The sequence below is a fragment of the Amblyomma maculatum genome, chromosome 3 (genome assembly GCF_055883805.1).
Source record: "Amblyomma maculatum isolate TAMU_Amacu chromosome 3, ASM5588380v1, whole genome shotgun sequence".
Taxonomy (NCBI): domain Eukaryota; kingdom Metazoa; phylum Arthropoda; class Arachnida; order Ixodida; family Ixodidae; genus Amblyomma; species Amblyomma maculatum.
Window position 1 is genome coordinate 187,949,881 of NC_139346.1, and position 121,896 is coordinate 188,071,776.

Below are 121,896 nucleotides of genomic sequence, written 5' to 3' on the forward strand. Positions count from 1 at the left end.
TCGTTCTATACGCTGATGTCATTTGTATGCCCCTCCTGCTTGGGCCGTAAAGGCCTGCAGTATTGAATAAATAAATAAAATAAAAATAAATTCTTCCGCCTTCTTCTCTCGCAGTGGAAGATAGCACAGCAGACTTCGCGCATGCTAAGCAAGCAAATCAGCTATTATTTTACGTGTCAAGCCTGTTATTTGTATAATTCATTTTCCATGGACACGTTCATGAATTTGTTAACCACCGCTCCTGCACCTTCTTTGCGTGCTCTGTACAAAATTATCCCGAATCAGCAGGTATTTGTCCAAGTGTACCGAACCTGTCAGTGATTGAATTCATCGTTTCGGGTGAATTTCGCATGCTTTATGTCGCAAGTACAGAGTTATTATTATTATTATTTTTTTTTTTTTTTTTTGGTACGCCATGTAGCAGACGCAGTGGAATAATATTTCGCGGTGCAGTGAGAGGAGTAGAATTTCTCCCGCTATTTTCGGGCAAACACAATTTTCCGCCAGAAGTAATTTTATTTCTTCTGATTGCCAAGAGTAATGTGCACCATCGAAAAAGCAGTTAATTTGCCCCATCCTCCGGTGAGTTCACTTATAAGCCTCAGCGTTTCCACTTCGCTATCTCCGTCAATTATCCATTGCACATGGACAAAATTTTGCACATCCGCGCAAAAAATTATCAGCTAGTAATTTGAGATGGAAAACTAAAAAAAGAAAACAATGTTATGGATCGAATAAGCTATACTATTTCGGCGCAGAAATATTGCTTTCCGATAATGACAGAAAACGGCGTCTGAAAGGATTGACCGTAACAGAGAAATTGACTAAAATGCCACTTTATTACGACAGCACCAGAAGGCCATCGCAACTAAACAGCAAACATGAACAATGATAAGCGGTTCAGGAAAACGCAGGGAATGCACCATAAAAGAGTTGCAGGGGCCCGATAGAAAGGAATATGTATATATAAACTGCAGTCGATATACCTAAACTGGCCAAATGTGAAGTATGCACGAAACCACGTCACGTTTCATTTAGCTCCCAGCTCAAGGCCAGGGCTTCAACTTCAGGCTTCAGGCGAAGATCGGTGAAACTGCGGTGGCAGCTAGGGACCCCTGAGGTAGTGCGATATATATATATATATATATATATATATATATATATATATATATATATATATATATATATATATATATATATATATATATATATATATATGTCAAGCGATCCTTAAATATATATATATATATATATATATATATATATTTAAGGATCGCTTGACATACCTTAAGATGACAGTGCGATATAGCTGTTTTGCTGTTTGTTTGGATCCATGCGCGCGAATGTAATTTGATGCAGACGAGGACATGCAAGGCATATAGCAAGAGAAAGTGTTCGATCCCAATTCGTGGGTATGCGCCATTGTTTAAGGGCACAATAACATGTCAACAGCAAGTCGCAATTAAACAGGCGGGGTGATCGGCAGCAGCGATAGCTGCGAGGTTCCGTAAACTCGCTTTCCTCGAGAAATTTTTCAGTTCGGATCCGTTCAGAGGGCTTTCATTCTTTGGTAAGGTGAAATGTCGAGGCTTCCTAAGGATACCTATCGGTTTTCCGATTTACCTCACGAAGCTGCGCTTTGGCACTAAATATGTCCCACACAGCGCTTGTATAGCTCAACTTCCACACAAAGCGCGTGACGCAACACTGCGTCGAATCTGTAGCCCCAGATACCTTAGCACTGCTGGTACCTTGCTATTGTTAACACGACTCTTATTTCTATCCATACTCCACCACTTTTTGTTCCAGCTGATAATGATTGCTTGCGAGGCAGTTTTGTGAACACATCACTGCCAAAAGGTATAGCACTGGATTTTCGGCGAAATCGGTATTTTTCTGCTTTCCGAGAGACACTCTTGGTGAAGAGGTGAGGTTAAGGTTTAGGCCATCGCACGTCGGCTCCTCCCTAGCACCTGTGACAGAACAAAGCGCCTCATTATCAGCGACGCATCGAGATTAAATCCACGCGCTTCCACGCCTAAAACTCCCACGAAAGCACGAAAAAGAAAGCAACATTGACAAACCGGACTTTTGTCCAGGATCTACCATGGTTGCCTGAATAGCTAGTGTGATGTGGCTATTTATGGACGGGCGCCTGTCACGGCCTTTGGGAAACAAATTATGCCTGCGAATAATGCATGCACTCTTGATCTATAGTCCTGAATATTTTAAAGGTGCCCTCGTTTGCAGCCACGTAAGAGACAGACATATATAAAAAAGAAGAATGTCCCTTCCTTCTTGGTTTTAATCTTGCACAGAGTTAAACAGTCGTTTGGCGGAGGTCTTCTCTCGGCTTCCGTCTTTTCGATGGTCGTACTTGGCGTCTGGAGGATTACGAAACTGCCTCAGCCGCGGAGGTAATTAAAGACCTTTACTGCGGGGCACTGCGCGGACTGCCTCTATTATGCAACACAGTATATAACCAGCTTCCGTTTCTGCCATACTTCTTTATACCCACTTTGTGCACTCCTTACTTGTTTGGTACGGCTGAGTATAAAGTGACTGCGGGGGAAAGGCTATGCGCGAAGCTCATAGCCCACCTTCCCAGAAGAGAGAGCCGCGGGCGGGCGTGTCCGCGAGGCACCCATTTTTTTTTTTTCTTTTCGCTGTATCGTGACTGCGACTGCGTGTTCCGGAGAGCAAACCAATGGAGCGATAACAAGGCGGCTTTCTCACATACTACAGCATCCTCGCCTCCTTCCCTCCTCCTGTAATGGAGTCCCCTCTCTTCCGGCCGAAGATCCTGCATGATGCGCGCCGAAAGCTCATTCGCTCGCCCAAGCGTTAAGCGCGCGACACTACCGCACATCCCTGTGCGTTAGCTCGCTTCCTCGAAGACCTCATGAAGCTCAGGAAGTTTGTGCAACTTTGCTCTGAAAACATCGTCCGCGCCCTTCCGCGCCTCCGAGAGTCGTGCTGCTGTGGAGAGGGACGCGTCATCTCCATTTCCACCTCCCCTGGTGCAGCTCTAGGTAGTGCCGAGGTTTCATATAGGCAGTGCATCACCATACGGCGATCTTGACCGTCGTACGCAAGCAGCCTTGAATGTGAGAAGAAGAAAAAAAAAAGAAAAAGAAAAAGTTGACAAGAAAAGACTCAGTTATATGAAAGGAGCTGTTCGTGACGGCGGTAACCAAACGCTGTCCGGTTGCTGTAAAAAGGCGGCAGCCACCGCTTAGGCAGCACCACCTAATGCTGTATAGCGAGGTAATGCACTAATGCCTACGTCTAACAACACCTAGACACTATAACGCCTGGAGCCAATAACAGCTTAGTGGTGCTGACTCGTGCCGCAGTGCCAAGAAACCAATTTCTGCGGAATTGGTCAAGTAACATACACGTGAGCATGTTTCAATACGGCTCACAACACTGAGCCCCTTTTTTCCGTCGTATCGACGAAATGACGGGATATAGAGAAATGAAAAGCTCCGACAAAAGAATAACGCTTCCTCCACGAAAGCTGCAGGTCGTTTCGACCGGCGCTATTTCGTCTAAACCAGTGGTAATCGTAAACGAAGTGAATCACCCGCCCTGTTTCGTTACACACATAAGTTTCGGCGTAAGTGGGCAATTCGATGAGGAATGCTATAAAACTGCCGCGTAAATAGCGAGGTATAAGAAAGTTACTACGGAGACAGAGAAGCGCATGTCCCATCTACGTTTGCATTTACTTTGTTTTCAACATCTATTGTGTCTCGGTCTTTGCTTCTCTGTATTTTTTTCTGTAAATACCTCTTGATTGTGCAGTTTTATAACGATCGTCGCTATGTTTTCACAGGCTAAAAACCTTTTCTCACTTTTCTTTTTCTCGTCGTTTACCAGCAAGGCTCGTAACGTAAAGTTAAGCCGCAAAGCCAGCTTCCACCAGTTAATCAGCTTCAGATCTTCGAAAACATGAGCGTTTTCTTGCCTCTCGGCCTCGAAGCGCAGTACGAATACCAACCGGATATATTTCAATACTCCCCTTTTGCTATCTTGAAACAGCATTGTGCTTTGTTCGCCACCTAATCTAGTCTTGGAGTGGAATCTAGCTGTTCTACGGAATACTGTTAGTGCGAAATTTGACGCGCAACATTTGCGCCCTATAAGACTCGTGTAATACCAAAGGAAAGGGATACAGCTGATTTGAGTAGCAAGCTGATATGCGGTGACTGCGATGCGCCGTTCCTAAATATACGGAAGACTGCGTTACTGAGGATATGACATATGGTTTTCTGGAAGGTAACTCTCGTTCTATACGCAGCGCAGCGTTTGTGCAACGTGAATCCCTTCTTACATCTCCTCTGTCCTCTACATCGATGCATAGTTCATGAATTCGATGCTGACGTTTAGGGCAGTCTAGTCGGCGCACACCTGAGAACAAGTAGACGCAGCAATGTTTTTGCATATGGTAATATCACGTGAAACAGTTTCATCACTCGAAGCATGTCCTCGGCACTGGCTTCCCACATTCCTGCGACTCTACCAGTAAGCGATACTTCGACACCTCTATGTAGTACACAGCGCGCGCTGGAGTGCAAACCTGAACGCATAGGAAGGACACGATACGTACCCGTGTTGCAGTAGGTAAGAGGTGAAGTAATGCGGCATTTCAGTGATGCAAACGAGGGTCAGGTAGGTGTAAAGAGTCAAAGAAAAGGCCTCACGCGCTGATTGTTTGAAACGCCGACAGAAGCGTAACCAAGATTACGAAGCCGAGCTCCTGGCTTGCGAAACCGCCCGGGGAAACAATGGAGGGCGGCGAAATTAAACCGCGCCTAACCCTAACTCACCGTGCTAATTACACGAGAAGCCACACTAATCACGCAGGCTACGGGAGGAAAGGCTGAAGGCAGAGCATTGCCATCCCCGTCCGGTTCCCCGGCGCTGAAAGCTGTTCAGCACGCTAGCGCGGCAGCGCGCCAAGCTGGACGCAAAGTTTGTAGTAGTCTGAGGCGCGTTTTTGTTGCTGTTGGTTTTAGCAACACAAGCCTGTATAACGTTGACACGCGGCCGGCGCGTGTTGGCGCGATTAATCTAAGCCGTAGCGGACGAAGTTCCGTCTCAGTCTGCTGCATGTACCATTCAGCTATGCAACCTTCAAGCAGTCTGCACCCCAGGGCGCGAGAGCACCTCGCGTTGACGACAGATGACCGGACGAAGCTGAGAGCACTACTTTCGACGAAATTTCGCTTCTAGGGATGACACACGACTAACTGTTGTCTGTGCCCCATATGGAGGTGACATGCGGAGAAAGGTAGCTCTATCTATTAAGGGCACCGTGTCGTAGCATAATAAAGGAAGTAGTGCAACTATCTCCTCGTCAGTACGCATCAGGAGCTTTCACAATAGTGCGTATGATGCAGTATTTTTGCCAAATGCATTTCCTTTCTATTCCCCTTAGTTGACGCGCGTTTTCTCACTTTCGGGCCGGCGTATTCTGCAAAGCATAACTCGCGCAGAACCCGCTCAGTGCGGCAGTGTTACACAAGGACACGGAAGTGTCACTGACAAGACGTCACGCTGTCACTTACCAGAGCGTCCGCGTCCGACACAGTGGATTCAGTTGCCGGATGTGCCGAAGACGCAGCGGTCAGGAGGAGGAGCAGCTGGAAGCCGAGTCGCCGCGTGCTCTTCGTGTTTGACGCGTGCGGCGGCGGCCCGCGCAGCCCACCACAACTGCGGTTCTGCATTCTCTTCAACGGCGGCGCGTCCTTCTTGTCGTCGACTTTTGCGGCGAGTCGCGGGCCATGCCTCGCCTCAGCAGCGCGAGGAGCCCGCTGCCCTCCGTGTCCGAGTCCGTGCGCACATCATCGTCCCAACGCGCACCCCTCGCTGCTGCCGCTACTCGGCGTCGACGGACCTCCGCTGCCGACGACCGCTTTCGGCGAGCGCTCACGAGTCTCTCCTCCAGCGCAGGCTGCGTGTAGACCCGACGGACGGGCCTCCAAGCGCCGGCGCAGTTGCTCGATGCGCGCGCACGAGGGCGCGCCCGTTGGGCGGGGATTTCTGGGCTTGCTCTGGGGACGCGTAGTACCTAGGGATAATAAGTATGAAATTTGGACTAGTTGGTACGTTCCCGTGAAGTGACAAAAAACGGCGGCCGCTGTGGCGCTTGTCTGCGGTTATTTTTCTATAGGTCCTTTAATTTTTTGCGCTCTCAATTAATGAGTGCCCAGGGAGGCCGTCAGACGAGACGCCCGTTGAGAATGCGCTCTTCCTTCCCCTCTTTCAATCTTGCTTGCTTCCTTCATTCTCTCCTCCTTTTAAATGGCTTCTTGAGGATCATCCTACCTTTTCCCATTCTTTCTTTCAGCGTCACGGTTGTTTTTGTTTTTTTCGTATTTTTTTTTTAAATTGGGCCCAATTCCCAGCTCATTTCGTTTCGATCCCGAGTTTTCTTACCGTTAAACGTCTCTTTCATTACCTTTCTAATCCTCTTCGCCCCCGCGGAGCTTCTGAGGTGTTCGTGAAATTATATTGTCAGCTGCTTGTTTTTATCCGAGCAGTTCAAGTGCTAATAACGCACCCTTTTTTCCTCTTTTTATGTCTCTCTCAGTGATTTTTTTTTTGCTTCTAAATTATTGCAACCCATACTATTTTTTCTCTTCTCTCACTTTCTTTAGCTCTCTCTCCTACATTCTTTATTTTTGTACTGGTTCAAAGGCCCCCTAGAACCTAGCTATCGTGACGCGCGCACAAACTCAGATAATATTCTCACAGTTCTCGCATGCCACGAAAGGGAAAACGGACCGCTTTTTGGTCGCTGCCGTTTTATTTTTGTTTCTTTATCAGCTATAACCTTCATTGCTTTCAGCCTTATAAGGGGGTAATATTTCCGTCCAACACACCACAAGCATACTCCCATATTTGTTTTACTTTTACCTCCCTCTGTCTCCCTTTTTACATCGCTTTCCAATCACCAGAATCAAATCATTTTTTGCTTCTTCTTTTGTAGGCTCCGCCACTGCCTCTTTTTAAAATCCTCTCCATTCCCTGCTGAGCGCAGCTACTTTGTATTCAAGGCACGAGAACAGCCCTCAGCTGCCCATTTTAACTAAATTTCATTTCCCTAAAGGCTGCGCCGTCGTCGCGCATGAAGCTCTAAAATGCTATTCACAGCGACCGGCAACCTCGAACCCAGCCTAGATGAAAAACTCAAGCTCTGACCAGCCGCCTCGCAAGCCACTTTACTTGCCGCTGGACGGAGCAGCGCGCTTTTAAAGGAAACCGCGGCTCCTCATACTCATGGAAGAAGGAAGTAACCGCGAATGAGCCAAAAAAAAAAAAAAAAAAAAAAGAAAAAGAAAAAAAAAAACGAAGAAAAAGAAAACCCAGGTTCCTTAAACAGAGAACGGTGCTTGGATGAACACCGCGCGTTCGTCGTCAATCAAATGTGTGCTCATTTAGCCCACGGGCCATGAGACAACCCTGAATGAACAGAAAGATCTGTAGTCACATTTAAAGAAGAAATAAAGAATAAAAATCCCGAGAACTTAACGCAGCCCACCTCAGGGGCTTTTAATAGTTAATTGAACACTCTTTACCAATGGTGCAGGAATAACGGGGGGGGGGGGGGGGGGGCTACGTTTGATTGTGTAGTGATGCGCCGTTTGTAGCTTTGACGACCTCTGGACTCGTAGCTGTCGATCTTTTTTCAGACCGATTATTCAGTTTGCCTATAGGCTATTTTGACTGCTTTCCCCTGGTAGCATACAGGGCGCACTCCCTATAGGTCTCACAGTGGTAGTTCTTTCTGACATCTCTGGCAAAACCTATTAGAGCATATATGTGCCTACTTCCGAGGCCAGTTTTTTAGCTTGGAGAAGACTATGGTCGATTAAGTGATACTCCTGAAGGGTGTAGGCTTCATTCGCCAAGGCTTCACACACCGGCGAACGGCGGTTTTGAGGATTCAGACGTAGCAATTCCTGGTTGTCTTTAACTAGAGCGGCAAGCCGGTCTAGTAGGTGCATTTGTATCTTTATCTAGGGGTACTGTGCAACAAGGCACAGACAATAAGGGTGTCACTGAGCGGACGGGGCTGATTGCGCAAGTCCAATTCACCATTCTTCTTGTCAGTGTCCATTGAGCAGTATCCCCACTTCGAAAGCTCATTGCTTATCGTCAAGTTGAGAATAGCGCTGAAAATTTCTGAAGTAAACGCCAGTTGCTAGTCAGCGCCTGTGTTGTGTTCTCGCTCCATCCTGTGTTAGCGCTGTTCCCAACATGATCGTAAACCAACAAGCCCAACCCTCCACTCTTCTGGGTTTCATTGCTTATAATAACACAGTAAACTGGGTGAAGATAGTATAGCAGGACACCGATAAATCTGCGTCAGCAGCTGTTATACACACTGCTCTTTTACATTCATCGTTTTACGTTACGTTTGTATGTATTTTATTCTGCCTTCCCTTTTTTTCTTCTCTACTGCTGCTTCTGGTCTGTGGAGGCGACACTGCAGGGAAGAGATGGGATGAGAGGGTAAGTGGGGAATGGTGGAAGCTGAAGGACCCAAATTCCGCTGTTCCGGGAGAAGGACGCTCATGCTGTTCACGTAGTAAATCAATTGATGGAGGCCCCCTGCAGTTAGTAGGGTGATGTGGCACGTGGATGGTGGATGGAGCTTTTGGGAAATGGAGGCCTCACTTACCGAAACTGCACACGCCAGAATGGGAGGAAGGGGGGAGGGCGTGCAGGAATATCACCACTAATTTTACTGACGCAGTAAAACTGGGCCTTAATTATTACTCATTATTACACAGCGGTTAGTTAGAAAGATAGGTATTAGCCTATTCTGTGAATTTACTAAGTTTAAGATACCACGAGGCGTAAAAATCAGCATTACACAGTCGCACTTCGTGAAAACTGTCAGCAGAATCGCTCGAATAGAATTTTCCCCAGTTGAATTTCTCACCTGTTTGTATTTAGCAACAAAGCCCTACAATTAAACGAGTACTACTGGAAACCTCGGGGAAGATACTGTGAAACATCATTTGTGTGCCTAACAATAAAAGTACCGTTAGAGGAATGTTAATTTAGAACACGTTTAAACTGCAGTAGATCCGAGATTAGTTAAAATGCGATGTGAAGAAATGAGATACGAAATACAATGCGCAAATATGGCTCGATGATTATTACATCGTGGTGGTTTTTAAATCACTTCGAAGGCTGCCTACCCACTATTCCTTTCACGGGGTCAGACCCAAACTAGGACTGGAGAAGATCAGCGTTATCCGGCACGAGTCCTGCCCGTGACAATCGGGATCGGTCTTCGGGCAGGCCAAGGTTCTTGCAGTGTTCTAACACCTATCCCAAACTCTAGTGCACATCAGTCATATCGGACCGTTCACTGCCCCTGTGCGGTGGCCGTAGAGTGCACATGTAGTTGAATAGGGTCGCGACCATTTTTAACCAAGATGCGGTCCCTTTAATTATTAATTTAATTAGCAAGAAAACGTAAGAGTTCATGTCATGCACTGAAGGCTTAATTAGTCTGAAAACGCGCGCAGGAAGGTTATACCCGTGTGGTGTCCTTCAGCTAAAGTCTGTTCTTCTAGGAAGCAAAAACAACCAAAACTATTTTCTTTTATGGCCTTCCTTTATGACGTGGGAAATTACAAAATAGATGTCCCGCTGAGGCACGAAAACCACGCAACAGAAGAAATCCTACTGAGAGCTGTGACGAAGCAGCGACCCTCTTAGGTGTGAAAGGTTAGTAGGTGTAAAGAAATTTCGCGCGAGGGCGCTGTACGAACAAATCTATTTGCGGTGCGGCCATCTGCGAAATATTTCTTGACGTCTGAAGTGTTACCGCGACTGCAGGGTAGGCACGGCGCAAGCTCTGACAGCGGGTGTTTTCACGCTGGTTTCCAAACTTTGTGCAGAACGCTAACTGCGAGTTATGGATTGAAGCACCTGACGGCATGAAAAACAAACCTCCGTTTAATGGGGACTGTTTAATGATCGGATTTTAACGATGAACTTGGTTAATGACAGCTCTATGGACGTAAAATGCCAACTGATGTTTGCTGGCTGTGACGAATGAGCATGCAGCATAAGTTACTAATACGACAACGCAACGCGAATCAGTGGAGTTGGGCCATCATCGTCATAATCATAGAAATCATCATCATCAGCCCAACCACGTTCACTGTGCGACAAAGGGCTCTCACACTGACCATATTCCCAGCGAGATCTTCTATCATTACAAACTTCGTGTCCTCATCCGCCCTCACGACTGTCTGGTGACCCTAAGCCCGTTATACCTTGGCACGGGCAGAGGCACATTACTGTTTTATTTTATTACTGTGTATTTTATGTTTTTTTGGGGGGGGTAGTCTCACCATACTATATGTCTGGTGACCTTTGCTACGCTTGCCTCTCTTCGTATGTAGGTATTCCGTACCCTTTGGGTATATCATCTGTCATCTTGATTTCTCATGGCATGCCACGCTCATATCCATGTCTTAAGTCTTCTTGATTTCGTCTAATATTAACCTAATCGTGGTTGTTCTCTGGACCACACCAATCACACTAGTTTCGATATATATTGCTACGCTGTCGTCAGTTTCTTTTTCTTTAGCCTCCAGGTATCTGCTCATAGTTACTCGAATACTGCTAAGGTATTACCTTCGCAGTAAGGCAGTAATTACCAGTATTCAAGTAACTCGTGATATTCGAAACTCAGCTGGTCATTTTTTTTTCATGGTTTGCACACTAGCCTCGATATTAGCATGCAAACCGATGCCGTGTTTCTCGACTTCGCGAAAACATTCGATAAGGTTCCGCATGATCGCTTGTTCCTGAAACTTTCCAATTTAAACTTGCACCCAAATGTATTTACATGAATTAAATCATTTCGCACTAACGTTCTCAGTTCGTTGCAGTTAACAATGCCAACTCAAACCCATTACCAGTAACGTCAGGCATTCCCCGAGGATCCGTTCTTGGATCCTCACTGTTCTTAATTTACGTCAACGACTTACCACTCCAAGTGCCATACCATATTCGTTTGTTTGCTGACGGTTGTGCTATCTAAAAATCTGTCTCTATTTCGTCCGATCAAGAAACTTTACAGACTGACCTGAACAACCTACAAGCGTGGTGCAATAAATGGCTGATGGCTCTCAAGTCTACAAAACTATGTCCTTTCACCGCCGCCGTAATCCTCTTTTATTTTCGCAGAACATTTCCGGCGTCGCGATTGATCTAGTACCATAGTATAAGCAGAGTCCTTCAGTATACTTGGATGTCTCTCACTTCTGATTTAACGTGGCACTTACATGTAACGAACATTATCTAATCTGCTAACAAATCATTAGGTTTCTTAAAGCGTCGCCTCCGTAGTGCCCCTTTACACGTAAGACAACTCGTTTACACTGGGCCGGCCGAGATTAGAATAGTCTCCTTGCTATTGCTAATGCTTTCGAGGGAATTCAAAACAGAGCCAATTTCATGCTACTCACGCGGCGAGCATTTCATCTCTGAAGAAGCCATTTGATCTGCAGCATCTTTCACTCCGCCGCCGCAGCATCGCCAGTCTGTCTTTATCACAAGTTTCACTACTCTGCACTTCATCAGGAGCCCTATCTGCGCACCTGCTTCATGCTTTCCTTACTGCACCGGTCATCATTTACAAGTTTCACGACCACGCACCTGTACCACCATCTTTTCAACGACATTATTTCCGAGAACAGCAGCCGACTGGAACGACTTTCCCCGCCAACCACATCGCTGCTATCGCGTGTCCTTTTATGTCCCGTCAAAGTGTTACCGCGCATCATGTAGGAAGAGAAAGTTTATTGTATTTTGCCCCCCCCCCCCCTTTTATGCGATACCTATAAGGGGGTCTTTAAAGCAATAAAATGAAATGAAATGAATGAAAGTACATACATTGGCCAGCTTTCTTCATGAGCTGGGAGCACCTTTTTTTTTTTTTTTTTTTTTTCGCAAACTTCCCATAAGGCATGCTATAAAGAAATCGTGTAAACCGCTTTCTTACAGAAATCAGTTCGATGTCTGAGTACCCGACACGGTGTACACGATGGCCTGAGTAGAGCTGGTAGCACTTGCCATGCACTCTATGCTTGGTCTCCTAGCTGTATAGTTCACTCTCACGGTCCAGATCTGCGGCCGCTACCCGCCCTAATTAGATGCATTCATTTTCCTCTTCAATTGCTCCGTTCCCAGTCGAGCTTCGCTGCGCCAATCCATTTATTGTTATTGATATTCTCGGCGTTCGGTCCACTAAAGATCACACCACAGTGTTGAAGGGTCGAGGGTGGCTTCTCAAATAGGCCGATTCATCGCTTTTTCAGTTGTAAATCAGCAATTTTCCTCTCAAAGTGTTCCTGCCCTGCGAGTTGAATTATAAAGAGGAGTTTTAGCGCGAAATGCAGAGTTCCTCAGTTAAAGTGCTAAATCAAGTGGCAAGCTTTCCGAATATTCGGACTGCACTCGAACCATGAGCCGTATCCCGGTACATCTTCACAAGTCTTCAGGCGGGAAAGTACCAATCAAATTTCATGCTTCGTTCGATGGCTGCAGGTTACCGAATCCGGAACGGAGGAAACGTTTCAGGGGATTAATATTGTTTGAAATGGATGGTAACCTTGTTTAAAGGGACCATGAACCTTGGAGCGGCTGCTTCTAAATTCCTCTCCCTGGACTGCGTCCCCAATGACTCTCACATATGCTTTGTTCTCTAGCAAAATATCCCTCTCCTTTTACAACAATGAATGAATGAATGAATGAATGAATGAATGAATGAATGAATGAATGAATGAATGAATGAATGAATGAATGAATGAATTCATTTGACGTTAGGAGACGCCCTGAAAAGCCACCTTGGATGCTGACAGTGAAGCAAATGAGTAATTGGCATTCGGTAAAAGTAATTACAGCACACCCGGGGTCTTCATAAGGTTACATTCGAAATGACATTCATTTTCTATTTAATTCGACGTCATGTTATCACGACGGTAGTATCAGATGAAAGCAGCAAGCTGCGAGCGTCGTCGATGATAGCCATCTCGCACTCACTGCGCGCACCTTCCAGGCACCGACTGCGTTGCAACCACCGTACTGGGGTCCGACGCCAAGGGGCCAATTTGCTCCGGTCCCTTCTCACGAATGATTAAGCCGTGCCCAACAATGAGCGATCCCGAAAGAGCTCATTTGATGTCGGAAGGTGGAATAAGAATCAACTTACCGATGCTTTTGGATGCCAAGTCGGGCACGCTACTCATATGGCCACGCAGGAACTTTCATACGGCTTAGTTAAAATGGAGCTTTATAGAAATATATCGGGTGGTCGCCTACAAGCTATAGCTTAGCAGCTTAATGCTATCGCCTCATAACTTTAAAGGCTAAACTTCAGTGCACACTTTTTTTTTCCTCCTTCTTATAATTCGCGACGCCGGCTCAGCGCTTCAGCCTCGACAATTCCAACGAAAGAACCTCCACGGCGATGGCGCTTCTTCTCTACGTCAGCGGTTCGAAAAACGGAGCCTTGGCAGCGCTTTTGCTGAGTTTTCGCGGTGGGATCTCGAAGTCGCGAGCGCTTTATTTTACTGCATGTTTTTGGCAAATTTGCCCTGCTCCCTCGTTGACGATGTCGTTAATTATGAGAAACAATTGGAGGCGACTCAGGGTAACTTGAGCAGTAGGGTCATGATTCTATAGACTAATCAGCAGCGCTAGTTAGCAGGAGCGATGCGAATTGCATGGCTTCAACACCTCCGCGGCTGACGCCGCGCAACCAACAAAACAGCAGTTAACAGTTTTAGTGGAATCCATTGGTCTGACACAAGCGAAAATCGGTTCCGGCAACCTTGCAGTAACACGAGATAAATCTGGTAGCATGTTTGTAAGGTTGGCGCCATTCATTTGCCTCTTTCCATTTGAACCGGCGCAAACTAACCACCGAAATAACCGCTCTACGCGCAGCGCGGCGAGGGCGTCGGGGTCTTTTGTCCGGAAGGCACTCGTAGTTTCGCTAAAAACCAGTTTCCATGTTCTTTTTTTTTTTTTTTTATCCAGTGAACGAGGAGTCTCCCTTATCAGTTGACGGTCGCGTTTCCGCCCGGTCGCAGATTGCGGGAAGAAAGCGTCCTCCGTGACCGAGTGCGGATCGCCCACATGTCCGAGGCGGGGAGAAAGGGAAAACAACATTCGCGCTTCGCGGCTTTCTTTATAGAGTTAAGCTTATGGAGGGCACGCTTGCAGTTAGCGGAGGCATCCCTTATTCGACAGTGCCAGTACCCCGCGGCGTGGTGCGGTACGGACAATGCCCGGTGTCGGCGCGCCCATTTGCTAGCCCTGTTGCGGGTGGGCGTTCGTCGCCGCATTTACAAGCTGTGTACGGCGTCGAGGCTGAGGATTTTATGGAGAGAGCAAAAGTACATGTTGTGGACCTGCCTGGTAAAGATTAAAACCAGCGGAAAGACGCTTTGTCTGCGTCTTTCCGATGGTTTTAATCCTTGCCAATATGTACCAACTGGCCTAGCTCTCCGCTCTATACTGAACCTGCCTGGTTTGACGAGACTCCTCCTGCTCGCGGTTGGGAACAATTAAACTTCGTGTTTTTTTTGTTTTTTTTTTTCGCTTGGTGAGAGAGCGCGGGACGGGCGATGCTCTGCGCCATCGCGAGAGAGAGATTTTAGTCTTGACCGGAGCCGGGCACGCGGATCGTGCTCCCGAGTAGCCGTGGAGTGGGTTCACGAGACGGCCGATGAGACACCACGCTGAGTTGTATAATAGTCACTGTAAATAGCCTTCTGTATATATAAAATCCATATACCAGTGTTCGACAAGAGTCCCCTGTCTTTGCTACAAGTATCTTCCTACTGGTTCAGTATTTTTTTTTTCTTCGAAGAGTTTGCCACAAGGCATAAGTTGAGAAAGAGGGAATGGGATGTAGGAGATAGAAAGTTAAAAGAAGGAGTGAAGTCCAGTTGCGCTTATGTATTCTTGGTTGGAAGAAAAGAACGGAGCAACAACCACTCTGGGCAGAGAGGAAGAAAAAGAACCACACCTTATTATGTCTTTCTGTTCTTCCGTTCTCTCTCCTGATTTATAGACAGCCCGTCGGGGTGGTGTAGTGATTGGGGCGCTCGACTCCTGTGCCCAAGGATGAGGGATCGAATCCCGGCCTCGGCGGCTGCTTTTAGATGGAGGCAAAAAGCAAGGCGCCCGTGTGCTGTGCGATGTCAGTGCGCGTTAAAGAACCCCAGGGAGTCGAAGTTTCCAGTGCCCTCCACTATGGCGTCTCTCATAGCCTGAGTCGCTTTTCAGTTCAATTTATTTGCGATTGTGGTACAAATTATGGCGGGAACCCGGGGTGAAAGCTGCCGTTTTTACAGCTGGACAAAGGCCACGAGCCCTCACTTTGGCAGCACTACAGTAGTCAGGCATGTGGGTAAAAAAAAAAAAAAAAAAAAAAAAAAAAGTACACGTCATGTGAATCTGAGCAAGATAAAGAAACAGACGAGAAAATAAAGCTCTTCCCTGTTAACAGTCATCAGCATACGAACAAGTACACAGTGAAAACAAGCGGAAAGAAGCTCACACTTACGGCAAGCAAAAAAGAAGCAGGCTACCAGCGACTAACAAAAGCGGTAAATTGAATGCTAGGTTGTTAAGAAGTCGGGGTAGTCTATTTGGCAATGTCTGTTCACCATACGAAATTCTGCAAGTTTTTACACTCCATTGCTCAATATTTCTTGTATTGTATAATGACTCGCTTTTCTAGCTCAGCTAATTTCGAAAGGAAAGATGTGTTGTTTGAGACCTCGTTTGTTATACTCTTGCTTAATCGGTAGTCATAAAACAATAATTGGAAGTACACTGTATTTAAGAAAAGAGACACGGTAAGTTAGCGGAACATTTCAAGGATTCTTGCCAATTTCCCGTTGTTGTTGTACCTCAAGTTAAAAGGCAATAGGTTGAGATGAGAATGGGACGATGATTAGTAAGCCATCAGCATTACACTTCGTGGTAGCACCTCACGGTTCCTGTATAGAGGACCGATAATATTTGAGCATTTATTCACAAGAAAGCTAACATGGTAATCTCATAACATTTTTTCATAAAATATTACGCCCAGTGTCTTAAATGAAGCTACAATTTCTAAGGGAGCAACATATTCTTAGTAATAAAAACTGGCTTTTTTTTTACTCGAAAACTACTTTTATCTTAATTGCGTTAATCCGCGCAACGACTTTTTTTACTCCAATGTTCTATTTGCTTAAGCGTATTGTTTGCTGTATCTATCAGTTCGAATGTGTTATCTCCGGTAAGAAAAAATACTGATTTCAACATAGATTATAAATTTCATGAATGGAGCTGCGTGCACGATATCACTGACGTAAGTATTAAAGAGGAATAGACCTAAAATACTTCCCTGTGGAACACCACAGTTTACAGATTGTATATCTGATAGAAAGTCATTTATTGTTACCGCCTGTTCTCGATGTATGAGATAGGACTGCACTAGCGATAGTGAATGTCCGCGGAAACTATAGCGCTGAAGCTTACGAAGAAGTATTTCGTGGTTTAGTAAGTCGCACGCCTTCAAGAAGTCAAAAATATACCAATGAATATCCTATTCTGTTCAAGTTCATTCAGTATATATTCATTTTGTTCTAATAACGCAAGTTCAGCAGATGAGTGCTTACGGAAGCCATACTGGGCCGCTTTTACGATTTGGTGTTTTTATTCAAAGCGTAAAAAGTTTATGAGTATTACTTTTTACAGTGGTTTAGAAAATACCGATAAGATAGATGTTTAAAGATAACAGTTACATGCGGAATTTGTATTTTACAAAAAAATGCAGCAGTAATGATACAAAGGCTTAGGACGTAAGTAACATATATGGCAAAATAAGATGAAAAAAAAAAAAAGCCTACTAGGCTTTATCTGGAGGTCGTCAATATTATCATTTCTATTGTTCAGCCCCTGGAAAGCTGTTGTTACACCTGTTTCGTCAAGCGATTTGAGAAATATAGCGGGACGTTAAACCCCATAAACCAAACCAAGCCGATTTATAGTCGTACATACATGGGGAAAGAGAGATCATCGAGGTCGCCTTTTCCCGCACATCGCTTTCTGTTATGAAATAACTTCCTTCTGTGGTCTTGTCTTTAATTGAGCCTGGCCACGAAGGGCCGAAGCCGAATTTAGGACCCTTCACCAGTCGTACCTATAAGTTGTCTTTAAAGCTGTTTTGTAGAGAGAGAGAGAGAGAGAGAGAGAGAGTGAATGAGTGAGGGGTGAGTGAGTGAGTGAGTGAGTGAGTGAGTGAGTGAGTGAGTGAGTGAGTGAGTGAGTGAGTGAGTGAGTGAGTGAGTGAGTGAGTGAGTGAGTGAGTGAGTGAGTGGGAACAGCGCTTGTGCTGGTTCGTTTTTTCTTACAGCTGGGTAATCAGTGAACAAAGCAAAAAGGATGACGCGTACAAAGGATGACAACGCTAAGGACGAAGTGTTTTTTTTTTTTTTTCAGAAATTTGCATAAAGCCTTGTTTCCAATGAGAAAAAGAAAGTAACAAGAAAGAAACAGCCCAGTAAAACAGAAACGTCTTCTGCAAACACTGGAATAGACAACGAACTCAGGCACACGTCCCCCATACATTTTCTTTAATGCAGAATTTGAAATAGGCTTTGTATGCTCCTTTTGACGTATCGCTGCAATACCACAACCCTGAATTTAAATTTGGAGTCATGCGCAACTCAGTACAGAACCATTAAAATTGTTCTCTGTCTTCCATTTACACACATACACACAAAATGCTTTAGGTCGCGATCAATAGCAACCTTTCTTCATCTGGTATGAAAGCGGCACTAAGAGAACGTAATGTTCTTATCAACTTTTCAACGGCAATACACAGACAGCAACTTGTGCTCCTTTTCGCGACCGTCTATCACTTCATTTTACGATTAATGTTATTTATACCGTACACATCACAGTGAGTTTCAAGCTTACTTAGACACTAGCGGGGATAACACATCTACAAAACCGGACGCTGGAAGAAGCACACATCTTGCAGTGGCTACCAGAACATATATGGTTTTAAACCGCTTACCAGACGAGATAAATAGGTACGATTGGACCACGGTAGTGCCAACATTGTCCAGGTTCCACTTTAAAGAGCCGACGTTGCAAAGCATCTGCCAATGTTTCCCGAAACATGACTGCAGAGTCATGTTCTGCACCCGCAAGTCGGCATGCCGTTTGCGCTACGTCGACCGACCTCACTGTGACTTTCCTGGCCTCTCCCGCCACGATGCTACGCTGTTGTGACGCCTGTGGCTGGAACTGGTGTTTAGAAATGCTTATCTCCACGTCATCGTAATGGCAGACCTTTGAGTGCATGTAAGAGCTGGGGGTGTGTTGAGACGATTGGGCACGTTCTTGGCGAGTGTCCTTGGTTTGATTGTGAACGTGTCCTGGCTGCCACGCTCTGCTACTTGGATCTTCACCCTTTATGGAAGCCACTATTTTGGGACCTTAAACTACACTTTCAACTTGCGCTATTGAAGTTCTTAAAGGGCTAACGGTTGAGTTCAATGCTCTGGACCTTCAGTGCGCACTCTGAGTATCCATATGCCGAACTGATTTCGTATTCATCCCTTCGTTTTCGTTCCTTTCCTCTCTTTTTTCCCATACTAAAGGCTAAGGCTCAAACTATAGGCGTCGCCTGGTTCTCTACTTTTCGTTCTTCCTTATCTTTCTCGCTCTAGAAGTTCTCCTTATCACTGCGATTACACAGATGCATGCATGAAATGATTACGCTGGTCCAACTTAACTATGTTGAGCTTATTCCCTTTGATTCTGCAGTGTGGCATTCGTCGTTACCTGATAGCAGCCTTTCCGCAGCATTTTCTGCTTCATTCGGAGATTCTGAAACCGGTGTACTTTCTTTATTGAAGTTATCATCTTCACACTTTAGGAGCCAGAAGTGCGAACGTCGCGTCTCATGAAGTAATAAATTACGAAGAAAAAAAAAAAAAAGCACCAGCGCAGTGTTTGTGTTCTCTTATCGTCTTTCCTGGTTTGTGGTGCTTCCTTCCCGGAAGATATCTTCGAGCTGCGTTATCCCCGACCTCCTTCGTGCGATGCACAGGCGGCCAAGAGTTCAAGTCGCTCTTTTCTGCGCTGCGGTTTTGCGGCCTCCGCTTGATTACCCCGACAGTCATTCGTGATAGGCGCTGTCGCGCAACCAACACCAGCAGTCGTCACCTCCGCGCAAGCCCTTCGCTGTGGTCGGAAGTAGCTCGCCACTCGCTCATATGGGTCCAGCTGCAAGCGATGACACGTAGTAAAATGACTGCAGATGTAAGATGAAGACGCACGTGATAACAAAAAAAAAAAAAAAAAACTGCACGGACTAAAGCTTTTGCATCCGGCGGCATGCGAGAATACCACCAAACGTATATGTACACATCGAGAGTTATTCTGTAGAAAATAAATAAAATATAAAAAATGAAGGTATAAAAGTAAACTGAGTGCGCTGTGATTTTTATCGTGGATCTCAAAGAGTATGCTACAGCGTCATTCATTTCAAAACGAGGACAGCCAGCCTTTCACGGTGAAGATGTCAGATTTTGAATAGATTGGCGGGAAAATTCTCAAGTCCAATTTTCTCACCAATGAATGCGTATTTTGCTGCCGACTACTCAAGAAGAGCCAGCCAGTTAATTTTTACCTAGGAGAGCAGTTCAACATGGTCCCCTTAAACCAGAGTTCTTTGAACGGTGTGATCTTCGCGTGCTCGTTTTTTGTTGTTGAACGCGTCATCTCATGGCGAACAGTAACAACAGCTCTTGCCTTCGGCGCCAGTCGTAGCGGAGGTCGATCGTGCCTGTACACAGGGGGTCGCATAAAAGCTCTCCGACGTACAGACAGCGGCAGCTGCGGAAACCTCGCAGCGCACAGCCACGGCTCCGGACAGGGGCCAATCTGTCCGCGACCGTTTCTTTCGGCAGCGGCTGAGCGGAAACCGTGCCGCCGTTCGGCCGATCCCGAAGGGGGGAAGGAAGGGGAGGCAGGAGGGCGGCGGCTGCCGTCGGAGGATAATTGATTTCTGTTTGAAGGAACGGGAAGAACAGTTCCATTCAATTTCCCGCACTCTTTCCGTCATCCTGTTCTCCTTTCCTCTTTTTCTTTTTTTCCCGCAGTGCAGACGTATGCTGTAGGGGGTGAAAAACCAGAGCGGCCCAATCGAACGCGCACACGCACACACATACGTCCACGGTCGCCACTACCGCGGAAAAAAGCGGCTTGGCAAGAAGCAGAAATAAAGCGCGAGGCTATATAACGGCAGATATCGGAAGAAAACAGCCAAGCCACGGCGCGGTGCGGACGCAATTGTCTTCGTTACGCGCACACCGCCCGCCTTTCGAATTCTTGGCCCCCTCCGCGGCCCGATCGATTGACGGCGGCCTAAAAACGGACTCGAGCAACCGAGAACGAAAATGGCTCTAATATCTCTTAATGCTGACTCACTCTCTTTGCATCCCTTGGTCGTTCATCAACGCGCGCATCACACCGAATGAGCGTTCCCATCGCTCTCTCGCAGATTAGTGCGCTTTTGAGACGGTTGGGTAAACGCCGGCCGACCACCTCAGCCGTGCTATTGCAGTTCCGAAGTGGCAACGCTGATAAATTTGGAGTTTTGAGCCTAGAGTTTCCTATTATTACCTAGAGGAAAGCTGTCTCCATTGTCTATATATACGAGATTAAGCTCCTCGAGAGCCGTTCAACCACTGCCCCGCCGGGGTGGCGGCACTCGACTACTGTTCACAAGGATGCGGGATCGAATCCTGGCCTCGACGGCCGCTTTTCGATGAGGCGAAAAGCTAGGCGTCCGTGTGCTGTGCGCTGTGCGATGTCAGTGCACGTTAAAGAACCCCAGGTGGTCGAAATTTCCGGAGTCCTCCACTACGACGTCTTTCATAGCCTGAGTGGCTTTGGGACGTTAAATCCCACAAACCAAACCAAACCTTCAACCACTATGTGCGCTCTGATTATGGTGCGCATCGCTACCGACTGCAGAACTATAGACTTTGGTGAAAAAATGGCGCGATGCCAATTCGGCGACGAATATCGAGCCTTATCTCATTGAAAACTATTCGTTGATGGCACTCACGTTTGCTCATCACGATGGCATATAACCCCGCCGCGATGATTCAGTAGTTAAGACACCCTGCTTTGAGCCAGACTACCCGGGTTCGAACCTGACCTCTGGCGGCTGCATTTCGATGGAGGCGAAACTGAGAGGCGTCCGCGTGCTGTGCGATGTCAGTGCGCGTTAAATATTTCCAGGTGGCCGAAATTACTCTGCAGCCCTCCGCTACCGGCACCTCTTTCTCTCTTTCCATTTTCACTACCACCTTCCCCCTTCTCTTATGGCGCGGATCAGGTGTCCACTTGTGGTATGCGTTATTAAATTGCGGAATAACGCGACCTTGAAGAATGCTAGCAGTATATAAATCTCCCGCTCTAAAACAGTTCAGCAACTTAACGTTAACGTTTTGAAAATAACGATGTTAAAATAACCATCTTCTACTTGCTTCTGTTTCGCACCCCAGTTATGTATCCCCCCTCACATAATACTCCAATTGGAGCCCGTGAGGTATTTGAATAAATAAATAAATAAAAATAAACTAACAGTGTTTTACAAACACAAATAAAATTGCCTAACCCAGGCAGAAAAAAAACATGATCACAATAGGCAATATGTTGGCAGTGCCTGGGCTACATAGGGACAATGCGATTCCAACATAGTCCAATATTGGGCCTATGTATCGTTCTAGCTGGGATACTGGCTCTAAATTGCAAAAAAGGAGGAGAAAAGCTGATGAGTTAAAAAAAAAATGTCCAAGAGGAGAGATGCTCTTCTTTCCTATTGGCCAACTATAGAACACCGTCGAAACCACTTCTCCGTGCTGAACCGGCACATTTTTCAAAGAACGTATAAAAGAGAATATTATTGTTCAAACCATTTAGAGGTAGTTTATTTGGCATTTCGCCCAAAATAAGATATTGTTTTCTCTCATATTGGCCATTTATACAACTTCGTAGAGACGGCCCTTTTCTGTGGTCAACGGGCACAATTTTCAAAGAACATATTAAAAAATATATATTATTGTTATAACCCTTTCAAATCTCCTTATTTGACATTTCGGACAATAGAAACATCCCACTGGTGTCGTTTGATATTGCATTTTCGCCCCTATGGTTTTTGCACATTATGTTTCCGCTTCGGGAGAGTCGTCTGCGCGTGCCAAGTGCGAACTCGCACCAGGTCCTGACGGTGCGCGCACAGAGTTTGCAAGTAAAAACATGAAATAAGCGGACCAGCCCTACCACAAGTAAGTGACGGCCATGTTCGTGCTGAAAAAGTAGCACATGTATATTTACGTGAATGAATTCATAAAGTTCATCTGCTTTCAATGTGCTTGCCATGACGGGATTCGAGAGTAAGGCAACCGTCGCTTGGCAAATTACCTTGGGCTACTAGAAATGTGTTTTAAGGCGAAGGCCTTTCTTGGCTCATCAGAGTGGTGTGCGCCAAAATTGATTGTCTGCAGAATGCGTGACCAAAAGACAGATCCAAAGCCAATCCAACACAATCCACATATAAGCTAAAAAAGACAAAATACTGAATCCAGGCATAATTATATATAGCTTCAATGCCTTAACAACACGGTATAATGACTAGCCACCACGGTTATGCCACATTAGTCATAGCCCGAATCCAAGTCATAGCCAAAAATCCAATCCAGAATCCATACTACAAGTCTAAACCGAATCCAGTCATAATTAATTGCCTATAATGCCTTAATGGCATTGCATGATGACTAGTCACATTAGTCATAGTCCGAATCCAAGACATAGCGCAGAATTAAATCCAGAATTCGCATAACGAGCCCATATACTGAATCCAGAGATAACTAATTGGCTATAGTGCCTTAATGAGAATGCATAATGACTTGCAACATTAGTCATAGCCCTAATCCATGTCCTAGCTAGCAATGCAATCGTCTGGCTATGAGCGCCCAACCTCGGCGCCGGTGAGACGCCATCGCACCTGGCACCGGCCGGCCGAAGGATTGTTCAGACGCGGTGGCAATTATCAGGGGTCCAGCCAACATGTCGACGACCGGAACAAAGGAGGGGAAATGACAAAATTCCGGTCCCCTCAAGTGTCGAGCCTCGCTACGGAGAGCGGGCGTGCATTCTTTCCTTTCTTCCCGTAGTATAGCCACGGGGACACCTTTCGGCTAAGTAGCCTCGCTGAATGCAGCCCGGCGACGACGGGACCGATGAGTCTGCCCAGGTGCATCCTGCACGGAGACAAGCGGCTGACGCCATCTACGCCGTCTAAACGGCCACCTCCTTACCCTCAAGCCAGAGCCTGTCAGAGGGTCGTGTCAACGAGTGCAAGCAGTGTTGGTGCGTGTGTGTGAGAGTGCGGGAAAGTGAGGCGACAGAGACACTCCCTCATAAACTGGCCTACCTTTCATCTAGGGAACATAGGGATTCAACCCTATAACAACGGACAAGTGTGTGTCGGGGATCGTAAAACGGAGACTGTTCGTATAGTCAGTTCAGTTCAGTCGTTCAGTCGTGTCCGACTCTTCGTGACTGTATGGACCATGTCACGCCACGCTTTCCGGTCTCTCACTATCTTCCTAACATCACATAGCTTCATCTGCAATGCCTCGAGAATGCCATCTAACCATCGCGTTCGCTGCCTACCCCTTCTCCGGCGACCCTCAACCTTTCCCAACATCAAATCTTTCTCCAGCGACTCCTCTCTTCTCATCAGATGACCAAAGTAGCTGAGCTTTAACTTTAGAATTTGACCCTCCAATGAGCAGTCAGGGTTTATGGTCGACAATATCGACTGATTTGATCTTCTGGCAGTCCAAGGAACTCTCAAGAGTCTTCGCCAGCACCACAATTCAAAAGCGTCAATTCTTTGGCGTTCAGCCTTCTTCATAGTTCAACTCTCGCATCCATACATCACAACTGGAAAGACCCTAGCACGAGTTATACGGATCTTGGTTGGCAGACTAATGTCTCTGTTAGTCGTCGTCTAGTCAGTCTCCCACTAAAAACGCTACCATGTAAATATTGTATAACAAGTTTTCCCATCTCACTTAAAAGTCCGGTTTCCAGCGTATCGTCCTTGTTCTTGCTCCGACAACCAACCGGGCCTACAACACGCAACCTGGGTCTAGACACTGGACGGAGGGCTTCCTGACATTACGTTTGGCAGGAGCTGCCAACTCGGGCCTCTCCTTTCATATGGGAGGGTAATATCATATCCAGCCTGCCAAGACCTTTGCCTTCACATTATCCCGAGGCCACGCAAGCGGGGCTTTATATATTGGCTGGTATAGCTTACGCTATCGCGTCATCGCGAAGGTGGGAGTGAAAACAGAGAGAAAGAAGTGCCATAGTGGAGGGCTTCGGACCCCTGCGCGTTAGAGGCTTTCACCTCATCGCACTCTATTTATTTATTTATTTGAAATACCCTAAAGGCCCAATAGGGCATTACATAGGGGGGGGGGGGGGGGGGGGGGATGTGGAAGCAAATCAGGGTAGAACAAAAACAGATTAACAGATGATGTTATGGTGGTATGTGAGGGAAGTATATAACTAGTCATAGTAATCTTTATACAAAACTAGAAAAGAAAAAAAAAATAGTCGGGCAAGCAATATTTCAACATAATAAGAGAACTGTAAAAAGATAAAAATGTGCAGCGATTTCAGCAAAAGGGAAAAACTTGCACATCGCGCATGACAGACATTACAAAGCTGAAACTAAAACCAGAAAAAGATAACAAATGAAACATATGAGATCTCACTGACTCAGACACACAGATTACACCGAAAGAATCAAGGAAAGGAAGCTCTATACAGCATAGAGCTCCTTACACTAACTAGAGGGAAAGCTGAGGGCGCTGCACTTCAGCCACCATGGGCGCGCTAAGAATCATGGGCCGGTGTGCTACTTGTTGCGGGACAGTCGGTTTTTCTCAGGTACGTGGAGTGGCGTTACTGCGATGTTTCTTTTTCGTCATCATCATCATTTGAAGGTGCGTATGTAGACCGCGAAAGCCATAGTAGCGAAGGCTCAAAAGCAGACGTCGCCAATAAATGGTTTTTGTTTCCCAAAATGCCACTAAAAACTTTCTTAAGGGATTGCACAACCATAAATATTTTCATAACGTTTTTTTATTTCAAAGTTTGCCTATTAAGTGCGAAATATTGGTATTTGTGCTGCTCAAAACTAAGCCAATAGGAGAAAGAGCCATCGCTTATATTGGATAAATATCACACTGACATGCTGTTTCTCTCTCTCTTTACAATTTATAGTCACAATATTCAATCTTAGGGCATTATTTACGGTAGAACAACGTTTATATTTGCATTAGTTTTGGCCAAAAGTTGTAGTTCTGCACTCGGTAGCTCACCGGCCCATGATGCTTTGAGCGCCCATGGTGGCTGAACTGGCCGTTTGGAAACTCCATGTAAACGCCCATAGACGGCAGCACAGCTTTCCCTTTAGGTAAGAGTAAGAAACTCTATGCTATACAGGGAACGACAAAACCGCGCAAATTGACTACGATGCGTCTGAAGAAGCTAGCAATGCTGCTTGAAACTCTGATAAATCAGTCAAAACAGCGATATTTGACGCCAACTCATTCCATTCATTTATTGCTAAAGAGAGTGGTGAATATTGGTATTTTTTTGTTCGTGCGAACAGTGGGAGGATTTTGTTCGCATGGTCAAGCCGGGATGAGACGTGAGGAGCAGGAAGAAGATAGGAGCGAGCAAATTTCGAATTGCTATAGTATAATGTGTGAAGAAATGATAATCTCGCAAACTTCCTTCTGAAAGCGAACGATGGTAGGTTTAAAACTTCTTTAATTGATGATACGCTCTGAAATCTTGAGTAGGATGATGTAATGAATCTTGCTGCTTTATTCTGGACGGATTCAAGAAGATTCGAAAGGGAGTCCTGGTGAGGATGCCATATAACGGAAGCATATTCTAAGGTGGGCCTTATTAGTGTAGTGTAAGCTTGATGTCTTGTGGTAGAATTTGCGAGGTGTAAACGGCGCCTTAGCATGCCAAGTTTTCTGAAAGCTTTGCCGGTGATGAAGTCTATATGAGTATTCCAAGAGATATTAAAATGCAAATGAACACCCAGATATTTTATAGAAGAAACAGATTCAACAGCTTTACCGTTGATTGTGTACACGCTAAGTAACGGCCCTGGAACAGAAGAAAATCTTATATGTTTAGTTTGTTCTTCATTAATTTCCATTTGCCAAGTACGGCACCATTCAGTTAGCCTGTTTAGATCGGACTGGAGCGTATGTGCATCTTCCGCGTTAGATATTGTTTTATAGATTACGCAGTCGTCTGCAAAAAGGCGAATTGATGTGTTGATGTTACTTGCTATGTCGTTTATATAAATTAAAAAGAGCAAAGGCCCGAGAACTGTCCCTTGTGGGACACCTGATTTTACACGTGCAGGGTAAGAGATGCAATCATTTATCTTAACTGATTGGAAACGAATAGACAAGAATTCAGCGATCCATCTGGCCGTGTTATCATCAAGCTGCAGATTTTTAGCTTTTAACAGTAAACGTTTGTGAGGAACACGATCAAAGGCTTTTGAAAAATCGACAAAAATTGCGTCTGTGTCAAGGGACATATGTAGCGCATGATGTAGGTCAGTAACTAATTCAAATAACTGCGTTTGACATGATCTTTTGTACCGGAAACCATGCTGGTTTTCTAGAAGCAGATTATTTAAGTTTAAATGGTTCATAATGTGAGAGAACAAGATGTGTTCTAATAGTTTGGAGCATATTGATGTCAGGGAAATGGGTCTGTAGTTAGTAGGATCAGAACGAGCTCCCGCCTTATGTATAGGAATGATGTGAGCGATCTTCCAGTCATCCGGGACGCATCCTGAGTCAAGTGACTGCTGAAATAGCAGCGACAAAAGAAATGCAGATTTATGGCACGTTAGTTTGAGAAGTTTGGAGGTGATGCCGTCGGGGCCAGGACTGGTGGAAAGGGGAAGTCGGTCAATCGCCTTCGCTACACCGTTTTCAGATATTACAATTGGGGGGAACATAAACTGTGTAAACGAAGGAGTGAGTACATGGGAACTGGTAAGTGGCATCTCGTCTGTGAACACTTGACGAAAGAATTCACTAAACGTTTCAACGATAAATGGAGAGGAATAGGCACAACCATTCTCGTCCGTTAGGATAGGCGCAGTCTGGTCGGGTTTGGGATTAACTGAGCGCCAGAATTTTTTAGGGTTGGTTTTAAGCATATTGGGAAGAGTCCGGCTAAAATAGTTTTCCTTAGCTTCCAGGATTGTAGCTGTAGTTAAATTCGAAAAGTTATGGTATCTTTCCCAGTCAAGCGGTGAATTGGTTCTACTAGCTTTCTTATAAGCCCTCTTTTTTTTTTTTGTTCAGGCTTCTCTTCACATGGGTTGTGAACCAGGGGTCATTGGATCCTGCTCTGATTGTGAATTGTGGAATACAAGTAGATTCAATTTCTTTGAGCTTATCACGCAATAGGCTCCAATTCTCGTTCGCGGATCGCATTGCAAGGGTGTCTGCAAACCAGGGGGAAAAGCTAGAAAATATATGATTAATTTTCTGCATATCGGCATGAGCGTAGTCACGCAATCTTTTCTTTTATTTTGTTAGTCCGAGGCATCATTAAGGAGCAGTGAACCAGCCTATGGTCGCTAATCTCCTCCAGGACACGCGTTGTAGCTTGTTCGGGATGATTAGTTAAGAGTAAGTCTAAGATGTGACTGCCGCGCGTGGGTTGCTGTACCAGCTGTGAAAGGTGATGCAGCTGAAGCAAGTGGAAAAAGCGAACGCATTCAGAGCGATTATTCTGAGAACAGATAGAAGAAGACAACCAATCGATATAGGGATAATTGAAATCGCCACCTAAGACAATAATACACTTTGGAAACTTTGTTGTAATGTGTTCGAGAGCGTCGTTCAGGAGTTCAGAAAAATCAGATCTGCTATCAGGGGGACGATAGCAAGCCCCAAAAATGCATTTGATGTGCTGAAAGCAAGCAGATACCCAAATCAACTCGAGAGGAGTGTCAATCTGCACAAGAGAAGGTTGGTAATAATCTTTAACTGCGATCATAACTCCGCCACCTCGGTGGTTATCTCTGTCTTTGCGGAAGAGCACCAAAGAACTCGGAAGCGCAAGCTCGCTGTTGGAAACTTCGTCAGATAAGCACGTTTCTGTGCCGATAATTATGTCAGCGGAGCATGTGTGCAAAAATGATTTTAAAACATCAACCTTTGGAAGAATGCTGCGAAAGTTAGCAAGAAGAATCGAAATTGCTGATACATGAGTGGCTTGAGGTTGACGCGAAGAAGGCAGTCAGTGCTCGGAGGGATTTGTACGTGTGATCAGCTCTACTCTGCCTGTGGATGAATTGTACTCGTAGATACAGCCGCTTAGGTGAAGCTTGTTGAATCGAACACTGAAGCGCTCCTTTTCGTAACGGTTCGCTTTAGCGTAGTCACGCAGCATCTTTCGGGCATATTGTACCCTGGGGGAGAAATCCTCCTCCAGCCAAACCTTAGGAGTATCGAGGTCTTTAAGTTTGTAAGCGTTACGTAGTGCCTCAGCCTTTGATTTAAAGTTTAGAAATTTGACAATCAAGGGGCGGTGAACGTTGTCTCGGCGCTGCCCTACTCGATGGGCGCGCTCAATGTCGCCAGCATTTATCTGAAGATGATCGGAGAAGAATTCCCTCACAATTTTTTCTGATTCCTCATAGTCCTCGTTTTCTTTTTCTGGGAGACCTTTGATTAGGAGATTGTTTCTTCGCATTCGGTTGTTGATATCGTCCACAGCATCTACGATTTCTTCATTCGTTTTTGATATACCGGACTTCACCTGTTGTAGCGATTCATTGACTGCACCGACATTGCTTTTCACATCAGACATGCTACCAATGCTTTGTTCCAAGGAACTAAGTCTTAACTTAATGTCCCCGATATCCTTTTTAATGTCAGCTAGGGCAGAAGTAGTCTTTTCATGGCATTCCTTCACTAGCGCGAGAACGTCATCAATCTTAGGGCCAGGATTTGATTCAATATCACCTGAGCATAGCAGAAGGAGAGCAAATCATGACGACAAACATATAAGAGATAGTCTAGGGCAAGGAACACGGATGAATCCCGGAATTGGGCAAAAACTATCGGCATTGCTATTTCCCGTCCCTCGGCACGCAAAAAAATGTGCCAATTCGCAACCGGTAGGTGCAGACGTCGATACCCATCTTGTTCACGAAAATCGCATAAAACACTCAGAATGGGGATAAGCAGCCACAGGTGAATGAAGTAAAAAAAAATAAATAAATACTACCTAGAGCAGGAATGGCACAACTTAGCGTCGGCAATTCGTGGCCGCAAATCCCAAGAACACAGTGGCAGGTGATCCTTTTAAGTAGTGCACGGTGGCGCTGTTTCCCAGAGTGACGACACGGGCTGCGTCGCAGTGTTTGTACGCTGTAGATGCCTGATAAGATGCAGGCCACGATGTACTCCTTGCGATGAACTGCAGATGGTGGTCGGTCCAGCAGGAAGGGCAGGGGGCACGAACGATCTTGTAGCGCTAGAACAGGAATGGCACAACTTAGCGTCGGCAATTCGTGGCCGCAAATCCCCCCCCCCCCCCAAAAAAAAAAAAAAAAAGTGCCAAAAGGTCAAAAGTGCAAAGTGGTCAAAAGTGCCAACTATGGCATAAATAAAGCTGAAACCATAGAGTAAACTACTACGTGCAAAAGCCATGTATGCTTTCAAGCCGAACCTAAGCGTATGCATGCAGATAGCTCTCGCGTAACTCCAGGTTTCACCACAAGCTAAACCACAGCTAATTTTTTATAATGGGAAATAAGCGCTTTTTGAAGCTCATTTTCATGGAAGCGTTTGCTGATTAAAATAAGAAAATAGTTTTCCCACATTGTTTTCGTATAGCTTCATTATCAACTGCAGTTTTGTGAAGCAGCGGCATTGTACACGCTTAGCTGAAGGCGTAGAAAAGGATAAATATTGGTGAATTATTTGAACTCTAATATTCGAGCAAGCGCTAGCGTCTTAATAACCAAATTATCTTGATTATTTGCTCGTTTTTTCGTGCGTAAGCTTGCCCGATCACTCATTCGGTGTTCCACGCCCTCTCGCTTGCTCGCCAGTTCCTTCGTTAGTTTATTCCTTAAATCATAACATTTGTTCCTGCTTTCGTGCACCCAGCTAATTTGTATATTTGTTCATTCGCCTATTGTCTCATTCGATCACTTGGCCGTTTGATCACCTTTTACTCCACCGCTCGTTCGCTCGTTTTTTTTTTTTTTTTTCTTATGTTTGACTTTTCCCGTTCGAGGCAATAAGAGGAAATTAAAGACGGAGCTATAGAGAGATAGGTCAGGGTAAGGGCATGATAAAAAACACAGTAAAGGTTCAGCATAAGAGCACGACACTCGCCCGCGATTTTCTCTGCACTGCACAGCTAGTCATTGAGGTCGGACCCGGCACTTAACCAGAAACGCGTTTTACACTTGCCATTTGATAGGCTATTGCTTTCGTTACAGCGACCGTCAGTGTGCTGAGCTTGTGCGCCAAATATAAGAGCAAATGAATAGATTAAAACAGAATTCAACGGGGGTTTAAAAACGCCTGTAGAATCCTAATTTGTCGCCTACCTTGTAACCATACCAACGAGATCATAGTGTCCGGCCTACTTAGTGCCCAAGATTCACAAAGCGCTATCAACCGCCGTATTAAGCCAACGTAACATGAGGTCGCAGCACGGAAACCTGAACGCAGCTGATATTCTACGGAGGTGAGTTGCGGAAGACGCCCGCGTGTGGCGTGCAAAAACTCCTGTAATAAAAAGCCCTTCAATATGGCGCCAGGTTCTGGTGTCCTTTCCGCATAACCGTTTTTTTTTTTTCTATAATGCCCTAAGATTCGCCTGCGATCGAGCATTGTTAAATCACGAGTCACCGATTCACGAAACGCATCTATACAGAAGAAGAATAGTGAAGCTCCTCTTAAGTTTGCTGAGTGGCAATAGGACGCTCACTATAGTTCCGCGCTTAAAGTGGTGCTGTTATGATCAGAAATATTCTGGTCGCACGTAGCAAAAGTGCCGGCCTGACATTACCGTGAATTGCATCGGGCCCCGAACTGTCGACGTCTTTTCTGGCAAACCTTGGCCGCCCGCTCCCCTTCATTGCCAGGCGTGCCTTAAACCCTAAAGCTTTTCGGTACAGTCGTCGCACGTTTGCCATCGACGGGTCGCTCTCGAAGCGGTCACCACGTGCGGTGATTCGGCGCCATCAAGCATGCACGGCACGTGACGCGCAAATGGCAAATCTTTACGGGCGCTCCTGCCTTACCGGGACCCGCGGGACGGGGTGCCAGAGCAGCTGGCTAAAGAGAACACAAGGGGAAAAAAATGGAGGCCGCGTCAACACTGAGCAACAGGGAATTGCTGGTCCCTATTCCGCCTAACTCTGCCGCAGCTTCTCCCCCAGCAAGGCTACTCTGCTGCAATCGCGAACAGTCGTTCCCATTCAAGTGCGTCCACTGTATGGCAGCACGCGCCAAATAACGATGACGCTTGAGGCACGTCCCTCTTGGGTGCAGAGCGGTGCTTCCAACTCTGTAAAGGGTGTAAGCTTTAAGGGAGATGATAGCATTAACCACCGCGTATCTACGTGCAGCTTTCTTATCAGTTTTTAGTTTTGAGATGATGCTTGACACCTTCAGCAAACATAACGAGGCTGTACTTCTACTAATTTTATAAACAGAAAAAAAAAGCTAGTGAGGGATATTTCGGGTAGTAAAGCCCTTTGTGTCATTCTAACCACGGAAGAGAAAACCGATTAACCACACTGTCAATATTCTAAGCCGCTAAAATGCAAGGGCAAGAGACATTAGCTACGTGCAATAGATCAGTGCCAGTTGACTCCGACTACGATGACTAGTATCAGAGATCAGGGAAATGCCTGCAATGTATGCGCACAAAAAAAAAAGACAAAAAAAAAACGTAATAATTGTGTTCTACGAGCCTGGGAACACTTTCGCTGTATTCAACTGTGCTACTGCTTCAAGGCAACCATAATTTACGTACTCCTAGGACCGAAGCATGCTAAGCTAATTCCTTCAGGCTCTCCGTAATGGCAAGTGCGAAATGAACAAAATGCTCATGTGACAAGCTATACAAAGTGGTCTACCTAATACGAATCTAGGTTTAATAGCGTACAAGTTAACTTCGAGAAAATAAAATGCGAGTATTACCTTTAGATAAGCGCTGATTCCGCACACGAGTAAGTTTATTTTGTTACTTTATTAACCACATATTTAGTTAAGATTCGGCAGTTAGCTTCTATAACTACTCATTGTATGTAAAATGCGCTAGTTATGCAATTGTGGAAGGTCCACAGAAAGCAGTAACGCGACTACAGAAAAAAGTAGGTTCGATCTGAAAGTTATTCACAATCAATGAGCAAGTACACGAAACCTCGGCAGTTGCCCACAGCGAAGGCGGCTATCAGTCAGGATGCGTTGATTTGGCATGGGCTATGGCATCGGTGAGCAGAGGTGCACTGCCAAGGTTTCAACGCAGATCTTCAAGTCGAACCACTGTCAAGAAAATAATGCCGCATGGAGTTCATGGGAATATTTTAGTGCTTTCTTTCTAAAAGCTCTTGGCTTAAGCGAAACTAGATGTGTTAAAATTTCATGGCTAGTCTTAAGAACCTTGCTAAATTAAAGAATAAAATTATACCCACGGAAAGTCATGATACTATAATCAGGAATTCCTTTTATGAAGGATCCACTTCGTTCTAAAACATTGGCTCAGCTTGAGAAAAGCGATTAGTATGAAGTGATAATCGTTAATGCGGTGCATTTTTTTCTCGGAAAGCACCACCAACATTTTCATGTTCATAAAACGCATAAATTACGCTAGCCGTGAGCACGAAACTGGCTGCCACTAAGATTGTTCTCTAGTGTAGTTGTAAAGCGAGGATCAAGTAATCCTCCCATTCCTATTTCCAATTTGCGGCTTCATAATTTCTTCACATCGCGCATACCACCGCGGCACGCTATGCGACTGGCAAGCGTGCTTTGCCTTTGAACGTATTCGCTAAGGGGGAAAGCAAACGCTGCGCTGAGCGGGGCAGCGGCGAGCGGAACCTGCGCTTTTTCTGCAAGAACTCACTTCTTCCAAAGAGACTCAAAGAAATGAATTGATCGAAGCTCCCAATTACTTCGTAAACTATTTGGGTCAAGTTTCCACGTTCTGTCAAATTTCCAGGAACATGTTTGCGCTGTGGGCACACATTTGAGCAACGCGCCGACAACGCAAACGCGTGCATCGCACATTACATGGACTGTTTCGAATTCTTGCAAGAGTCTTTGTAGCTGGAATCGACGCATATGCGATCGGCGGTGTTTCTGCGTGTACTTTATGCTTCAAATACAACGCCGCTATGGCTTTTGGCATGCTCAGAAAACGTTTCTCACAATGACGCGAGTTGAGACACGATTGTTTGTTATCACGCAAGGACAAAAAGAAACGATTAGCTTATCTAAAAAAAGATAGAGATCAAACAGAACTTTCTGCAACGTTTCTCCACCCACAGATGCATGCGCGAAGAGCAACCTAGAGTTACTATGTTCACGAGGCTCACTCGTAAGAGACCAAGTAAAGGGTCACTCACGAACGAAAGAGCGGGCAAAACTTTTCCGCGGCACCACTCGTGTACGACGACCTGTTCCCAGCACGACGCACGCGACTCCCTCGTCCATCGTCGCCAGAGCGAGCTCTAAGCGTGGGTGGAGTTGGGCCGCCAGGAGGCGAGACACTTGCATGCGGAGAACCAGCCGGCGGCGTCGGCGCGACGTGGCTGCATTATTGAGGTGAAAGAGCGCGGGAGCGGGGGTTTCGTACCTGGCTTGTGGAGGCCGCCCCGCTATTCCCGATCTCCCTGCGGGCGCCGCCGCCACCGCGACGACGACGCCAGAGGCGGCCCTGGGCGTGGCGGCGTCGCTCAACAGGGGTCCGGCGCCTTGCTGACCCGCTCGCCTATCCTTTCGCCACGAGTATAGACGACGGCCACGGCGAAGGGTGGGCATGGTACCTGCACTCAAGGGTGAAGGGCCACGCGCTCCTTCCTCCATTTGTTTCTTCTCGCTTTCTTTATTTTATTTATTCGTTCGTTTCCTTATTTAGCGTCAGAAAACGCGAGATGAGGATAAGCGAGGCCAAATTAAGACGAGCAAAATAACTTCGGTAGAGGATTACACGTTGGGAGCAGAACTGGTAACTACTGGTTTGTTGAGCGTACGTCAAGGGTTACCAAAGGATTGGAAGTTTAGTCGAGAGCTGGGAAGACCCGGGTGCAGTGCTGTGGTTAGGAGGTCTGCGGACATGTACGGCACCGCGGCCGGAGACACGGAAACTTTGAGGCTGATGGGCGGAGCCGTTGCTCGTGAAGTAGACGTAACTAGAACACATTTTGTGCCTAGAGCTGCTGATGATTTTGTGCCCTGTTGATGACGATAACCTTTTATTAGGTCAGCACAGCAGGTTCTTCCTCCTTTGCCTTTCGGCAGGCTTGGAAACTATTTTCTTGAAAAAATATAAAATTTCACCAAGCCGCTGCTTAAGATGGTAGGAAGACTGGAACATTTTTTTTTTTCTTGAGTCTACAAAATCGGCAACTTAGCAGGTGCCACGTGCTTCTTGTGGCTCCTGCAGAGGGAAGTTCGGTTTCACGACGCATTTATAGACTGAATAGTGAGCTAACTGTTGCCCAACGGGGAAAAGAAAAGAAAAATAAATAGAGGGGCCATCTTCGGAAAACTACAGTAGCGCTTATAATGAAATTTGTTGAATTCTGCGGGTGCAGGAGCGTTTGAAAGTGGATTATACCGAATTCTGAAGCGGCAGCAAATATGAACTTGTTACTTCTGTTATGAAACACGCGAAAGCCCTAGATTCTACTAGCACGGAGCAGGGACGATTAAAGAAAGCAAGGTTATTAGCTTTACAACGACCCAAAAAATGTATCTTCAAAAAATCTCATGTCTGTTTTCACTTTTTCGTTCATATGCATCAAGGTGAACGCAGTTCAGTGCCGTCATTGTTGAGAAAGCAATTTCTTCAGCCTCACATCCTTGACGCTGGCTCTGGAGCTTTTCTGCACGGCCAGACTGGATGTCTGTCGATGCACGCAACACCCCCTAGATGTACGCCTTTAATTCGCTTTTTCCTGAGCCACTCGCTGAATGAGGATTTGAAATGTGAAGGAGACTGTATGGAAAAACGATAAATACTCGTCTTCCCCTTCGATGTTTTGCAGCGACACTTATTGACGCCACGTTTCCCAAGGTCTCGAGCCGTGTTTACATGAAGGCGGCAGTAGCGCATCGCATTGCATTCAGCGCGCCTCACGGTGATGCGATGCGACATCGTTTATATGCAGCGCATCATCTCTAGAGCGGTGGTGGCGGAACGCGGTGTCGCCTATTGAGATTGGGAGATGTAAGTCGTCTTACCCCTCTAAATTCAGCCCTGCTTGGCGCATTAATGCGATGCGCAAGGAACCGGTTGCGATGCGATGCGATGCGCTAGCTGTCGCATTCATGTAAACACCGCTTCGGAGTCGTCCTACTGGCTTCGCAGAAGAAATGCAAGGATGTGAAAAAGTGGGAGCATTAAAGAAGTGTGCTGAAGGAGAAAGCAAGTGGCGTGGACTGAAGCGAGCCTGATCAAGGCCGGGGACAGGATGAGCGCGCCCTCCGCCGCTCCGACTGGACCAAGCGAGTGATGCGTGGCGAGAGTAGGTGGCTGTCGCTATTGCGCTGCTGTGTGAGCCCCATCATGGATGAAAGCGAACGGGTTGGCCTCCTATGCATTTTTGATAGGAGGACCAGGCGCGCTGGAAATAAACAGTTCACAGCACGGTTACCAGTCTAACGCAACTTTCACTTACAGAACAGGATCACGGAACTCAACTGAACGACGTGGTCGCTGTATATTAAGCCACTAGGATAACCACTTTGACTTTCTTTGATAGGCATAAACCACTACTATGTAATTTGGATGACATGTGAACGTACTCAAACAATGCAGCGTGTAAGACGTGTATATATATATATATATATATATATATATATATATATATATATATATATATATGAAGGAAAGAAGCCAACAGTCGGCGAGGCCAAGGAAAGCGTTGGGGATGGTACTTTATGTATTTTTTTAAATGTTTTACTTGGATAATCACAAAAATTAGTAATGCAATCTGTTAAGGGGAAAGATAATTAAACACAAAGTAGAAGAAAAAACAACGTGCCGATGGTGGGAACCGAACCCACGACCTCCGAATATCGCGTCCGGTGCTCTTCCAACTGAGCTACATCGGCCGCTGTCCCCCCTGCTACTTGCTTGGGTATTTATGTTGTCTGTATACGAACCTTGAGAGTGTTCACCAGCGCCGCCCTCAACCATAGCGGCGAACGTGGAACGTCCTTTGTTACCGCCAGCGTCACGTAGAACGTGATTAAGAGCGAGGGCGAAAGCTGTGCTAGAACCCTCTTACGCTACCTATGGCTTCAAGACTGCCAGAACCGAGACCCCCGTAAGCTACAAGCAGATCAATTAGGGGAAATGAGGGTACTCGTTATAATACATGAAGGAAAGAAGCCAACAGTCGGCGAGGCCAAGGAAAGCGTTGGGGATGGTACTTTATGTATTTTTTAAATGTTTTACTTGGATAATCACAGAAATTAGTAATGTAATCTGTTAAGGGGAAAGGTAATTAAACACAAAGTAGAAGAAAAAACTACGTGCCGATGGTGGGAACCGAACCCACGACCTCCGAATATCGCGTCCGGTGCTCTTCCAACTGAGCTACATCGGCCGCTGTCCCCCCTGCTACTTGCTTGGGTATTTATGTTGTCTGTATACGAACCTTGAGAGTGTTCACCAGCGCCGCCCTCAACCATAGCGGCGAACGTGGAACGTCCTTTGTTACCGCCAGCGTCACGTAGAACGTGATTAAGAGCGAGGGCGAAAGCTGTGCTAGAACCCTCTTACGCTACCTATGGCTGCAAGACTGCCAGAACCGAGACCCCCGTAAGCTACAAGCAGATCAATTAGGGGAAATGAGGGTACTCGTTATAATACATGAAGGAAAGAAGCCAACAGTCGGCGAGGCCAAGGAAAGCGTTGGGGATGGTACTTTATGAATTTTTTTAAATGTTTTACTTGGATAATCACAGAAATTAGTAATGTAATCTGTTAAGGGGAAAGATAATTAAACACAAAGTAGAAGAAAAAACAACGTGCCGATGGTGGAAACCGAACCCACGACCTCTGAATATCGCGTCCGGTGCTCTTCCAACTGAGCTACATCGGCCGCTGTCCCCCCTGCTACTTGCTTGGGTATTTATGTTGTCTGTATACGAACCTTGAGAGTGTTCACCAGCGCCGCCCTCAACCATAGCGGCGAACGTGGAACGTCCTTTGTTACCGCCAGCGTCACGTAGAACGTGATTAAGAGCGAGGGCGAAAGCTGTGCTAGAACCCTCTTACGCTACCTATGGCTGCAAGACTGCCAGAACCGAGACCCCCGTAAGCTACAAGCAGATCAATTAGGGGAAATGAGGGTACTCGTTATAATACATGAAGGAAAGAAGCCAACAGTCGGCGAGGCCAAGGAAAGCGTTGGGGATGGTACTTTATGTGTTTTTTTAAATGTTTAAATGTTTTTTAAATGTTAAATGTTTTAAATGTTTTACTACAGCTAACTTGAACCAAGGGTTAAAAAAAAATTATGAGTAGTAGGCCAGAGAAACCATTTGCATACAACTGCCAGCTGCCTTGCGTACCATAGGAGGCAATTTTTTTCGCAATTACTTAATTAGTTAATTGTTTAAATTTTCTAATTTAATAAATATTGACTTTAGCCCATAATTGTGAATTGGAAAGTTGGAGAGCACCTATAGAAACGGCGCCATTCCATTAATTCCATTACAACAGTCTGTATATTCATATTTCGTCGTTAACAATGTATTCACTAATGATCCGGAAAAAATAGCTAATGCATTCAGTGCCTATTTTCAATCTATTTCTATTTGACACCGACGAAGTTCTTTCGTTTTGTCTTCCTCACATGGCAACCTCGATTGGCGATATCACAATCAGCGAAGAGGGTATCACTATCAGCGAAGAGGGCTGGACACGAAAAAGCCAACCGGGCCTGATGGTATACCCAACTCATTTCTTGTTCAATGTTTATTATGAACTACTCGACATCTAACCATAATCTTCCATGAGTCGCTAACCTCTGGCGTCGTACCATCGTCCTGGAAGCTGGCGAATGTGATTCCAGTGTTCAAATCTGGTAACAAGCAGCTTTTACCGAATTACAGACCTATCTCATTAACGTTGTACTCATGTAAAATGCTGGAGCACATAAACCACACACATATAATAAAAATTTTATAATGTAATAACAAGTCTCATTTTCAACACGTATTCGGACATGGTTTCAGCACCGTAACACAACTGAATTTTCGCACGACCTTTCCAGTAGCCTGGATATTGGAGCCTAGGTGGATGCTATATTTGTATAGTTTTCTAAAGCTTTTGACACTGTACTACATTCTAATCTGCCCAGCCGAGGTGGCGCAGTGGTTACGGCGCTCGACTACAGCTCCCAAAGATGCGGGATCGAATCCCGGCCTCAGCGGCCGCTTTTAAGTGGAGGCAAAAACAAGACGCCCGTGTGCTGTGCGATGTCAGTGCACGGTAAAGAACCCCAGGTGGTCGAAATTTCCGGAGTCCTCCACTACTGCTTCTCTCATAGCTTAGTCGCTTTGGGACGTTAAACCCCACAAACCAAACATTCTAATCTCCTATGCAAACTAAATGCATTTTTAAAAAATTCTCGTTTGGCTAGCTGGATTGGTAATTTCTTTCGCACTGCTCACAGTTCGTTTCTATACAACTAATTCCTGTACTGTAGATGTATCATCTGACGTTCCTCAAGGTTCAGTTCTTGGCCCTTTATTATTCCTAATATATATTACTGACTTACATTTGTGTGACTTACATACCAGGTCATTCCCATTCGTGAGATACCATCACGAATGCGCCTATATGCGGACGACTGTGTTTTCTATCACGTAATTAATACAGCCGAAGGTCATTTGCTAGTTTTTGTGCTTGGTGTAATAACTGGAAAATGAAAATCATCATCATCATCATCAGCCTGACTATACCCACTGTAGGGAGAAGGCCTCTCCCATATTTCTCCACTTAAAAATGAAAATGAATTTTACTAAAACTGTAGTGATGTCTTTTACTAACAGCACGTCCCTTTCAGTGTTTAATTATGCTTTCAACGAATCACCATTGCCCAGGACTTCCAAATACAAGTATCTCGATGTCATATTTACTACTAACATGTCCTGGTCAACACATAATTTCGTTTGCTCTAAAACACTCAAATCGCTGGGTATTTGAAAAGAACTTTGCGTAATCCTCCAAAAGGAACTAAGCTACGAATGCACTCATCGTTAATTCGTTCGGTGCTTGAATACACATCTCCAGTTTAGAGTCCTCATAAACAATTGACATAATCGAGAAAAAAGAAAAGCAATCAAGTTTATATATCATCGGTACGATCCCCATATATCTCACCTTCTTGTGTCGCGTCCACTTTGAATGAAGCTCTGTACTACAGCCTAACTATAAAATTAAACATTACCCTTCCAGGCATCTTTATTTCCTGGATAAGTGATTATTTAACAAACCACGCACAATGCGTCACACTTTGTGGGCTCTGGCTATCTCCCAGTCACATCGGGTGTTCCTCAGGGGAACGTCCTCGGGCCACAGTTGATCCTTATACATAAATGATATCGTCAGTGAGGTTTGGTGTACAAATTCAAATGTATGCAGGTGACAGCGTTTTATTTCGGGAAGCTAATAGAATAACCAATCATCTCCAAGACAGCCTAATATTGTACATTGGTGCAAGCGATGAGACATGGCTTTTAATACAGAAAAAAAAAAAAAAAGTTTTTTTTTTCTCCGCATAACTCCAAAGGCAAATACGCTACTATTTCCACACAAACTCGAATCATCATTAGTGCAGTAAGTGGCGCCAGCAAAGCGCTCAGATGTAACACTTACTAATAATTAACCTTCGTTGGAACTCTCATATCGACAATATCTGCTCACTTGCATTCCAAAAACTATACTTCAGGAATAAGCTCCGCAACACTCCCGCTGATGTTAAGCTCCTATAATACACTAATTAGACCTAAGCTCGAATACGCGTGCATAATTTAAGGATCCTTACGCTAAGTCTAACATCAAAAAGTTCGAAAGAATACAAGGAAAAGCAGTTAGGTTTATATATTCCTTTAATATGATTGCCCATGGTATTGATCCACTACAGCTAAGAAGGCAAAGTTTTCGTTTAGGTTTTCTTTCCTTGCTTCTGAACAATAAACTCTGGCATGATATTTCGCTTTATATTTCCCCGTTGCCAGCAAGAAATACACGACACTCACAAAGCTCAATTAAGACCGTATTTTTTAAAAACCAATTTGCTAAAGTTTTTCGTTTTTCCTCGCACCATTAACGACTCGCAGCCTTAAACATTGTAACCTGTACTTTTTTGAAGTTACTGTATTATGTATTTTTGTTATTAATATTGTATTGCCAAATTTCTCAATTTCATTGTTGTATATTATGGTATTGTTCACTGCTGTTGCCCTTCCTGCTTGAACTTCAGCGATAGTCTGCAGTATGTATACCTCAATATATAAATAAACAAAGGCTAAATACAAATTGTCAAAAATAACCGGGTCTATAGGAGGAGAGAGGAGCCGGTGAAGACGCTCCAGGTCGGGTGGACAGAGTCGGCGATGTGAGCCTGAGAAAGCCCAGCAGGCTGCTAGGCCACTGGAAGGGGCCCAGTAGGCAAGAGGCCTCATGCAGTTTGCCGTTGTTGTTGTTGTTGTTGTTGGCATCTTCTTCTTGTTCCTCTTCTTGTTCTTCTTCTTGTTCTTCTTCTTGTTCTTCTTCTTGTTCTTCTTCTTGTTCTTCTTCTTGTTCTTCTTCTTCTTGCTCTTCTTGTTCTTGTTCTGCTTCTTCTTCATATTCTTCTTCTTCTTGGAGCGCTTGAGCTCAGCACAGCGCCGAAAGCGCGTGCCGGCGATGAGCTGCAGTCAGGGAACAAATCGGATTAAAATAGTCCCCCTGCTCAATTCGTTCTCTTGCTCGTGCTCCGCGCCGTTCGAGCCGCCAGCAACTCCAAAATATAAAAAAGAAAACATGTAGGTTATCCCATGTTGCACCTGGATTACACAGCTGCACAGAATGCAGTATATAGTATTCATTTATGCCGTATGGTACTCGTTTCACCATTTCCATTGCGGTTATATTATCTTATCTCCCGCATAAAGTCATGCACTCAAGATTATTTTCTGTTCTTTCCCTTCCGCCGCTTCTTCTTCCTGCTCTTCCAAATTTTCCTGAATAGCACGCAAAACCTACGCCTACAACCAACGGAGGCCATATTTTCAGCCACCATGCTCTTATAAAGGCGTGAGCGCTTTTAATTGTCATACAGGTAATGATTACGTTTGTCCAAATGAGATGTCGGTCTTCAGATGGACGCTGTATATGCGGGAGCGAAAAAAAAAAAAGAAAAAAAATCCTACGTGTAGGGTACAAAAACTTCACTTAACCTCAACAAAATTCATAGCGTAACGCGCAAACTCCCTTAACTTTGGTGGCCCGGAAGACTCACCTCGAGACAACCGATAGCCTTCAGCGCTTCCGTTTGGAATCAAACAATTCGTCACGGCGGCCAAGTGCGAACCAACGACCGCTTCAGCCGCACGCGTGTCAGTCTTGTAAAGGGAGCGAACCACATGAGTTGCGAGCACATAAAAAAGCACCAACCGCTGCCAGATATCGGTCACGTGACGTCGATGCGACAGCGGGTGTCTTGGCCGCAAAGTTTGCATACATTGATCCACGCATCAGAGTCATCCGTCAGCTGGGCGGCGCAGGCCCGTGCGGTGATCGATGGAATCGGTGATCGGTGGCGTCGACGACGCGTGACGCTTTCAGGTTGGAAGCGCTCGGCCATCCGGGTATACGATCTGGGCTTCGGTAGCCCTTTGAGACTGGAGCGATATCGAATGATGATCGCCTCTTTCGCTGCCATCAGTGACGTGCGATTAGTCTCTTCCACTAAGAAGACGTGTAGTGGTGAAGCGATGGAGACACCGGTAGACATGCGGGAAGCAGCAGCGCAGCCAGCTTTTTCGTTTTTTTTTTCTTTTTTTTTTTGCCTTGCAGTTTTTTCGCCCTTCTTAAATATCTATTCTGTTCTTTGAACGCATCCAGTCTGTTCCGCTACAATTTATGACAGCGGTCGACAAAGCCCCTCAGTTCTCCTACATGGCCTTGCTTTGAGTGTGTTTGTACAGCAGGCCCTCACTCACAAAAGCGATAAATAAACTAGCCTTCAGTCTGTAAATGGCCGGAGTTGCCAAGGGCTTTCGTTCATTCTCCTCATTATTCATAAGATTATAACCTAAAAAAAAAGTCATGCATTTCCGGTCAAAATGGAAAATAACCCCATCGACCTCTTGCTTCGAGTACCGGCGCCCTTTAAATAGAGTGATACCAATATCGTCAGTTAGCCTCTGAATATGTTTACTTTTGCCGCAGAAAACAACAACGAAACATGACGGCAGTGGTAATCTACAGGGAATTTGATCTTCGCCACAGTTTCATTGCATGCCCAGTTCCAACTCAGGTTTCAGGGTATTTGACACCATTCCCATGTCAATCGTTTTCAAAACGTTTATAGCTCAGTATTTTTGGTTCAGAGTTACACTGCGTAGCACGCAAGGCATTCCCAGTGTTCCAAATCCCCCTAAAGATACCACTTTCGGCGCTAAATTCTCCAACGATATGATTTTCTCAAATGCTGAGGGGGCGCCACAATCTGGCTTCGAAGCAGACCTGGGCTATAAACTTTTGACAAGAGGTGTACATTGCATTTTACCCTGAGTTTAAAAACGGTGCCACTTTCGTGGGTCAAAAGTGATGCAAGCTCTGTGCGATCATGACCATGTGATCATGTTCACTTCAAGCTCACATGATTCTTGAAGTGGGAGGAGATGAGGAAAACTGCATTCGAGACTACTGCAAGGACCTGTGAATAAAAGTCCTTGCTTCACGCTAAGGCTCGCTGGTCATCCGGCAAGTCCGGTTTAACTAAAAAAACACTATCTCAATGAGTAGAGAGAGAAAGAGAACAAACTTTGATTTGTTTACAGAAGTGCGTGGTTGATTTTCCGTAGTCCAGGTACAGAGTGCTATATGTCAGGGTCCCACTGGCTTGGGCTGCCTCCCAGGCCACGGTGAGCAGCAAAGAGACCTGTGTGGGGCAGCTCCGCCTCCCACCCCACTCGGCTGAGGGCTCTAGTTTCATAATTATCTGTTCTTTGCAATTCCATATCGCGTGAATGATATAGATGCGCGAAATACTGCTCTTCGTCCCCATTGGCGAAGCATGTTGGTGGAAAGTGAGTACTCTTTCTTTTTATCAAAAAAAGAAAAGATGTCTTGCTAAAATCAAACAGATAAGCCGCCGTGTATAGTTTGCGAGGTGAATTTCATTTTCAGCACTTGCGTAACTTTTTATACTTTTTCGTACATTCTTCCCCACACATCTTTACAGTATACATCATTCCACAAATCTGTCTCTGTTCAAGAATGCAAGGTTTGGTAAAAAAAAAAAAAAAAACCCTAGGCTCTTCGCTATAGTTCAACATATGTAGCGTTACATGATGTCTAACGAACTGCGCTGCTACAGTCAGTAAACCTATTTCGCTCCAAATGAAACCACGGTAAATAGGGAGACAACTTATAGACGATGGAAGTAAACATAAGCGATGTCTTCTCTTAAAGTCATGCACTTGTTGGTTTATTATCTCGCTTCTCTGTGCAGTGTGACAGAGTCTTTACCCGCGTCTTTTGTAACTTCCGGAGCTTTTTGCAAATATTTATACGTCGAAACTTCCGGAACTTCTCTGGAAGCTTTCCGAACAGGCGTTTTCACTAAAAAAAAAAAAAAAAAAAAGAATACAGGCAGTCCATAATCAGGATGCACATTCGCTTCGCCCAGAGTTCCTACTGAAAATAGAAGCGCCAGAGGACCACACGACGCACCTCTGCTGCTGCCTCGCGCAGCCGGGGCGTCCACTACAGGAGGAGAGAGCAATGCAGTGCGCTACAGCTCGGGATGAACTTCACCCGAGGTACACCAGGGGGCACAAGGCGCGCCAAACGGAAACTCCCCGCTCCTTCGAAAGGGTGCGGTGCAGCCTGCGCGTTCTAAACGAGAAACAGTCACCTACACTGCCGCACAGGAAGTGCCGCATGCCATTCTCATCGCGGAACAAACAAAGGCCGCACTGTCATTGCGCGTGCCCCCTCCTCTGCCTTCACGTGAATTGCATATACAGCGTAGCATTTTTCTCGGAACTCGTCAGCGGCTTTATTATAGAAACAGCGAGGGGAGACTCCTCCTCCCGAACTACAGGCGTAAGATCAAGGAAAGGGTTCTCAGTGAACTCGTATTTTGTGTTTGTACGAAAAGGAATGGGTGTGTAGCGGTAACCGTAACCTGCGTTCAGCTCTTCGGAACAACGCCGAACTAGCGACCGAGACAAACGTGCTAATTCGAGCACGTCGGAGCAGGCTGCGCACTTAACGAGAAACAGGGCAACTGACAGAACAATAAAGAGCCCCTGTCCCCGCTTAATGAGTAATGGGTCACATTGTTACAAAGCACGTAAGACGATGGGCAAAAGGGAAACCGTGAGACACCATGGAGTTCATGGGAAAGTTAGGAACAGCAAAAAAAAAAAAAAAAAAAGTAATAAATAACGCTGAAAAGTCCCAGGTACCTTTTCTGCTTTGTTTGTCGTCTCTTGCGCGGTTGTAACCATGTCAAGTCAAGCAGCTCGTTCAAGTATCCGACCTCCTTAAGTACTGTATGCTTGTTCGTCCTCGTAACCGTCCTGTCTAGTGTGGGGTTTCACGTCAACGATCAGACAAACTTCACGCCACGTGGCAGTCAACCGAGAACCACTCTAGTCAATAGTAGTGCTGGTTTGGCTTGCAACTGGAGGTGGCGGAGATGATGCGAAAGCACTGGCGGAATGAGCCTTGCAGTATAGTGAAAGCTACATACAGCTATAACGACATGGTTTATAACGAGATAGAGGACTTAACGAAACAACAACTATTCCCCTCGCAAGTTCCTAAAGAAGCCCGCTAATCTGATATTTCGCTTTTACGAAGAAGAGATTTCTTTTTGTACAGTGAGATATACGGATATCATGAACCTTTAATGGACCTCACTATTAGTTTTGCGCTGAATATGAAAATTTCTTATATAGTGTGCAACACATCCGTCTCTGTTCCGATGTGGTGATATTTCGCTTTAACGAAGAAGAGATTTCTTTATGTACGGTGGAGATATACGAATATCATGAACCTTTAATGAACCTCACGCGCTGAATAAGTCAATTTCTTATATAGTGTAACACATGTCTCCGTTTCGACGCGGCAAAGTGAAATCACCGCGCATGACCTGCTCTGTCGAGCATCGAAAAAAGGAAACACACAGAGGAACTTGTCCCACCATACACGGAACCTGATCGGAGCGTTTACGTGGAAAACTGCTAGCTTCGGCGAGTTTGACGTTGGCGCTGTCTTCTTCGGCTTAATTTAGGGATTCAGCCACCTTAAAAATGCCCCCCCCCCCCCCCCCCCTCCTGCGTCTTGATAGACTCCTCAATGCGGTTGAAGTTCCCCTATCTCCAACCGCATTGCACCTGGGTCACTGCGCGCAATGCTCCTCTGGTTTCACGTTCAGTTCAGTCATTGTTTTCGAAGCATGGTTGCAGGTCATAAACCGCTTGGCAGTGCGCTTGGCGTGTTTAACGGTACCGACGTCCTGCTGGTTTCACAGAGCCAAGCAGTGTAAAATAGAAGCGCAAAAGAATTCCCGCCTACTAGAAGGCGACCATAGTCGAGTCCTTCGGCCTGGCACGCGCATTCTTCACGATGCGATGCGTTGCAATGACAACGCAAATGACGCCGCTCGCCTTTTTTTACAGCGGCTCGTATCGGCTTCAAAGCATACAGAACAGAGCTGAATATTTTCACGTTGTGGTGACTGCAGTTAGGTAGATTAGGAAGTCACCGAAACACATTTCAAGGAAACTTTTTATTTGTCTAGGGCAGAGGAAAATGCCTGCAATTTGTCGAGAGCAGTGGAAAAGTCCTACAATATGTACAGTAAAGGAATACGCCGCATGCGGGAGAACGGCATGAAGGTATACTTTTTTATTGCCAACTAATTTATAATTTTTCGAAGTCACGTGCAAGAGGGGAGGCCAATCACAGAAACTAAAAAATGTATTACTTATGGTTAATTGCGAATTTAGTCTTCAAGCATTTTGCAGTTCCAGCGTCTATATGAGCCCAATCAAGTGCCTGCTCATGGAACTCTACATAAGAACGTCGCCGAAAAGCGACGAGCGAGCCTTGCTCTATTTACGTCAGCGTTACGAAAGCCTAACGAGTTGATATACCCTTCGCAGTGAACTTTTGTGTCTTGCTCACCAGCGTGAAAAAAAAAAAAAAAGAAAAGCGGTTTTCTTGAGAGCCGATTATTGAAACCCGGTGTGCATGCGAGTTTTGTATATCGGACGCGAAACAAACAAGGAGCTTCGAAGAAAAAAGCACTCAACGACCCCGATCGATCCCGGCGCTACTTTATGATACTACGATCGACTCTTTTTGTTTGCGTTCTCTTTCATCGAGCTTCTTAGCCGTTATATATATATTAAGGTGACCAAATCGTGGACCGCATGAAGGGGATAAGCTGCTTATGGTTTTAATACACGCTTAGGAAGAGAACGGTTTTCTGGACAGGCTTGTTATAGGCGAAGAGCTCAGTTAAGATCGATTCCATGACCCCGACGGCCCCGCACCGGGCACGTGGCAACGGGTCAGAATATATAGATATATTTAAGGGTGGCACTTTTCGCTTTAAATCAATAAAAACCAATAAAGTAGTATGTCGAAATCAGTTTTCATGTTTAAAAATTTGGTTAAAAAAAATGGTATTCTTGGCATTCGAGGCATAGGTAATGGCTGTCGAATACGAGTTACGTTTATTAGTCCCTATTTATTAAAAAAAAAACTAAGTTTGTTTTGCTTTGTAGGGTTTAACGTCCCAAAGCGGCTCAGAATATCTATGAGAGACGCCTTAGTGGAGGATACTAGAAATTTCGACCACCTGGAATTCTTAACCATGCACTGACATCGCACAGCACGCGGGCGCCTTGCTTTTTGCCTCTGTGAAAAAGCGGCTGCTGCGGCGGGTATTCGGTCCGGCGTCCTTAAGCTCAGCTGTGGAACGTCCTAACTACTGAGCCACCCTGGCGAGGCAAATAAAGCGAGTGAGTGCCAGGGGCATCGCGCGAATGTTCAAAAATAGTCAAGTTGTCCGACACAACATATTGCTCCGCAAGGTTTCGTGCCCCTGCACACCGGGCAGCATCATCTCCTCGGCGCCTGTAAGCTAAGAGCGATTTGTACACTATCATCACCAGTTTACAGCCGTTAGTCGGTTATGTAGGTTTATCGACTTTGGGAATGTAGACCACTGAAACGAAACAATGCATATAGGCGTCGCGAAAAAAAGTATCATATCCTGGCTACCGCGGCGGCAGTTGAGTGACAGTTATATCACTACAATCAACGCTAACATGACGTAATACAACCCCCCCCCCCCCCCCTTCAAGCCAGTGTAACAACAGAATTGCAACATATTAGAGGCGAATTTCCACTTAATCTGTCTGCCAGCTATTGGTTTGGTTTGGTAAAACTCTATTTCCCACAGTAGGGGTCCTGGAGGACACTCGGCTAGGCGCCAGGTGTAGAGGGCAGCTCCCACGTCGGCACAGAGAGCCCGAAGCTCTCCGCCGCCGCGCGGGCCTCCTGGACAGCCCGAAGCTGATCATGTAGTGAAGCACTTTTTAAAACTTTGTCCCAACGTTCCTTGTTCTTGGCGTAGGCGTCGCTCGATGCACAACCACACAGCATATGGTTTAAGTCTACACGGTCACTGCACCGTTCACACACATGTTGTCCGTCGTAGTCTGAGTCGATGTGCTTCATGCGCCAGGGGTTGGGGTATGATTTCGTTTGGAGCAAGCGTAACGTGACTGATTGGCTGCGGGTTAATTTCTTATCCGGGAGGGGAAATGCTCGTCTGCCTAGATAAAAAGTGCTTAGTGAGCTCGTTGTACGTGAATAATTGATATCTGTACTCGATATCAGTCTTATTTATTTTTGTTACTTTGCTCATGAAGACAAAAATTCCTTCTACAAGCATGTTTCCAAGTACTTACCATTCGTACGTTAATTACTGGTAAATAAACCCTTCTAGCTGACAAAGACGCCTAGACAAAATATAAACACCTGAACAAAAGAAAAAGTGATTTAACCACTTGGGATTGGCGCCATAAGTCGTCGAAGAAAAGACACTAATTAATTGATATCACGAAAATATTATTGGACAAAAACAAAACCAATACTTGCGTTCTGAAATAAAAACTTGAAAGTGGTCTTCATATTTAAAAGGAATGAAAACCGAAAAATCCTACCCGTATATTTACTTTCTCCTTACGTTTCGAGCAGGAGGAGGAGGAGGAGGAGGAAGATTAGGAGGAAAGGCAGCGAGGTTAACCCGTAAAAGCAACCGGTTTGCTACCCTGCACTGGGGGACGGGGGTGAGTGGATATAAAAGTTGTGAGAGAGGAATGGTTGAAGTTAGTACAGTCACATCACAGACATGCCACATCACATCACGTCACAGTCATATCACTTAACATAATAGCAAACTCATAGTCTTTCGATTAGGCCTGTGCTTTTCATAAAGCGGAGCAGTGCCTGGGAGGCCTTCACCACAGATGATGCCGTGGTCAGGGACCTAAAATCTTAATTTCAGTCAATGGGCGTCCATCTAGATGCCCCAGCGTTCGAGCATATTACCCATAATGGCAAGCTGATGTAACGTGACAACCTTCCAAGACCATGATTACAGAGAAGCGGTTTTGTTTTAACCAAACATCCACGCGTGCACCAAATGTCCAAGAACTATTGCTAGAAGGAAGCCTTACTCAAGCCTGTTTAATTGGCCCAACTCAATTCAACAGTGAGTGGCGGGCAGAATTGCTTTGGTACAAAAAGTCGTCCGTTGTTAAATAAAGCTCTTATTTCCTAAACAAAAAAGGTAACCATCAGACGAAATAACTTTCTTCAAGAATTTCGATGCCTCATGTTTGTCTTATCTCGAAATAAGCACAGCGCGAAGAAACAGGACACAGGAAGAAGACATACAAGACGGGACAGCGCCAGTCCCGTCTTGTATGTGTCTTCTTCCTGTGTCCTGTTTCTTCGCGCTGCGTTTATTTCGTGATAGGTATGAACCAACTAGCCCCAGACCAAGATCCTAAATGTTTGTCTTATGTAGTCAAATATTACAAAAAAAGAAAAACAGATTTCGTTTGCTTGTTGCGACTGGTCAACGGAGTGGCACAGGAACAGCCCATTGTTGCATATTACTGTTTTGTTTAGCTGCATCAGATTACAGCGTCCTGCATGTGCGACATCGGGTTTTTTTTTTTTCTTTTTTTTTTTGTCCCCCGGAGGTAGAGGTAATCGTGTAAATGCGCCCCTCAGCGTATATGACGTGCGAAAGCTCATGCGCGCACATATTAATGTTGATAGAGACGGCGACTGAAATACGTCAGAGAGTGTTGCAGTTTGCACGCAGGGCTGTAGGTTGCAGCGATAAGGAAGATAGGCAAGAGGCACCATAGCTACGATATCCGTACTTGCTCCCAACGGGAAATTTCTGGGCAGACATGACAACTGAGTTACAGTAATGAAATTACTGTAATTTGGTTACTTCCTTCCTGTTGGTAATGTAATGAATTACTTTCCCATCCGGTGATTTAATAATGATTAATTGTTTAGGGCAGCAATTAATTAATTAATTTCCAAATTACTTTAACTAAAGTGCGCCACTTCTCTTTCAATAGACAACATTTATTTATTTATTTATTTATTTATTTATTTATTTATTTATTTATTTATTTATTTATTTATTTATTTATTTATCTATTTATTTTATTTATTTATTTAATTTATTTATTTATTTATTTTATTTATTTATTTATTTATTTATTTATTTATTTATTTATTTATTTATTTATTTATTTATTTATTTATTTATTTATTTATTTATTTATTTCAGTACCCTCAGGGCCCGAGGGCATTACAGAGGGGAGTGGGGTACAATAAAAGAAAAAAAAAAAGGAAAAGAAGAACAGCAATCAGTAATAAAACAAATGTGAACAGTAGTATGGCTGGCACACATAAGCAAGTTACAACAATATAAGAATACAAATTATTAGCTACTGACACATACGTATGAGCGAATTATATAAGCACACAAATATACTACGTGAGCAAAACAAACAATTTTACTAGCAGGCAGGAAACGAAGTTGCTCAAATATACCATCATACACGTAATCAGCAGCACAATTCGGGGGGAAAAAGAGAAAAAAAGAGTTTATAAAAACAGCAGCTGAACTAAAAACAATAAACAAATGGCAGTGTGGAAGAATTCAATTTACTATGTTAACATCAGATTAGCTAAGGCAGATTTAAACGAAAGCAGGAACAATGCGTGCAAGCCTGGTTCAGCTTTTCGGATCGGCAAAATATGGGACAGACCTGTATGAGCAGCACGTGTCCGAGATCGTACCCAAGTAGCATGATGTAAGGTGTCAAGGGACTGCCGGAGGGACAGATGGTGCAAGACGGCCTCAGTTCAAAACTATTTGGGAAAGCGCAGTGGCACTCCCTGTTGTTTCGGCTATGACACAGTGGTGCCTGGTCACACTCGTCACCACAGGACGAGGGAGGGTCGGAGTAAGAAAAAAAACAGATGTAAATGTCCGTGGCGTGAACCCTACTGAGCGTAAAGTGTCGAGTTTGATTCCTGGGATCGCGGAAGCGATTGCCTCTCCCCTCTACAATGTTTTTGTAAGCCGTGAGGGCATGTTTATGTTTTCTTGTCCGCGGTTTTTCGCCCACAGCGCCGACGCCGGGTTTTCTGAGGCAAAGCATGAGCGTCCCCCTAATACAAACCTTTAAACCGTGTACAACATGCTAAACTATTACGTTCATGCCAGATCGTCCCGGGTTGCAACAGGCTGACTCATGAGCGTTGCGATGTAGTAGTGTGCAGAATCTTCGTAACCGCTTTTTCTATGTTAACATAAAATGCACAAACTTATGAAGCTTGCTCAGCGTTATGGAGATTTCATTGCGAGCATTGGCTCCGAGCCTGATTCTCTTCGGATCACGAGTCCACGCGAGGCTTATGCACAACGCCCAAGCGCATTAAATGCATATGGTCACGTGGAACATTCTTGGTTAAATCCAGCGGAAGCTCCTCAAGTATGGTATCGCTGCCGTGGTGTTCTTGAAGCTGTCTGCCAGAGAAGTTGGTCAGTAGGCTAAATAAATGTGTAGAAAACGTGTTTTACTTATAAATTTATTTCGCGGTGCACTTGGTGCAGCTATAGCATTCAGTGTGACTCATGATGCTAAGAATGAATGCCTCTGCCGGTGCATCGCATGTAATAACATTTATTCTGACCGGCATAACTTCAGCGCATGCCAAAGGCGATTATTTCCTGCAGGTCATCAACAAAACGACGGAAATCGTTAGCATTGTCAGGCTTCTTGCTGCCAAAGAAGACACCCACTACATAAAGGATCGTGGTGCAGGTTTTTCGCATTACCGAGAACTGACCAATACGCTTCGCGATTAGCAGTCTGTCGATATTGCAAGTGAATGCTAGCTCTCTGGGCAGCTTTTTGGAGTGCCTCACAACTTCACGAACCCTTTCAGTATTACCGAAATGGCAATCCTTTCCACTGGCAACCTGTACAATACCGGGGGCTTCCTATAAGTTTCTAATAACACTGCTGAACGTGTAGAAAAGACGAAAATAATGAGTGCTGGCACAATGTCCTTAAGAGCGCGCAGTCATGGATGGACGCGAGGAGCTCCATATTCCAATGCCCATCCTTTCAACTGCTTACGGGAGGCCCTTCTCATGCTTCTGCGTCGAGTAATTCCTCGGCATGTGTGATGCCATGATGCTGTTCGATCACAAACGCATGTCGACTGCTGTCCGTAGCAGGGTTATCATTATGGGCATACGAACGACCTTCACAAGGCGTGCTCGAAAACATGCGTCCGTTTGTATCTATGTCATCGCAAGCGTTAGTTGCGGCCCGTTTTATGCAGGCCGACGCTGTTGCTCTGCAGATGCAGTGCAATAAGTTTCAACACTGGCCGACATCACAAATTTGATGCATTTGTTTACGCGTGCCGGCTCATCGAATGCCGAAACTGCCGCGAGTGGCTAGTCATTTTGGCAGATCCGAAACGCATGTTCCTTTCGGAAGAAAGACGAACTGAATACTTACCATATTCCAGGTTAGTTGACGCCATTTCAATCCTTCTCAAAGGTGCTGAAAAGTACCTCGCATGTGCATGGCAGGGGCAAAACAGATTTGTACGTCCCGCGGCGACGGCGCGCGAAACTGACAGTCAACAGCTTGAATTGACTTCATAAGGCTTATCGAAACCGAAATTTTGTGAGTTGCAGGAAAGGCCTTCCACAGGTGGAGGTGCCTTGACCACAATGCACTCGCTCCGACAGTTATATGTAACGTGCTCGAACTTCCTTGAATCAAACAATTAAAAAAATAGCAACACGTAAGTACTGGTTAAAGTTGCGCAAAACATTTTCCCCATATTTAGTGCAAAACAGTTGCTGATTTACAGGCTGATGCACTATCAGCGTATGCACATTTTAGAAGTGCTGTGATCTGGAATTAATCTTGAGATTTACATTCTTGCGATCCCTAGACAGTGAGTCCTCTTACGGACGTCCTGAGGATGCAGGCAATGGGCCCAGGATATTTGAACCAATTGAGGACATCTCAGGATCTTTTATATCTGTGTTCATATTTAATAGACGCGTTAGATCTAAAGTGCCCGGAACATACATAATGCGCCAAAACACATCACAGTCGACCATATATGCTTCGGGATGAAAACTTCTGCACATCGATCAGAAGGTTGAAATTTATTCGGTTACATGAGTCAAGCTCGTCTGGCTGAGTGTCAAGCTAGGAGGCTTCTTTCATTGTTGGCTTCCCACAGTGTGTCGAACCGGAATTTTGTAGCGAGAGCTACATTGGTCTTACCATTTCGCCGTGCCTGTCCGAAGAGCGAAGAAAGAAGAAGAAGAGGAAGAAGAAGAAATAGAAAGATGAAAAAGGAGAAGAAAAAGAAGACAGATAACTCGGTACTTGGTAGAGGCGAACGACAACAGCGAGTTGCTAGGACAAAAGGTTCGTTCTAACGTTGTGACAGCGGTGTGCCCCGGAGTTCAACGTAGAGACGATGTCATACCACTAGAAGTCTTCTACACCTGAATGAGAATGGTTAACGACGAGAGGCAATGGGTGCTCATACGTGAAGTGATTCCCCTATGGCATAAATAAAGCTGAAACCATAGTAAATTACTATGTGCAAAAACCATGCCTTTACTTTCAAACCTAGGCGTAGCCACGCTGATTACTTTTGCGAAGCTCCAGGTTTAACCACAAGCTAAACCACAGCTAATTTTTCCGGGTCAGGTTCGTGTTCTTGTTCGGTTTCGGCACCGAAGCCACATTCCGTTCCGATTCGAACCAGCTCGACCCTGCCTGAACCGGTTCAAACGAGTTCAGAAAAAAAAATAAAAAAAAACTTACCGATAACAGGGACAATTCAGGGACCCTGTGTTTTGTAAGAGGCCTCGTCCACACTACTGGCATTGGAATGAAGACTCAATTTACCCTTTTCTTGTTTAGGCTTTTTTAACGCGGTAGCGTTAAGGAGCTCGTGTCGCAGAAAAGCCGGCGTCGTCGGCGTCGTTGGCCGTGAGCGATAAATCCCGGCATGCACTTCATAAATAAAAAGCAACTTCCATGTGCGGCGCTGCCCCGACACGTGGCGCGCCACTCGCCCCTGACGTTTCGCCGTGCACCCTCACGGGTTGTAAAATCAAGCGTCTTTCCTTTCTTTAGATCACCATCTTCGCTCACCCGCTTCTCCCCTTCGGGCCGCGCGGGTACCGGTGCGAGGATGCCCCAATACCCTTCGCTCTTTCCCCTTCCAACATCCAGCGTGCGTCACTCGACCAGTGGTGTTTAGGCGACGCGGCTCCTCTTTCCGCTCACAGCGCGATTGCTAGGTGCAGCGTCTGATGCCGGACGCCTCTGACGTGATCGCTGCGCCGTAGCGCTTCTGCTGGGAAAGCGTCCCCTGCGATGTAATAACGCTATCGCGTTCCACTCTTGAAGGCGAAGCTTAAGCGTCCTCCAAATTTTTTTTTATTTTACTTCTTTTATTGCTTATTCAATCTAACCTCTCCCGTCGCCTCAGCGGCTTTTCTTTCTTCACGCTGCAATTAACTTATTGCACGATACTGCCATTCCCTCTTCTGTTTCTTTTCTGTAGAGCCTAGTCGATGTTCCTTCGGTCCGCTTGACCTCGTCCCTCTTCCTGCTTTCCAACGTTTTTGTCCCGATCTCCCTTTTCACCGCGTAAACTCGTAGACCAGATTACTCATTGGGTACCGTCTTTGCCAAAAGAAACCTGGCTTCACGTTCCGCTTCTCAGTCGGGCAGCAGAAAACCACTTCTGAAGCTGCAAATTGGTGCAAAGTAAAGGACGGCTCCTGTCCTCTCTCTGCGATCCTCTGGAAATCCATGTTGGCTTTAGAATAAAAGCGAAAAGCAAATCATCCAGTCTGGTTACTTTTGGCAAAGACAGTAATTGAGCTCTCAATAGTGCACTAGCATTTAGTGCCACCTAGACTGTCTTAGGTATTCTCATCAATGATGGTGAATAAAGCGATGAACTCATTCTTTTTTTCGACACCGTAGTCGTACGGGCCGAAACGATAGCACACCAAATAGGGCTTGTGAATTAATACTCCTACCAGTAATTCTACTCAGTTCCTTGCTCCCTCCAGTTTTCACATTTGAACATCAGAGCTTCCCTCCTGGCACAGTTTAACTTGCCAAGGAAAATAAATCAGGCAGACATCGCTTAGGGAGAAAGTGAACAGAAGACAAAAGGGGAAATCGACTTATGAAATCATCTTTGTGCTAAGATATGATACAATTCAAGAACAGACTGGTAAATTGCTACCCAAGACGGCTTTCCCACCATTAGCGTCGGCTTGTCGTTATGAAGTCTCGGTCAACCAAATTGCATTTGGTGGCGTCGCATCGCATCTGGATATGCACGTGTCATGTGATGCGACTCACTGCGACGTCGTCGAACGATAGAAAAAAAAATGATTTGAGTGACATTTTTTTGACAGATTCGTCATTTTGTTTTTGAGTTGTAAGTACATAGTTATATATTGATTTGTCTAAGTATATAACGCCCTGCCATGGTGGTGGAGTGGTAAGACGCCCGACCACTGTGCCGGAGTTCCGGGCTCAGTCCCGACCACGGCGGCTATAGCTGCGTTTCAATGGAGGCGAAACGAAGTGGCGTCCGTGTGCTGTGCGATTTAAAGATCCCCAAGTGGTCGAAATTACTCCGTAGCCCTCCACTACGGCTCCCCTTTCTCTCTTTCCACTTTCACTCCCACCTTCCTCCCTTCCCTTACAGCGCGGTTCAGGTCTCCACAGAGCAAGTGTGACAGATACTGCGTCTTTCTCTTCCTGTGAACCAATTATTATTATTATTAAATATGTAACTGAACTTACTTTATATGCTATTTTTTGACTGCCTAGGACGCTAGGCTCTCGAATGTGGCAACTTTCTTTATGAGCGGCGTCATTGCGCAGTGCAGTGGCCACCCGTGTTCGGGATGAAACGATAGCCCGACACCAGAGTTTGGTGTCGGGCTATCGGGCTACCTTCTAGGCACTATAGTTTGGCGCTATGCCTGTGGCAATATATTTTCCTTTGTTCTTGTCATCTGTTTGCAAGGGACGATTTATTAATGTTTTTGTGGTTCGTGCAGTGTGCAGTGACACTGGAAATACACGTGCCAATATGGCAAACTTTCTTGTGCAGTCTTTGCTTTACAAGTGCACAATGGCACCCAGAAAACTCCTGGAATAAATAAGTTCTGTTTATAAGAAAACGAAATCTGGTTTTCGACAAAAAAAAAAAAAAAATATGCATGCTTCAAAGTCTCTAAGAGGGAGGTTGCAGTGTAAGCCTGCCTACCGACGAAAGGATCCAGCAGTCAGCTGTGCAGCATAACGATTCTATGTCCTTGTCCTTCATTTCCTCGTCCATATTGATGACCCTGTCATCTACTGCCCTGCGGAACAGCACCTTGATACCAGGTCGGGGGGTTTCCAGGAGGCCAATAACATCTTGGTATTTCACAATGGAGGCGCTCTGGAAGAAGCCGAGTTTAGCTCCTGATGCGATGGAGTGGCCACTCGTTTTCCGACATAGCCTTCTAGTCTCCTCAGTTTAGAGGAAGGCAGGCCGAGTCTTCGTCACAGCCGCCATTACAATCATTTTTGGACGTTGCGCACTTTATAAGTGTATGGGTGCTTTTTCTGAAAAAGAAAGACTCACATCGTTGCTACGAGGTAAGAAATGCAAAATGATTGAGGAATATATTTAATCAAAAAGAAGATTTTGCGGCAAATTATTCTTTCTTATTCTGCTCGCATTTCAGTGTTTCTCTAAAAACAGGTAATCTTAGAAGAAAAACAATTTGAGCGAAAATAAAAGAAGCTTTGGTGAGCTTTAGGGACAAGGGACGCTATATATTGTGTACAAATGATGCACATTATATAAGGCACTCAATGTGTCGTAGCTTCTGGATGCCAGAATATGCCAGCTACTATTATATTATACTTAATTTGGGGCCCCCCTTACTCTATGATGCCAAGATTGAATCAGTACAAGAAGTAAAATAATAAAGTTTGAATTTTACTCAAGAACAACATTCATAGTTTTCCGCACTTTTTAAAGACTCCATCTTCCAAAAAATTCGGCGATGTTGCCATTGCGAGCAAGAAATCACAGGTATGGCTGTGGCAGGTGGTATCTGGCAGGTGACATGACCTGGCCATAGCTGTGTGATATTGTGTGACCACGTGACATAAAAGAATTTGGCAGGAGCTGTCAACTCGGGCTTATTGATTCAGATGGCACTATGGGGGAATCGAACCCTCTAGGACCCTTGCATTCCGAGTGAGACATGCTACCCGGGGCCACACAGGCTTGTTGTTGTTGTGGCTGTAGGAAAAAGGAAAAAGAAAACGCATGCGCCTGCTACAGGCTCTGTAGCTGAGCCACTTCCGCTGCCTCATGCGGACAGAAGAGAAAATAGAGAAGAAAAAGAAAAAATGAGGGAGAGAAAGACGCACGCCGCAATAGCGGTCGTCCACCACCGAAGCGGTGGCGGGTACAATGACGGCCTAAAACAGGTAAAAATTTGGTGGCAGGCTAGCCCCCGCCGCAAGCGGCGGTGACCTACCTATCCCAGACCCATCAGGGCCAATAGCAGTCACCCTCCCTCAGGCTTATTCGTATGGCTTGCGTGATTAAAGGGCCACGGTCCACCCTCTGGTCGAAAATATTTTCTTCCCCGGTGAGTGAGGCTTCGTCCTCGGAACGCAAAGTAGCAAACACTGCAATCAACCAATTCTACCATGTCTCCCTCCTACCTTTCCCTCGCAGAGGGTTTTCTCTCTCCTGCCCTACCATCTGGCCTCCTACATGCCTCGCAAGCTAAATTCCCCTTCCTTCCTCTCTGTGTCTGGCGGGAGGCATGGTAGCTGTAAAAGATTAGAAAGGCACAGCACACAGAATGCCGCTGGAGCAGGGACACCCCGTGTGTGACAACAAAACGGGAGAGAAGCACGCAGCGAGTGACTCATACAATTAGTGGTCTCTGCCCACCCTTCACCTGTTAGAAAGATGGATCGTGGATGCCGTCCTGGATATTGACATCACTATCCAGGATTGGCAGCCAGAGTTAAGCAGGGAAACCAGATTTCAAAGGCGAGTGTGAAAACTGATTTGTATTCTTGCTACTTTCTGGCTCACGGATCGCCGTAGTATTTTGCAGAGACTACCTCCGATAGCCAATTCAAGCTTTAGCTTGTTAGTTTAAAATGCCATACCGTGGTCAGTGGCCCTCTAAGTGAGGCTTTATATTTACATCAGGTGGTCTTTCATAAAATACGGTAGACTACGAGTGTGCTCTAAAGAGTGTGAGCTAATAGAGGCACAAGTTAAGGGATCGGTGATTAAGTGGTAAGTGTATTTGCACGAAAGAGACCAGCAAGGGGAGCAGCAGATGAAAGCCGTTCATGCAGTCACATCATACCCTTAAAGGCACAGCCTAATTGTCATCCCCTTCCCAATTTATTTAATACTGCTTTAGAAACATACAAGATGATCTCAATGCCCAACACCTGAAAATAGTAAACTACCTTACTAGCCCTGCGGTTGATGCCACAATAAAAGCAAAACCAAGTCATATACACACTGTTCTCTCTACACAGCTAGTTGGCAGCTTGCCGAAAAATCGGGCAAAACACAGCTTTCTGCATAAAGAATGTAACATGAGTCCATTGGTAATGTTGCAACCAATCAGAAAAGCTTATAGAAGCGTGTTTTTTCAGAACTAAGGATGGTAAGGCATGACTAAGAAGAAGTTTACCTATAGGTGCTTTAGCAAGTTTAATACCTTGGTGCTGGACAAATGTTTTCAGTACTAGCACACAGAACTTGCATGTTGCAGCAACACTGTAGGCCATTTTGGACTTGAATTCAAAATAGGGCTTAACATCCAGCCACGGAAGCTGGTAATCTCACAAACTCATCACCATTAACAGGTTCCGGGCAGAAGCAAATTTTAAATATCAAAATACTGCTTGTGCCCGTTCATTTACGCATTACACATAAAGTTATCTTGACATGTTTTTGAAAGAGCCATAAGTGGGCGTTGGCTGCTAATCCAGAACACTGGATCAGTCTCCTGGGCCAGGTTTTCATACCTCAGAAATCTGGCCCACTCTGCAGTACTAAAGAAATTATTGGTCCACTCAACTGACTATCATACCTTTAACTTTGACAGCATTTAAGCACCCCTCAAACTTAACACAGTAAAAAAAAATTTTCCTTCAAAATGTGATGCACACAGCAAAATCCAAAAACGCCTGGTCCTTTGAATCGTGCAACTTTCTACTTCCACAGTGTTATGAAAATTCTTGATCAAAGAAAACGGTGCCAGAATACCAAGTTTTCTTTGCAAAATATGTTGCGCACATTTCACTTTTTTTTCGCCCGATTCAGTTCCTACTGCCTGTTGACCTTCCTTACTTTCCAGTAACTCGGGACATTACCAAACTAAAACCAGCAGAGCCACTGGAAAACAATAAATAATCACTTTTAGTAGCTTCTATCAACTATATGCCAAATGCTGTTGTTTTGCACTGTCTGCATCATTTAAGGCTTCTGAAGCTTATTACTTATTTACTTATTACCTCGAAAGCTCCGAGAATTTGCCCAGCAGCCACTGGCTACAATGTTCACTCACCCCTTTCGCTTCATAGCGATGACGTGACTCGAGCATGAGTGAGGTCTGCACAAGTGTAACCACAGAAGAGTCCCCGCATATGCACTCTTTTCTTCTTGTGGACTTCAAACTGTGCCACCTACCGATTTCCTCGGCCCACGGACTTGTCTCATGGCTATCTCATCAGGGCAGTAAATTCTACTGATACTCACCGATTTTTCAGTATGCACTGTTACCTACACGAGCGTACCATACCAGGCAGTGCGCACACATTCTGCATTGTTTAACATGCTGCTGCCCACGTTTGGCGTCATGGCGCTTGCAGCATGCACGCACAGAACGGCTGGGTAGTATGTTTCTTGTTGAGACGCTCCGGTGTTTTAGCAGGCCTTGGCGACTGTAGCACGTTGCCACAAAGGGTGCTACAGCAATAGGGTTTAGGGGTTTCAGTGCTCTCCCGTGCACAACAAAGCAAAGCGACGAGGCATCGGCAATTTGGCAAATGGTCCTGCAAAATTCGCACCAAGACCGCATGCCTACTATTTCACCATGCTTCTGCGCGCGTGTGGAGAATAGTTTGTTGCGGAGATCTGTGCGTGTATAACCAGCCACGAAAGCTACATAGCTTTGGCTTTCTCACATTCGGGGGCAAAGTTACGGGACCTGCCTCTGCACATGTTGCTAGTCACCAGAAAGTGGAGCTTCGCTGACTTAGCGGCCTAGCCTTTCCACCTTTTTTTGCCACTTTCAAGGCACTTGGCCATGAAAACAAGAGTCCGAAACTGCCTACGCAAGAAGCCGCAGCGGTGAATTTTAAACGAAAGCAATTTCGAGAGTAACTACACTTAGAGGGTTAGGAAGTTAGGGTTGAGTGTGCTGGGTTTAATGGCGCATAAGCAGCTCAGGCTATCTTGTGCTTGGTGCATGATAGCTTTAGCTGATTATTCGCCATTAAGCCCAACGCACCCAGCCCTAACTACTATTGTAGTGCAAAACTACTGGCCAAAAGTAACGCACTACATTACCGCAATTCCGTTACTGCCAGCTATGCTTCATAGCATGTCAGCAGTTTTAACTGCGCTTTGTAACTTTTCAGCTTCCGATGTTTAAAAAGAATAATAATACAACAAATCATAATTTCAATAAGACAATAAAAATGAGCACATTATTGTGCTGTGTTGCTGCAAGAAGTAGCAAATGCTTCCAAAAACAATGAAAAAAATAAAAAGTGTTTATTACGCCCATGAACAAGGCTTGACATTATTTGACCATCTGCCTGGCAACCTGAAACGCTGAGATCAGAGAACTCAGTTGGACCTTCTCGCTAGTGCCAGCAGCAAGACGGTACCTGTAAGAGAAAGAGAAAAATACCGTCTCAAATGAAAGTAGCAAGGTAATCCTGCTGCTGCCTAATAAGGGCAAAGCTTGTTTCTAGACAGACAGCTGTGCAGCACTAAACTGCGTGCCTCGAGAAACGGTGGGACCAGGATATGCGTGTGCAGCAATCTGTGCACAAATCGCGTGAAGGCATGACAGCGCCATTTGATCAGAGCGCCACTTATTCAAGAACAAATGGTATATGATATGATATGGCGTGAGACAGCAGGTTTATCAACCCAAAGCAATGCAGGCTATGAGGCATGCCGTAGTGTGGACTATTTTAGGCCACCTGGTGATCTCTAATGCGCACTGACATCGTGCAGAATATGGGCACCCTTCGCATTTCATCTCCATTTAAACGTGCGCACACCTTCCGCGTTTGAATCCAGGTACTTTGGCTCAGGAGCTGCACGCTTAAGCATTGCGGTGTAGATAACAAATGCGTAGTCACAAATGTACTTTTCGGCATATTAGGGAAACAAAATTCACAGGCGATCAATAGGACAATTTAGCAGTAGGGCACAAGCATGACTGATTGCCATTGCCCACATGCTTTTTTACATTGTTTGATTTCATTCTTCTTTGTTGCTCCTTGCTTTTGTTAGAGTGGGTGACACACGCACGTGCAGTAGCACAGCTCCATCCACTGTTTCGCTGGCGCTGTGCACATGTCTACTCCAATAGCAACCAGAGCCGTCTTCACGTAAAGGTATTACTTTCCGGAACTCACAACATGTGCTGTGGTGGTGTAGTGGGATGCGTGTTCGGTTCCCAACTCAAAGATTGCAACTTCGAACCCTGCTGCATGTTTATTTGTATAATTTCTTTTTCCTTCATCGCTCTTTTTTCATCATAGTTTTTTAAGGCATGGGGCTCTAATGCTGATGCATTAAAATGCAGTTGCGACGTCATACAAAAATTGGTTTTGAGGAAAGCAACAGTGGTGCAGTAACTAAACAATAATTCAAAGTTCAGTGTTAAATGGAACCAAAACAGGTGGCACTGCCCACCTTCGGGTGCCTTGCTCTTCTTTTCTTTCGTGCCACGAGATATTTTTCTAACGGAGGTGAACAGCAGGCAGGTAGCGCGCATTTTTTTGTTTGGAGCTGGTACAAGCAATTATTCCATTAGTGTGTGTGCAAACAGCCGGCACTATGCCGAAGCCTACTCGACCAAAGTATCACATACTGACAGTTATGGAAAAATTGATCATTACTCATTCTACTGAAAATAGAACAATGAAGAGTGCACTACAGCGTGCATGAAACTTTCTACCCCCAGTTTTGCCGTTTTTGAGACTGCTCTTGTCGCCGCACGACTACTACGGTGGCAACTGAAAATGACGAATTTCTGGTTGGTAGCACAACAATAAAATGCACGTACGTACATGTATTCAAGGAAAATTTACTCTCTGAATTTTTCTCGTTTCAGAGTGTGAATAATGGCAAATTTGTACTGGTCGGTTAAGGCGTACTACCGGATAGTGCGTACTTTTCATGCGTCTCCGCCCACTACATATTAACGGGGTTTTACTGTATCTAGCTACATCAACTCTCTTATCCACATTGGTAAAAGCTCTCCTTGTCTCCAATAATATAGATGACACTGGTGCTACTTTGCTTGACCTCAGTTTAGCTCATCTAGTCACCCCTATGCTCTGCAAAGAAGATAAGGTGTTAGCAAATAAAGAAAATTTCACAAATCTTGCCAGAGTTGGGAAGTAAGCCTGTATGCACTGATAACATGAAATGCCGGGATCAGCCCCATAAGCTCCCTGTACACTTACTCAATTTCTGCCATCTTGTCAATCAGGCGCATCTTCACTTGATCTGGAAGCTCAACTGTTTACAAGGAAGTAGGAAAGCAATTAGCATACAGGCATGGTACCGAAAAGTGGAATAAATGGCATCAATAAAATTCGTAACATATATAGCTATGCAACCATGACTTACAGTCGTAAAGTTTATATCTTAAGACAATAAAATAAATAGAGCAAATATGCAAAAATTGATTCCGTTTAGCATGAAAGACGAAAGAAGTTATGTATAAAGGAGAATATTACAATAGTTCATTACTAAGAAGCCAAAGCGACAGCAACAATGGCAGCATGATGTGGCCAGTACTTCTATATATAAGTATTATTCCACAAACTATCAAAGTTAGCAGCTGAAAGCTACCAATACTGAAGTGGTAGCGAGGCAAGATATTCAGACTACTAGCCACTCACTTCTGTGCACGTACAGGTGGACTTGTGTAAGCACATCTTGAAGTGCCAATCCTTTTCCTACTTTCAGCTTGGAAATGTCTAGTGCAAAACAGAAACGTCAAGGGCCAGACACGTAACTTCAGCAACAGCAAAATTTCTATGTAATGCACAATAAAGGCCATTTATGCATGGGTCTCCCATGACCATTTTATCAAGATAAAAATCACCACCTGGACCATAAGAGTGCAACTAGCTGTCTTACTGTGGAAAGCCAAAATATAAGCTAACCCAATTACACCAATTTTATTTTTTTTTTTCTGGTGTTGGGGGCCCTCTGCAGATTTAATTTCCCAGCCATAATGATTTTTTACTCTAACACTTGTTTCGCTCTGAAAATAGGTGCTTAGGAAATAAATAAGGTTAAGATGAGGCAGAAAAAGATGTCGTTTTGTACTCTGAAGCAATATCTGAGATTTGTGGGAGCAATTTATCTGTATTATGACTGCACTGCATGTTGGGGATTGAGTTCTAGAGGCTCTACATTGCTGCAATAAATGCCACCATCACTGTTAAGAAAAGCTGGTACAGCTAGGTTTTTGTAGCTTAGCTCTGCCCGATTCCTTAAGCTGTTAAGCATAGCCCTGATTTTAAGCGTAAGCTGACTGGTATTTGCCCACGAAAAGTCTGGACCATCAGAAGACTGAGGCCTGGCCGCCCCATAGTTGCCCACATCTAGGCATGGAACGAAGACAGCTGCTTTGCTGTCTGTATCTTGCTCTCTCCCACAGCAACGGTGCAGTGCCTTCCGCAAAGCCGTAAGCGCCCGCAGCCGCGGCACGGTTGTCTTGATGATTTAAAACCACAGCCCGGTGTCAGCTGCGGGCCAGGGCTAAGTGGAGGAGAGGACAAGGGGGACCCCGCAACCACAGGACAACACGATGAGTTCATGAAGCGTCCTTGCCTCTACACAAATGAGGCCGACTGCAATGTGGTCCTTACACCAGCGTGTTCAAACGCTAGCCGCAATGTAAGTGTAAACAAAGTGCTAGCGGCTGTGCAGTTGCTGGGATGCAGTCATCAAGGGACTATCGAAGGAAGGGAGGGGGGAGAGCACACGGCATAAACATTTTTGGAGGCAGATCTATGGCGAACCAGAAGCAATAAACATCTTTTCTTTTTTCTATTTTTGCTATGTCTTGATTTCGTGCCTAACTCTGTTACAGGAGGCCCTTTAAACCTTAAGAGATTCAGCTTCACACTACAAAATAATGTCCTTTCTTTTTTTCCCCTTTAGAAACACCATGTGTTTTGCTGTGCTTGGCACAGCCAAGCGCAGCAAAACCATGTGTCGTGTCTCCAATTATTGCCAACGCTGCCTCATGCTCCGCACTGCTTAGCACTGCAAACTTTCAGCCGTTTCTTCCTCTCTCTTCTTCTTGCTGCACTTGTACTCTCATGTAGTTTCTCAATGGACCGCGCTGACTTCTTTCCACGGTCACAAGCAGCTTGACTTTTTTTTCCCTATATGCCGCATGCTTTCCCTCACAGCTCCAAGGACCATGCAAAGCTGGCATCTCGAAGCTGTTCAGCCTCGCTATTTGTGCTTTTCCGAAAAAAGAAAAATTTGCCTTGCAATCGCAGGTTGTGAGAGTGCCACAAGTCATTTTGTGGAAAGTATGTCACCATAGCTTGAAGCACTTTACTATAACCTAATTGTGTTAAAAAAGCCTGTACAACAAAAAAATTTGAACAGTCTTCTATGGAAAACAATTGGCAGTTCAATTTCACTCTAGTATATGCTGATTTACTATTAGTGGAGTTCTACTGTATGCCAGAAAACTGTAAAATAGACTACTGACAGATGAAACCAGAATTCTTTTGCAAGTCCAATCACTGCTACTATATATAAAAAAAGTATGCAACATCCATCCAACAGATTGCACTGTGTTTTCTTGGCAGGGCTGAAAAAAAAAAGCACAAATGCATGGGTCATTGTTTCAACACCTTTGGTAATATGGGCTGGCTCCCCACAGTCTGAAGGCTTTGAAAGCTAATGGATTAAAGTGCTTTGCAGTATGCTGTCACTGCATCAGTCCCAGCCTCAGAATTAGAAATCTAGCGGTAGTCTTTAGTTTATAGCTGCTCTGAGGCTTATCGGAAGAATGGCTATAGCCTCGTTTCAACAGACAATGTAAAGTGAGGTAGGCTTATCTAGGCTTGTTCAATAAGCAGTTCAACTCAACACCGCAAACTCACATGCTCTGTTAGACAAAAAATGTGCAAAGAAGTAGGTACTTTTGTTAAGTAAAAACACAAGTGATGACTGAATGATTGCTACTGAAAATAATGTAGTTTTCATCAAATAAAAAAACAAAGACTAAAAAAAGACATTCATGTGCACGTGCACACACAGGAGGGCAGATAAGTGCACTTGGACAAAATGAAATTCCTCCACACTTACTAATGTGGATAAGGGACCAGGCATCACAAAACGAGTAAGTTCAATGCATATTCTCCACAATGATTATGACAACGATAAAATTTTTATGATGCAGGGCTGTGGCCGAACAATGCTAGGAGCAAGGTTACCGACCAATAGAATTCTCTAACTACACATACAAGCATGCTGGAACTTGCAAGCAATCTCTTTTACCCCCAACATATAAAGAACAAAGCAATGCCAAAGGATACGGCTGTAACAGTAAGTGAAGTCCTCATTCAGGAGAGTGCTAACAATGTCACTTATGTCCTCCTTAAGTGGCTGTCCAACGCACAGGTAGACATTGGTCTCGTTCACTTCACTGAAGGCCATACTTGTACTCTGAAGTGTGACACAAACACTCAATGACACACCAACATTGATAAGCTACACGAGCAGCAACCCACGGCCAAAAATTAACTGAATTTCAATCTCATACCAAAGAGGCCACTAAAAAAAAAAAGTAATGTATTTGTAGACCGTAGCACACGACGAAGTTCATAATGTAAAACAACGCAAACTGTAAGGGACAAGAAAAGAAGAAGGGACACAGGATGAGCGCTGACTTGCAACTAGAGGCTTATTCACTAAAACCTTCTTTTAAAAAATAACAATCAAACAAAAAATCACAAAAATCATGAAAAAGACATTAAAAACACTTCACAGATATGCTTATAACATCATCAAGAACTCCTGAGATCCGCAATCTCCCTATCGCAAAGGAAAACAATTGGTCCTGTGTCCCTTCTTTTTTTTGTCCTATAGACGGCAGAGAAGCCCCACCTATGTCACTTGTGCGGCCTAGCTACAGATGAACAAATTTCAACAAGGAACATTTAACGAAACGAGTTCAAATGAGCCACAGAGCTATTTTCCCAAAAAGAAGGTTCCCTAAGGTTACACACTACTACAAAAGTTTTATATGAAAAAGTTTTGAGTGTGTAATCTAGATGCTCTGAAAGACACCATGAATTTTTTTGTTTATTTTCAGAACAATTAAACAGCGTGAACTTAAACTTTTTTTTTCTGTACAGTAATAATCGAAATATTTGTAGAACTGAAAAAAAAAAAAAAAAAGAAATCTAGTAACATGGTTGGAAATGACTTGGAAGGCAGAAAAAGAAATGCATAAAAACCTGAAGGATGTTGAGTGCTTTCCTCATGTCACCCTGTGCCAGATCCATGAGTGCTTTCTTGCCGTCAGCAGTGACAGTCAGTCTAAAACACCACATGTACTTATAGAGAAAAAGTTAGCACAAAAGTATCTTATGACAAACTAGAAGTGAGGCTGCCGTAGAGAACTAGAGTAGGTATTTTAATGCAGGTTCACCAGAACCATCCTCTAGAACAAAGATACTCAACATGACACCATGACCCAAACAGCGTAGGCTTAAAATTGTGATCTAGGAGCACCCATGTTTCATGAGGACCTGATACAGCCTCACCGAATCGGTCTCCTTACTGTCTTGAATCACTTACCAGTAATTTAGTCTGATGCTAACTCCTTCATGCTTTACCTACCTCTTCAATGAGGGTCAAAAACTATCACTAGGAGCATATTTTACAGAAGTATGCAGCGGCAACAGAATTGTGCAGGTGCTCTTAAGGGGGGAGGTGGCGATCAGAGCTAACTTTTTTGTTCTTTGACCTAGAGCAATGAAATTTGGTAGCCACACTCAAAAGTGCCTTAAATAAAGAAATATGGAGTTTCATTATGATACCTTGAATAGTTTTCAAGTTACAAAATGTTGCATGTGTGCCGCTGGTGGAAAACCTGGCACTGTAATGCAACATGCCAGGGAGCTGCCTTCAGTTTTAATCTTTGCTTAAAAGAGCCCTACAGGGTACAACAGTTCCAAAATTTTTTTAAACCCTTTATTTTTTTTTACACAGAACATCATGTTCATCTTCATTAATTGTGGCAGAACTTGTCATTCAAAAATTAGCTGTAGAAAAAAAAACTAAGCCCTCAACCAGATATTGAAGACTGTCATACCCTCAAGCACACTTCAGGGAATACATAAAAACAAACAGAATCAAAATTGGTCCAGGCATTCCCACGCTACCCTCTCCACAGACAAAACAGAATGCCCAAAACACACTTTTGAGAAAACGGCTCTCAAAGTTTTCGGAGCAGTTCACGACTCTCAAAAGGAACCAGGACTGTAGTTTTCACTGTCTTTGGTTACACGTGACTTTTTGGGTCTCTGCCCTTTGAGTTCATGCACACAAGATGATTTTTTGGCTCGCTGTTGGTCTTTTTCCGCAGCCCTCCGAAGGGCAAGGGCACCAGGTTTTACGCCCAGTGTAGTGCAAAGCTCGGTACAGGCTCGCAAGTTGCCTGCATTGTACCTAGCAACTGCCTCGTATACTGCTGCTTCTACAGTGAAGAGGGAGGCATGCTGCTGCTTTGATATCAATGTCCAAATCACTGAATGAAGACTTTCGGCAGTGTTCTGTGTCTTTTTGCCACTACACCGAGCCAGTAAATGAGGGTCGGACAAACGTTGGTAGACTGGTAGCAGCGCTTGCACAACTCTGCTTAAAATACTGTACTTGTGTGGAGGTTGTGGCTTGCCTTCAGCCTCAGCTGCACGGTGCCTGCACCAGCTGTGGGCACCAGGTGGGCACAGATCGTGATGGGGCTCAGCATCTGTGGATGCGATGTGATGTAGTGTTGCCATCACTGCCCTCTGCATTTCTTCCACATTTGTACTGCTTCTCAGGGCTAGGCCATAATAAGTAGTCAGTCTCTTTATCAGCTCCTGTGTCAAGCCACCTTTCCCACCGAGTGCCTCTCCCTTCTTGGCTTTGCTCACAAGAGAGCGGAGTGCTGTGCCCATCCTTTTTTGAACGTGGTTCACACAGTCCTCCTTTGTGAGAGGTATGAAACCCTATGTTTGTTCATTGCACAAGGCCAGGTAGGTGCGGCTGTCTCCATCACAGATTACATTTGTATACCTGAGGTCGTTTCTGTCAAGGGAGCGCCCAAAAAGCTGCAGTGCGGCTTCAACTTCCATTCGTCCTGCGCTGACAGTGATGTTTTTTGGCACTGGTGAGTCTTCTTCCATTCATGGAATGCAGGGTCGTTTTCAGGTGGCCCTATTTCACACCCAAGGCAGAAGTTTGATAAAACTGTACAGTCAAGCACAAGTCCCGTGTAAAATTCTATTACACAGCCTACACCAATGTGCGAGCTGTGCCCACGCGTCAGCCACGTGCCATCGTATACAACTGTAATGTTCTTAGTGAAGTTGACTTCCATTTCTTCATATACATTCTTGACAGCTTTTACAGCACCTGCAAAAACTGTTTGTGCAGCCACTTCAGCAGCTGGCTTGAGCACTTTCTTCAAATGCTTTTGGTATGTCTTCTGGTGCAGTCCTCGGTGTGATACATTCATCACTGCCCAGAAGTCATTCAGAGAAGTGGGCCCTTTGCCAATGCTCCTGATTGCTTGCATTGATCTGAGGTTTACGTCGAAAACCCTCGCACCTTGCTTTCTTTGCGAGGACCACTGAGAACTGATAACACCGCAAGAACACTTCAGCACCATTTTCACAGCAAGTCCAAGTCTGGTGTCCCGGTCTACTGCTAGGCTTGGCTTCCGGCAAATCGGGCAGAGGGCATCCCTAATCAGCGAATTTAGAGCGCCCATTTGAATTACTACGAACTCATCTTCTGATGCCGGCGTTGTATCGGATTCCGGCAGCGCGGTTAGCGTGAACTTCCGCTCAGTTGCCGACATCGCACCGAGCGACTCGCGAACAGTGGTTGCGCGCGCTTGCGCTGTTTCCACGGGCACAAAACTTGGCTCTCGGTGTTCTAGAATGGTACGACGACCACCGCATGGAACGTCGGCACAGCTGCGCTGATTGAAGGCATCCGCTGACGCGCCGTTTGTCACTTCCGAAATGGTTTGAATGTCGCGTCGAAGAGCCTCACGCTGAGCACTAGCATCAAGAAAACAGTCCTCTTCTGATAAATCTGACCTGCGTCGCAACTCCGTTGCATTGTCCGGTAAGCTGCCGTAGCTTGTCGATGTCCCAGGATCCAGTGCGACATCGCTGTCACTGCTTGGTGGCTGAATTGATGAGGCACCGTACGGCACGCTGGCGTCCGATGCCGGCGCCCGCATACCACCATTCGACGAGTCCAGCTCCTCGGCGATCACTTTCAGTGACTTCCGTGCAGTAGGGGGTCGGCGCTTTCGCTTTCTGAACGCAGTCTCAGTCTTGCGTTTCTTTGGAAACGTGCGACCCATGACTACTGACCATGTGCAATGTGCACGACTTGCGCAACAAAACCGGCCTCGGTATCGAGAGCAGCGTTGGTCCTCTGCCCGGCAGCCCGCAACTGTTCAAGCAGAAGACGTAGCGACGGATCGTAAAAGCTAGGACTCCACGACAAAGAACGATGAACGACAGCAAAAATGGCGAAAGGCAAAAACGAAACACAGACGTCCGCGACGATGAAGCCGCGGCAGACGACAAGCCTGGCAGCAGCCGGAGGTGACCACGTGACCGCACGCGCAACAGCCAATAGTAGACGCGCGACCTCCCGCGCGCAAGCCTTGTCCAATCGCAGCTGTGCTTTTGAGCCGCGGGCAATTCGAAAGGTCTCGCGAGCCTTCCATACACAAGCAAGCCACGCCTATACCGCGCCGCCTCCGCTGCCGGTGGTGCCGGGGAAAAATAAGCGCAAGAATTCACAAACAAAACAAGGCCAAGATGGCGGCGCTCGCTTCAGCGACTGGGAAATGGCGTTCGCGCGAAATACAGTTGTTTTCAGCTCTCGCTCGCTGTGCAGGAGCTGCCGCGGCGTGTTATATATTTAATTTGAAGCACTTTTACGATGAATTACGCGCCGATAATTACAGGAAAGATAGTTTATAACACGTTCTACCCAAATATGTGATTTTCCAAAACGCGATTTTTTTCCCGATTTTTTGGCTTTTGAAGGCCGCGTCCCCCTTAAACAACTATGTTCTAACAGATGAAATTGTCTATGAAATCTCGAACAGTCACAGGGTTACCACATTCATGTAAAGGGGCCACTCATGTCCTTCCATGTTTACGTTTTGCAAATTTATGATGAAATAAAGCTCTGGCACCTCCTAATTTCAGTGTGTCCTTATGATACAAGAAGTTGAATTTTACGGAGTAATTCCTTTCAACCAAGCCCTCTGTTATGAAGGCTGACATACATATATGACTGCACATATATTTGAATCAACTGGATGCAAAAAGAAATAAAAAGGAACAAGGATGCAAAGGAACAAAGCAATTGAAACCAATGCGGATGGCAGCAGATTCGGGCTTTCGCTGGCTTTCTCATTGGCAGCTACACGTAAGGCGCCACAACAGAGGATCATGTGACAGAAGCATGTTCGTGCCTACTGGCCTGTCCTTCGTCAAGCGGACCTCTGTCGCCGCGGGTCAACGGAACAATGCAGTGGCGCAGGCCACCAAATTTCGAAGAGTAAGGGTCTGCTATCGAGACTACAGAAGGTATGTGGGATGCATGCAACGCAGGTTTGGGATTGCAGAAAAACAAAATGGCAGCGATGTTCTGGCAATTTTTCGCAACTCTTGACCTGCTATGAGAAAAAAAAAAAATCTGGAAAATCGAATGAGAAAGGTTTCAAACGTCCGAAATTTTGGTCGGCGTTATACACTAACTGTATGGGGCATGTGATGGTGCCATAGCAGAGTCTGAATAATCAGGAGGGTCTGGAAAATCGGGAGGCCGAAAAATTGATCACTGACTCTACACAGCATCTACTTTATGTACACTGCGCTGTACCATCCCTCAGGCAACAGGGGAAACACAATATGTAGCTCGCAAAATCAGGTGTGCACTTAAGAAGCAAAGGCAAGGCACAGTGGTGTAAAAAATTTGTAAAGTTTCTCTCATTAAAAAAACTCTCCAACTCCCATCCAGAGACCGGAAACACATAAGCAAAGCTCATTCTGGGCAACAACTCCACCTGTGAAAATTTAATCCAGTCCAGACATGGACAACGTAGACTTGAGTGAACGCGTGCAGCCGAGCGTTTTCGAGCGTGAAGGTTCTTATATGCAAAACTTTAGCCGAGGACCTTGCACCCAAGTTTTATAGTGTTGCAGTCACCTCATGTATAAAATTAAAATGTTTGAGAAAAATGAGCAGAGACGTCACTGGGTCCATTTGTGAGAGGTACTCAAGTTGGAACTGGCGACTAGAAAGTGAACTGGTAATTTTTCCAGATTCCTGACGACTCCAAGTTCAGAACCCGATACTCTCAGTGCCGAAAGCCTACAGATTCTTAGACAGTCTATTCGTGAGTTAAATGGCTGCAATGCTAGGACATCCACCTATGCAGTCACTGTTGTGCATCACAGTAATTCTACCTTGCACTGTGCATATCCCACTGCTGTTGCTCCGTGCACTGCTTTGCCAGCATTGTGCCTTGCCCAGGAATTACATTTGTCTCAGTGTCTCATACTGATATGACTGTCTCTGCTCTCAATTTGTGCACTCTGCTGAACAACCTGCCTCAGACTAGCGCTGCATCAGCATCATTCATTACAAATGTGATTCTGCAGTTGGGGCAGAAAATGCTTGCTTGAATGGGTTGCTTACCTACAAGAAGATCAAAGAGCCAGATTATGAGTGTTTACTAAGCATAAGTGAGAGGGATGTGAACGGTGCATGTTGCATACGTCGCCTGCCACCACTGCTTGCCTTGTCGCCTTGTCATGTTGCTCTCTCTTTTTTTTTTTTTTGTGGCCACATAGTTCCTGGTTAAAATGCCCACTTCTGGAGTTTTTATTTTTGAAGTATTAAAATTTGTACTCAGCTGTATGGCAAATTTCACCTACTACACAGTTCAATGCTAAAACTAGGCAATAAAAGAGTGAATCATTCAAACTTGCTTAAATTAATCAAAGAATAATTAGAGCTGGTGCTCAGATGCCAATACAACTGCAGGAACAGTTACGGGTGAAAACCAAAGGCAAAACCAGAGGCTTGCAAAAGTTTATAGCAAGATGCTATCACACTTGAATCTTGGAAGAATTACCTCAGTCCATAAGAAAGAATTTTTTGTAAGCTAAGCAAGTTAAAATTCCAAATGCACTGTCAGGTCAGCGGTTGGCATCTGCTGTAAGTACATAACAATGTACTGACTTGTCTAGTGTTCGTAGGCGCAGTTAAAGAAATGCATCTAGCACAGCAAATTTAAGGTGCAAAAGTGAAAACACCACAAAAGAAAGGGTATAGTTACCACCATGCGGACGGCCCAAAATGGGAAGATGCAGATGACTATGAGAAGAATGCAAGGCAGCCAATATGCATTTTAGGAAAGCATTTTAGATATCTGCTTCTAATGGACAGATCAATCTCCAAACCAGTGATATATTCCGGTTTACTTTTTGTAACTTCAATAAGCTAAGAAAAAATGTTAGTTATCACTAGCTTTGGGATGAAGAAAGCAGAAGTAAAAAGCATCTTGGTTCTCTTTCCTCATGGTCTTGGCATAGCTACACACTTCGTATGAGCTGCATTCAATTGCCTTCTCATAGCATTTCGGATGAGATCATCATCAGCCTGAAAACACCTATAGTAGAGCACAGGCCTCTCTTATGTTTCTCCTGCTGTCTTCTGCCAGCTGTGGCGACCTTAACTTTGCAAGCTTCATAATATCATCCACCGTTTGCTGCCACCTCCTGCTGTGCTTGCCTTCTCTTCTGTTACCCTGTTTTGTTACCAGTCTGCTACCCTTAATGTCCACTGGCTGGCTATCTTGCCTTCCCAATATATGCCCTGCTCTTGCCAATTTCTCCTTGATTTTGGCTAAAATATTATTAACGCTTGTTCCTCAACTCATTTTGCTCTTTTCCTGTAGCTTAACGTTACACCTACCATCTCCCTTTCCATGCCATGCTGCGCTGTCCTGAAATTAAGCTGAAAGATCATTGTTAGCCTCCACGTTCCTGCACCACAGGTTTACTCGTAACATGCACCCATTTACAGGGTGACCATTACTTGGGCCAAAATATTTCTACGAACAAAGCTGCTCCACAACTTTGCATGGCAGGGGATGTGTAGCAATAATACAACAATGCATACCCGCTTTTGTAGAGCTGTATTGTGCTGCACAATGCTGCAGCAATCTAAGCCCAACCACATAAAGTGCCCTCGCTGGTTAGAGCTTCATTTTATTTTGAACAAACTGTTGGTACTACAGAAGTTTGAATAATGAGCTTTTACTACAACCATGCGAGCTGTGAGAACCATGCAAACCATATAAACATGACAATGCAAGCTTGTTGGTCATTTGTTAAACAGCAACAGTGAAAACGTAATGAGGACGAGACAGGCACTACAGGTTAGCAAGCATCTTGTGCTGTGGTCCTTATCATTTTTTTGCTGTCACTGCAATTTAAACATAATTACAGTCAAACCTGGATATTTCGAATTCAAAGGGGATCATAAAAGAGGGCAATAGATAATCTTATCTGTCACGCAGCATCAAGAAAACACTGCGCCCATGCTAATGGTGTGCTTCCTTCAGTGACATCTTACCTCTCCTGAGTAATCACATGATCAATGCGGGGTGACATCTGAGCAGTTGAGAGGGGTCCGAAACGAAACCTGGTGCACCGTGACTGTAAGGCAGGGATAATCTTGGAGAGGTAATTGCAGATGAGGCAGAAGCGGGCATTCTCCGTAAACTTCTCTATCACTACTCGCACATTGGGAAAGAAAAGAATAGGACAAAACCATTAAGGAACCGCATCAATTACTACCCGAAAACACAGGAATCAATTACAAAGCAATCTAAAAACGCAGCTTGAATAATATGATAGCAATAATCAAACAAAGCCGCCTCAGTGTTCCTTTCAAGTTTTATTCCTTGCTGCGCTGCGAGCACAAAACGGAGAACACAAAAGTTTTACTCAACAGATTTGAATGTTATTGCATTGTCTCGTAAGCTGACATATAATGTTAGCCTGAAACAGAACCTGTTACCTCTGTGGTAATATAGTTCTTAAATATGCACTTTTTTAAATAAAATGCAGGAAAACTAAAAAACCTGTTCATTCTTAAAGAGCATTGCTTCATGCCTAGATACTCAGAAACAATAGGAGTTAACAAAACATAGACCTTTCTGCTATCTTCCGATATTAAAGGTGTAACACAACAAACATTTTATGCACATTCCTTTTCTTTGGAGCAGTGCACAACACAATAGTGCACATTAATCACAGTATCGAATACACTTACACCAGTCAAATAATTTGTAATAAATTTTTCTTGCACAGTTTTTATTTCAGTTTCAGCCACTGAACATTAGCTGTGATATCATATACACTCTTTGGTCATATGAGATATGCAAAAAAAAAAAAAAAAAAAGAACTGCGATATAACCACTGCTTAGTAATTTTTTTATGATTTTAACATTTGGGCAGGTTTATGTATGCCTCGTGTAACCTTAAGGCATCTATGACATCACAGACCATGCTTCGCAGTTGAAACCGCAACCAAAACTGCATGAGGGAAAAATTCAGTCATAAATTATTTGCTGCTTTTCTGTGCAACCTATGTTGAAATTCATGTTTAGTAATGTACAGTGCATCATTCCACAGACATAATATGCAACAACTTTCTACTCTGTAATTTAAGTTCCTTCATCCAATTCATAAGTTACTCTATTGGTTGGGCTTAACTTATGCTATATAACTAACAGGAAAGCTTGGTTAATAAACTTGACCGAATAAAATTCAGCAAAGTAAAAATGATTATACTGAAGATCATGAGTTATTTAACAATTACTAAAGACAACATATGCTTGCTTGGCTCTGCTACAATCAATTAGTGACAGTAATTTAAAGCATGGCCACGAAAACCCCATGTATGATTAAGTGCACCCAGCAAATACTGGACCAGTATACAGTATTTTCGCTTGTACATTGAATGGGTTTTAATATCCATTATGTAGTGTGCCGCAATAAGATTTTAAGGAAGGTAAATTATACTGAGAAAGAGAAAAATGCATCATTTTTTTCTACCTTCTCTTCCTCTGCTGTATCCTTCTGCAATTCAGAGCACATACTTTATCACTACAACCACTACAGGTACTTGTAACTTCACAAGCCACAATCATTACTATAACCCAATCACCATCATTTGTCTGGAGTATCATTACCAAGTTGCTATAGCCAATGTTTCACTCTAGCCGGTGCTATATTATAACTGGTGTTTCATTTTTGATAGTCTTTTGTTATAGCCAGTGTTTCATTATAGCCAGTATTTCATTACAATGCTGAGGCTTCACACAAATGCTGACATACTCTGACAATTTTTAGCATTATAGCACTCCTAATGTTCTCGTATTAAAAGACCAACATGAGGTGGTTGCATTAACCGTGCAATGCAATATAGACGAGCACTAAGGAGTACACGTGCTACCACTATTCTGGCTCTCTTAATAATGAATCTTCCTAGTGCAGTTGAGAAAGAGTTGTCATAGGAGACCTCCTACAGTAGCGGAAAGGTTACAGCGGCATTTAAGATGCCCATGAAGTGCTCCACTGTTGACAGCCTGCCTGGTCGTTATTTTAAAAATATCAAGAGAAAAAAAATTTAAAAAGACCATATTCTACTTTTGTAAACTCACCTCTACGCAGCGCATTTTGTGCATCATTGGTCATGGCGTCTGCTTCATCAAGTACAATCAGCTTGAATCCAGTACTGAAAATTAAAAGGTCAATGCAGATGCACACTTCAAAATTACAAAAACTGTACACCACAAATAATTTAGCTATGCAGACAGAAGCCATAAATAAATGAAAAAAGGAGGCAAACAGCATAGGAAACTTACTTAAATATTGTCTTGGTGCTTGCGAAGCTCAGTATCTCCCCGCGAACAATACCAATTCCTCTGTCATCCGAAGCATTGAGCTGGATAAAAGGTATATTGGTGAGATGGCATTTTTGTAACATCTAAACTGTCACATAAGACAATGTGGAAAGTTGTTTCTTTCTGGTAACTCAAGCAAGCATGCACATTAAAATGAAAAAAAGAAAAAAGAAACCCTCGAACTGCATGAAATGATGCAATCGACACATTCCACATACACACAGTGCACTAATAGCGACACAGAAGAGATGTTTGCACACATCAAACCTTTAAGACCACAATTAGCCAGAGTTGGTAGGAGGTGTTAACTGGAGCAGCTCTTTTGAGATGAAAGGGTGAGATGAGAAGTGGACCTACCATGATTTTGGATCCTGAATCAGACAAGTTACCCATAGATTCAAAGGCACACCTGTAGAGCTTGGCTAAAGCATGTTTGTATTTATGACAGGAGTCTTTACACATAATTTGGTCGTCTATGATTACACATAAGTATGTGTGAGATAACAGAGGCACAAAATAAAGATTTCTAGTTAAATAAGCATAAAAGTGAACGTGTAAGGGAAGGGCCCCATTACAGAGGCTCAGTGGTTGTAGTGTATCCAACTGCTGAAACCAAGGACGTGGGATTGAATTCCGGCTACGGCGACAGCTTTTGCAAGCAATGACGTAAGCAGTTCACTGCTTGTATGTTATACCAATACATCCCAAGATACACGGATAACGCACCCCGTCCATCAGTCTTGGACGCGCACAGCGAGAACCTGTGTGACACAGTTCAGAAGTTTCACTCCAAAGTGCCAAATTTCAAGATCAAGACCATGAATATCCGTCGCTCATGTTAAAATGCTAAAAGATCACGATTATCTCGTACATTTTGCGGAAGCGAAAAATTTATCAAGTAATAAGAACGATAGATGAGATCTCACCTCTAGTACTTTTGAGGTGAACTCCTTCGGACTATATATTTGCTGAGCACATGCCAGTATTGTAGATGTTTTGCCTGTTCCTGGAGGTCCATAGAAAAGCAAGTGCGGCAACCTGTCCTCCTTAATAAACCTTCCGACTGGAAAATTAAACAAAGCAAGAAAGAAGGGTGAGATGCGGGATGCCCCGAGCCCGCAGCACCTAGGGTCAAAAGGGGACTTCTTGTACAGTTGTGGGAGCAACGGAACGTTATCGTGCTTCCATTTGCACACCGCTGAACGCTCTGGCACCAGACAAAAATACACAAAACACAGTATCTAATTAGCGAAGCGAAAACGATCACTAACTTGTGCTAATTATGTCTTCATGTGCAATCAGGTCGTCGAGCTTCTGCGGTCTGTATTTCTCGACCCTGCGTAACCAAAAGGCAAACATGTTGGCTTTGCATGCTCTCATCATGCCCAATGCATTCATTAATAAAATATGTTATTATGCGAGGTGAAAAGTGCGAACCATGGTAAATTGCTGGTAGCTTCTTTGCCGCTCATGTTTTCCGCGCGTATTCCGGCATGAAGGGTAAAGGAGGGGAGGAGACAAAAACGCGCGCGCGAAAAATTAAAAAAACGATTAAATATAACCAAAAATAAAAAATAACGCTTTAATAAGTAAAAATTTCTAATAACTAGCGCAAATATGCTTAAATAAAACTTTTTTTTTAGGCAACTTTACTAATTGCTTGTTGTTCTCACCACGCGATGGTGCAAAATACAAGATGGCCGCGCCCTTTGCAAGAAATGAGTGACTGCAAGCTGCAAGACTTGTAAGACCACCGGTGAAGCGAGATGAAATCAAAGCGCTACACTTTCACTTGTGTATTTATTGGCTTTTGTTTAAACGTTGCTTGAAAGTAAATATCTACCTTCTGTCGGAAGTGCTTCTTGTCTCCTGTGGAAAACCGAAAAAAAAAAAAATAACTACGTCGTCCCGCGGCGATGTCAGCTGAGGAGCTACAAGCGGTGCGTTGCGTTGTTGGGCCATCTTTTCATTTAATATTCACTGATACGAAATTCTTTCTGCTCAAATATTTCAGGAAGAGGCGGAAGTTTTGCTGTCTATATACGATGGTGACGAAAACTTTAAGAAGTTATCCGGGACAGTGTTTCAGTACAAAGTGAGTACGCGTGCTGGTTGAACTCAAAACCACTTTCAGCCTTCTCGTTCTGATAGTAGCTTGTTCTTTTTTTCCCAATGGCTACAGATCGGTGACCATGGCAACCATAAGTCGTTCCTCATTGAGATCAGTTGGCCGGAGAAGTACCCTAACGTGCTTCCACTATTTAATATGGACACCTTCTATAACAAACACTTGTAAGTATTTTTGTGGAGCCAGTACCCCTCACTATTTGCTCAGGCGTGTAATGTTGCGCCAGTGACTTTTAATCAATGTGTGGAATTTGTTTGCTCTTTAGCTGGTATGTGATCCATGTTATGTCTGCAGATTCTAGTTTAATAGAGTTGCAATTGAGTTTCGCTTTCATGTAATTGACGTTTACGTGCGTGTGTTCTGTCGCAGAGTTCATGAGGTCAAAGAGGCAGTTGTAACAGCGCTTAAAGAGCAGGTAAGAACGTAGCGCAGCGTTTTGCGTTTGATTTGATGCGCCTAAAGTTTGGATGCATTTTATTTATTTATTTCCAAATACTGCAGGCAGCAGCGCTGCCCAAGCAGGAGAGGGGTTACATGTTCTGCAATAACAGTTCAGCAAACATATTTTCATTGGTGCATTTAACTATAAATTGAGGCAAATGGTTCCACTGATGTGTTGTGAGGGGAAAGTATGAATTCTGGTAAAGTTTGGTCCTGGCGAAATATGGGCTTACTACTTTGGAGTGGTTCAGTCTACTAGATCTCTGGGGTGCAGCAAAAATATAGGTATCACGTGACAAACCAGGCTTGTTGTTATACAGCATGTGAAAGAATTTCAGCCTAGAGACCTGACGGCGTACTTTAAGGGGTTCTAGCTTAAGCTGACTCGGCATGTTAGAGACCGAAGATGTTGAACGGTAATCAGAAAAAATAAATCTGGCTGAAAGACGCTGGATGCGCTCTAGTTTGATAATATCTTTATTATAGCACGGGTCCCAAATTACCGAGGCATACTCGAGAACTGCTCTGACTAGAGAGCGGTATGCTTCAAGTTTGACGCCACGAGTAGCGCCTTTTAATTTTCGGCGAAGAAAACAAAGCTCATTGAATGCCTTCGTGGTAATATTGTAAATGTGGGTGTCCCATTTGAGGCTGTCTGTAATCGTTAACCCTAGATATTTAACAGCTGAAACAGAATTAATAAACTGATCCTGTATGTGATAGTTGTAACCAAGGGGCTTCTTCTTTCTTGTTATTGACATAGATACAGTTTTTGCAAAATTAATTTTCATACCGCTCTCCTCACACCAGTCCGCAAGTTTACAAAGGCTTTCATTCAACACAGTTTGTTGTGAAGCACTGTCTATGACACTGTACGAGACACAATCGTCGGCAAACATTTCACGCTTACACTTTCATCGACATTTTCGGCAATGCTATTGATATAAATTAAAAATAACAAAGGACCTAGCACAGATCCCTGAGGCACTCCGGTCAATACATCAGTATAAGCAGATCTATATCCTGAACATTCCACAAATTGGGTCCTATTGCTTAAATATGTCTGTAACCATCTAGTCAAATTGTCTGGAACCCCCGCTTGTTTTGCTCTATCATTGCATTCTTCCATGCATTTTCATGCATTCTTAACAAGTGAATCCGGTCGGATGTGCCGTGTCACTTTCCTGTCTTTTTTTGTTCAGGCAGAGCTGGAACTGGGAACTCCTATGACATATACACTTCTTGAATGGATCAAGGAGCACGCAGATGAACTCACAGAGAAACAGCCAGAAACATTGCCAACTGCAGAAGTTGAAGAAGAGCAGCCAAAGGTAGTTTCTGCTGTTCCCTGGCAGCCATTTTTATTTCTGTATGCACGTGAGAGGCCCCATCGTTATAGTAAAGGGAGACCTGTGTCTTGGGCACATTTCATATGCTTGGCTGTGTATGGAGGAGCTTTTGGTGTAACTATAATTGTTGTGCTGGCTGTAGTCATTTTCAAATGAAATGTTTTTATGCCTTTTCAGGAGTTGCAGGCTTCATCCAGAAAAGAACCGAAGCAACCAAAGCTGAGCAAGAACCAGAAACGCAAGCTGGCTGGGCGTTTACTGCCTACAGGAGAGCTACCAAGAGGTCATGACTGGGTCGATGTTGTCAAGCACCTCACTCAAACTGGATCAGCTGCATCTTAACCGCAGCCTTCGTTTAGGCTCCATATCAACCAACAGCTGTTGTGAACCTTTTAATACAGTGCACTGTGCCAGAAACATGAAGCTGAGAAATCTGCACAAGTCCGTATGAATTTTTAAAACAGGCCATGTTTTTCTCAAAACAGTGTGTTTTATGATCACAGCCTAAATTTGGTGCTCTTACTGCTCAATGCTGAAAAAAAACTTACTAAGAGGCGTGCAGACTATTGTCATGCAAGAATGTCTGTAAAGACTTCAGCAGCCCATTTGTAACCAAGCATTTTGTATTTATGTTAGTGTGTTAGAATATATGTTGTATAACCTAACATGTTTTTGCGATGATGCTAAAGGCCATTTTGGAAGGAACACTCTGCTGTATAGTGTCTGTGAATCTTGCAAGCAGTGCTGCATTTGGTGTTCTCATAAAGGACAGAGCTTTCTTTGTATTCTTTTTAGGAGCTTCCCATTTGTATTCATTGCGATTGGCATGATAGGTATAGTAGCTGAAAGAGCTATTGAATAGTATTGTGCAAATTCCTTTTTTGTGTCTATAGCATTTTAATTCTGAATTATATGCTCAGACATGATACTTTTGACTGTTCAGCTGGGGTGCAAGTATATTTCAGGCTTTGTAAAAGCTGTGTATGTATTGCTGCTTGGGCTAGTTTTACAATACTCAAATGGAAGGAATTTCAGTGTAAACAAGTTGAGATGCAAGATAGAGATACCAAATGACTAGACTGCATTCAATTATCCAATTATGTTGTTTTGCACACCTTGCTTGCATCTCCTTTCTCACACTGAAAATTTTCCCACTTGCAAGGGCCGTTTGCCTGCAAAACATCTCTAATTCGGTAATCCTGCTGCCTTAAACAGCAAAGTTAATCTTTGCAGAAAAAGGGTTGTTGAAATCCCTTTTAGCTATTGGACATGATAGGGGGCCTACTGGGAAGACCTTTCCGAAAGTGATAGTCAACAGACTTATAATCAAAAGCTGCTCCTTGGTGTCACTTAGGTGTTTTCATTTCCTCGTCGTTTATATTACTTGGGAAGCTGTGTATGCTTCGGCTGCAAAATTCACGATTCCCTACCCGTATTGCTTTACTTCTTTTTCATTTTTGGGCATAAGCCAGTGACTGTAAATTTAGTTGCCTAAGTTGATGCTTCTGTAAAGTTCACTTTCCCTCCTTCTCTGTCCCAGTTAGCTCCTGTGGGTCACGGTGCTCAGGATTTTGCCTAATGTTCTGGCGCATAAGAAACATTATATTAAAGGCATTGAAGATAGTGGGAAGTCTTTGGCACAGGCTTGTATATCCTGTGCTGTGGATACAGCAGCTGCAGCTCAAGCGTGTATCAGTATGTGATTAGCAACTGAGCAAACTCTTTCAACACTTTCTGAAAAGGCTTCAGTCCCCCTTTTAATTTGGCATAAGTTTCCTATGCACAAAAGCATCAAGGTTTCACTAGAGCACTTAAGTTCCAATGTGCTTGGGGCAACATGCAAATAAGCGGCTTATTCCTTCCTTGTAACGAAAATTACCGAAATGAAAAATGTGAGGATTAATATGTTTTTTGGCTGTTTCAATAGGCACTGCACTGCACTCGTTTATGGTCCTATGCGCCCGATCCCATAGTAACTATCCCAAAGCCATACTGTGTTTTCTGCTGCTATTCCTCTGTTCCGCTTATCAATGACAGGCAGTGTCGCTTTTCAACGAGAAGCACAAAAGTATGAGTATCGATAGAATAGAGCACTATATACTTGAAAAAGGATGTGCATTTAACTAGAGCATGGTTATGTATGCCATATTTGTTCAAGTTGGATATACCAGAAGTGTCAGAGCCTTACAGCAAAACAATACTTCTAGATTTTTCCAGCCTTCTGCCGAAATTAAGCCTGATTTTACCAGTAACAGTAATGCTTATTGTGTCAATGTAGGACGGTCTTTTTAATTTTTATTGAAAGGTTCCTTACAATAAAATCATTGTGTCATTTTTTCACAATGGAGAAGTTGGAGAGGCTTTATTGTGAGGGACCTTGAAACAAAAGCTGTCCTACTTCATAATGCGACGCAGTATTCCTGGACACACAGGAAAGGTAATGACGCAAGCCACTGGCTATCCACGACGCAGAAAATTCAGGAAAGCAAGTAGGAATGCCAATTTTATGCTGTGCGTGATGGCAAAGAAAATATTCAACTGTGTGAATTGTTAAATTTTTTAATACCAAGCAGATAACTGGGACAAACTTTATTTTTGATGCAATGCTGACAGCACACATTTTCTGGCTTTTTGCCATGCAGCAAATCTGTGAAAATGTACAGGATTAAAGAGATATTTACTTCACAATCAAAGAGCTGTATGTGCTTCGTAACTATGTTTGCCAAACTTCCTATGATAGGAAATGAAGTTATCTTGCAAGCAAAGCTGCTGCAAGCTTATAGGTATTACATAAAACTTTGTTTGCTATACTCATGGCAGCTGAGAAGTAAAGTACCCAGCAAAGCACACAAGGTGGGTAGCCGGGCTGTGGGTCAGTGGTGGTAACTAGAATGAACGCCACAGTTTTGCTTCAGTTTACTCCAAGTGGCCTTGTGGCCAAAAAAGCATCACAGGAATAGCCAATTTTACAGGCTTCATATGTCTGCACAAAGAAACGTAGCAGTCATGTTTGTGATATCATTCAAGAAAGGATCCAGCTTGGATATTTGAAAAGCAACGAATAATGGAGGCAACAGTAACAGCCCACAAAAAAGTTAAGAGATAACATTTAGCACCGGGATGTAGGAGCACTAGGGACTAATATACACCGATTCTGAAGGAACACATTTAGCAACAGTCGAGTCCACTGCTGGCACATCACAATTAAGTGCGGTCCAATGGAATGGTTACCGACACAGTCTTGCCAGCCTTCAGAACCAGGCCAGTTGCGAATTTCTTCGGTAGGCCTGGTACCACACTGCGATGAGCACTGCAGTGGCGGCGACCGTCAGAGCGCCTTTCCAAGTGCCTGTAGCAGCGACCAGCGCACCCGCGTAACGCGCGCAGCGCCACAGCACTCCGCGGTTTCGAGAAGAGACAGGTCGCACACGTTCGTTGCGTTGTCCCCTGGTAAGCGCCAGCTCTGCTCGAAGCTTCGACGGCGGATGGTCTTCCATCAGCTGTCGGGCACGTACGATGAGCTGTTCAAAGGGCAGGTCACCTTCGACTAGCCGTGACAGATAGCTGTGAACAGGGGCCAGGTCACAGTCGAGTGCTAGAATCTCTTCGCGGGCGTGCAGAACGACGGCGGCGGAAAGGTATATGGGCATCCAGGGGTGGCTGGCCAAGAACAGGTCAAAAAGGCGCACCACCGTGTCGTAGTCGGCGAGCACGTGACCGAACCAAGTGATGACCCAGCTGAGGCAGAACATGATTCCAACCTGCGCCCTGTCCAAAAAGTCTCGCAGTTCAGGGCTCTCGTGGCCAATAAGAGGGTAAATGTGCTCGAGCATGTCGGCCGTCCGAGCCATGGTCTTGTCCATAAAACGACGAAGGTTGGAGCAGGAGAGGCGATCGACTAAAAGGAAGCCCACTTCCTCGCCCAGAACAAGTAGTATGGTGACGCAGATGTCATGGTAGCCTTGGTAATAGTGCAACTGAGGGTTTTTCATCAAAACGCGCATGATCATAAACACAAGGCGGTCCTGAAGCGCGATCCGCTGGCCCTCCGCAATACTGGGCGGGAACCGCTTGAGCGAGCGCTTCACGTCTAGCACAACCTGCTGGTAGTATGCATGCTGCTCTATATCTGCGAGCGATGGACGCGGTGACGTTTCGTACACGTTGACGCCACCGATGCGCGGCCAGACGAGACGCCGGTAGTCGTCGCAAACCAGGCCTCCTTCTTCCACAGCGGCCATCTTCAGACCTACCGTACTACCGTCGGCGAGCGCGCGTTCGATCAAACGCCGCTTTCGAGATACCAGTGCCCAGTCGACGCCGTCGTCTTTCTCGTGCTCGACCTCGGCAGCCTTGTCATCGGTCGTCTCGATCTCGCTCTGGTAAGCTCGCTCATGCTCCGGCAGGTCTTCCTCCGGGGCCACCATGGTCTGTTCGGGCGCTTCGTCAAACCCAGTTTCGGATAGTACCTGGATCCGCTTCGGCGATGGCGCACGCCCTCTCAGGCGTTCTTCCTGCCGTTCAGCCAGGCAGACACCACTGCTCATGCCTGTTCAGAAGGTACTTACAACACACCGCTTCAGTGCTCGAAATAGCTGTGTTAATAACGCGGCACACTTCCGCGTACGCTGCTTTCTCGAGACAAGATTACATTTACGTTGCAGGAACGAGGAACAACCGCGGCTCGACACACGAACGAAACGAACTGATGAACGAAAACAGATGATCGAGCGAGCGACAAATGTCAACAGCTTGAACAAGGGATGCAGCGGAATTTAGCGAGAATGCATCCCGGTTTTGGAATAAAAAAAGTATTGCACATGCAAACAAGACACTTGGTTTACTCTACTATCACTCAAACACTAACTGTTTATTTTCGGCAGGTAATTTTTAGATGAATATGTTTTTTGTTGTTGTTTTTTTTGTCACGAAAACGAGAACCTCTGCCGACAGCTTCCATCCTAGCAACTACAATCGACATCGCAAATTAGCTTTCAAAAACAGCACAAAGGAAAGCACGCGCGGCTGCAATAACCTCCAAATAAGTACGCAGTACTTGTGAAGCTCGTCGTTCCAAGATGGCACAAGGAAAGCTCAAGGTGAAAACGTCAGTTCCCAAAAATGCGAAGAGAGCAACGGCTCAGTCCAACCTACGGGGAGTTTCAAAATGTAAGGCACGACGCGTACGCTTTCTGCGTGCACACTTGGGCGTGCATTGTAACTCGTACCTTTTATACTGTTGCAGCTCGCGCTACGCCCAAGAAAGCCAAAGCCATCACCGCAAAGCAGCAGGTGAAAGTGGTAAGTTTATCAATACGAACGGATGCCTTTTTTTTTTTTATTGTTTTCAGCAAGCATTGCTACACATCGCGTGTTGTCGCGCATGCGTTTGCAGCGCCCTCGCCATTTTGTTGTGCCGCGGCGGCGCTGCGCTCGAATAGATTGTGACTCGCGTCGTCTGCTAGGGTCCGTTTCATTTGGCTATGCGTGTTATGATGTCATGTTGAAAGAAAAGTACACACATTTAGGAATGTATAGCGGTAGATTAGCCGCCGTAGTGTTCAATGTCTTCTGTGCGCGTAAAATCTTCACCAAGATATATATATATATATATATATATATATATATATATATATATATATATATATATATATATATATATAATCCGCGCTAGTAAGAGAAATGCGCATGCTGAAGTTGCCCTCGTCTTTGGAGGGAATTTTACCCGAATGGATCCCCAGCATCAAATAACTGTGCTCTGGCTTATTTCACAGCTTCGCTGCGATCTAATTGTTAGCGACTACTGGACTACTGCATTGAATCAGTTTGTTAGCAAATGAACTCGGCATCGGAAACCTACTTGCCTGGAAACACTCAGTTCAATCATTTTTGTTTAAACCTTTGGAGATAACATATTTCAGAATGCTCGTCCTCCCCTGTACAATAATTGACTAATTTTAAGAGAACAAAACTAATAAAACAAACTGAGCTGAAGACATTCCTTTATATTATGTATCAACTACTTTACTGACCTTGTTGGGAAAACTCGCATTCTCATTAAATGGAAAAGCTATCACCTGCGCGACCATGTAATACTTAAATTGAGGGAACACATACATGACTTGTCTTTTTCCACTTGCTTTTTCTGTTTCGTAGTGAATGCATGGCTGCTGAACAGGCTGCATCGAAATTGGTTTTCGGAGAAACAAAGAACAAGAGCGCTGTGTAACTTGGCACACATTTTTGTGGTAATAGGGAGTGCATTCAATAAAAGGATATTATGATACATGCACATTAAGGAAGCCATTGTGAAATACAGTATGTAAAATCAGCGGGTGCAAAAAAAAACTAGATGGCACTGCATTTCTGTTGGCTCTTTTGTGCTACCTTGTTCAGCTGTATGCAGTGTCAACTGAACTCATGATTTCTGCTCTTAAATGAAGTCCCAGCAAAGAAAGTTACATCCCTGAGATATCCATAAGATATACAATGCAGGAGGTCAGGTATCCATGGGAAGTATGAGAATGATGCCGAGGCATCCCACACATGACTCTCTGGACGCTTGCTGTGTGACATAGGGAGATCTCTTCTATACATCACGGTTATCTATTGGGTACACGCTCGAAATTGGGTCGGTGGTACTTCATGCTTACCTTGAGTAAAGTAGAGTTCTAGGCTAATTGGTGAGACATAATTACTGGGAGGCTTAGCGGTCGTCCTGTGTGCTCTTTTGTCCTTGTCTGTTCTGCGCTAAGCCTCCCAGAGTTCATGCTTACCACCTGGCTCTCAAACTGTGTTACATCCTAAATATCACATTTGCTTTGTCTCCCAGCTGAAACTTAGCTTGCCACTGAGTTTAATGTAGTCACTATTTAGAAGGTAAATGAATGCCAATGGTTACAGGTCTTTTTCATGAATGAAATGGTTCAGTACTTCCAGTAGAGCCTCAGGGTTTGTCGCAGCAAGAAGTTTTCATCACCCAATTTGTACCCCTGTAATAAGATGGAGTTGTCCCCGGTTTTCAACGAGAGTTCAACCTGGAAGCATGGTATATTCGCTCTGCATTTCTCCACTATTATAATACTTCTTCACAGCAGTGCCGCAGATGGGTTGGGTGCCGTTGAAGAGACGCTCACAGAAACTATCCGTGGCGCTGTTCATGAAAGTTGTCACAACTATCGGTTTTCTTTTCTCACAGATATCGGGCATAGTTTTTGTGTCCTTGATTTTTTGCATATCCAAATATGCTCCTCTCAGTGACACGCTGCGTACCATTGCCATCACTACTTAGCATGAAATAAGCATAGCTCCTGATCCCTTGGGCCCCTTACATGAGAAATTTCTCACTGGAAAATTCAAGCAAATAACAAAAAATGATGCACAGGGCATTTAGTTGTCAATCACAGCAAACACATAATGTCGGCAAACTTTTACATAGTAAAGGCGCTAAAGAAGAAGAGGGCCTGCGTGCATGTCAGATTGGTATGGCATTGTTAAGCTTCACAGGTACTGTTCATATTGCTGTCTGACATTGATGTCACCACATAACTGCACAGGCCTTTTTCATTACTTTGCTTCAGCCAGCTCACGCAGGGTGTTACTCATGCACTGCTGTTATAGTGTGGGCGTCTTACCACTGCCTGTGCTTCCTAGTCGAGGTCATTGATAATTGTGTTATGACTAGGTGTGATTCAAAGCTTATGGTGATCGCATGAGCACCTGGTAACGATTGAAAGTTCGAAGACATTTTATTTCTTTGCCCTTACCATAACAAGCCATCCTGAACTCATGCAAGCCATGGCAGTAGCTGCAAATATGTTGTGCTGAAACAGAACATGATGGCAGTCTGAGACAGGGGTATTTGCAGCATCTCCTTGATAAGCGCGCTGCAGCACTACACATTGGGAGCTTTTTTAGATGGTCCGGTGATAAGGTGTTTTCACTAGGGTGTTGCTCGCTTTCACTGTACCTAATTTTTATACCTGTATTTTACAGTATGACTAGCTCACATGTTACTTTGTTCTGTAGAGATAGACATTTAGCATAGTGCTACCGCCACCGTCCACCGCTACCGCGCGCCGTCTGCGACGTACGTGCTGATTGGCCCCTGCATGCCGAATCTGTCTATGACATGACGGAAATGCGGCGCCATCTGTCGTCCTCGGGGTGATCTGCGCATGTGTACTGATGCTCGCGCGGTAGCGGCAGACGGTACCGGTAAGCGGTAGTGCCAAGCTAATTGTTTCTAAAGAGGAAAAAATTGGCTGCTCTTGTCTGATTCCTGGCCTCAAAAAGTGTCCTCTTAGTTTCGGTAGTTCGATTGAACGGTCATTTGGCCACGCCGGTTTCTTCGAGATTTGTTGAGCGCTTATCACACGCAGTGAGGAGTTCACTGGACCTTTATGAATTTTTTCACACATTTTGTGTCCTTGCAGCTACACTTTCCTTTTAAATCTATGGCATTTTCTCTTGAAACGACACGACATTATAAAGGCGATTACTTGTATCCTTAAGCATTCATTCGGGCTCTGTATTCGGCGGCCTCTCCGACTAGCCCATTGACGGCACATAAACCCAACAGTGTCACGGACGGCGCAATTATCCGCATGCTGGTGACACCTAGTGACTGTGGGGATGGTTATCATTCACACGTGTCCTAAACCTGCTCAGGTTGAGAATCAGCGTGCCGAATTTGACATTATCTCACTTTTGCTGAGAATCGAATTTGGATAGGTCAGGCAATTCCGTAAAAGTGACACACTTTGAGCGACAACCTCGGGAATCCTCGCAAATGCCCTCTTTGCCAGAGAAATCGGTTCCTCACTTTAAATGTCTACTCAAAGGCTTACAACGCGGATACCGCTGTATAACACGAGATTCGGTAACAAGTGTGGAGTTATTCTCACGTTACAATATGCTCAGGCAGAAATTTGGAAATTCCCGCAGCAGCGCAGCATGGCGGTGTGTGTACATACGGATATGTCTAATTTTCCCATCCCTCCGCTTTCGCTCCTTTTACCGCTCTCTCAAGCGCTCAGCTTTGCCTGCGTTTTTGCTTCGATCGCTAGTCGTATTTGTAGCACACCCCTGTCATCTGATTAAGCTCTCCGCCTTTCCTCCCTTCACTTATCTCTCGTCGCGTTTGTTTCGCCACTGTGCATCGTCTGCATGCCACATTGGTCGCTTGTTTCCCTTGCAGGCTCTCGAGAAAACCATCAGGAAGAACATTGAGCAGGAGCTCCGATCGAGGGCCACCAGCGAAGGGAAGCCATTTGCGACGACCACGGGTGCCACGCCTTCCACTGCCGGAGGCAGCAAGAAGAAGCGCGGCAAGAAGGGCAAGAAATAAAAGCTGCGTCCTGATGGCGCACGCACGCTCTGCGTGGCTGGTTGGTGCTTCATTCACGCAGCTACACGCCACCTGCTCAGCATAGTTCTAAAAGGCTTAACAGCAAAAGCAAAAAGAAAAAAAAACTTTTCTGAAGAGGAAAGTGGAAAACAAAAGGAGAGCGTGATATCAAGCTATCGCAACGCGGGAAAAAGGTGAACACGAAAACAATAGGTGAAATGGCACAAGAAAACCAAATTAACTCTTGACAGGTTTACGCTTGCGCTGCTCCGACTGCGTCATCTTAATATATAGGCGATTTTCTGCGCCTTGTGTCAAATGTTAGGCGAAACGGCGTCGAGGCTTTGACTTCGGTTAACGAAGTTTTGGTAAATATCCGCTTAACCAGTCTTTAAATAGTGCTTGCTATTCAATGTGGTGCCAGTAAAGCACAGCAAAGATGTGTTCATTTGAAGTCGCGGTCCAGTCGTTGCAATGTTTCAAACTGACACGTCGCACCTGTGCTCATTTCCTCGGCGCTCATTTCCAACCAAATTAAGCTGAGTGAGCAGTCGCCCGAGCCATGGCAGCAACATAGATTTGCGGCTATTGACTAACACGGTGAGCAAAGAGGACCAACACTGGTTTTTATTGCGTTAGCAATACTGCGCCAGGTTTCAGCCCGTCGTGTCGTCCCGGGAAGGGCCACGTTTGACCTTGAGCCGCAGGGTCCTGGCAGGCCGATTCTGACATAACCGTCCTAAGTGAAACGATCATACCCAAGTTGGCAGCTCCTGCCAACCCACATATAAAGCCTCACTCTAACCAAGCCGTATGAACGTGCCTTATGGCCTATAGGGGTAATGTGATTGCCAGGATCCTGGCAGGCTGATTCTAACATAACCACCCCATGTGAAACGAAAGACCCAAGTATCGCTAACGCAATTCAACCCGATTTAGCCAGAGCTAAACCACAGCCAATTTTTTATTGCGAAAGCAATACTACTCCCATTTCCATCCCATCGCGTAGCCGTGGTCGGTAGGCAAGTGATGGCTGTGACGTCATACCAGCTGCGAGATGGGCTACCAAGTCGGGTGGCGGCGGCGGTCGATAGGTGCGGCGCGCCGCAGATGAGATGACGTCCGACTGCGACGTCATACCAGCTGCGAGAGATGGGCTACCAAGTCGAGTCGTCAGGTGGTGGCGGCGGTCGGTAGGCACGGCGCGCTGCAGCTGGAGCCGCGCTGCTACCGAGTGGAGGCGCTGCTGTCACCTCTTCTCTCAAAGTTGAGAGGAAGAGGAGAAAAGGCACTGTAATTGACGCTTTGAACATTATGTCACCTACAACGAATTCTGGCCAACGCCCCACTGTGGGTATGTGCCATTATAACGAGGGAGAAGAAGCAGAACAGTGCAGACTCTTTGTCGACGTGCAATTTCACCAGTTTTTAAATGGGTACAAGCTTTCCTCCGGCCTGGTGCTCGGCTCTTCTGGGGTGAAATGCTTGGGAAAAGGGGTCACGGCCCAAATAGTTGCGCCGATGTGGCAGTGATTCGTTCCGCCATCGGACAACAATAAGTGCGCCTTGCGCGGCAACAGCCCATTATGTGGCTCTTCTTTTTTTTAGTGCTGTAAACCCTTGGACTGCTGCCCACACCCAGTTTGTTTTCTTTTAGCCCAACCTGACCTGTGAGAACCCGACCTTTGCAGGTCATTAGTTGTTCGAAACTTTAAGCCATCTAAGGAGCACAGCAAGGAACGTTGGAATGCAACAAGGCGGCAACGACGCGTTCAGGAAACAGAAGAGGAACGGCAGCAACGGCTTGAAAAGGAGTGTGTTGGTCGTGCTAGCTCGACAAGTATAACGAGACCCAGAGGAAACGGCGTGCTGAAGAGACGTCGCAAGAACGAGCTGTACGTTTGAAAAATAGACAGGAAGTGTCACTTGTGAAGGCTGGTTTCACTGTGTCAACGGGGGACTTGGAAGAGCTACGACGTTCAGAGTATGCGAGAAGGGTTAGTGAATTTGACTCGGCTACGCGTGAATTTCATAGACGATTCACGAATCATCCCTCCGGAAGTGTGTGCTCGGTGTGTAATCGCCTATGGCATAAAGACTACTTGACTCCGCGGTAAGCGAGCTCATGTATCCTGCTCTTCACCTAGCTTACCCAAAATGGGACGAGGAGACTATGAGAAGTGCTGTGGTGTGTAGAACGTGTCGAGCGAGCCTTAAAGACCAGAAGGTCCCCCTCTACTGTGTGTCAAAGTGTCCTGTGTTAATCGTACGGTAAACATGGTACACCACAATTGGCTACACTACGAGCTGAACTATAGCGTAGCCATGCTATTATTGCTTTAGCAACCTACCGGGCTTAACTAAAGCTAAGCCCCACCTAATTGTTTTAGCAATGGCTGTTGTTTTTCGCCGTGCCAAAATTGCAAATTAATTGCTAATTTAGTAACGCGCTGTTAAAGAATTTGGAAGCTTAGGGTGCTTCATTGACACATCTCTTTGATGTCCGGCGGACACTTCTTACTCGACGACAGACGCCTTGTCAGACGTAGTGGGAAATCCATGCTCAACGTTGAGTTACTTGCATGCTGATCACTTCTTCTTTCCGCGCGTGCGCACACACACACACACACACACACACACACACACACACACACACACACACACACACACACACACACACACACACACACACACACACACACACACACACACACACACACACACACACACACACACACACACACGCACGCACGCACGCACACACACGCACCCACACACGCACGCACCCACACACACGCACGCACAGACACACACGCACACACACGCGCAAGCACGCACACACGCACGCGCACACACACACACGCGCACACACACGCACGCACACACACACGCACGCACACACACACACACACACCTGCGTGTGCGTCTCACATCCGACACAGCTAGCGACGACACATGTTATTTAATCATTTAACGACGCGTGCCGTAATATATTCTGAACGAAACCGAACCTAAAGAAAAAGTCATAGCACGGAAATTTGTATAAAGAAAATTTGGACGTCTTTTTTTTTCGTTGTTGTCGCTAAAAAAAATAGAGGAAATGAGATCTTTCTCCCCGAATATTCTTGCGTTATTGTTTTTTGTTGTGAAAGCAACACCACGACAGACTAGAAGAATAAGAAGAGACGACTAAGAAGAAGAAGACGACGAAGAAGACAAAGACGATCAAGAAAACAAAGAAGAAAAAGAAGGCGAAGAAGAAGACGAGGAAGGAGAAAACGAAGAGGAAGAAGAACGCTCGGTCAAGAGGCCAACAACACCCGCCGTAGCTAATGCTTTCTCTCCACATTAAGTTCAGCAGTGTTGAACCCTTCTCTTTTTTTTTTTTTTTTTCAACATTTACTCTCTAGGTGCAATACGATGCCAAATAAAGTGCCGTTTAAGTTAAAGGGTCAGTTTTAAAATTTTGCTTGGTTTTCATCGAAAACAGCCCGTGTTTTATTATGCAGCGCTTCGTGTCAGTGACACACGGTTGCTCACGGCTATTCCACTAGAATTCAAATCACGCGTGCCTGCTTACAGGCCACGTGACAGAAGAAATGAACACACGACCTTGAAGTTTTGCCTACGCTATTTTCCCATTTATTTTCTGCATGAAAACAGCGTTGTCCCACAGATAAGAGAGCGAATGATAACGTTAACGACTTGAAGGAGGGAAACCTGATAAATCTACTCTCTTGTTGGCTCCAACACGAAACATTTACCAACTTGTAATAAAGTAAATGGTTTACTTTTTTTAGTACTTAAAAAAATTATCTGTTACAGTTAGGCGCTTTAAGGTGGGATTTGTTTACAGAATAACCGGGAACCTCTGTGACGGAAGTCGTGCCAACTGCGATCGACATCGTGTCTGTATGAGCATCGCATATGCGCGCTACCGCGTCACGTCAATCCTGCGAGGGAGGCGCAGCTTGCCAAGTACATACATACATTGTTTCGGAATGGCACCGCCAAAGGCAAGGCCAGCAATCGGAGTGAAAATGCTGGTTCCTCAAAATGCAGTGCGACCAAAGGCTCTGGCCAAAGCGCAGAGCATGTCAAGAGGTAAGATGTTAACGCGCATGAGCTCCGCGTGCATATCTCCGCTCGACAGCGGTGAGAAAAAATATTTTATGCTATTTCAGTGCAGACAGCCAAGGCAGTGATGGTACAGAGGCAAGTACTAAACGTGGTGAGTATCATTTTTAATTCCCAATTTCATGCGGTATATTTCCGTATATTGGCAGGTAATTTAGTAGCTCGCATTACCTAAAATTTTTACATCTCACTTGCTATTTCCTAACGCGTCAACTTGTAATCCCCAGTGTCGATTTTCTTCTCTGTTTTAACTTCTGTCTAGCTCGCCTTTGCCGATCCTTGAACATCCGTTAACTTGATTCTGCTTTATGAAACGCATTTCCTTGAATATCTGCGGTTGAACGTGCGGGGAGCTATAGGATATTACAGCACATAGAAATATGCCCGTATTGCGTTTCTGCCTTGCACGCAGTAACTGCAAATGTCCGTGTCGTCAAAGTTTTGCCAGTATAACGTCCGCGCTCCCACAACCCCCGAGGAGACGATTAATTTAACGTACGTTCCGCGTGTTGTAATATGTAGTGGCGTGTGTATACGTGGAGAAATATACGAGCTTTAATGAACAGTTGAGTAATTCTAATATTCACCCTAATCTGTGGGCCCTGTCATACAGCACAGGCCGCCTTTAAAGCTTTACACAAGTATTTATCACTGTCATTTTTTTTTTTTTTTCGCCTAAAGAGTATCACTGAGCGCGGCATCGAATTGTATCACGAGTTATCACGAGTTGCATAAGACTATGGAGCTCGCTACCAGATACAAAGCAAACCTGGTGACAGGAGGTAAGAGAAGGGAGCAGTTTTCCAAGACGTGGAACAAATAATTTTGGAAACATCTTGTAATCGCAGATTAGCAACGTTATCGGCCGCCAGTCTCCACCACGATTCCGCGTAATGAAGGACGTAGGAGATAAGGAGGGAGCAGTCTGCTACGCCTGAAAAGGTGTAATAACCTTGAGGCTGCCTCTCCGCGTAAGCTTTCAGCAGCTTTCGTCGCGCCAGTCTCAAGGCCGGCGCTGCTGATACAGTGAATGGGTAATCCGAAACTATAGCTTTAGTCAACCGGCTGTTACGCTTCCAACCTCGCTACGTATGCATGAGCGTCCGCTTGCAAAACGTGGGGCAGAGAGGTTTGGCCATCGCTGTAGTGCGTCGCTTTTTTTTTTTTCTTTCGTAACTTTAGACGCCCGTACTCGGGCTGATCATCTGTAATTCTCACTTTTTGCGCACAATTTAAGTTGGTGCCACGATGTCCTGTACTATTTTTGTACACGCTGCAAGGAATAAATAACCGATTACAGTCACGATTACTTCATTTGAAGTGTAACTGATTTCATTGGCTAATTACAGCCACGGAAAGTATCTCAATATTTACAAAGACTGACCGATTACTATTACGTTATTTTTCTTCCTACTTAGCACAGGGCAGGGGATAGAATGAGTTGGTGCAGCTGTCTTGATTTCTTGCCAGCTGCTCTTCATGCAATGATAATTATCACCGACAATTGTTTTTTTTTATATGTTTATCTTTTTTTTTTTTTTTTTTTTCAGAGTTTCTTTTGAACATGAGTGCCGCTAAAGACTTTCTCACTGTACGCGTTAAACGGAAGGCCTAAATTGTGATGTACGGGGAGCTTGCGCACAATTTCCAACTTTGACACACCCCGCACTTCGTTGTTCGCGTTCTAAGTTGACAAAGCTCAAGCTCATTGGACGTGACGATCTGTTGCGCCACCGTGAATAATGCGAGCCGCAAAACACGAGGATGTGGCCAAGTGCTGGCATTTTAGGCTTCCACGTCCAGACATGGCTTTTTTCTCAGCCCGGCCACTGTCTCCCTGCACATAAAGTAATTCGTGGTAGCGCTAGCAGGTTCTCGAAACATTCCAGTGTTACAATTTTCTTTTTTGTTGTTGTTTTTAGTACTGCACGTAAAGTAGCTGATTAGCATTAATCGATTACTGAAGAAAATAATTTGATTGCTGAAAATGTAGTATATGTATTAAAATTTTCATGCAAGTGTAATAACAATTAATGATTTTAGCGCGTTACGTGCAAATGTAATAGGCATTAACCCTGGAACCCCTATATATATATATATATATATATATATATATATATATATATATATATATATATATATATATATATATATATATATATATATATATATATATATATATTATTACATTACTAATTTCTGTGATTATCCAAGTAAACATAAAAAAAAATACATAAAGTACCATCCCCAACGTTTTCCTTGGCCTCGCCGACTGTTGGCTTCTTTCCTTCACATATATATATATATATATATATATATATATATATATATATATATATATATATATATATATATATATATATATAGGGGAGGGAAGGGGAGGGGAAGGGGCGCGAAAAACGCGTGCACAGGCCTATGTTTATCGGATGATTTTGCAGATTCATACTCGGCAGCAAAGTGTTAATTGCTTCACTTCAAGATACTGTTGTACATTGATATAGTATGTGCATGCGAAGATGACTTCTCTAAACAGCATGCGTGATGAGAGATGCCAGGGCTGTAGGATAAATTTATACCACGGGAGTCTTTGCATTTGGTTTCCATCAACGTGTGTGATTACCACCTTGACCTCGGCGCGAGGAGCGGGCGGCGCCCGCGCCTCCTTCGCACGCGTGCGCGCGGAGCCGGCGGCGCTTGCTTCCTATTTTCTGCTGCTTCGTTTATTCTTCTACTTCGCACAATTGCTCCTTCTTCTTCACGTACCTGGAAAACTTCATTCGTACAGGTACATATCACCACAAATATACAACATCGCCTGACACAATGCCACTCACCCTTCCAGTCCCCGGCCTATCCTTTCTCTCCACCGCCACCCATCTGGCTCGCCTCCTGTGACCTCCCACTTCAAAATGTCCTCGACACCATCGTGTCGTCTAGAACCGGACTGTGGTGTCCTCGCAGACACAAATAGGTGGTGTTGGCAGACAGCCATGGATAAGGAGCCTACATGACCGGTAAAGATCCCCAGGGGCTCGGAATTACTCCGTAGCCCTTCACTACAGCTCCTCTTACTCGCTATCCACTTTCACTCCCTCCTTCCTCTCTTCTCTTACGGCATGGTTCAGGTGTCCACAGAAACAAGTGTGATAGACGGAACTTGTAGGCTCCCTAGCCATGGAGGAGTCGCGAGCTGGAACCACTTCAGCTGCGTTTTCTTGACGTTCGCAGACATCCACGGAGGAGTTAAACAACAGCAAACCGTGTCTGACCAGGCTTAATCGAGCTTCCACTCTGAGAGCTAGGTTCAGGACTATATGAGTCTAGCTTGGCTTAGCAAAACCAAGCATAACAAAGCTTTTCCTTGTGTAACCGGGCTTAGCCGAGCTAAACCGCGGTAATTTATATTGTTATTATATATTTTTTTTACGCTTCGACAAATCCCCCGTTACGTTCGAGACCATGCACTGCCGCTGACCTGGAATGGCTTTAAAAGCTGCAACAGTGAAATTTGTATCCAGATAAGAACACTGCGTTCTTCCAAGCCAAAGCATAGGTTCCAGCAAACGGAAGAAGTATTGAGCAAATTTATTCAAGATCAGCGCGCTCGGTGATTTGGTTCAAGCTTCATTGGAGCATGTAGCGGTCGCAGAATTTCGAAAAAATGTGTAGTTGCCAGCAAGAAGTTTTTTTTTTTTCGAAGACTCAACTCTCGGCGCTGCCCCCCAAAACTGCATTCTCTTGACAGTGTGCCTTCAGAATTTTCTACTTGAAGATAAAATACAGCGTACCGTCTTTACCAAAAGTAACCAGGCTGCATCTCAGTCGGTTGGTTGATCTACTTGAAGATAAAATACAGCGTACCGTCTTTACGAAAAGTAACCAGGCTGCATCTCAGTCGGTTGGTTGATTTGTGGGGTTTAACGTCCCAAAGCGACTCAGGCTATGAGAGACGCCGTAGTGGAGGACTCCGGAAATTTCGACCACCTGGGGTTCTTTAACGTGCACTGACATCGCACAGTACACTTCTCAGTCGGGTAGGACAAGAGCTTGCCTTTACTTTGCACAGATTTACAGCTCCATACTGAGTGGTACGAATATTCTGCATCTCCGTCGAGTAGCAGAGTATTCGTACCACTCAGTATGGAGCTGTAAATCTGTGCAAAGTAAAGGCAACCTCCTGTCCTCACTTCCTAACAAGTTGTGATCCTCTTGGAATCCATGTTGGCTTTAGAACACAAACACAAAGCAAACTATGCAGTCTGGTTACTTTTGGCAAAGACAGTATGCATGCGGCAGGAATTCTCCCACTAGGAACGAGGACGCTGTCATGCCAGAGCATATTTCGCGGTCAACTTTTATCATCTCCTTGCATACTATACAAAACAGGACGAAATCGCGACTCGCTCCCTCAGGGGCCAAGCGTAGTGTGCTTCTTGAACCTCGCTACAGCGCACTTTACTGCCGAATAGATATCTAAGCAAATCTTGAAATGATCCTTTGTCGTATCTTACTAAGAACGAAAGCCTGGTCGAGTTGCTCTTTGTGTCCCTTCGTAGCAGCTCTGACTGTTCACTGAGCTTTTGTTCAAATCTGTCGCTTATCGTATTCCTTATTGTATCGGTTGCATGGACATTGGTTTTACCGCACTGACACGTTGGACCTCTCGACTCTTGCAGACCGTCCGAAAGAAAATTGAACAAGTGTACCGATTCACGGCTACCAGCCAAGTGAAGGCGAAAACCACAGCCTCGACATCTGTGAAGAAGACCACGGCCAACAGCAAAAAGAAGCCTGCCAAGAAGACAAAGAAATAAAATTTGCACAGGCGGCCCATTTTCGTGTACAACTGAGTGGAGTTTCATTGCCCGTGTCCACGCAGTCACATTACAGTGTGTCACAAACTTCCGCCTTTATGGTCAACAGAGGCGCGGGATTCCCTTTACGGTTGCCCGCAGTACCTCTATGAGGTTTGAGGACACAGTTAAAAGTTAGGCCGATCAACCCGTGAAGTACGTGTGTCGGTGTGATTGAGAAATAAGTCCAAGAAAGAGACTTTTTTTTTTACAACAATTGAATATATATAGCTAGTAGTTGAAATTACACTGCATAATAATAGAACAAAAAAAAAAAAACCGCCACGGCACGATAGTGATAAAATACGACTCAGTAAATGATAAGAGGAAAAACCCGACAATGAACAAAATGCTGCGATACAAGAAGACTATAAAGATAACAAAGCAAGTATATTCCAGATATAATAAGTAGGGGCACGAGCTACACAGAAAAAAGCACAGCGTAACATACTAAGCCAGATCAAGGTTTAAACAATATTCAATTAACCGACAGTCTGTGGCGAAAAGGAATTCTCACGGCTTTCTTGTTCGATGAGGCAGCGTAGTCACAGAGTGGTTCGGTAGCGGCGGCGCGTACAAGATGAGGCTGAAAAGATGAGTTGATCTCGGGCTCGGTGAACAACAAAAGACGCTTTTCCAGAGCGAGCGGCCGCGAGAGAGGCCCGAAACACTGAACCTTCCCAGAGCGCAGTGCCGTGGGCCTGCTGCGGTCTGCTTTTTTATACTCTCGGCTGGTTGCGCTGCGGCCCATCGTCAAGGACGCGTGCTTGCCGGTCTCCGGAGAATCGTTTGGTTTGGTTTGTGGAGTTTAACGTCCCGACTCGGGCTATGAGAGACGCCGTAGTTGGAGGACTCCGGAAATTTCGGCCACCAGGGGTTCTTTAACGTGCACCGACATCGAACAGCACGCGGGCGCCTTGCTTTTCGCCTCCATCGAAAAGCGGCCGCCGAGGCCGGGATTCGATCCCGCATCCTTGGGAACAGTTGTCGAGCGCCGTAACCACTGCGCCACCCCGGCGGGGTTGTCCCCGGAAAATCATGTCGAAGCATGCTCGGAGGAGTAGGGAGATCCCCTAAGTTCCCGTATGATCACGTATATGTGAGGCAGGAGATCCCGTAACTTCCGCTTTATATATGTGAGGCAGCTTGTGATATAGCTATTAGTTACGGCAGGCTAAAAGCATCTTAACAAGATACCATCTAGTACAGTAATAACTAAAACTTAACTATTCAGTATAGTTAAACAACCTGCTAGTTAACACGCCTTAGCTGTATTATGATACACTCCACCGCTGACAGCGCTATGGCGAAGAATGCGCTAACCTTATTCAAAATTACTATTTTAGCGCAAGAGCTTTAAAGGCCCGTTCTGCGGAAAATCTGGCGACAGCGTTGCGAGTGGAAGATCACAAGCATATGCCTCTGGCAGGTGGCGGCTTTCAGGCGACATGGCCAGGCACTGATTGGTCGACCGGTTGGGTGACGTCACGAGGCCACATGACATAGTGGCGTTGACAGGAGCTTCCAACTCGGGCAGCTGCTTAGAGATGGGAGGATGGGATGGAAATCGAACCTTTTTGGGACATTTGGATTCCGATTCCGACACGCTGCCCATAAGACATGCAAATACGTTCTCACGGCTTGGTTAGAACGGGGCCTTAATATCTATGTCCTGTGGTCTTGCGCACCCAGTGGTAGCCTAATTACGACTGCTTACTAATGACTACCTGTAGGGTAATAGAGGAAAAAAATTCATGAGTAGCAAAGAGCATGTAAGCGCACGAGTATTCGCAGCCGGAGCCCCAAACTTATAAAAAAAAAAGTTGACATGTTTAGGAGAAACATCGTGTGTTCATTACATATGCGTGGTACGTACGTACCTCGAATTCCGGTCTCCCAACAATGGCCTGCACAACAGACATTATGTGGTTGTTCTAAACGCCACCAGGTGCTGGAAAGGTCTCGGTCAGTTCCGACGATCGCGCCTGAAATTGCCGGTAGGCCCATTGTATTCGAAAACAATTCGTATGTATAATTTTTTTGCGTACAAATACGCCAAAGCGACCACTGACATGGCACAAGGCCAATCATAGGTAACAGGGTAAAGCACGCTATGAAGGAAGACAAATGGTGATGCCAGCTGGCGTGCATAGCTATAGCAGCGCTTAAACAAAATTGTGACAAACATCCGCACAAAACAGTGTCTTCGAGACTTACAAACCATGGGTTTGCGCAGCAAAACATGTACGCGTCCTGTGTATTTGGACGGAAGGTGCTGCAACAGTTGCTCGCTGCCCTTCCTGCCGCTGTTCAATTTATTGTGAGAATGGCCGTTATATTTAATCTTGTCCCTAGCTAACTTGCGCAACTATAGCGCTTGTTATGGCGTCAAAAGGCATGCCTACGAATCTCGGAGACACTGATAGTGGCCGGTCACTTGTGTTCTTTGGCGGCAGCAGCTTCTTTCGTTGCCTTGACCTTCTCGCGCAAATGCATTAGTCGTTGGAAGAGCGTCTTATACTGGTACGTGGCAATACCGCCATCGGAATCATCGTTCATACTTGAACCCGTTAGATGGAGACGCTGCTTGACCACTCTTTCGTACTGCTCGTAAAACTGAGGGAAAATGTTCAGGATTTCCTGCCTCAAAGGTTGCGGACACAACGCAGTTCCCTGCAGACAAGCATCCACCGCGTCGCACACAGCCACTCGGATGGTCTCGTGCTGGAGGACGTCATTGTAGCAGATCTTGCTGCTCAGCCAGGTTCCAGCGGCCGGGATCACTCCGAACGCGGACCCTTCCGCTATAGGGTCCTTTGTAAACAGAGACTTGAAAGCCCACAGAAGGCTTCCGATGCATTGGGAATCGCTCCACTGTGGCCCATCCCAGGTTCCTAGGAGGCCCAGGCACACCTTGCCGTTCTCGTAGAGATTCGGGCCGAACCGCACCCGCCCTGCGTCCGTAGTCATGAGTCGAGCACGTGGGGGGCTTTTCGGGTAGTCTGCCGGACACTTGATAAATAAGTGGAAGAAGCCGCCTTCGTAAGGTGTGCCGACGGGCCCAACGACGAGGGCGTGCACATTGGTCAAGTCGTTTTCCTCTGGTGTGACGAACAGTCCCAGAGGTCTGTAGTCCTCAATCTCCCTGACGTCGATCTTGACCCTCCGCACGCAATCCGCGCTCACTTGTTCGTGTTGGTACGCGAGGGGATCCCAGAAGTCTGGAGACTGCTTCTCGGACCTACTCCGTCTGGAACTGGCGTTGACTGCTAAAACTGGAAGCGCCATGCCGTTAATTTTTCCGCCGATGGGCACACACCAATTTTAAGCCAAGGCGACTTTCGTGCGCGCCTCCCAGTTGTGGTGCGATCTTCTTCATTGTCGCAGTGCAGCTAATGCAGCTCCCAGGCGGTGAATGGTAGGATGCGCTAAAAGCAGTACAGTAAATGTATACATTCTTACAAGTGTTCTGCTGAATATTTGAAAAATATTAATTAAATAATTAATCAGTTTAACTATTTAGCCCTTTTTGTTTCATACTACGGCGTGTTGGGGAGGGGTTGTAACATAAAGACGATATGGGTACATCTGAGGGCAGCTTATTGCCTCTTGGTTTTTAGGAAATTGACGCCTGTAGAAAATTTGCTCATTATTTGCGTTTCTTTTCCTCGGAAAGTAATCCCCTCATCTTGCTGATATGTAGTCTGACTGAAGCAAATATTGATCATTGTCAACATCGGTCTTGGGCAAGAAAATATTGTTACGTAGCGGTATTCGCTGGTCTTGCTCCAGCGAAGTGTGACGAAGTGCGACGACTGCCTAAAAACGACGACGCTGAGGGTGGACAGATCTGAGCTGCCATCAACGGTACGGATTGCTATCGCTTGTAGATCTTTCGGGCTCTATGTGAAGCAAAAGCCCGTGGACTCCTGGACTAGTAGGGGACCACCCTGGAAGACTTTTTTTTTTATTATTAAATAAAGTTGTTTCCATCCATCCATCCCCGTAACATCCCTTGGTGGAGGTGCGAAGTGTATCCACAAGCGATAGCAGTCCGTACAACTAGCCTGGGCAACCGTAGAGAATTATAAGTACGTAATTGTGTTTCTAAAGGTTCTATCTCAAAAATATCCTTGACAGACGTGTTCAGTTCAGTGAGGAAGAAAGAAAAAAAAAAATCCAGTGCAGCGGACTGGAGTCACATGACCTCGGAATGCCTGTTTTGTACATGTTGTTTATGTGTGATGCCAATGACATTATCTATACACCTTACATCGTGGTTGAACCCACCTGCTGTAAGTTAACAATCCGAAACATTTGCCTTTGATTTGAGTCAATTAATAATCACGGCACCTTTTCACTGCCTGTAATAGTTTGAGCTTTAGCTCAGAACTCCCGCCAGGCGCTTGGAGCTTCAGATCCCTAATCTACAGAGCGAACAGCTAACAATATGTTCAAGAAGCGTTTTCACTGACACAAACTTGTTGTAGCCGCTCGTAAACTTACGTGTCCACTTCTGCCTAGCTATATGCTTGAGCTATGTTCATATAATTTTACTTGCACATTTATTCATGTCTCACTTCGTGCGTTGTATTAGGAGCAAATAGTTGCTGATAAGGAAGAGAAGTTAAGTGGAGAAATATGGGAGAGGCCTTCGCCCTGCAGTGGGTATAATCAGGCTGATGATGATGATGATGATGATGATGATGATGATGATGATGAAGGAAGAGAAAAGAATAAAGGCTCGTCATATATATCTACGTACTAGTCAGCGTAAGAAGGTAATAGTGATTCCAAATAAGGTGAAGTGCCCATCTGGAAGGCTGTTTATCACGACCTTCTTACTGTAGTCGTTAACATACGGTCTTGATTTTCTGACTTCTGCTAGAACAATTTGATGTTCCGATCGTTTTCTTCGTCTCTTCCGCTCACGCCCTGCGGCGAGTAGGACTGGTAACGACCGAGCGGAGGCTGTGTTTTAATTTGCTGCCCTTTTAACTGATTCCATTCAACAGAGTGCTTGTCAGTGGCTGTTTGGGCTGATGTCGACATTTTCTCCTGACCAGGCATTCTTCGCCTGGTCGGTCAGTCTTGATGCAGACCAACGTTACTAGAAAAGTAATCTAGCAACGTTGATGAGGACCAAACTCCCTCTGGATGCTTTCTTTAGGTGACGCCACTACCTTTCGATTGCCATCCTGCCTTAGAATGAGGGCATCATTCGGCTGAATAATCCGGATACTGGGCAAGCTGTTTTGAAGTCCTCGAAATCCTCCTTAATTCTCTCTCTGACAAATTTTGCTTAGGTATATCATTATTTCATCCTTTAATATGATTTAGCAACCACTCGATGACGTCAGTCACCCAATTCTTGTCTAGCCATCTATGGTGGAAGAGACTTTTGTGACTTTTAAAGCGGACATCGACAGCGATACCCGAATCCATGGAGTTCATTTAGCTTGTGCAGGATGGATGCTTGTGGAGGTTTGACCACGCATGGTGATCTTTTTAGATGTTTTCGTTATGGAGGTGGCTTCTGATAGCCGAGGCCGGCTGCTTCAAACAGCCGAGTGTTAAATGTAAACCCAAACCGAGTACATTTAATGAAGTCTTTGTTGCTTCCGTAGCCAGCTTCGAAATTGATACTGTAAAAGTCCTATCTTCCAGATGATGTGCCGATATTGTTCTTAATACCAAGACACGGTTTGTAGTAGACAATCCAAAAAATGGACATTCGTTTTCTTGCGTTTTTTTTTTTTTAATTTTCCGACAATATTAACAAAATCCGCGGAGTTGGTGCGTAATGATCACTATAAGAAGCGAACATAAGTTGGCGCTCCTTTCTGTATAGATACTCATCTGAAGCTGGTATGCGAGATGACAAGTTTTCACGGTACCTTGTTGTCAGGGCATGATATCGTGTCCCAATATGTTTGCCTGAGTTATAAAAATTTTCACATGATGCGCTTTATGCAAACGGTTTCCTAACTGCGTATAGACTAGCAAGTGCCGTCCCCCCGCTCCCAAGCTAGGCATTTAAAATGTTATCGTTTTGTTCATACAATAAACCTATTAATTTTATTCGGCTTGTCTATGAACTAGCACCTGGGGAACTTAATTTAAGCATACTTTTTATTAATCGCCTTATAATTCGATATGCGGCTCACTGGAAGAGATAAGCGATCGCCGCATTTGTACCCTGTTCACTTCTATTACATCTTTACCATAAGCAGATTAACTTGAAATCTACACTTAACAACATAACAGCAGATTGTACAAATATGCAGCGTAAGCTCGAATGTATACTGCATACTTTTGGATAAGTTTACCGCTCTTACAAGAACCAATCATTCAGGAATCTAAACACAGATACTTCGTTGTCACATTTCCGAAATCAATAAGAACGGGCCTATAAAAAGCCTTGGCGCATTGTTGGCCAATAAACATCGAATCATCCTAAAAGACGCGCTTGGGTGTTGTGTCTAAAACATTAAACGTGGGAAGAGACATTTATGAGGTACTTTATTAATGTTTTCGAGGAAGACTATATCCGTTCACCGAGCATTTGCTCACTCTTTATTACCAGTCAGTGTAGTCTGATTCAACCTCGGTTCAGGTAGGCGGCGTAACCCTTGCCATCGGCAAACAGCAGCTTAACACCGGTCCCGGGCCTGATGCCACAAGCGCCAGTCCCGAATAAAGTCCCTAGATCCGTTTTTTAAAAAACGAATCTAGGGACTTTAATCCCGAACTGCATGCAATGTAACGGGATGGAAAGCGGAAACTGTCTCCATAAATGGCGTTAGCTTTACGGTCGACAAAATGCAACTCCCGGACATGATTGCACCAGAAGCAATAAGTTTGTGAGAGATGCGTCCTACGTTTAGGTTTTGCTCTTTGTTACGTACTATATCAGCAGATATTTAATCTGATTTGCATCCCCAAAGGTGCGAGGTATTGACTCAAAATTTCTGTGCTAAACTGGAGACAATATATGCCCATCAGTTACCGATCCATCCCTTTTACCTCAGTTTGCTGTAAGTTACGTACGCAGTGTGAGTTAGCGTTGCATTCAATGTGCAGCCTGTACTTCGTCAGCTGCTGATCGATTCCGAGCACCTGCTGTCCGAACTGCTGGAAGATGTCTGCGCCTGGAGCAAGAGGGGAGCTTGGACTCGACGCTTGAGCTGCGATGCACCCAGGTCGGGAGGCGCCATCTTCAGCTTTCCGGACGAAGGAGAGACAGAAGGGAGATGGGGGAGAGTGCAAGTTATGATGACAACATAAAACAAAAGTCGGTTGTTCGCGATCCGCTCTGTTTATTTGCGCTTTCTTTTTTCGCTGCCTATGATTCCCAGTTATACTACCTTAACACGTTTTGTTTCAATTTGTATCTGTTGCTCGTATGCAAAAATACCGTTTCATCAGGGTTGTGTCTGTCTGTTCCATCACCTCCCCATAGAAAACTCTGGCCTTGCGTTGCAAGCCTAGAATCTGGAAATTGTGCTCTACACAACACCAAGCAAACGCTGTCGAGTCACTATAGAAGCGGCTTATCGCAGCAAGTTAAGTGAGGTTTTCGCATTTGCTGAAGCTGAATGGTGCTGAATTGATCGAGAGCGAATTATAGTTTATTCTATTGCCAATTCGTTCAAAACAGAAGTACTTAACTTCGTAACTATCCCTACTCAAGATATACGTATAGTCTCGCAACGAGCCTCATCTGCTATGTTCTGTTTGTCGACATCCTTAAACGAATTCGATTCTTTACAGTGATTGAAATTGACTCGAACTTGGCGGCAAAAAGTTGCTCTGCTTGAATTTACAAGCAAGAGGCTCTGACATTTGCTTGAGAGGGAGGAAAACCCCTCTTCTGATTTGCATTCACATTCGGGAATCTAGTGTAAGTGTGTCAGTTAAGGCTGCAGTATGACATCGTGTGATGGTTCCACAACACGTGCGCGATTTAATTGAGCCACCAGGACCAATCGCGGACAAGAAAAAGCAGTAAACATTTTCTTTCTTTTCCCCCATCGCAACATTCATGAGCGCAGTTGTCTTGTTTCCTTCAAGGAGAGCAGTTTTTCATATAGAGGACTAGCTTGAACTAGGACAGACTTATTTGCGAGGTGATCACTCACATTGTAGCTGTCCCTCTTCGAGACGAATTTGAACTTCTTGGCCCTGTAGAGTTTCTTCCGTTTGTCAAGGTTGATGACAACGAAGTCGCAAAACACGGTGGCCTGCATTTAGACGCATCCACCGCAATGAGGGGAGAGCGACACCTTAACAACACACTCTATGTACGTTACTATAGGAAATTGCGTTTTTGTATTGGATTCCTGCAACAGCAGGCTATATGAGGATAGTTATGTGTATGGTGAATTTAGCCGCTCATAAAAACCGAGCCGAAGACGAAAACCACAGAAAAAGTTTTATAGACACAGCAGAATTTCTGTGCAGTTTTTGACCATGAACTTGTGACAGCGTAAATTTTGTCAGAATTTGACATAGTCATGGAGAAAAGTACTACATACTATAGAAAAAGACATTGCGACAGAAGCACAGATTATTTTGTCGTATTTCTGGCACGGTTCTCTCGCTTTTGTTCGACTCGGGAAGCGTTCGTTTAAACCGCGATTCGCCTTATGAGGTCGCCTGGTAATTAGCAATAATACTTTATAATAATGCGGCTGGGCTTATCAGAAAACAGGAGCAATTGGAGGTTGCTCGGTGAGGCGCTTCAGCAGCAGTGGGCACTTGACTTTGATGATGACGACGATTGGCGGACGATAGCGATAAACAGAGAGGTCGATACACGCGAGAAAGAAGAAAGCGACGCGACAAGGACCGCCGTCGTTCGCTTCGCTCCATCGCTTAGCCTGCAGATTTACCGCTGACACCATACAGGGGAAGTATTGGGAATTTTTTGTGTTGTTCAGCGTTAAATAATGCTGCAGTAATGGAAATAACTCAATACAATTTAGAAGAAAAGACAACCGCATGCCGCTGGTAGGATACGCCTCCGAATTTCGCTTCAGGTGCTCTACCGACTGAGCTACGGAGACGACTGTGCAATCTTCTACTTTCTTACGTATTTATGTTGCGGGTATAGCCTATCTTCGAGAGTGTTCACCGGCGCCACCTCACCAATCTAATTAATTATGTTCATGATTACATTATTATTTCACATTTATCAACACGAGAAAAAATTCCTCTATATATTTTTCCTTAGTATCAGTGGTTGCTGGCTCCCCTTATATATATCTCGTAAAGAGACCCTTGTTTTCCCTATGTTTGTTTGCTAATTTCCTGAGGTGAAGAAAGATCACCGGAGAAAAGCATTGTGATTGAATGGAAGCATATACGACCCAGTATGGCTCTGATCAGCTAATCGTGCGAGGCAGACCCGAGATACAAGCGAAATGTTTCGAAAATACAGAGTCGAGCGACGGGGCAAGATACCCGGTAAAAATGCTTGGTTCGACAGCGCCGATCGTTGTTTGCCGCTGCCGCTTCCACCTATGTTGCGAAATTTCGCGAACACAATGATGGTTATACTAGAGTTGAGGTGCGGGCTAGTTGGTTGATCACGTTTGATAGAACAGCGCAAAAGAAGACGGAAGAGGACACACACAGCGCTGATGGTGGCGACAGGCAAGCATATATAGTCTGCGAGCCACGGGCGCGCCATACCGAGAACTGGGCGGGAGTGGAGGGAGGAGGGTAAGCAGAATAGCGTGGTTCTGTTGGTACATTTCCACTAATGCAAATCTCATTACAAACATACTGGCACTCGTTAATTCCATAGTGACGTTCAGATCAAAAAGGTAAGTGGCTCACGCTAAGACCGTATGAAAACTTTCTTCCCAACACGTGAGCACATAATGACTCAAACTCGTAATGGCTCGTTCACAAAATGGGATTTTGAGTCTTAGTAAACAAATCACCGCCAGCTCTCAGAATGCATAGGTTTATGACTCCCTCCCCCGTCCCTAGAGGCAATGAGCTTCCACATTATGCTTTCTTGATCACCCGAGAAAAAACGCGCGCATTTTTGTGTCTATTTCAAGCTCATAAACTCTTTGGCTTAAGAAGTTTTTACAGTAAAACTTTTATTCAACATCCTAGCGATGTTTGGAGCAAGGCCAAAAAGACAGGAAAGGCTTGGATGGGTTCGTACCCTATTATGTGGCAAAGAAAGGCAGCATATAAAGAAGATAGCGTTTATAGAATGAATATTTTCGCATCTCAAAAATGCGGCTACATGCTGCACTGGTAATAAAAATACACGTAATGAAATCACTAAAAATCACTAAACACGCTTAAGTACCACCTGTGCATAAAACTATCAGCACACAGTTATCAGACTATTTCTGTAAGATATATATATATATATATATATATATATATATATATATATATATATATATATATATATATATATATATATATATATATATATATATATATATATATATATGTATATATATATATATATATATATATATATATATATATATATATATATATATATATATATATATATATATATATATATATATATATATATATATATATATATATATAACTTTACGTGCAACATGATTGCAAGAAAAATCAGAAAAAAAAACAGATAAGAAAATTAAGATAAAGAGGATACGTCTCAGTCCATCCCATATTTATTTTACAACCACTTCAGCGAAATGGATCTTATATCTGCATTACCATCAAAGCGAGTTTATTTAAAAACGATGGAAGTCTAAACTGTAACATTTGTTCTATATCATCCGTGCGGCGCCCCTGTTCAATTTTCATTGCTCTGAATTTCGCATCGGGCATGTAAAGTGCGCGTTTCCAATCTGGCATTCCTACATTTAAATTATCATTTTCGTATGGCTTAAATACGAATAGGGCGCTTCTGTAGCAACTGAATCTCAATAATATTGCGCTTCGTCGTAGTTCCCCAAACAAGCACTGCACAGTTGAACGTCGATGAAAATAGGCAATTGCGCTCCGTCATGGTGGTGCAGTGATTAGGGCGCTCAACTGTTGTGCCCAAGCGTGTGGCATCGAATCCCGGCCGCGGCAGCCGCTTTCCGATGGTGGCGAAAAGCAAAGCGCTCGTGTGCTGCGCGTCGAACGACACAGAAAGGAGCACGTGGCGCACCATATAGGGCTCAGCTAAAATACCTTAATCTTAGCTAAAGTACTGTAAAATCGTGATGCATATTAGCTCAGTTACTCTTCTGATTATATGGCAGGTGCCAGATGTATTCTTGGACGCTCACCACCACCAGCAGGCCCAGCCCTGATCCGAGAGTGACGGCAATCGACGAGAGTCTCGTCCTGCCGGCTTCGCCTCGGACCCGCACCACGAACTTGATGCCGTACGCCTTCACCAGTGTTCGCTTCATCTCGCTGTAATGCTTCGCATACCTGCACGACAGCAAAGCGTCCTTATCTCGAGCGCTTCGGAGGTTATCGGTTATGTTTTGTTAACCCGCATGTTAATGTTAATGTTAGTTAATCAACCGCAGTCTTTCGTTGTGACGTCCACCGTGGCGCAAGGCAGGACTTAGAATGTAAACAAAAGAAAAATAGAAGAAAACATTTGTACATGTGCACGCCGTTCTTTTAGTCCCAAAGAAAGCCGACGTTAGCGTTGTTGGGAGCATTACTGTAAGTGCTAGTGCTGCTATAGAGACACATAATGACAGCCCTTTTTCGCGAAAAGCGATTCCTCACCTGAAGTTGAAGCCTCGCACGACTGTCGCATCCGGGTCATCCAGTCTGTCGAAGGAGTAGTCGGGAAGGCAGTGTTTTATGTCGTAGTCGAGGTCGCAGTCCCAGGAGATCGTAATTTGAATCACTCCACCCTGCAGTGAGATGAGAAAAACGATACGCAAACATTTTCTCTTGTGTTCACGTTTGTAATATATGCGAGAGAGGATTAAAAAAAAAAAAAAAAAGCCTCAGCTGTAAATAGAAAAACCAGGTGTTTAAGAAAAATGGTGAAATATAGAATGTCACTAAACCGTATACTAGACATTGAGATTACATTCGGAAAAAATTCCCTTTTTTCAGAGAACCTAAGGAGTAACGCTGGGCGAATAAGCAATTTTTACGAAATTTTGGAGTTAAAATTGGTCAATTTTTTTCAAATTGACGACAGTTTTCAAGCTTCTGCAGGGGGAAAAAAAAAGAGCCTGAAATAAGGACTTTGGGGTTTTATTTACGAAGTTTTTGGTTATCGTATATAACCACTGTAACTAAGGGAAGAGCAAGACTGGGTACAGAAACGAACACTTTTCCAGGTACACCTTATATACTTGATCGGTGGGATGGACACCACCGCAGAACAGCGCGAGACTGCAAGCTGCTCAGCTTTCCTTACTAACTGCTCTAAAGTGTGCTTGGCTGAATGACAACGTAATGCCCCAACAAAACGTGCGCGCTTGCCCGCCAATGTGATGACAGCCAAGCATGGCAGGGTTTCGCGCCAGACCTCTAACTGTCGCTATGCATTGTTTTGTCGCCAGGGCGCCTGGTGCAATTTAATTTTTCTTTTCGTTTTTGTTTTGACGTAATGTGTCAGTGCACTGCTACGCTTGGATGTTAATATGTGTCAGATAATTTTTGACGTTCTATAAAAATAAAAACATTGTTGTTAAACGCCAGAATCTCCTGTGTCTGTATCATATTGTGCTTCGTACATGTACGAACGCAATAATATCATTGTTTCCCATATATTATACGCTATCCTACAGCCATGCATGCTTGTGTGCCTCTTGGTATTGTAAACAGAAAATGTTTCACGGCGTACTAACTGGCGGTGCACAGGGCAGGGGAGATGCCCGCAAGTGTGTCTGAGGGTAGCGGCACTACCCTAGTGAAAAAATACCTATGAGTCACAATAACCTCATACAGATTTCACATACGAAACTCATACAAAGCTCGTACAAATCCCATATTATCTCATACAAATATCATTCAACTTTTGACAAATATATGAGATTATATGAGAGTTGTATGAGTTTAGTATGAGTTTAGTATGAGTTTAGTATGAGTTTCGTATGAGAAACCAGTATGAGGTTATTGTGACTCTTACGGGTTTTTCGCTAGGGTAGTGGAGACAGAGTACTTGGAGCGCGGCGAGGTCTGTTACCAAAAGGATTAGCCTTTTTGTATGAAGAGTACAGTTAGGTGCCAATATTTTTATATTTTTCTTCAAAGCGACGATCGATAATGCCATTCTTTCGATGCGACCAGCTTCAATGCGTGCTAACGCAGCACATGCCAGTCGAACCATTACTTCAATGGATAAGCAATCTCTGCCCATTTTCGTTGAGGGCGAAACAGGAGCCCTTAATTCAACCGTGCGCTGTGTCACGAACCACAGAAATACCTATATCGCTTAAAAAACTCAAACCTCCAATGCCATCTGATCGAAGTCAGCACCGGCCTGTTCGACCATGTCACCGACGCGGAAAATAGGACAGAGCGGTGCCCTTTTCTCGTCGTGGACGCAAGCCTTGAGGTAGGAGGCGTTCATCTGATCCGGGATGTTGCGCCTGCAGGTGTTATGAAACAAATTATGAAAACAAATCATTTACCAGAGGCTCGGAGCTTAAAAAAAATGGCTAAGAAATGCTGTAATATGTGAAAGGAAACGGGCTCATACCATAGTGACTGGTTGGCTGTCGACCGTCACGTGTAATAATTTTGGTTCACCGTTACTTAATTTTTCTTTTACCGTGGGACCTAAGTGAATTCTATTATTTTCACGTCTGTCAAAATTAAGCTCTAAGAGCGCTTTTTTTTTAATCAGGTTTTCTCTGTGCTCACTGCTCAACAGCGGTGAGTCTACCACTCTAACTCGAAAATGCAATGAGGGCTTTAACGTAGTACATATTGCACAGAACAACTAAGCTACGGCCGCCAAGACAACGCAAGACTGTTTACACGAAGATGAATCCGTGAGTCCTATGTAGCATAATGTATCACCAAAGGCAAGTTCTCTCGGAAATAGCACGGCGCTTCGAAGGATAAGGACACGAGAAAACTGGAAACAGTGCATCGGCGCCAACCCTGTACTTGTTTATTTCTTCCTTTTTGTGTTCTTCTACACTGTTGCACCATCTGTTTTGTGTCCTATTCGTGTGACTACAAACTGACCAAAACAAACTATGGCTTCTTTATAGTCACATAGTCACATATTCGTGCATGAGATACCGTCTCTAAGCAACTCCAGGTGGCGTTTTCATTAGTTTTCATCACATGTATTCAAGTCAGGGACTGGAGTGGACTGGAGCACTCAGCGAGACAGTTTGTAATGTCTCACGAGAAAATCACTTCTTAGAAAATGTAATTACCTGTGAACTCTGAATAATGGAAACTGGACGTAGTTTTTGATGAGGACCGTGAAATCACGAGCGCCGGCCAAGAGGCCTGAGCCGTTTTTTCTGAAATTTGAGGAACACAAGACGTCATTAGCGAAGAAAAAAAGAAGCGAAATTATGACATCTATAATCTGCAAATATCCAAAAGCGTTATAAAAAAGAAAGTAACAGGCGGAAGGTTTCTTGGATTCCTACAGTAATGGAGAAGTAAAGACGACGAAAAATTCGAGAAATTCTTCGTAAGGTGCATTTGAAAGCCTGATATGGCCAAAGATTGCATCGCGTAATGTGAAGCAGACGAGAGAGTTTTACAAGTCTCGCGTTTCAGTAAAGGGGGGAGGGGAGATGGGAGCGCAGAAAAGAGCATTGCTGCCAAAAGCAAAATAAATGCAATTAATCTACTTGCTGGAGACGAATGCGTGAGTTTTATTTACGACCCTTACATTTTGTCACCTAATCTTCCCGAAGGACAAGCATATACCATTATTATGATATGCGCGCCTATTTTGTAATGCATTTTTTCGTTATAATGGAGGCAGTAACTTTATAGCAACAAACTTCAATTTGTTCTCAGTGTCCTTTCAAAGAGCAAGAGATAATGAAGATTGTGACGGCGAGCCATTCTCAATGAAACAGAACTGCTGCCGATAACAAAACGCAAACATTCTGAGAGCTCGGTCACTCTTTACGATAAGACTGTTGAGCATCGTTGAGGTGGAAATTTCGGATCTCGGAATAAAAGATAGGAGGACGCTTCAGCTTAGACTTGAGAGTAGACGAGATAGAATGCGCACTCATGCAGGTGGCCGCACCAGACCCACCTTTTACGAGAAATATCCACCTCACCCGAAGTCAAGAAGTCTTTTTGAATAAGCTCACCGCCCATGCGGCTTGCACGCCACGTATTATGGCCCGCTGGCGTCAGTATACGGAGAAAATGATTACGTGCCCCCACTGTACGACTCTAACTCGCGGCGGCATATCTCATCTACTCTAGGATTGCCCTGCTTTTTCTACTGGACGCTCCGAGATCAAACCCTACCGCCTGAACTACCGTTCCCTTCTAGAAACTGATGCTAACACACAGATGATATTTGCCAAGTATGGCTCGCTTAGTGGCCTGATTACAGCAATGTGATTTGAGTGACGACCTAAACAATGAAGATTCTGTCTACTCCTTACATACTTAGCGACTCCAAAACAGCCATACTTAACTTTGCCCGCGGACGCGTCCATCCTCCCGCGTGGCAAATATTGAGAATGTGCACCCTTAATTCTGACAGGCGTATTGAGCTTATATGGGTGCCGGCTCACTCTGGCAATCCCGGAAATGAGGCCACCGATAACATAGCCCGAGGACTTATTAGCCGGGCAAATGGCGACCCATGCCGGGATTTCTCGAGGGAGCGGGCACATACATTTTCTGAGCTCACACAGCAAGCACGCCTTGCCCGTCGACTCTACCCCCTCCCCACCCCCAGCTGTCTCACTCCCAACAAATCCTCTGGAGGCGTCTTCAAACCCGAACGCTTCTCACCCCTCAACGCCTATCCTACTACCGACCCGTTTCCCCTGAGTGCACTCTCTGTGGAGAGTTGCACGCCACCTTGGACCACATTCTTTTCGGCTGCCCTGCCGATCCTCCCCCGCAGGGACAGCCCGCCATCGGATCATGGGAGGAATGGGAGGCCCTCCTTACGTCGCAGGACCTGGACATACAACTTCGCTGTGTGGACCGGGGTGCCAGTGCCATGGCCCTACGTGACCTGAACACATGCACGTAATGTGAGGGCCGTGCGGTGGCCCTGGGCCCTTGAAGGGTCCAAACTCGCTGGTTTAATAAAGTTTTTTCCTCCTCCTCCTCCTGTCTACTCCTTCCCATTCAATAAAGGACATTCAATCAATCATCGTCTCAGTTCTGATGCTCGTACATCGCCATCTCGCCTTCGCTTCAACCGACTAACTGCCTCATACCAAGCGTTCTTCTCCGCCTTCTAGCTCACCAACCGTCTAACGAAATGATCCTGATCGTTGAGCACCATCGTACGAGAAGACACATCCTGACATGAAGCGCTCAGTAAATTATTAAATAAAGAAATGTTGCCGCACTAGTACCGGCCCCAGATTCCATCACACGTGTTCGCACTCAGCGATACACACACGAGATTATTCGTCTACACAACGCTGCTTTCATTCACAAATAATCAATCACACTATCAACCTCCAATCAATCGAACAATACCGCATACATCATATGCACTCCACACAAGGCGTCTATCATTTTCTGACAGGTTTTGGACTGGTTTTTGAAGTAGACGCGCAGTTCGCGCTCGAACGCGGAGGCTCATCTGCCTTGACAAATAATAATAATAATAATAATAATAATAATAATAATAATAATAATAATAATAATAATAATAATAATAATAATAATAATAATAATAATAATAATAATAATAATAATAATAATAATAATAATAAGAAGGGTAAGGCACAGTATCTGCCATATTTGTTGCTGTGGACACTGATTTTCATTCTTTATAGCAAGGGAACGCCACGGTAACTGTCTCACTTGTTTTCTGTGGACACCTCAACCGCGCCGTAAGGGATGGGAGGAAGATGGGAGTGAAAGTAGAAAGAGACAAAGAGGAACCGTAGTGGAGGGCTGTTACATCGCACAGAACACGGACGCGTCTTCGTTTCGCCTCCATCGAAACGCACTGTGGACACCTGAACGTGCCGTGCCATAAGGGAAGGGAGGAAGGTGGGAGTAAAAGTGGAAAGAGAGAAAGAGGAGCCGTAGTGGAGAGGCTCCGGAGTAATTTCGACCACCTGTGGATCGTGCGCTGACATCGCACAGTACACGGACGCCTCTCCGTTTCGCCTCCATCGAAACGAAGCCGCCGGTGGTCGGGATCGAACCCTGGTACTCCGGCACAGTAAGCAAATACATATTGGGTCTGGAGTTCTGGAGGCCACCGCATACCGGGGCCACCCACATGTTTTTGCCAGCACGTTTTTGACTCGTCCTCCCTTTCAAACTGGGGTATGGCGATGGTTTTTCGGCACAACACGCCGAGTAGACTTCGTGTAAAAATAAATAAATAAATAAGAGAGAGAGAGAGAGATAAGGTGTCGAAAACGGAGAGCGAGATACGTCGTTGCTCAACGGAATGCAGAACTAGATTATAGTGGCTCCTTACAATGGCAAGATTTTCCTCTCCACGGGGCACCAGCCGGATATCTCGCACACGTGCTGGCCGTCTTCGGAGTGTGCTGCTGCTCTGACGCACCGTCCGGTCATGACGCCTGCGCCAGGTCACACGCATTATTGCAAGTGCATGATTTCACGTTGCGTAACGCGGGTTTATCTTGTATAAGGCTTTGTCTGTCTCGTCTACATGCATGCATAGCCTTCGCGATGACCCCTTCATAGATGCTAATATCAGGATCGTATGTCAAGGTCAAAGAACAGGTCACATGGTCAAGGTGAATAGTCAAAAGGTCTGGTGTTGGTTCGATGGGGGTCAGTTGTTGTCAAATGGCGGTAATCAATGGCACCCATGACTTTGCTATGCTAAGCATTGTTAGGCTTAGTTTTGCCTCACCTCAGCACATATATAGGCTTCAGAATAGCACTGGTCAAATCCGTCCTGTGAGCCTAGAAGCGCTTTTGCACTTAGCTCAAACCACTAGCAGACGACACTAAAGTTCAGATTAATATGTTCGTGTGGGCTGGTCGGCTAACCTTAACCGCCGTGTTAGGAAGCGCGAAAAGAACAGCGGCAACAATGAAGATATACATATACTATAGGCGCCCTCAGCGCTGCCTATATTCCGCGGGAATGTAGTTCGGGCCTCTTTTTATGCTGTTTCTTAATGAAAGCGTACAAGCAGGGACGTAATCAACTTTTGAATCGGGTTGTTGAAACAGAAGGCACTGCCTGCACAATGAATTTTGTGGATATTTTTTGACGAAAGAAAGCGAGGGCCAATGCAATTTTTCCACAGTGAAAGAAAAAAGAAAGGCGGGAGGGGAATGGGGTGAAGTCGCTTTGAAATAACAGGACTGTTGTTTTGTACAGCGCGGTCTTGAGCTATTAACCAAAGACGTCTGCAAAATGTTCATCAGATATACACGGCTGTAGCCGGACAACCAGCGTAAGCGGAAGTCCGCATGCTTACTTCCTTTAATAAATCGACACGACTTTCTAGTTACAAGGTGATCAATGCCCTGCGTTCTACAAGAAATTAAGCAATGTCTGTAGTAACTTGACAGAAATGACCTTGTGAAATATGACTTGCTTCAATTGGGGATCGGGAGCTGCTCTTCGAATCTGCGAAGTTGCAAGATATTCATCGTGGTCCAATCAAAACTCAAGGTCTGAATCTGAGTCGCCCATTGAAACAGATTCCCCAATTTCAAGGAGTAGGAAACCTTGCACCTGATCGACTACTGAAACAAGTTATTAGCCTGCAGTGACAGCACGTACAACAAAAGCAGTTATTTTTATTTTTTTTTTTTTTTCAGGCGGAGCAGTATACGCTTAGATCAGGCAGCGATGTTCCTTGCCGCAACTGAAAATTTTCTCGCTCAGACGCCGAAAAGCCTCATATTGGGCGCTATTTTCCTGCAGAACTTTCTAACATCGCTGCAGTTTTCTACAGCATTTTATGTAGTTGTTTTCTCCTTCCTTCTTGCGTTTTGTGGGAATAATGAAGGCTGAAAGCCAATAGTTGCGAGTGTTACTGCACGTTTTGTGTTCGCTTTCCCGTGCTCCACGACGTAGTTAGAGTAGACGCGGTACGTGATAAAAGTTAGCCGTCATAGAAATAAAGTTTGTAATAATCCACTTAATTTCCCTTTTTATTCAATAAGAATATTGCGCTTCTCATTGCAAGCAGTAGAAACAAGGGAAATGGCAAGCTTGAACTCGCGTCCCGTACGCCATTTTACTACCCGGCCGAGTACCAGCTCTACACGCCTACAGTGCTGTGTTTTCTTCCATCGCAGATGCGACCGTAAAGATGGGATAGTCATCATAAGAGCGCAAGAGAGAAAATGTGAAATACTACAACCTCTTTCTTTTCATTCCATTAAGATTCGGCAGACACCATAAACGTTCCCATTGTGTCACCGATCTCCTTCGTTAATATCAACCATTGAGCCAGTTTGCAACGACTCAGCCGAATACATTTTTCTTCATAAAAATTTACTGAAGAAATCTTGAAAATATCATTGAGTCCAAATTTGCAATCTAAAATGTTCTAAAGAAAAAAAAATCCCCCAAAGGGAACATTAATGGCCTCGTGATGTATATATAATTAAAGAACTGTGTAGAAAGGAGAAAAACGGGTAAAAAAAAAAAAATGTTGGACATGATCATAAAAGGGGAAACAAAATTGTAATGAGGAACGGAAAGACGTAGTAACTCCTCTCAAATGCGCCGTAAAGGAAGGGGTGAAGAGGATGAACGGAAGCATGAAAATAGCAAGTGCTGTTCACTATGACTATAGCTTGGACAGAATCTTGCACAGCCTTCTATTATGTTTGAGGCAGGCTGCTGAGGTACGGAGTGCTCAGCTCATAGGTAAACGTTGCGGCGTTTTTGTGACGTCACTGGCGACATAATAGCAGTTTGCTGCGGGCACTCACCGTGTCCACGCTTGACAGTAGCTCCCCTTCTGCAGCTCGTGGTGTCGTTCTCGGACTGGCATCGCGCGAGCTCGACGTCGAAGTCCTGAAGTGAAATTTAAGACTTATTGAAAAACTGTCACATGGGGGCTGCAGATGGTCTCAAGTGTGTTGCTTACCTCTGGGCATGTGCCTTTCGTCTGATTAGGTGTCACTACTACGTTTGTCGTGATGAAAAACTGGTTGGGCTCCTGCAACAGCAGTATCAGAAGCTGATCCTTCAGTCGGGCACATAGCGGCCATATTGCGGGAAGGAACAATCTAAGGATGAATTTTAACAAGCAGTACGGAGCAGATATTTGAATCAGCAAAGAGAAATGTGTCTAAGGAGTTTAGGGATCATAAGGTCGCTGTCCAGTCAAAACTAAGGATCTCAATCCACATTCCGTATTGAAACATTCTCTCCTGTTCCGCGGAAGCGAGAAACCTTGATCCGGATCGCCGATTTGAATCCGCCATTAGAAAGTGTAATCTAAAAAATGAGAGAGCTTAATGCTGAACAGCAGAGTGAAAAGAAAGTTCTCATTACTTTATCATATATGCTACACACTGACGTAAGCCCGAGGCGACGAAATCTCGAATTAAGAGCTTATGGGACAGGAGTGGAAGCAATCTCACGTGTGGAGGCACCACAACGTCCTCTGTGTCCCAGACCCTACGGTAGTGCCAGGTCTCCTCCAGCTCTGGGTCGAAGGCGTCCTCGGGAAGGAACTCCGTGGACAAAGCGCCCTTCACCTTCACCGTAGTGGCACTGGTGCATGTACCGAAGCGCTGGTAACCTTTCTCGATGATCATGGCGTAGCTGCGTACCAGGATGCACGGATTCAGATATACAGCCGTTTGGTAGTAATATATTTATATACTTGTTCAGAGATCGGAAGCGCTCAGATTTGGCGAAAGAAGTAACTAGAGTAATGACATTCTAGTAGAAATACACAAGAAGAAATGGGCATAGGCAAGGCATGTAGTGCGTAGAGAGGGCAACCAATGGTCGCTTAGGGTAACAAATTGCATTCCAAGCGTAGCAGGGGCCGGTAAAAAGTTAGGTGGGCGGATGAGGTTAAGAAGCCTTCGCAGGGGTGAAGTGCATGCAGCTAGCACAGGCCCAGAAATATGGGAGAGGCATTCGGCCTGCAGTGGGTATAGTCGAACTGATGATGATGATGATGATGATGATGATGATGATGATGATGATGATGATGATGATGATGATGATGATATATGATGATATATGATCGTGCTTGCCACTGACCACATCCTTTCCGATTTTAAATTTGAAGCTATTTATTATAGTTGGCGAACTTTCCTCTGTTTTAGAAGCTGGTCTTCCGGGCGCACTACCTAAAAATTGTTTTTATGCTTGAAATATCACGGATCAGTTCAAGGTATATGAGAGACTGCTTAGGGGAGGGCTCCAGAAATTTGACCATTCAGTGTTCTTAAAAGTGCACTGACATCCGATCGCAGTAAACTACGAACCGCCAACCTCCCGGCACCTAGCTGAACAGAGATGAAGCCGTCCGCTAGCGTCAGCTGCAACAAGCTCTTTTCCCTGCCTTTTCCTCAAAGACATCTTGAACCCGCCCTTATACATCCTCCCCATACTGTCCCTCCTGCAGCACCAAACCAACCCTGCACGATTCCACTTAGAAGGGCCCCAACGTCCTTAACGCCACACCTTCGTAGGAAGCTGCTGTTGTGACCAGCAACCCACAAGAACAGCAACGGCTAAGCAAACCGGCCTGAAGGACATGGCGGCGAAGAGGGCCTGGACTGGGAGGTCCACTCAAGAAGAGACACCAGTAGTGTATATGTCCAATAAAAGTTGTGTCCCTCTTTCTCTTTACATCGCTCCGTACCCAGGAATTATATACGCACATTGTATCTTCATCAAGCTGCGGTAACCACGTCCAGGATTCAATTGCACGCATCCTGAAGCCACTATAGGCCGCCGGAGACAAATCATGGCAAAAGCCTCCGATCCGATTGCCACCCAAAGTAATGCACACATTTGTACTATTCGGGAACACGCATCGCAAGTAATGACATCGTGACTGAAGAAGTAAGACGCTACAGCTGCAGGTTCTTCATTCAGTGCATACTATACGCACCCTATGACGAAGCCCATGATGCCAATCTGTATAATCCGGTTGAGAAGACCGATCTTCTTGTTGCCGATCTTCACTACCTTGAGCGTCCGGTACTCGAAGAAAAACGCCGACACCGCTTGCAGGCCCGCCGAACCGACTGCCGACATCGCCGCGCCGACGTCCATGCTTGGCAAGCAGTCTGAGCACAACGCTGAAACGATCTGACTTGCGACACAGAATGCCGACTGATACGCTGCGTCGCTCCTTGCGGCCTCCATCTTTATCAGTCAGCAGATATATTTGTTTTTCACGGGTTAAAAGCGAAGGATGCATTCACTCCATTTGTTATCGCCAAATGAATTTGTGTGCAGAGTGCCAGAAGGTACTGTTATACATGCACGGTGCATCAACACTCCTGCGGGAGTAACGTTCCTCTCAAGGACCCGCCGTGCACTACGCGCACTCCGTGTTAGCGAATACATACCGATCCCCCTG

General features: G+C 44.9%; 6 protein-coding genes, 1 long non-coding RNA gene and 2 pseudogenes across 8 annotated transcripts in view; 3 read left to right on the forward strand and 6 right to left on the reverse strand.

Moving 5' to 3' along the window:
* Nucleotides 1–5,962, reverse strand: part of LOC146197192 (matrix metalloproteinase-2-like) — a 206,076-nt gene extending 200,114 nt beyond the window's left edge. For both annotated transcript variants that reach the window (XM_084598980.1, XM_084598979.1), the window contains exon 1: nt 5,574–5,962. In XM_084598980.1, coding sequence (XP_084455106.1) covers nt 5,574–5,732 — 159 coding nt within the window. In that variant the 5' untranslated portion in view covers nt 5,733–5,962. The remainder of the gene's footprint in view (nt 1–5,573) is intronic.
* Nucleotides 5,963–61,197: 55,235 nt separating this feature from the next.
* Nucleotides 61,198–78,460, reverse strand: RfC3 (replication factor C subunit RfC3). The gene is made up of 11 exons (XM_084598982.1): nt 78,395–78,460; nt 78,229–78,293; nt 77,884–78,020; nt 76,919–76,998; nt 76,715–76,788; nt 74,620–74,779; nt 67,188–67,269; nt 66,264–66,393; nt 63,594–63,671; nt 63,153–63,207; nt 61,198–61,334 (listed from the first exon to the last, which is right to left on the reverse strand). The coding sequence occupies exons 1-11, from the start codon at nt 78,427–78,429 to the stop codon at nt 61,247–61,249; spliced, it is 984 nt and encodes a 327-aa protein (XP_084455108.1). The 5' UTR covers nt 78,430–78,460; the 3' UTR covers nt 61,198–61,246.
* LOC146197194 (uncharacterized) lies at nt 67,280–69,951 on the reverse strand (annotated as a pseudogene).
* A 184-nt stretch (nt 78,461–78,644) lies between the features above and the next one.
* Nucleotides 78,645–83,267, forward strand: LOC146197195 (RWD domain-containing protein 4). Its single transcript, XM_084598984.1, has 6 exons — nt 78,645–78,897; nt 78,972–79,052; nt 79,140–79,249; nt 79,455–79,500; nt 80,729–80,857; nt 81,053–83,267. Exons 1-6 carry the CDS (start codon nt 78,874–78,876, stop codon nt 81,215–81,217), a joined length of 555 nt encoding a protein of 184 aa, XP_084455110.1. The 5' UTR covers nt 78,645–78,873; the 3' UTR covers nt 81,218–83,267.
* A 151-nt stretch (nt 83,268–83,418) lies between these two features.
* On the reverse strand, nt 83,419–86,174 carry LOC146197196 (TBC1 domain family member 20). Its single transcript, XM_084598983.1, has 2 exons — nt 86,104–86,174; nt 83,419–85,424 (listed from the first exon to the last, which is right to left on the reverse strand). Exon 2 carries the CDS (start codon nt 85,420–85,422, stop codon nt 84,127–84,129), a length of 1,296 nt encoding a protein of 431 aa, XP_084455109.1. The 5' UTR covers nt 85,423–85,424; nt 86,104–86,174; the 3' UTR covers nt 83,419–84,126.
* LOC146197197 (uncharacterized) lies at nt 85,446–90,256 on the forward strand. Its single transcript, XM_084598986.1, has 3 exons — nt 85,446–86,044; nt 86,121–86,176; nt 90,075–90,256. Exons 1-3 carry the CDS (start codon nt 85,954–85,956, stop codon nt 90,222–90,224), a joined length of 297 nt encoding a protein of 98 aa, XP_084455112.1. The 5' UTR covers nt 85,446–85,953; the 3' UTR covers nt 90,225–90,256.
* Nucleotides 90,257–94,168: 3,912 nt separating this feature from the next.
* Nucleotides 94,169–99,194, forward strand: LOC146197198 (uncharacterized). Its single transcript, XR_014706178.1, has 3 exons — nt 94,169–94,328; nt 94,409–94,455; nt 99,038–99,194. It is a non-coding gene; the product is annotated as an uncharacterized LOC146197198 (long non-coding RNA).
* Nucleotides 99,195–101,589: 2,395 nt separating this feature from the next.
* On the reverse strand, nt 101,590–102,502 carry LOC146197199 (ubiquitin-conjugating enzyme E2 Z pseudogene; annotated as a pseudogene).
* Nucleotides 102,503–104,984: 2,482 nt separating this feature from the next.
* LOC146197200 (P2X purinoceptor 4-like) lies at nt 104,985–121,600 on the reverse strand. Its single transcript, XM_084596450.1, has 11 exons — nt 121,423–121,600; nt 119,930–120,113; nt 119,431–119,502; nt 119,273–119,357; nt 116,820–116,925; nt 113,590–113,679; nt 112,647–112,788; nt 110,963–111,093; nt 110,506–110,653; nt 107,356–107,457; nt 104,985–106,437 (listed from the first exon to the last, which is right to left on the reverse strand). Exons 1-11 carry the CDS (start codon nt 121,584–121,586, stop codon nt 106,309–106,311), a joined length of 1,353 nt encoding a protein of 450 aa, XP_084452576.1. The 5' UTR covers nt 121,587–121,600; the 3' UTR covers nt 104,985–106,308.
* Between the last annotated feature and the right edge of the window lie 296 nt (nt 121,601–121,896).

Coding starts and splice junctions, on each gene's coding strand:
- RfC3 (XM_084598982.1), bottom strand. CDS start 78,429: ATGAGCGGCAAAGAAGCTACCAGCAATTTACCATG. Junction 74,780..76,714: donor ACAAAATGCGCTGCGTAGAG/GTGAGTTTACAA, acceptor ATGTGCGAGTAG/TGATAGAGAAGTTTACGGAG. Junction 61,335..63,152: donor GACAAGATGGCAGAAATTGA/GTAAGTGTACAG, acceptor TTTCTCTTACAG/GTACCGTCTTGCTGCTGGCA.
- LOC146197195 (XM_084598984.1), top strand. CDS start 78,874: ATGTCAGCTGAGGAGCTACAAGCG. Junction 79,053..79,139: donor GGACAGTGTTTCAGTACAAA/GTGAGTACGCGT, acceptor CAATGGCTACAG/ATCGGTGACCATGGCAACCA. Junction 79,501..80,728: donor TAACAGCGCTTAAAGAGCAG/GTAAGAACGTAG, acceptor TTTTTTGTTCAG/GCAGAGCTGGAACTGGGAAC.
- LOC146197196 (XM_084598983.1), bottom strand. CDS start 85,422: ATGAGCAGTGGTGTCTGCCTGGCTGAACGGCAGGAAGAACGCCTGAGA.
- LOC146197197 (XM_084598986.1), top strand. CDS start 85,954: ATGGCACAAGGAAAGCTCAAGGTGAAAACGTCAGTTCCCAAAAATGCG. Junction 86,045..86,120: donor CCTACGGGGAGTTTCAAAAT/GTAAGGCACGAC, acceptor ATACTGTTGCAG/CTCGCGCTACGCCCAAGAAA. Junction 86,177..90,074: donor CAAAGCAGCAGGTGAAAGTG/GTAAGTTTATCA, acceptor TTTCCCTTGCAG/GCTCTCGAGAAAACCATCAG.
- LOC146197200 (XM_084596450.1), bottom strand. CDS start 121,586: ATGGACGTCGGCGCGGCGATGTCGGCAGTCGGTTCGGCGGGCCTGCAA. Junction 119,503..119,929: donor ACGTTGTGGTGCCTCCACAC/GTGAGATTGCTT, acceptor CTGCTGTTGCAG/GAGCCCAACCAGTTTTTCAT. Junction 111,094..112,646: donor TCGATCAGATGGCATTGGAG/GTTTGAGTTTTT, acceptor ATCTCACTGCAG/GGTGGAGTGATTCAAATTAC.